We start from the raw sequence: 144,179 nt of genomic DNA on the forward strand, positions 1-144,179 counted from the left end.
TTTCCTCTGGAAATTGAATGAATTTCCTCTGGAATTCGAATGAATTTCCTCTGGAAATTCGAATGAATTTCCTCTGGAAATTGAATGAATTTCCTCTGGAATTGGAAATGAATTTCCTCTGGAATTGAATGAATTTCCTCTGGAATTGAATGAATTTCCTCTGGAATTCGAATGAATTTCCTCTGAAATTCGAATGAATTTCCTCTGGAAATTGAATGAATTTCCTCTGGAAATTCGAATGAATTTCCTCTGGAAATTGAATGAATTTCCTCTGGAAATTGAATGAATTTCCTCTGGAAATTCGAATGAATTTCCTCTGGAAATTGAATGAATTTCCTCTGGAAATTGAATGAATTTCCTCTGGAAATTCGAATGAATTTCCTCTGGAAATTGAATGAATTTCCTCTGGAAATTGAATGAATTTCCTCTGGAAATTGAATGAATTTCCTCTGGAAATTGAATGAATTTCCTCTGGAAATTGAATGAATTTCCTCTGGAAATTGAATGAATTTCCTCTGGAAATTCGAATGAATTTCCTCTGGAAATTCGAATGAATTTCCTCTGGAAATTCAGATGAATTTCCTCTGAATTGGAATGAATTTCCTCTGGAAATTCGAATGAATTTCCTCTGGAAATTCGAATGAATTTCCTCTGGAAATTCGAATGAATTTCCTCTGGAAATTCGAATGAATTTCCTCTGGAAATTGAATGAATTTCCTCTGGAAATTGGAATGAATTTCCTCTGGAAATTGAATGAATTTCCTCTGGAAATTCGAATGAATTTCCTCTGGAATTCGAATGAATTTCCTCTGGAATTGGAATGAATTTCCTCTGGAAATTGGAATGAATTTCCTCTGAAATTGGAATGAATTTCCTCTGGAAATCGAACGAATTTCCTCTGGAAATCGAACGAATTTCCTCTGGAATTGGAACAATTTCCTCTGAATTGGAACGAATTTCCTCTGGAAATCGAATGAATTTCCTCTGGAAATTGAATGAATTTCCTCTGGAATTCGAATGAATTTCCTCTGGAAATTCAATGAATTTCCTCTGAATTGAACGAATTTCCTCTGGAAATTGAATGAATTTCCTCTGGAAATTGAATGAATTTCCTCTGAAATTGAATGAAATTCCTCTGCAAATTTGAATGAATTTCCTCTGGAAATTCGAATGAATTTCCTCTGGAAATTCGAATGAATTTCCTCTGGAAATTCGAATGAATTTCCTCTGGAAATTCGAATGAATTTCCTCTGGAAATTCGCATGAATTTCCTCTGGAAATTCGAATGAATTTCCTCTGGAAATTCGAATGAATTTCCACTGGAAATTCGGAAGAATTTCCATCGGAAATTCGGATGAATTTGTTATGGAAATCTAAATGAATTTCCGCAGGGAATTTGGATGAACATCGGATGAATTTCATACTTCAAAATGACTAGTACCTACAATGCTTTACATAACAGCAGGATTTAGGACGTACATCTTCTTTTTTTGTCTAAATAGCTTCAAGTAAAATTAATGACGAACTGATGTGGTAGACGTAGACTGGCTCCTTGAAGTTAATTCAATCTTATTTGGCAATCCAAATTCTACAGTTCATATTAGGTGATGGTAACATAAGTTCGCTTGATCCCTGCCATCTTCTTCCAAGCAGTACGACTGAACATCACAACTGACTTACAACAAATACAATGTGAATAAAATTCGAATTTTAATTATTGTAAACCGCACTGTAAACCCATTAAATAAGCAATCCATCATCCTGCGAGGCCGTAAATTTGAACGTGCTCGAGCAATTATTATTGATTGGTGTAGGTGTGGCCTTCGAAACTAGCAATTTAGGATTAGGGCCTAGAAAAAAACGCAACGTGCCTAGCCATGCGTAGGCTTGCAAAAACCACAATCACGAAAACGAAAACGAGAAGATCGTTACTGAATGATTCTATGTTTTGTTTCGATTCATTTTTATGAATGAAATACGACTTTCCATAATTCGTTCACTACCGCCGCCTTACTAGGATAGGGCAAAATGGGAGAGAAGTCAATGATGGCCATAATTTATAACCTCATATCGGCTACCCGTTTGAAAGTTTCTTTCTTTTCGGTCCCGAATGCCGGCACTTCCACTCATTCGATTCCCCGCTGGGAGGAAGCCTCGTAAAGCGAGCGATGAGGCGCCCGGTAATTAGAATCTATTAAAAACCAATACATAATTGACGTTCCTCATTGCCGCCTATTTCGCTTTTTACTCGTCCCGTTGTTGTGTTGGACTGACGCTTGCCGGATGATGCAGGATGCGAGGAAAATTTTCATGGCTGACTGCAATCGAATTTTCTAACGTGGCAGCAAGTGCAGAGGACCCGAGCGCAAAGTTGTCACACAGTCATCAACGCCCGCCCGCCCGCTGCCGCGATTTGTTCAGAATGATGCGTTGTGTTGTCGCCGGGACGTCAATTCCCTCGCCTAATCAACTATTCATGGACTGAGAATATTTTGCTTCGCTTGGAGTTCGTTCTGCTTTTATGATATTGGTGCATATTTGTGTGGCTTGTTCTACCGCCATCCAGTCAGCCAGCCTTCACGCATCCACTCTGGAAGCAGAGTTACATCCGGACCCTTCGGGGTATCTTCCCTCTTCATACGCCTCCCCCCGCAGTCAGTCAGGAGATTGTTATCGAGTGATGCCGAGGAGGGTGGTGAGATAGCTTTGCTGACGGTGACGACGCCGAGCAGGGGATGATTATGATGGCAATTTGTGTGTGCCAAATGGTTTATGACTTTACTTCGGCGAGAAGGAGGTGTGAAAATAACTATATTGTATTTTTCACATCACTTACATCGAACGTGACGGCACTGGGCGCGTGGTGTCCCTTAGCATGAATTTTCCATGTCCGGGGAGTCGGGGAGGCAATGGAACGAGCGGTGCGGGCAGGCGCGCGCGTTCGTGTATGTGTGGGCACGCCGTTGTGGTGACCCCCCGCTGGAATCAGAAGCCATTTCCAATAATTTGAATATCGGGATTGGGTCTTTTTCGGATGAATGGATATTGATGCGTGAGGATGTCGATTGGTTGCCGCGCAGAGTGTCTTTCGATTCGGTTTATAGTTTTGGATCAGAAGAGCAGTGTGGGTTCTGACGAAATTGTTTCGGGGTGTGATTTAAATATTTTGATTGCTTTTGACGTAATCAACTGAAATGGACCCATTTGAGGGATATCGATATTCCAATTTGAATGCATATGTGCGCTTTTTAGTGATCACTCTTTGGGACTTGTGGTTGTTTCGATGCGTACTTTACATTCATGAAAAGGGATTCGATTTGATCGCAGTTAATGTTTATGACATCACTACAATCGATAAGAATAACTTAACTACTAAGCACGTTTTGCACTTGAGAAAATATTAAATTCTGGAAGTTCTGTTTTATAAAAATATACAAGCTTCATATTTAACATTGATAGCATAAATAACATGTTTTATAGCTGGAGAATCGATTAGTCAATGCAAATTGGTTCAGATGGCCCAGTTAATACTTCACATTTTGGGAACATATACAGTGTTTCTTTAAATCATAAATTTGACCCCTCAATATGTATGCGCAGCGAGCAAAGTGGATTAGTGTCGTTTTGTTCCCGTGACACAATACTATAGTTAGTTCCCATATATTCCTTGTATATCTCTTCATTATATTTGATCGCTCCGATTTTTTCAATATATAATTACGATACTAAGTCACGTTCGGATTTTTTAAAAAACTAACACTGACATTATTTCTTATTTTAAACACTATATTCGATTGATTAAACTGCACTGATTGAAATACAAACTTAGAATGATCCGATAATCGAGCCTCGGGCTCTATTTAATAAGTAAAACTGCTGATCCAGTGTAACTGAGGAATTCCGCTGACTGCTGTGGTCTGTTGCTGGGTGCTGGTTGACAATTGCTGACTTTGCTTGGTGCAAAGTCCGATGTTGGGTTGATGGCCCGATGGTTCGTTGCGATGGCTAACGTAACTCCTCCGGGGTGAAAAAGGTCGTCCTCGGCCTGAATGTTAATGTTTGTGGTTTGCTTTATGGGATGATTTCTCGAAGTTTCCTGGGGTCCTGGTGCATCTTTTGATTTGTCTGTTGAATAGCTCTTAGCACTTCGCTTCTGAGATGGTTGCTTAATTTTGATGATTATTCTCTTCCTTCGGAGACACAAGATAACGATTATTATGGTGATACTTGTGGTGGATGTGATTCCTCCTAGAAAACTAAATAACCAAATATTAGTTTTGTATTGTTCGAATTTGATATGATCAATTTGTTTTCGATTGACAATCGTCTGGTTTCCTATGTATGACAGGTTGTGCTGTTGAATAATTGTTCTATTTATGTAAAGTCCTGGGAATGCTCCCAATATTTCTGGTGCGTGTACCGTGGTTTCGGTGTTAGAAAATGTTTTGTTGTTTATCCAAACGGTGCAATTTGAGAAGGAAATCAAGAAATTTCCATGTAGAGTTCTATTGTCTGGACCACAGTTTGATGATAGGGTTACTGTTTCTATTCCACTTATTAGGATTTTGTCGTCCGAAATCATTTTGATGAAGCCATGATGTACCATGTGTACGCTACAGTGACTTTTTGCTGAAAAATAGTGACTCGGTGCATTCATTTTCTAGTTGTTTGATGAAGGGTACCGTTGGATGAATTCGTTAGGTCTCTCTGTTGAAAAGATATCATGTCCATGTTTGATGATATGTGTTGGGATTTCAGTAATTATTGTATTATTTATTATTACTGGTATTATTTGAATGACTTCTGAATTCGCTTTGATTTTTGGTATGCGTAGAATGTACAATAACATGTCTTGTTTGATTGCAACTTTGGATTCAATGAAGTTAAGAGCATCCTCTGGAAATTGTGTCTTTATGCCCTGTTCGTTGATGATCGTTTCTATGGCCAGAATTTCTTTAAGTGTTAATAGTTTGCTGTTCGCGAGTGATAATCGTGACTTTAGAATCGTATCTTCTATGTCTCTGAGGATATTGTAGGTGCTGTCCATGTATGCTAATAGCGTAAGAGCATCTATTTCTTTTAGTAAAATTTGGTTTTGGACTCCGTTTCTTTGAATCATTTGATTGACTGTGCTTGTAATGTCCTGGATGCGGTCGTTGATCTTATTGTTGATTTGTAACTGTTGGTTGTTGCCATCGATTAGCTCATTTAACGTTCTATTGATGATCCTGAGGTCGTCCGCGTCTGGAGTTCCAGCTATCCATTTGAATGCTGTACCAATCTTATCGTACCTTCTAACTCTTCTACTCTTCATAGGCTTGATTTGATAAAAAGTATTGAATAGGTCTTTGTTTCGTTTTAATACAAGCCTGGAAATCGTCAATTTAGGATCGAGTTGTCTAGCTAATTTGTTATAAGTAAATATGTTTTCTTCAACATTCGTTAGATTGATGGGGTGAATTATCGCTGTGGTACCAGTTTGTATGCCACAATTTCCTAATTTTATCAGAAGTACTGGATTGGAATGTAGGTCTCTTATTTCCATTTTGGCTTCGGTTAGTAGTATAAATGTTACCAGTTGAATGATTATCTGAAAGAAGTAATTTACATTTTCTTTAACCTTTTAATTTTATTTTTATGTCTTTTTATATTCCTTTCATTCTTGAATGTTTTATGCCGTACATCGTGTACTCTAGTTTCCTGTGCTCGCGGTTCCTTTTTAGACCTAATGTTTGGAATTACAAATACTTTTTCGTTCTCGACAATTTCAGGGGGGTCTTCTTTGTTTACATTTTGGCTTCTTTGTTTACTTTGAGATTTATACATGTTTATTTTGGCTTCTGTAAATAGCTTATTAGCTTTTTCGACAATATCTATCGGATTTACATTATTATTATTATTGAAAAGGAGCTCATTCGGAGTGAATGAGGTGGCAGAGTGTACCGAATTATTGTATAATGCTACTGACAATTTAATCATTGATTTAGTTCCAAGATGTTCGAATTTGTGTTTGTTACTATTGAATATCTCTATAACAGTAGAATGTGCTCTTTCTACTTGACCGTTGGTCTCGGATGACGAGGCGTATGCTATGGAAGAACCTGCTTGAGTTACAAAGTTTCTGAATTGAATTGAATGAAAGGTAGTTTCATGATCGGTTACAATCAATTTTGGTATTCCAAATGATACAAAGTATTTTGTTAGGGATTTTTGTACATCCCAAGTAGCACACATTGTTACAAATAAGTAGCAGTAAGTATTACGCGGCAAATAAAAAAAATCAAAGCTGTTGCAACGATGGTAGCTACAGTAATGCAACCAAAAAAGCGCAAAAGGTGAGACTCATTGTGACCTATTGCAATCGTCGCATAATAGGTCCTTTCGTAATGATTGTGTAACCAAAAATCACACAACTGTTGCTGTGAAACTCTATCATAACTTTAGATTTAGGTTACTTTGTATCATTTCAGCAACTTCAGGATGCTAAACATTGTTTCTCTATCGGAAAGTTATGTTACATATTTTGCTAAAAGTAAGCTACGAAAGTCATTCGAAATGTTTATAGGAATACAAAATATCAGTGCATAATAATCGTTATAATTTTAAAAACATTGAAAACAATGTGTTGGGTAGATTCATAAAATATGACCTAAATTTACATGCCATTGAAAATTTATGGTGAAACTTCTTATTGTGCATGGTAAAAATACATGGGCCATGAATATTTTAAAGTTTTAGGATAAAATAAATTATAATTATGAACGTTCCATCATTTAAAATTTGTTAGTTTTTTTATTGCCAATGAATGCTTGTGAAAACTTAAAATTATGACATTGCAATAATAAATAAAGTTATAATACTATACAACTTATTAAATAGCACATATTTGAATAATCTCATTGATTTCTATTCTGATTATTGCTGTAATTTATCGCCATTTTTTGATATTTCTTACAGACACACCACCTCTCAAATGTTTTGATACACCATCACCAAAACTATTTACACTGAAAATTATGCAACTTAGGTGCAAACATGCAATACAACAATTCTGAGTATGATAGATTCAAAAACATTACAATTTAAAATTTTTTATTGGCCGATGAATTTAATAAAATTAGCCGATGACCCCAAAAATATTACCCACATAAAGTTGAAATAAATGTTTCTGCCAGCACTACCGGGCAACCTACGATTGTTTGTGGACAAAACCTTTCTTGCTTCTTGTCCCGATTCTTAGGGTTCTTTCTAAAATTACGTAACGCTAAATTTGGTGATTTTGGACCCCCACCCTCCCCCTCGTAACACTTTTTGTATGGAAGGCCTAATTTTTTGTATGGATCGTAACGCTCGGCTGAACGCCCTCCCTCCCCCTTTAGCGTTACGTAATTTGTGAAAGGACCCTTACGTTGAGAAATGATTCTGAATAACTCCAATTTGCATCCCAGCCCTATAAGATTAATAATTTTGATATAACTCTCAGTTAAATTATTGGTCCCTAGTTCGGCAGTGCTGGCAGAATAATAGAGTTTTTGCAATTTTCGAAGGGTTATAACTTTTTTTGTGGACATTCCAGCATCGAACCTTCTTCAGCAAAGTTCATCGGCTTCATTTGGGTTATATTTTAACATAATGTGTCACTTGGTTTACAATAAACTGAAACCTCTAGAAGTAAAAATGTAAAAAAAATATGTTTTCCCATACTAATTCCCATACAAACTTTAAACGCGATACACCGCGCGGGTGTTGTAATGTTTCCAAAAGCGCTTCCAATTTCTCAGCAGCTGTTCTAAAAACATCAACTGACAATAACTCAAAACTGGTATAACCCTTAGTTCTATTTTCTGCAAATTCGAACTACGAATGAATCACGAGATTCAAATATTTTTCAATTGTTTTGGTGTATGAATGCGTTATTTTATCTACGAATCAATCAACTTTGCAATTACGGCGCCTACATAGTTATTTCATTTAATTGAAAATTTTAAAAACATGAATGAAACACTGATGGTGGAACCAGCGAGACGTCTAAGACGAGTTTAGTACTCTCCATTTAATTCCACCAATTATTTTGATATCTTTGCAGATAGGTATTTCGACCACACAGTTGAGGTCGAAATACGTATCTGCAAAGATATCAAAATAATTGGTGGAATTAAATGGAGAGTACTAAACTCGTCTTAGACGGTTGAATACATTCCACTCTGGGTGCTGCGGATAGAGCCTCTTTTGTGCTCTCAAGCGAGTAGCGGGATATTTTCAAATCAATCCCACATGCAAAGTTATTTTGCAGTTACTTGACTGTCAAACATTTCCCGCTCTTAGAATTTCTCTTTCCATGCTGCATGAAGGCGCACAAATGCGCGAGACTCTACATGACTTTACGATGATTTACTTACATTCCTGCTTCAATCAGCTTCTGAATCTCGTGAAATCTCGTAACGAGTGCATTTTAGTTGCATTTCTACTAATATTCTACTCGAAATGTAATGTGAATACATTTGTTAAAAAGAATGCAAAACTCAAACTAAGTTTATTTTTATTTTTTTTTCCCGTATAATAACAATACTTCTCAATATAAGATCTAAAACGAACATAACCACAATCTTCAATGTTTGGCTCCGGCACAATAGAAAATTTTGGCTTCACTTTGACAACCAAATCGATTCTATCCGCACCACCCAGATTCCACTAAAAAGAGCCTAACATATTTTTTTTCTAAAAGTGGGTGGATAACCAGCAGAAACAACACTTCGCAAGTGGTACAGTAGAATCACACACACCTTTATCCATTTGCGGAACTGATTTTCTACGCCAAACTTAACCAAAAATGTCAAAAACGCTTTTTATTATTATTTTTTGAGTTTCGAAATGAACCATGTTTCAATGCTAATTCGCAAAACAAATCAAACATTTGAAGTTGTCCAAGATTTTTTGGCCGGCACATTGAATTGGTTATAGAAAAGACATAACAAGTTACTTAGAAATAACAATTGAGTAATAAATAATCCCGTGGTCTAGTTAAATTCATTTGCAACTATTACTTGACTTTCAGCATGTCAGTCTGTCACTTATTCATAAAAAGCCTGCGTTGCATTGCAATTGAAGGGGTATGAAAAAGTTACATATGTTCTACATAATATTGCGATGCATCCGTAATTTGACAAATGTAATCACAACAAAACTTATTTTCGCCTAAATTTTGCAGCAGTGTAACTTGAGTTTTGACAGATCCGTTGTTTTCACTTGTTCCGCATTTGATCTACGTGTTTTAATTTATTCAGAACGTTCTTGTTGTTTTTAATTGTTTTTTTCAACTTTTTCTGGTGATAAGCGTGTCGATCTTTAAAAAAAAATTGTCCGCAATGCCGTACTGTATTGTACAAACGCGTAAATCAAGAAAATCGCTGCCTTCAATGACAGTAGTTCCATCGAATTGGGTGGAAGACAAATTTGTTTACTGGCCACCATCAAATCTGGTCAGCCTTTCGAAAAACGAAAACTCTAGGCCAGAAAAAGATACATGGAAAAAACAAAAATGTAAAATTCTCGGACGGGCTAAAACTTTTCTGCATGCGGAGGATTTGATGGCATCGCTCGAAAAAGTTACTGACTCTGAGGATGCCGTTCAAATGGGTCATGGAACACGTTCTGCTCCAGCAAAAAAAGAGCCAAAGTTCAAATCGAAGAGTTATAACTTAGTAAGTAACGTTTTACTTTATTATAGGAAGTTTTAAAAGTTGAATATGTATTCTTGGATTACAGGCTGCTCAAGAATTGCAAGAATCTGGAATGAATGATGGACCAAGCGTCTTTACTCCCCCTGCGGTCACTGTTGTGTCCCCCATTCGAGCCCCAGGTTATGCGACATCTTCCGATCAACCAACTTGCTATTTTTCCAACCCAGATGTGATTTCGCCAGGTGTGAAGCTCACCGCACGAAGTTCGGCATCCGTGACTTTGCCAAATGCGTATGTAGCTGTTTCTGGATCTTCAGCCTCCCATACTGCGATTCCTGCTCATCCATTGAATCGAAACCATGTGTATGTGAATCTCAACAAGGACACTGCTCCCAAACGTCAAGTAGCAACCGTTGAACAATCTACCAACGAAATTTCGAAGCCTATCCCGAATTCTCAAGTATCACATTCAACTACATATCGCAAGAAACACTCCGCATCGGATACATCATCCATGACGACAAATATGCACACTGCTGCCTCTGGTACATCGACGTCTCACTCTCTTTTTCCTGCACATTATTCGAACCAGAATCCGGTTTATGAGAACCTTATTACGAATAATGCATCTGTATATGAGGATCAACGGAATGCTGTAGGTCCATTTCAATCAACAATAATACCAATGGCGACAAGTGGCACATCGGTTCAGCAAGTTGGCGTCAGCAATACTGAAAACTCGGTGAGCATTTTTTTCTATATAAATTTATGCAAGTTGGCGTCAGCAAGTGCATACAGTGCTTTCTAGTTTCCTCTGATTCTAAAAAATATTCGAGAGAACGAATCAACTTTTGAAATCACTATTTGGGGGTTCTTTAGGTCAACTACCTTAACTGATTCACTAGTATATGTACAATAAAATAAATTTATATGACTGATTCTATTTCAGGCTTCTCAACCCATCACAATTCCCGTTATAATAGCTAGCGATGGGAAGCCATATGCTCAGCTTGAAAATGGTAATTACTATGCACTCACAGATAACGATAATGAAGTTATTATGGATCAGTTATCGAACATCAAGCAAGACGAAGTTGATTTGGGAGTTGACACTGATTTGCAGCAGATGGCATCTTCTTCTACTGTTAACGAATACCAATACTCAGTCATTACCGAGTTGCGTAAGATAAATGTCCGGTTGGACGCTTTCGAAGCAAAGTTATCCCAGCTCAATGCTGAGGTGTGCAAAACAAACGATCGATTGAACGTTCAGGAGGGACTTTTGGTAAAATTGACCGATTTCATGGCCAATGTTAATAAATTAATGTTGATGAAAAATTCAAATGATGCTACGCCAATTGGAAATCGTTACGATGAAGAATTTACGGAATTTGAGAGTATGCCCAAAATCAATTCCGTCGAAGCGTTCAAGATCTTCGAACAACGCTTATCTGATACAGAATTCTCTGGAAAATTTTTCCGATACACACATTCGATCTACAGCCTCAATGGCAAACGAGATAGTGGGCCGTTGTTTAGGACAATAGTGCGAAAGCTGATAACACCGAACGTGTTAACCCCTTTTTCTTGGATGGGGAACAAACGCACAAAGAAAGGATCTGATGAATGCAGTCACAATATCAACTTTCAGGAGACGTTCCCAAACTTCATCAAGTTGATGCAGCAAGTTATGCAGGCCGCCGACTGTTCCAACACACGTGAGCAAAGTGATCATTTATTCAAAACGCTTCTGAGGTACAAGAATTTGGAACTAAAACGCTACGAAAGTGGAAGTGGAGAACGTCGAGCTTCATCTTCAAGAAAAAGGCCGAAAGCTGCAGGACCTGCTGATGCAAACTTCCCTGGACCATCTCAGGCAGCAGTAGTACATCTATCACACGGTGATCAAAAGTCTGGATAATTCAAATGACACTGAATCAAAGGAATCCGAAAGTTCTTCATCTGTATCATCAAGTGGAGATGATGTTTGAATGATGTTTGAACAGTACAACCTCGTCACTTCACGATGGTGGGTGATATTTACAAATCAGCAGGTATAGAGCAATGGATATTCAGATCTACAGTGAAATGCAAACTATTCAGTTCGGTTGTTTTATTATTTTGTTATTAAATCAATAAACATCATAATCACTACTTGATCGTATGTATTAAAGGAAAGAAAACTGATTTCGGTAGTTTTATGTCTTGACATTCGATTTGAACCATTTTGCAATAAACTTGAGTTGACTCAATGAGAAGTTGTGGCGCTTGTCTTAGGTCTGATCCGTAGATCTGTAAGGAAGAAGACAATACAGGTTTTTTAAACAAATCAGAAAGGTTCATTAATGGCTGACCAATTAACACAATGCTATTAGACGTTGTATTATGGACGATATACTCAACAGATACAACCTTCATGTTTCTTGTTAAAATCCACCGATCCACTGATTTTTGAGTATCTATACAATAATCACCAAAGTCTACAAATGAATATAAATCTGAACTTTCCTCTTGTAGTGAAGATGCAAACTGAGGTGGAATATGTTGTCCTGATAGTTTTCTTTTGAGAGAAGTTTGTCGCTTTGATTTGCAGGATTGATTTTTCTGATTGGATACTGTTTGCTGCATTTCGATTATTCTTCTAGCAACCTGCGACAGTGGTAAGTTTCCACTACGAATTAGTCGTTTCAACGTGTACAACTTGGATTCGAAGGGGTAAGCATCGAATGTATCCAGTGGCCCAAACCTTTCAACGTCGTCAACTAAATGCGATAAACTGTGCATATTGCTACAGAACATTTGTTCGCCATACAAAATCTTTACTCCTTTGAGAAAATCTGTTATCAAACTACGAGCAATTTTGTAATTATTCGGATTTTGATCGTGTCTTATGCAAATCTGTATAGCACAGAAAAAATTTAAAAAATGATCAAGAATTTCGTCCGATTCAAAAAATTTGCTCAGTACAATAACACTTAAATACAGTAGAAATGTTCTCAACTCTGTACCTTTCCAGCGAGCAAGGTGGTCTAGGCCTCGAACAGGACGTTGAAACTCTCTCGGCAATTTACATGTTTTCAGAAAAGCGGAAATGCCTTCTACTTCTTTAGCCGTCCATTTAGCTTTGTAATTATTGAGGCTGCCAGATTTCCAACCATTCAGCAGTCGTTTCATAATTCCTAAATCTAATAAGTGTAAAGAGTCCCCGATCGGAAAATCTTTAACTATATCTAGGTCACGTACTGTTTCCAAAATAGAATCGAACTTATGGTGTCCTTCGTAAATCCTGGAACGAAATTCCGAATCATTTCTTAAAGCAGCGTCTGTTTCTGGAAAAATCATGGTTTTAAAAGCATGTGAGTACTCCCTTCGGGGACACATTTCAAACACGAATTGTAGCCGTTATGTCCTATGACACCTAGAATAATTATTCATATTTTATTCAATGATTCAAGTAAATTTCTATTGAAGTGCGTAAGATTATGAAAAGAGGAATGTTTTCGATTACTCGTTCTATCTATACACAGATCAAGGTAAAAATAAAAGTTCATCTAACTACTTTTTGTAAGAAATTTTTTTGGAGATTATGTTCAATTGGAGACTACATTGCCGTCATATGCATATTTGTCCCATATTTGCTGGGATTCCTAGGTACATGGGACAATTATGCATATAACGGCAGTATATTTTTTATCTATTTTCGTATAAATACTAACCTCGAAGCATCGCGCGAGCAGGTGTATCGCAAATAAAACACCGTAGTTTTATGAGTACCATTTGCTGGTTTATGATAAGCCCTTTTTCAAGAATATCATTTAATTCGGACACAAAAGGTGCTAGAAAAACGTTTATATCTTTTGGTTTCGCTGTAAAAATTAAAAATAATTTAATATATAAATATCTACCATAAATATTTACTCATGGAAAAATTACATGCTCCGCAGAAAACGCCTACTACTAAAGGATTCAAAGTTTCCCGTATTTCGTGTATATTTATTAGTATTGGCCAAAATGATGTTGTTGAACTTTTGAAAGTTGGCAAGCCATCGATATTCACGTTCAACGATAACTTGTTTGGCAAATCCTCATAAGTAGATAGTGTCTCATTGAGGACTTTGTATAAGCCGTAATGCCAGTATTCTCCACCAATACTGGAATCCGCTGCAATACAGGTATTGCGAGGCGTACACACCAAAGTTCTAGCATCTTTGGGTAATACGTTATCCGTAATGTGACTTTTTAATAGGGCAAGCAATGAGTTCAGAGCGGTATGCTTGATTTGAAATTTTATCGCCCAGTCTTTCAAATCCTCTTTGAAATCTGTCATACCAGCTTTCAAGTTATCATAAGTTTCAGATTCTGATTCAGAATCCAACTCATCATTTTCAGCAATCTGCTCATTTGTAGGCGTATTGACCAGCTGCCTCCGGTCAAAACTCATTGGCTGAGGATTTTGCTCATCGGCGCTAGATACTTGTGGTATTTGTTGAATTGAATCACTTTCAGAACATCCAAGAGGATTTTTGTAGTTTTTGAGTTGGGACAATAACGCTTTCTTTTGACGGGTAAAATTACCATTACGCTTAATTTTTTTCCACAACTTTTTGTCGCTATCAGAGAACATAGTTACAGAATTCTTTCTAATGTCCATTTTCCACGGTAGGAGAAAACCTTTGACTTGTTGAAAGGTGAAAAAGTTACCAAAGTTTTAATAGACTAGTTACTTTTAAATAATTTCCAACGGTATTGTAACATACGATGGAACATTTAGGTAACATCCAAAAAACGGGTTACATGGAGATTAATGCAACTTTTATGTAATTCGAAGTTAACACGTGTCGTATGTATGACTGTTTCCTGATTCATGTAACATAACTTGTTTTCTCGAAACAACTATTAAATAGAAATGTGACATATTTTGAAATTGATTTCTAGAGAAGATGTTGCCGGTGTTGCTTGGGATCAGTGAGATTCTTGGTCTTCATATAGAATAGTTGCAAATGTTTGGTAAAAGAGTCGATAAGTGAAAGGAAATTGCAAGAGGCTATTATGAAAATGTCCATGTGGATTAGGGTGGCTCAAAATACACTTTTTCAAAAATTTTGATGGGCCGCCCTCTTATTCGGTTCTATTTGATGCCCTGGTGCTCTGGACAAAATTTCAGCCAAATCGGTCAACGTTTGGGCGGTGCTAAACTCGTCGGAAGTTTATATGAAAAAATGTATGCAGAAACATCCAAAAACAGTGATTTACAGTTGGACGGTACAATTTACGATCAAGAACAATGATACTCATTCAGTTCTTGTAGAATTAAATACAGAATGTAATGCTGAAAACCGCGAGAAAATTAGAGTTTATTAGGCAAAGATATTAGCAATTTACTGGAGTGTTGTAGGGGTGAATTTATTTCTTTCAAAGGTAAAAGAAACGAAATTTGCTCAAACCCCACTACAGAGAAATGCTAATAACTTAGCCGGGCAAACTCTAATCTTCTCGCGGTTTTCTGCATAACATTCTGTATTAAATTCTTCAAGACCTGGATGAGTATCATAGTGTTTCTTCCTAAGTTGTGCCGTTCAACTGCAATTCACTGTTTTTGGATGTTTCTGCATACATTTTTGCATATAAACTTCCAACGAGTTTAGCACCGCCCAAACGTTGGCCGATTCGGCTGAAATTTTGTCCAGAGCATCAGGGCATCAAATAGAACCGAATAAGGGGGCGGCCCATCAAAAAAATTGACAAAAGTTTTTCCCATACTAATTTGAGCCACCCTAATGTGGACTCTTTCCATAGGTTTATCTGTTATAGGTCGGGGCGATATTTTGATATTGTACGGCTTCCGCTCGTACTTATGCTTATTACAAATGTTACAAGAATTAATGTACATGTTTACTAGCTTTTGCATTTTTGGGAAATAGTATGATCGTTTTAACTGAGCTATTACTTCTGTGATGCCTCGGTGGGCTCTATCATGTTCGTTAATTATCAAATCGTTTTGCCTTTCTACGTTTTGAACGTCCTCTACAAGTTTTGTAGCAAATACAAAATGGCCTTTCGCATTAAAATTTTCTTTAAATACTTCTTGTATAAGGAGCATAACATTATCCGGTGCCAAAATGGCTGTTTGCTTACCATTATGATGCCTTTTCAGAATGTTTGTTACGTCTTCCTTTGAAAAGTTTGGTTGGGTCACGATGGTTCTATAGTGGTTGCCAAAGAGAGTTTCTGCTATCGTGGTGGTGAATCCTGATGTCCGGAATATAAGTTGGTTCTTATAATAATTGATCGGCCGATCTACAAAATGTATATAAAAATCATTAGAATCTTCGCCGAAATGAACTGTATTGCAATCTGATGACTCGTCCAAATCTGATTGGTTCTGATGTTCAATATCCTGATTGTTACCTAAAATGGAAGAATTTGTATTAATTTCTATATGACTATTTACTTCCGGAGGTCGTCGACTTAAGGCGTCGGCTACAACATTAGCTTTACCTTCTTTATATTTATTGTCGTAGTCGTAGTTTTCAAGGTCTAACCTCCACCTGAGGATTTTAGGGTTTTTGTCGGATGTTTTTATAAAAGTCAATGGCTTGTGGTCCGTTATAAGAGTAAATTTTGCGCCATATAAGTAGGATTTAAATTTGTTTATGGCCCATTTAATAGCTAACGCTTCTTTTTCGTTGGTGGCGTAGCGTGTCTCTGTGTCTGTCAATGTTCTTGACGCAAACGCTATAGGCCTTTCAGTGCCTTGTTGCATTTGTGAAAGTACTGCTCCTAACGCGTAGTCTGACGCATCCGTTGTTAAAATAAACGGATTCTCAAATTGAGGGTAGGATAATACTTGATCTGTCGAAATTATCTTCTTCAATGTGTTGAAAGCGTTAATATATTGCTCATCTTGAAGATTTAAAACTGCGTCTTTCTTTCAATATTTCGTCATGTTTCCCGTCATCCTTGACAAATTTTTTATGAAACGGCAATACTAACCAGCTAGTCCCAAAAATGTTTTATTTGCTTTTCGGTTTTTGAGATAGGCCAGTTAATAATCTTATCAATTTTCTCTGGGTTTGGCTTGACACCATTTTCAGAGATTATGTGTCCTAGAAATTTGCTTCCTTTTTAAAAATTCGCATTTGTCGAGTTGAATTTTAAGTTGAATTTAGAGAGACGTTTCAGAACGAGAGTTAGATTTTCTAGATGTTCTTTAGGTTCCTTCCAACGATAACGATGTCGTCGAGGTACACGTAACAAATATGTCCAATGTATTCACCAAGAATATTGTTCATAGCCCTCTGAAACGTGGCCGGGGCATTCTTCAAGCCAAATGGCATCCGGGTGAATTCAAAGTGACCTTTGTCTGTGGAGAATGCTGTTTTTTCCTTATGCTTAGGATCCATTTCGATCTGGTGAAATCCAGATTTCAGGTCCAGCGTAGTAAAGTAAACAGACTTTCCAAGATGGTCGAGGATGTCCTCAATCTGTGGCATCGGATATTTATCGTCTACAGTCTTCTCATTTAGCTTCCTGTAGTCGATAACGACACGCACTTTGCGTTTTCCAGACGCATCTGATTTTTTTGGTAAGTACTACCCATATCGGGGAAGAATATGGGCTAACCGAATGAGAAATGATACCGTTGTCCAGCATTTCTTGAATTTGTTCTTCAACATCTTCTCGGAAATGGTGTGGATAACGGTAGCTTTTGGTATATACAGGAGCCTCGTTGTTGGTTATTATCTTATGTTTGATAGCCGTAGTAGCTGATAATTTTTCGTCTTTATGCAGAAGGACTTCTTGGTTTTCATGAATTAGGTCTAATAAATAAGATTTTTCCAGTGGTGATAGGTGTCCTGTTCGTATGATTTTATCTATTTCCTCGGTAGTTAGTTTATGATTGGGTGCAATAGGGATAGGATCAAGTGTTTCGAAGTTATTTATAGTTAGTTGAAGACTCGGAAATTTGGGAGATTTCTTTTCGGTACTTAAAATGTTAATAGTTGTTTTAAAATTTTCTGCTCTATATAAACCTGGTGTGACAAAGAAATCATCGCTTAATTTTTGAAATTCGGGAACGAACCAGTCGCCATTATTTTGTGTGTCTAGAGTTACTGTGTGGTGATATGTGGCGGCTTTCAAGGGGTAAAATTTTGAAAATTTAATTTTTTCTCCATTCAAAAGTAGTGTTTGGGATTGGAAGTTGAGTTTTGCTTTAAATTTTGCAAGTGTTTGTGCGCCTAATATTCCGTCAAAGAAATCATGGAATTGGAATTCATAGAAGGTGAGAGGTGGAAGGTGTTTAAATAGGTTTAGTTTTCCTTTCTTTTCGATAGTGTGATTTCCTGAAACATTTTTTATTGAACTCTGGATAGATTTAGGGTTTGTAAGTATTCCTGGAGAGATTATATTTTTATTAGCGCCGGAGTCGATTAAAATTTTAATAATTTGGTTGGTCTTCGAGTATGGATGTGGAATCTCTAAATATGGAAGGTAATTCGTGTTCTTCATGTGATTGTCTCTGTCCCGGTGTTCACTAAAAAATTTATCGATAATTCATTTTCTTCTTTTTCTTCTTCTGAGTCGCTGTTTTCTAATTCTTGATTATTGATGAGTTTTTTGTTAAGCGTTAATCTACTCCTGATGGATGGGTCTATTTCTATCGGGATAGGCTGATTTGACTGTGTGGAATTAGTTGATTTGTTTTCTGAAGGACCCTGTCTTTCAAATTTGGAGTTTTGTCGGAATGGTTTGGAGGGTTTTGTCTCGGACATATAAGAAGCAGTAATTTCTTTTGATTTGAATTTACATAAGAATGCGTAGGCATCCTCAATGTCGCTGGGTCTTGCAGCTTGTGCGTACCCGAAGTAGGGTTCCTTCAAGCCGGCTATGAAGGCAGCAAGGCTGTCTTCGTCGATGAACGAATTGATGGCTTTCCAGTTGTCCTTGTAAACTTGTTTTTGCTTGGCGAGATTTTTAATACTTTGCACAATTTCTTTGGTACGTTGATAATATTTGTGTATCGGTGTGTTATCTCCCATTTTATTCTGCCAGAGTTGGCATTTATAAGTCGAGAGCTCTTGTCTGTCGCCAAGAGCGTTGACTAAAATATCTTTTATAGAATCAAAATCTTGCGGGTTTCCAGCTAGGCATAGAATGTCCTTTGCTTTACCCTGTATTTTATTCGTCACCGCGGTGGTGTACATGTCAAACAGTGTATCGTTGACATATGGTTTGAATCGATTCAAAGTGTTTTCCGCTGTCTGAATCCAGGCGGATAATTGCTTCCTATTACCCTCAAAATTGGAAGTGATTTTATTGGGTCAGGTATTTTGAATAAATAATCCAAGTTTGTTCTATTAACATCTAGCGGTGCACTGGACGATGCACTTGCTGACGAAGTTGAACCGGGCGACGGTCCGGTTACATTTCGTATGATTGCGTCGTGCTCGTTTTGTTTCGCGTTTATTCTCTCTATCGCCTGCATCATTGCGGTTAACTGTTGCGTAATGTGTTCCAGTGGGTTACTTTCAGAGTTTCAGACATCGTTATGTTTTGAAATGGGATGTCTAGGTTTTTAATTGGAATATGCGAATTTTCTGCAGATTCGATTGAATCGTTATCAGATTCGCTAGTTGAGTCGGAATCAGATTGAGCTCTGATCCTATTTTTCAGAAGTGCCTTTGTGATATCCAAGGCACTCTTGGCCTTGTTTGTAATTTTAGGCATTAACTGAGGGGGGGGTTAAAATAATGCACACGTTCTCTTAGAACTCGTGTGTATTGTTCAGAAAAACAATTCTCTAAGAACTTTGATTTTCTAATGGGGAAGAAGCTTCTCTAAGAACGGCTAAGACCCCGCGGGTAAATTATTCGAAAGATGAATAATAAAAGTACTCACCTAATTGCTGTCGTGGTGGGTCGCGGTTCCTTCGATGTCGGTAGCGTGGCGGTGTGACCTCGACTCCAGCACACCCTCGATGACGCTGGATGATTTCGCTTGTTCTCTCAGAACTCAAGGTACTTTCGGATCAACTGAATTTGGATTTACGAATCCAAATTTTACACTGTTTTCACACGCACTTTTTTCGAAGCCCGGACGGCTGCGCCAATTACGATACTAAGTCACGTTCGGATTTTTTAAAAAACTAACACTGACATTATTTCTTATTTTAAACACTATATTCGATTGATTAAACTGCACTGATTGAAATACAAACTTAGAATGATCCGATAATCGAGCCTCGGGCTCTATTTAATAAGTAAAACTGCTGATCCAGTGTAACTGAGGAATTCCGCTGACTGCTGTGGTCTGTTGCTGGGTGCTGGTTGACAATTGCTGACTTTGCTTGGTGCAAAGTCCGATGTTGGGTTGATGGCCTGATGGTTCGTTGCGATGGCTAACGTAACTATATGTTTGCAGCTTTTGATGAAGTAATGGGAATCGAAGTTAAAATTTAAGTATCGCATCCGTGTAGAGCCGGTCAGCAGAAATCTGTGATAAACAATTGTAGAATACGGGATAAATAAGAATCGGAGAAAATAAACAAAACTGATGTTCGAAATAATAACTTACCGAGTAAATTATTTATGTTGATGTCAGACTGTGATGAACATACTACGTTGAATATTCTTGACTACTAGATTTGGTTTATATAGGAGGTTCAAAACAAACAAGGCAAAAATCTGACAGTAAATACATAATGCCAAAAGATTCGAATGAAGTACATAAATATTTCAGCTGACGTTTCTCACCCCACTGAAAAAATAATGCAAGCAAATTGAAATATTTCTCGGTAGGTTTGAGGCCAGGCTAGCATTAAAGCTTAACGGTTGAAAATGTACAATGAAGGGAAACTGACTGGAATGTTCGAGGTTGGAAATAAGCTTTGGCTTGGAAAAATAGATTTCCGGGAGAAGTCATTGGAAAGAGTAGTAAGAGAAAGATTATCATGAGGGGACTATAGAGGCAGAGAAAAAGGGATAGCAAGGAAGCTGTCGTGCCAATTTTTCTTGTATCGAGGATCATTCTTGTGTCGATTTTCAAAGCGGATGGTCGTGATTTGATTTTGCGGGCAACAAAATGGCTGAATCTGCGGACGGTAGTTTCACCGTCGGATACGACATTGGCGCGGATCACGCTCCTAAAGGGTAAGTATGGTTTATGAGCTGGAAATTCATTAGTAGGCTTTTCATCAAATGCATGGAAAGTAGGCTAAGAGGATTTGAATGTTAGTAGGCTCAGCCATTAATGGTGAGTAGGCTGATGAAATAAAATGAGAAGAGCAGGAAAACAAAATGGCTGTCTTGTTTCAGTAGGCTCATTCTTTACAGGGGTGAGTAGGCTGTAACACAAAAGCATCCCTTTGGGAAAAGCAGTAGGCTCGTTGCTGAAATGTTAACGAGTAGGCTGAGAAAATAATCCATACTACAGGCTCAGTAGGCTCAACCAATAAGTGGTATGAGTAGGCTGAAGTTCCAGAAACCTTAAGTAGGCTCGACCAATGAGGGTAGCGAGTAGGCTGAGGAAAAAAAAAATAAATAAATCAGTAGGCTCAACCAATGATATAGTGGTACGAGTAGGCTGAAATATGAAGTTCTTTTAGATGAGTGTTAATGCCAACAAGAAAAGTGAATTGGCTTAATATACGAGTAGTAATGGATAGATAGAGCTATAGGACAAAAAAAAAAAAACAATGGGTAACCAGCGATAGGTTTACTGTCAACAGGAGGTGAAAAAAAAAACTTTCTGTTTATTGTAACATGAAAATATACAAAAAAAATCAGATGCACCGAGTGCTCTAGGCCTAATAATCAAAAGTCTTGTTGAGCTTGAATATTCTAATATATTTGTTCTATAACTAATATATTTAAAACTATGACTTATCTCGAAGCATAGACAATATTTTAATTGGAATTCGCTTATCCAAATTTGAATTTACAGAGATACTCCCACAGCGAAGAGAAAGAGATTAACCGAAAGCCAATGTTCCCGAAGTGGAAACCCGAAAAAGAAGATACTCGTACGTGACACTAAACCGAAAGGTAATAAAGCCAAAAAGCAAACGTTGCATACAGGTCTATTCAAACGAAATCGGTTTGCTAAATTGGAGAAGGACTTGGCAGAAGAAAGAACTCGGAATGCTCTACTGGTAGAAGAAATGAACAAAATGCGAAGGGCATTGGAGCCGATTTCCGAATCTAGTGTTGAGGGCCCCCCTTCGGACGCCGGCGCAATAGTGGAACAGAGTACGATCGACTTTGAGGGAATCGGACCTTCAAGCACTCAACGCCCAAGAGATATCACCGTTGTTGAAGAGTCGAAATTTATGAGCTCCATCAACCAATTATCCGTGTCATCGATCAGTGTTCCCGAATGTAAGCCGGCAAGCGAGGATGGTGAAATCGATCGTCATACCTTTGAACAGTGGCGTGATCTTCTCATCGATTCGATGCAGCTAGCGGGAATCACAGACGAAGTTACTAAGTTCACGCTATTCAAGGTCAAGGCAGGGCCCCGTCTGCTAGACATTTATCGGAATGCCAAGGCCGATTCGAGCGCTCCTGATGCAGGTTTAATGCCATTCTCTCATGCGTTGTATCGATTAAAAGCATACTATGGATCAGGTAACATAAATGTGTTTATAGTAGTGAATCAACATCAACGTCACTGATTGTTTTTAAATAGGTTCCGACATAATGCTCCAACGACGTCGTCTTGCGCTTATGGAACAGAAATCAGATGAATCTGATTTGGCATTCGTAACTCGTGTCGGTTCGGCTGCTAGGCTCTGTGACTTCGATAGAGAAAAAGAATTTGAAGAGATAGTCGGAGCAGTCGCAGAACATGCTCTAAGAAAAGAAGTGCGAACTATGGCTCTAAAGCTCCTCAGCAGAAAAGGAACTTTTACTGACTTAGTTGATAAGATCAGAGAAATTGAGGCTATTCGCTTGAACGAACAGTTTTTCTCCCAGAAACATGGTTCAAAGAACGAAGCAATAGTCGCACCGGTCAGAGCGGACTTTCCTATGAGAGGCGGTTATAGCAGGTTCCCAGCAAGAGCTTCATCACAACGTGGATATCGTGGAAATCCAACAGGGATAAGAGGTCGAGGCTCATCGCGGGGATCGATTATGAAAACCTTTGGTCCACAACGAAACACGTCACATGTGAACAGATGCTGGAGGTGCAACAGCGTTTATCACGCGCCCGACAGGTGCCACGCCATCAATAAAGATTGCAGGAACTGCGGACGCTTCGGTCATATTCAGATGGCATGTCCCTCACCTCCGGGGGCGAGTTCGAGAAAACCGGCAACTCAGGAAAGTGCGGAGTCGTTCCAGGAAACGGTTGCAGTGGTTGAGAAGCGTGAAGATTCTGCTGAGTCAACGGAAGTAAGTGAGAATTCCATACACTCATCTAATTAACGAGTAACCAAACTATGCGTCCTTCTTTATACGTGCAATGGATTCTTTTTTTTCAAAAAAGGCAGAAGTCTTACTGCATCAGTCTTCTAAAAAGTTTTTATCTTATTACTCAACTATTGACCATTAAACTCATTAAAAAGTGAACAAGATTGGAGAAAATTAATTCTCCTATACAGGCCTCTGCTCAATCCCATGTGATGACAAATCGAAAATAAACCTTGAATAATGACAACTCGTTCTTGTTATTCTGACAGATCTCGCACGATAATCAAAACATTGCCACGGTTGCTACGATTTCTTCAGATAATGGCGATGGGTTCATAATGGCAAAAGTGGCGGGTATGCGATGTCGTTTTCTCATTGACTCAGGGGCACAAGTCAACACTTTTACCCAAGTCATGTTCGACACATTGATGATGAATGCGGAATACAATAAAGATGTACACAATATCAAACAGGGGTCGGATCGCAGTCTCAAGGGTTACGCATCAGAAGGTACAATTCAAGTATCAGCTACTTTTGAAGCACCCTTGTTTATATCGGAAGATAGACCCACGTTCCTGGAAAAGTTCTACGTGGTCAATGAGCGACAAGCACTGCTGGGTAGATTCACTGCATCACGATACAGTATTATGTTGCTTGGCACAAAAGTGCCAATCAAAAAAGATTCGTCCGTCGATTCCGCTTGGTTTCCGGGAGAGATTGCAGTAATAGACATGATCGAAAAATTCCTGAAATTCAACTTACCACCAGTTCGCATAGAGTACAACAAGTCCCTACCCCTTGCCGTAATGTCTTCATGAATATACCTCAAGCAGTTAAACCAATTGTTGAAGAAACGGCTGCGGAAGCTAGAAATGACCGATATAATCGAACGTGTGACCAACGATATGGATACATCGTTCTGTTCTTCAATGCTGGTGGTTCCGAAAGGAAAAGACGACATCCGGTTGGTAGTAGACTTGAGGGGACCCAATCGATACGTGTTCAGAACGCCGTTCGCAATGCCCACTTTGGAAGGAATTTTATCAGACTTACACGGTGCGAAATGGTTCTCAACTTTAGATTTGAGCAACGCATTCTTCCATATCGAATTGGACCCTGAATCTCGGCACTTGACAAACTTTTGTACCGAATTCGGTATGTTCAGGTTTGTCCGACTTCCATTCGGACTATGCAACGCTCCGGATGTGTTCCAGGAAACACTCCAGCGAAAGATTCTTGGTGGTTGCAGCGGTGTCAAAACTACCAAGATGATGTACTCGTCTTCGGAGCAACCAAGGAGCAGCATGATGAGAACTTGAAGGTTGTCCTTGATAGGTTGCGAAACCACAACGTGAGATTGAACGAAAAAATGTGTCTTTGGAAGCCAAAAGTTGATTTCCTGGGATTTATGCTAACTTCAGATGGCTGGGAGATAAACAAAGAAAAACTGAGCGCTATTGAAAATGCCAGGCGACCCGAAACATGCTCGGAGGTTAAAAAGCTTCCCTGGGCCTTGTGACGTTTGTAGACCGCTTCATCCCTAATCGAGCTAATTTGACTCAATATCTGAGGGCATTAGCAAATGGAGATACGTTCTATTGGACAAATAACGAGGAACAGGAGTTTCATCACTTGAAAACAAGAGCAGTGAAGGCTATAAAAACTCTCGGATACTATAGTCAAACTGACCCGATCGAGCTTTATGTGGATGCTTCTCCAGCAGGTTTAGGAGCGATTCTGGTTCAGTACAACAATGATAATTCAGCTCGAATTATTGCATGTGCTTCTAAATCGCTAACAATCACGGAAAAGAGGTATCCCCAAAGTCACAAAGAAGCGCTAGCTGTAGTATGGGGAGTAGAGCGGTTCTCCACATACTTACTTAGCAGGACATTCGTTATCAGAACGGATGCTGAAGCGAATGAAATTATATTCAACGGCACGCATCGTTTGGGTAAACGCGCTTTGTCAAGAGTTGACGCATGGGCACTCCGCCTACAAGCGTTCGACTTCACCATCGAGCGGGTCCCAGGGAATGAGAATGTTGCCGACGCTTTGTCAAGACTTATCTGCAAGACACAGGAGCCAGTTCCGGTCGAAGAGGATGATGAGCACCATTTTTTGTACACGCTCGACGTAGGGCATATGAACATAACATGGGGAGAAATCGAAAAACAAACCGAAGAAGACGAAGTGCTAAAAAGTGTACGAACAGCGCTGCGATACAACTCTTGGCCAAGAAATTTGCAAATGTACGAAGCTCAAAAAAATAATATGCGGTTCATCGGATTTCTTATCTTCAAGGATGATCGTGCTGTGTTACCCGAATCACTTCGACAGAAAGCCTTGCTATCAGCACACAGCGGACATGTTGGTATAGTCGCCATGAAAAAAATCATGAGGCATGGTGGCCTGGCATGTCAGTATCCGTGGAAAAGTACGTGAAAGACTGTAAAGTATGTACGCAGTTGTCCAGAAAGAATCCACCCATCCCGTTGTCAAGCAGAGCACTCCCGGAGGGACCCTGGGAGGTGCTACAGATAGACTTCCTGAAAGTTCCAGGATTCGGAACGGGTGAATTTTTGGTAGTCGTTGACACGTACTCCAGATACTTAAATGTAGTTGAAATGAAGCAGACGGATGCAGAGAAAACAAACTCCGCGCTTTGCGGAATTTTTAAGCAATGGGGATGCCCGGTGAGGATCCAAAGCGACAATGGACCTCCGTTTCAAAGTGTGGGATTTACAAAGTACTGGGAAGATAAGGGGGTCAAGATATGTAAATCGATACCATTATGCCCTCAAACCAATGGCGCCGTGGAAAGGCAGAATCCAGGCATAATAAAAGCATTGACAGCTTCGAAGTTGGAAGGTTCTAACTGGCGTGATGCATTGGAGCAGTATGTTCACCGTCGTAACACGTTAGTTCCTCACTCTAGGTTGGGCATTACACCTTTTGAGCTAATGGTAGGCTGGCGGTACAGAGGAACTTTTCCTAGCCTGTGGAAGCCATCTGAAACAGAGCTCGATCGTCTTGACATTCGCGAACGGGATGATTTATCCAAATTGATTAGCAAGCGACACGCAGATCAGTCTCGAGGGGCTAAGGAATCCGACATCAATGTTGGTGATGATGTGTTGCTCGCACAATATCGAAGGAGCAAAACGGATGCTACTTTCTCCAACGAACGGTTCAGGATAATAGCAAAGCATGGTGCAAAAGTGGTTGCTATGAGCGCAAATGGGATCCAGTATTCGCGTAGTGTGAATGACGTCAAGAAAATCCAACGATTGCCGCAAAACTTGACCGGAAACGGTGATCAAATTATTGATAAACGTCCTGCTTTCGATGGAGAAGACATGGACTTCGGTACTTCTACAAATGATGGCACAGATAGCGGAGAATCTTCTAGATCTTTACGACGACGAAATGACATCCAGCGGCCAGCTCGCTTCGACGAAAACTTCATTTACAGAATTTATAATTAACTCCCTGTAAGAGTACAGAAGAAGGGTAATGTAGAATACGGGATAAATAAGAATCGGAGAAAATAAACAAAACTGATGTTCGAAATAATAACTTACCGAGTAAATTATTTATGTTGATGTCAGACTGTGATGAACATACTACGTTGAATATTCTTGACTACTAGATTTGGTTTATATAGGAGGTTCAAAACAAACAAGGCAAAAATCTGACAGTAAATACATAATGCCAAAAGATTCGAATGAAGTACATAAATATTTCAGCTGACGTTTCTCACCCCACTGAAAAAATAATGCAAGCAAATTGAAATATTTCTCGGTAGGTTTGAGGCCAGGCTAGCATTAAAGCTTAATGGTTGAAAATGTACAATAGGGAAACTGACTGGAATGTTCGAAGTTGGAAATAAGCTTTGGCTTGGAAAAATAGGTTTCCGGGAGAAGTCATTGGAAAGAGTAGTAAGAGAAAGATTATCATGAGGGGACTATAGAGGAAGAGAAAAGGGATAGCAAGGAAGCTGTCGTGCCATTTTTTCTTGTATCGAGGATCATTCTTGTGTCGATTTTCAAAGCGGATGGTCGTGGTTTGATTTTGCGGGCAACATAATGGCTGAATCTGCGGACGGTAGTTTCACCGTCGGATACGACAACAATATTTTGAATACTTGAATAATTTATTATGTGAAAAATTAGATTTTGAATATATTACCAAAACGCCTCCTTTTGGGTCCTGTATTATTGGATACTGTTTAAAAATCGTGTTAAGGTTCTTTTCTCGAAGAATAGCTTGTTTTCGTCGCGCGAAGCATATGTCCCATTGCTTGCGAACTTCTTCCATTGGGCTCCTTCCGTGAATCAGCCAACTTTCCGCTTGTACTTGAAGATCTTCATTTACAAGGCCATCGGTAGATGTCCCCGCTTCTTGATTACTGGTGGTGTTAGGTCCTTTCAAGCCCAGGGCTTTTAGCTCGACGCGGTTACCGTTAGCATCAGTATACCCTGCTCGATAATAGGTTTCCTATAAAAAAGTTGTTCAAGGATTTGCAAGTAAGTTGTTGTCCAATATTAATCACTCACCTTTTTCTCTTCAGGGAATAAATCGTGAATCTTATCTGTCATCACCAGGTGAAATTTGCTGTCCAAAGTCAGGTTCATGTTTAATCCTTCGAGCAATAAAATGCGAACAAGCTCGTTGCGCATTGCGTTCGACAGAACATTGTGCACTTCATAGTATTGCAAAATTGATCTTCCTTCCGGCCGATTTTGGAGAAAATCTCGAAGGCAGCGGAACTATACAATTTATTTGAATGTACTTTTTTTTATTTTCAACCAAAAAGCAATGTGTACAAACCTTTTGCTGGCCAGTAGCCATCGAATCGGCTTCAAGCGGAACGGAGGTAACAATCTATTCGACCTTTTGATGAATGGTTTGAATCCGACTTCTATAAAAAAAAATCACACATAAAGCTGATAACATACACACGAGAGTCTAAATATTACCAATCCGTTCAACATTTTCCGGAACAGAATTCGGTGGCTGATAACATGGCAGAATAAGTTGATATCGTCTCTCTCCATTTCGTTCGATAAACATTTCAATGTTTATGATTCCATGATCCTTCTGTAGAATTGCACTGTAGCAACCGAGTCCCTTGGATTGTAGAAGATCGTCGAGATCATTTCGTGCATGAGAGGTCGATTTGTCAATTACCACATATTGGACATCGATATCATCTTCCAACACATTATTCGAGTCAATGGATTTGTTACTTACTACTAATGGCTGTGCTACATTTATAGGTGCCATTGAATTGACCGGAGCCGCACTTCCAAAAGGGTTCTGTTCCGCAGTTGGATTGAAAAGGACTGGTGCTTGCTCCACGATTTAAGCAACTTCTGCGGTCTGCATTTGATGGAAAAGCTCCAACACTTGTTGTTTGGAAAGCATTTTCGAAACTGGAAAATATAATGTTAATTGATTACACTTAGTTTTAGTTATTTATTTCAATTCAGTTTTTTAATGCTCACCTCTTTGTTGGCACAAAAAATTAGGATTGACTTGTTTTTATTTTTCTTCAACAATCATTTCTCAAGCCAACACTGCCACATGTGTATAGTACACTTTCACATTAGAGGAGCGTGAGTATTTAGAATATCTGTTAAATCACATAAGAAATAGTGGTTTTCCACGATTAAATGAATGGTAAATATGACTTTTAAATGGGGGTTGTAATGTATCTTTACAATAAAAAACACCTAGCGATGATGGTGCCTTTCTCGTCCAAATAAAAAAATGGTATTTTGGTCATAGTAGTGTAGGCGACAACCCCTTCGCAAGAGGTGGGTTGTTCAGGCCTCTGCCCCGGCTACGCCGGTAGAGGTTATTGACGGCCCATGGCTTATGGGGGCGATGAACCGCAAACGCGATGGGCTTTTGGCATTCGAGGTAGCGACGGAACAGCTGGATGCCATCGTCGACTTTGCGTCATCGAAGCATAATATCATTAAGGACCTCAGGAGAAGCTTGCTGAAACTTCGAAAGTCGATGTTGGACGCCAAGCTGGAGAGGGAGGTCGGGACGGCCAAGTGAGAACCCGTGAAATCCGTGGAGTCGAGGTCTACCCAGACTGAGGCCCAAGGATTCGCGGACTCGGGCAAGGTCGAATCGACCGAGGGCGTGCCAGCGAAGACGGTGGTGCCAATGTCTACGTCGGGGGTGACTGCTCCAACGGAGCAGACACAAAAACGGAGGAGACAGTCTCCAGGGGATGAGCTCCCTGGGGGCCGCTCCAAAACTCGGAGGGTTACTACCCCGAAAAAGGGTAGTGGGGCTGGGAAGCTGAACCTCGGCCAGGTACCTCAAAAACCGAGGGAGGAAGGACCTGGAAAGGTCCGTCCACCCAGGAAAGACTGTGGTAAGGGGTTACGGCAGGCTGAGAGCTCCAGACCAGGGAAATAGAGGGGGATGACGCCTCCTGGACTTTGGTCAAGAACAAGAGGAAACCGAAGACGCCAAGGGCCGAAAAGAAGGCCCAGGCGAATGAGGGTAGCAAGAAGTCTAGGGTAGGCGCCAATCGCTCCAGAGGCGATGCCCTAGTCATCAAGACGGACGAGGCTAAGTACTCGGACGTCTTGAAGGCGATGAGAAGTGGCGTCAAGCTCGATGAACTCGGCGCCGACGTACGTCGAATAAGACGTACCCGGATGGGCGAGATGATCCTCGAACTGAAGCGGGGCGTCTCGCAAAAGGGCGCCGCCTACAAGAAGTTGGCAGAGGAAGTCCTAGCTGTGAATCTAAGGGTTAAAGACCTGAACGAGATCACCTAAGTCGAAGAGCTCGTCTGGGCACTGCGGCGACAGTGTGAAGTGGAGACGCCCACCGCAGCCGTTCGGCTGCAGAAAGGTCCGGCAGGGACGCAGGTAGCGTTGGTTCGGCTATCTGTAGCGGACGCCTCCAAGGTAGGTAAGTTAGAGAGCGTCAATGTGGGCTTGTCGGTGTGCCCTGTGGGCAATACGAGCAACCCGAAGTTTGCTTCAAGTGCCTGGAACCGGGACACAAGCAATGGGACTGCAAAGGCCCTGACAGAAGCAAGCTCTGCCGACACTGCGGAAGGCGCATTATCTGAGGAAGTCGGGTCTAATACGTACTCCAAAAGAAACTGCGGTTAAAAAAGGTTCATCACCGCAGCAAATGGGTCATGTACAAAACGTTGATAAGACCGGTAGTCCTCTACGGACATGAAACATGGACAATGCCCGAGGAGGGCTTGCTTGCTCGAAGTATTCGAGAGACGGGTGTTTAGGAGGACCATCTTTGGCGGTCTGCAAGAAGATGGTGTGTGGCGGCGAAGAATGACCCACGAGCTCGCCCGGCTCGACGGCGAACCCAGTATCCAGAAGGTAGCTAAAGCCGGAAGGGTACGATGGGCAGGGCATTTTGCAAGAATGCCGGGCAGCATCCCTGCAAACATGGTGAAGCCAAGCGGTGAAGACCTCAAAGGAAGCTGAATTGAAGATTCGGCACCTTACAGAGGAGAAGCAGCTGGCGGAGAGCCAGACTGCAGAGCTTCAACGGAGTATGGCAATTAGCGGAGCAACTCCTAAGCTAAGTAAGGTCACGCAGGAGGCGGACCTGAAAGTAGCTAAAAAAGCCTCGGTACGGACAGTCGAGAAGGTCCGAGTGGATAAGACCGAGAGGAAAATGGTACCTCCACCAAAGATGATACCAGAGGATCGCCGGGAGGAAGACCTGCCATGGACGGAGGTCGTGAATCCAAGAAAGGCGAAACGAAGTCGTCAGCAGGTCGCAAGGAGTGCGACCAAAGGTGCGGAGCAAGTCACTGCTAAGAAGGGTAGATCCCGTGTGAAAAAGGGTGCGCCTTCCAATGGCAGTGACAAGCGGAAGGACAGAGGCGAAGCGATTATTGTCAAGACTGACGATAAAAGCTATGCCGATGTCCTAAAGACTATGAGAGGCACCGAGAAGCTCTCTAGTCTAGAAGGGGATGTCAACTGCATCCGAAGAAAGCGCAAAGGCGAGATGATTCTCGTCTTGAAGCGGGATGCTACTCGGAAGAGTTCCGAGTATAAAAAGTTGACGGAGGAGGTCCTGGGTGACGGGGTTCAGGTTAGAGCCCTTTGCCCAGTCTTGAACATCAAGTGCAAGGGCATGGATGAGATAACCGAAGCCGGAGACCTGATAGACGCACTGAAGGAGCAGTGCAATGTCGAGATCCAGGAATCCGCGATTCGGTTACGCAAAGGCTTTGCGGGAATACAGGTTTCCTCATTCCAAGTACCTATGGCCGAGGCCAAGATGGTGCTGGATAAGGTAAAACTGAAGGTGGGCTGGTCGGTGGGCTGGTCGGTGTGCTCGCTGAGCACAAGCCAACCCAATCAGGCTGCACCAAGATGTCTGATATGTCCTCCGGGGGCAAACATCAGGCATCTCACCGGTGCTCAGGCCTGTCCGGCCTCTAGAAGGGTCCAAACATGCAAGTAACACAGCTAAACTTAAACCACTGCGAGGCGGCCCAACTACTGCTACAACAGTCGGCTATCGAGTGTAAAGCTGATGTTGCCTTGCTGTCCGACCCAAACCGCATCCCTGCTGGGAAAGGCAGTTGGATTGCGGACAAGTCCGGTATGGTGGAAATTTGGACTTGTGGGCGATACCCCATCCAGAAAATAATATCTTCTCCCGACGATGAGGGTTTTGTCATAGCAAAGGTAAACGGAGCTCTGAACTACGAGATTAAATGTAGCAAGCGAGCGAAGATGCGAAGAGCGACAGGATAGTGATGTCTAGGACCAATAGCACACCTCCTGAAAGATCCCCAGAGATGTTAGCCGGAATAGTAGAGGGATTGTTTCCGAGACATGAACCATCGGACTGGCCCGCTACTCCGTACGAGTCAGTTGACGTGGTACCGCTAGTGACTAACGAAGAGCTTATCGTAGCCGCAAGAAAACTTAAGCTCAATAAGGCGCCAGGCCCGGATGGTATTTCAAACCTGGCCCTTAAACACGCCATTCTTGCCGATCCAGATATGTTCAGGAGCTGCCTCCAGAGATGCATGGACGAAGGAAACTTCCCAGACCGATGGAAACGGCAGAAATTGGTGCTATTACCGAAGCCTGGCAAACAGCCGGGGGACCCTTCGGCATACAGACCAATTTGCCTACTCGACACAGCTGGGAAGCTGCAAGAGAGGGTCATCCTGAATAGATTGTCGGCTTATACGGAGTGTGCTGGTGGCTTATCCAGCAACTAGTATGGTTTCCGTAAGGGCCGTTCTACCACCGAAGCAATTCGAGCGGTAACGGATACGGCCAAGATAGCGAGAGGTTTTAACAGAAGAGGTATTAGGTACTGCGCGTTGATTACACTTGATGTAAAAAACGCGTTTAATAATGCTAGCTGGGCAGCAATTGCTGACTCCATGCACCGATTGAGAGTTCCGGATTACTTGTGCAGAATACTGAAAAGTTATTTTCAGAACAGTGTGCTGATATACGACACGGATGCTGGTCACAAGCCGATCGTAGTGTCTGCGGGTGTTCCACAGGGATCGATCCTCGGACCAGTTTTGTGGAATATTATGTACGATGGAGTATTACGCTTAAGTCTGGCCGGTGTGAAGATTGAAGGCTTCGCGGATGACGTAATGCTGGAGGTAACAGGAGACACTCTCGACGAAGTCAGACTGAAGGCTTCATACACGATTGACAGAGTGGAGGAATGGCTCAACTCGAGACGGTTGTCCCTTGCACACCACAAGACGGAAGTCGTGGTGGTGCATAACCGCCATGGGTTGCAGCAAGCGAGGATAAGAGTAGGAACTGCACAGTTAACTCCGTGAGGTCTCTCAAGCATCTGGGCGTGATGATCGACGATAAACTCAATTTAACGAGCCACGTCGATTATGCATGTCAGCGGGCTCCATTGGCGATAAAATCTTTATCACGAATGATGTCCAATAGATCGGCGGTGCATAGTCAAGTGCGTAGGCTGATAACTGGCGTAGCATTGTCTATCATCCGTTATGGCGTGCCGGCATGGGCCGTAGCACTAAAAGCCGATGTTCGCATGCCTGCGATTCGAGGTAGAACGCAATGCCATGCTGCTTGTTAGTGGTATGGATACAACCCCGGACAACCTCGTCGAGAGCATCTCAACAGATTATGTCGAAACTGCAGCGGTGGTGGCGTCTTGAACAAAACCAACGAGTGCAGTAAGGGCACCTGTGATGCAGTGAACACTTTGCTCACTCCGAAAACCAACATGTCGCGGGTGGGCTGCGGGGATCTCAATATGTAGATATAGAGGTCATTGCGGTTCATGCGCGGTAGTTGTTGTCGGGGTGCTCGTCTCCAACGTGAGATTATGATACGGACCGCTAGGTTACTATCATAGCTTGCGATCGACGGGTGGTGAGGTAGCAACCTTTGAAGTCGATGTTGTGTGTATTAACGTCAAGTGCGTTAGCATAGGCGTGAGCGTTCTCAATAGTCCCCCCTGATGTATTGCTTAATTGCGGGCCGGGGGTGTGGACTGGCGAAAGGGTTTTGGTTTTAGTGGGTCGGGTAAGAGTTACATAACATACCCATCCCCACACTACCTGAGTTACCTCCTCCGGTGTCTGGTTGCAGATTTCCGTTTACCCTTCCACAAGAAAAAAAAACGTTTTCAGCCAAATGACATTTTGGCACAAACTACTTTTTCGGCCTAATTACCAGTTTGAACGATTTTTTTGTCTGTATGTCACTAACGACTGAAACTATATTTGACCCCGGGAGTCCTGCTACGTCCCAGAAGGTGGCGTGCCTAAGCCCCAAGCTGCTGGTCTAGAGCCAACGGCAGCTTCCGGGGTGGGCACACAAGATGCTGGGTCATTAGGCCGAAGGCCATTAGGCCGAATGGTCATTAGGCCGAACGGTCATTAGGCCGAATGGCCATTAGGCCGAATGAGAACTGGGGAGTGAGAAGTGAGTAGTGCGCAATGAGGAAGAAGTAGAAAGGAAGAAGGAAAAGGAGGAAGAAGTAAGAAGGAAGAAGGAAGAAGGAAGAAGGAAGAAGGAAGAAGGAAGAAGCAAGAAGCAAGAAGCAAGAAGCAAGAAGGAAGAAGCAAGAAGGAAGAAGCAAGAAGCAAGAAGGAAGAAGGAAAAAGAAAGAAGGAAGAAGAAAGAAGGAAGAAGAGAGAAGAAAGGAGAAAGAAGGATGAAGAATGAATGAAGAGGGAAGAAGGAAGGAGGAAGAAGGAAGAAGTAAGAAGGAAAAAGGAAGAAGGAAGAAGGAAAAAGAAAGAAGAAAGAAAAGAGAAGAAAGAAGGAAGAAGGAAGAAGAGAGAAGAAAGAAGGAAGAAGGAAGAAGGAAGAAGCAAGAAGGAAGAAGGAAGAAGGAAGAAGGAAGAAGAAAGAAGGAAGAAGTAGAAAGGAAGAAGGAAGAAGTAGAAAGGAAGAAGGAAGAAGGAAAAAGTAAGAAGGAAGAAGGAAAAAGTAAGAAGGAAGAAGGAAGAAGTAGAAAGGAAGAAGGAAGAAGGAAAAAGTAAGAATGAAGAAGGAAGAAGGAAGAAGAAAGAAGGAAGAAGGAAGAAGAAAGAAGGAAGAAGGAAAAAGAAAGAAGGAAGAAGAAAGAAGAAAAATGGAAGAAGGAAGAAGGAAGAAGGAAGAAGGAAGAAGGAAGGAAGGAGGAAGAAGGAAGAAGGAAGGAAGAAGGAAGGAAGGAGGAAGAAGGAAGAAGAAAGAAGGAAGAAGGAAGAAGGAAGAAGGAAGAAGGAAGAAGGAAGAAGGAAGAAGGAAGAAGGAAGAAGGAAGAAGGAAGAAGGAAGAAGGAAGAAGAAAGAAGAAAAAAGAGAGAAGAAAGAAGAAAGAAGAGAGAAAGAAGGAGAAAGAAGAGAGAAAAAAGAAGAAAGAAGAAAGAAGAAAGAAGGAAGAAGAAAGAAGGAAGAAAGAAAAAGGAAGAAGCAAGAAGGAAGAAGGAAGAAGGAAGAAGAAAGAAGGAAGAAGTAGAAAGGAAGAAGTAGAAAGGAAGAAGGAAGAAGTAGAAAGGAATAAGGAAGAAGGAAAAAGTAAGAATGAAGAAGGAAAAAATAAGAATGAAGAAGGAAAAAGTAAGAATGAAGAAGGAAGAAGGAAAAAGGAAGAAGGAAGAAGTAAGAAAGAAGAAGGAAGAAGGAAGAAGGAAGAAGGAAGAAGGAAAAAGGAAGAAGGAAGAAGTAAGAAAGAAGAACGAAGAAGAAAGAAGGAAGAAGAAAGAAGGAAGAAGGAAGAAGAAAGAAGGAAGAAGGAAGAAGAAAGAAAGAAGAAAAAAAAGAAGAAAACGGAAGGAAGAAGAAAGAATAAATAAGAAGGAAGAAGAAAGAAGGAAGAAAACGGTAGGAAGAAAAAAGAATAAAAAAGAAGGAGGAAGAAAGAAGGTAGAAGGAAGAGGGAAGAAGAAAGAAGGAAGAAGAAAGAAGGATGAAGAAAGAAGGAGAAAAGAAGAAGGAAGAAGGAAAAAGTAAGAAGGAAAAAGGAAGAAGGAAGAAGGAAGGAAGAAGAAAGAAAAAGGAAGATTCAAGATGGGAGAAGGAAGAAGGGGTGAGGTGAAAAAAGAACTTCATATTTTTCACTTCTTGCTTCTTTTTGCTAATTCGGCCTAATGGCCATTCGGCCTAATGACCGTTCGGCCTAATGTCTATTCGGCCTAATGACCTTCGGCCTAATGGCCTGACACCGGCACACAAGATCTCTTTTCTCCCGGGTCCCAGGGCGTTGCTTGGAAGGGAGAGTTTTCGGTGGGGTGGTCCTAAATAAAAATATTGCGTTACCTTTTAGGTTGTTTATTCGCTGGCTACGGGTATGGCAACGTCACTGCGATGGGGCGGCGGTCAGTCCATGGGTCGGCGACAGGGCGACTCCGCGGACCGGTAGGCTTGGTGGCGTCTGAATGGCGGCTTGACGACGGCCGGATGGTGTCTTCACCTGACACGGATACGGTGAGGGAAAATATCGAAGGCCGTAGCGCAAATCGGTAGTGGCGCGCCAGAACGGGATGGACGACGGCCTATTAGTAGCCGATCGAAGAATAAAGACGGCCTGAAGTAGCGTGGGTTGGCAGGACTGAGCTTGGTAGCCGGTGAATGGCGACACGCTGACGGTTGGCTGGTGGCTTGTCGAAGAATGGCGATGGCTTTCGGATAACGGAATGCGGAATGACGGGCTGCCGAGCGACGCCGATGGTGAAAAAACGGTCAAAGGGTCTACAATCGCGGTGGTTGGTTGTAATTATTTTTCCCGATGAACCGCGGCTTTGCGCACCTGGAGCAAAGCTTCCGAAACCAGTTTAGGTTTTTTATTCTGCCACGTGGATTTTCAGAAATCCAATTTTCTTTGTCAAGAAACACGTCCGTACTCTCGATACTGCTAACGAACAATCCTCTTCCCATCGTTTTTCTCCCTCCAACCAGTCCAACTAGTAGCTGTAGGTGATACCCATTCTCCACCCGGTTCTCACTCTCGCTACATCCGCCCACCCTGCTACCACGATTCCACTTTGTCTCCAGTGTTTGGTAACCACGTCGCCGCAGTCAAACGAACGATTTTTAAATTGACCGTTCATAGCAAATATAATATTTTTTCCCTACGACCCCACTCAATTTGCAAAACAGTTATTGTTCGATAACACGACCAAATCAGATTTTCGGTCAAACCATTTCTGAACTAATGACCGTTTAGGACAAACGTTCAAATCGGCCTAATGGAACTTGGCTAGACGACTTTCGGCTTAACGTGTTGTTCAGCCAAGCGATATTCGAACAAATGACTTTTCGCCGAACTGATCATTTGGCTGAAAAAAGTTGTTTGGCCATATAGGTCATTTGATAGAAAATATCATTTGCCGAAATGATCTTTTGGTCGAAAAGTCGTTTGGCGGTACGCCATTTGGTCAAACGAAGGGACATTTTTGACTATATTATCCGTTGGCATTTGGCCGTTTGACTCGTTGGTCCAAATGACATTTTCGGCCAAATGGCTCAAACGACCTATTAGGCCGAACGACCTGTTAGGGCAATCGGCTTTTTCGGTCAAATTACCAGTTTGGGCGTATGCCACTTTGGTCAAATGAAATGTTTGGCACAACCGTTTTTGATGTATAACCGTTCTCCCTGACGCTTTTTTCGACCAAATGCAATTCGGTTAGATGACCTTCGGCCAAATGGCTTATCGCTGAATGATTTTCGGCCAACGAACCTTTTTCGAAGGGATGTCCTATGGAATTTCGAATGCACAATACCAAAAATTTCCAGAATAAATTCCTTCAAAACCCCGAAAAAAAATTCCGTTGAAACCAAACAGTTTTCAGTGGAAATTTTAAATCTCGGAGAAATTCTGAAAATTCTAATAAAAATTCCGGAAAGTTCTCCTTAAAAATTATAAAGAGTTTCCCGTGAAACTCCTTAGAGTCTACCGCGGATGTTCCGAAGATTTTTTGTGTGTAAATTTCGAAGAATATTCTACTGTACTCTACGAAGAGTTCTGAACAGTTCATGCGCATTCTGTCCTCCGAATTGTGACCGATGTGACCAGATTGAACCCAAGTGGCCCAGGAACCAATTAAAAGATTAGTCTGATTATTGTTTTGTAAAATCATAAAGTTTGAAATGTCGCACGACCTACTTTCGGCTCAATTTAGAAAATGGCTAGTCCGGAGGTCTTCCGGATTATGGCCGATGTGGCCAGATTGAACCCGAGTGGCCCAGAAATCCTGAAAATATTATTCCCATCACTGCTTTGTGAAATCATGAAGTTTGAGATGTTGCACGACCTATTTTGGCTCGAATTAGGAAATGGCCATTCCTCGGATTGTAGCCGGGTTGAACCCGAATGGCCCAAGAAGCCTGGAAATAACATTCCGATCATTGTTTTGTGAAATCATGAAGATTGAAGTGTCACACGAACTGTTTTGACTTAAATTTGTTAATGGCCACTTTTCCCGGGGACAACTGACCTCAACGGATTCAGGAATAATTCTGGAACCGTAACCAAATCCAGTGTGAATCAAAAACTGGGATCCATCCGGATCGAATGCAACTTGTTGCGAAGGTATCGGTCAAGAAATGTGGTTTTTACAACAGTTTTAATTTTTGAAAGCCCATAAAAACAGACGACAGTGATGGAACGGTAAACAACCATGCGGCCTCATCGTGTTCATACAAGGGCGGCGTAAATATAACGAATAATCGAATATGTACCTCCGAAATATCTCGTTTTCTCTTTTTGGTATTCTGACTTCTGTGTTATGATCAAAATAGATGTCATGAGTCATAACTAAACAACAATTCTTTTTCTTAATACATAACAGCACTCCTCTTAAAGAGAATTATCATAAAAAGCTCGCCGCTCTTTCATGCGTCTAAAATTGCTTTCGTCCTAATTTACAGATAATTTTCGATAATGGCAAGAATTAGTTTTCCTTTTTTCCTTACCATGGGCCAATTAGAATCTCTTATGTAGCATTAACGAACTAATAGTTACTGCCTAGCTTCTAATATCCCTACATTGGAACGATTAGAAGTATTCAAATCAAACCTCACGTGACTTTATTTCGCTGTGCCACTATTTATAATTACAAACATCCGCACAAAACGCACACCCATTTCCAATATCCCGCTTCCACACCGGTGCCAGTTCCTTCGCACAAGGAAGGCAAATTACCACTGCCACATGGCGTACCACCAAATCTCTCAAGATTACAGCCCAGGATAAGCAATTTTCCACGAAGGAATTTTTCCCATTCACTATTCGCGTAGCTAGAAGAAAATTGATTGAGTGAAAGTACGCGTGTTTTGGGTGCGACGAAGCGCGACACGGTACACATATTATGGTCAAGATCCTATCAACAACGGGTCGGGGTCAAGACATTTGACGGTGAACGGCTGGCGACTGCCCGGTCCTCTGTGCGGTCTGGGAGCAACATTGTTGTTGGGACTAATTAAAATTATTAACTATGACATGGGCGAACATGAAATTGTACACCGAGTGTCGCTGCTGGCGTCCTTAATTTTCTCCCATTTCAGACCACTTAGCCGTCGACAACGCGAGGCGATTCGGAGTTCCCTTCGGTAATTTTATCGCAATCAACTGTGTGTACCGATTGTTGGACAACCCTGCAGGGCAAACCAAAGCGCAAGGTGTACATTTTGTTGGTTTTCTTTTGTTGCCCTAATAGGTGGTATGAGAGCAGAACATGGCGAAAGCAGCAGCATGCAACATCGGACTCATTTATATCCGGCAATGGCCGAGGGTCACTATAATTAGGTGTCCATTAAGGATCCTAAATCGATCGATTAGAGAGTCGTATATCGGTTAATGGACGAACTTTACAGTAGGCGGAGATTAGACTTATGGGAAGGAAGATGCAGACTGCTACGATCACAGCTGCTCCGAGGGAAATCTAAAGATGAATTTAATAATATTATCATGCAGGTGAAGTATTTCATAACGTAAAAAAATCCGTGATATATAACCTAACGGCCGAACGCATTGCAACGGAACGGCGGCAGAAACAGTAGGAGTCATCTATAATATTCTGCCGATTCCCTCGCCGTTCTGTTGCATCACCCTCGCTGGTTCACAGGGTAAACGACTAGTATTCTTGGAAAGGGTCCTGTGCAAATCGCGATTTCAAATCCCATGTGGTTTTGCTCATACTCTATGTAGATTACACTACACCTGTTCGCTTGCAAGGACATCTAGGGTTCTATTTCAAAGCCTATGGTACCCTTGAGTTTTTTTTTCTGGAATAACTTTCCGAGACTCGTGCTCGTATGGTCCTCATATGCAGTATTGGCAGTTTACGAAGAAAATTACGAATTCAAAAAACTTTTTGGTTTTTTAATTTTTTAATCGTCATCGAAATAGTTGTTACCTTCCCCATTAATCCTTGTAATTCTTAGCGAAACACTGGGGTTTCAATTCAAATTTCAGGAATACAAGACAGCATACAATGCTACGAGATTGGGCGAGATTTACTTACTTGATACTTGATAGGCTACGACGAATAGAAAAAAAAGTTTTAAATGTAAATAGTGACGACATCTTTTAAAAACAACACCTTTTCCGACGTCCTATTGGGTGGCGGACGAGTCTAGGATGGCGGCTATTTGCACGACGGGACGGTACCCGATCCAAGAGGTGATACACTCCTCTGCTGAGGATGTCGCGGTAGCTAAGATCAATGGTGTGTTCTATTGTAGCTGCCTTGCTCCACCAAGGTGGTCATTAAAACAGTTCAACCATATGATCGATAGGCTATCGTCCGACCTAGTAGGTCGTGAGTCAGTCGTCATAGCAGGAGATTTTAACGCTTGGGCACTTGAGTGGGGTAGCCGTTGCACCAATCAAACGGGTCAAATGTCACTAGAGGCGCTAGGGGTGGGGGGGAGACTATGTCCATGGGCTTAACGACCCCTCCCAACGCACTATAGGGAAAAGGGTGGCCATTGATCGAACAATTTACTATCTCCAATTTGTCTAATTTTTATATCATATGAAAGTATATACCCTAGATAAGAGAATCGGAAAATATTGAAACGCTGTGTTTATTCAGTCAAAAGATATGGGCTGGTGAAGTGAAAAAAGCTGATAAAAATAAAAAATCATTACTAACTTTGATTTGTATGTTATGAAGTCATTTTTTCTCCAAATATAAGGTTTTATATACCATTTCAAAGCTTAAAACTTTAGCTTTCCGATAGATTGGTTTGTTTTGCACGCGAAGTTTAATATCAAAAAGTTGTAGAAGAAAAACTTTAATTATCATAATTCTTTGCTATAAAATGGTCCCGCAAACCTAATGTCCCCAAATGTCCCCTGATCTGTAAATGGGGGATTGAAATATAACCCTAGTACCACCTTTTAGTGAGTGATTTGCTTGCGCATTTTTGTGCGTTTACGAGAAAGCTGCAATCAAAGTTTGCTTGAAAATTGTGGTTTTTATTCTCTATACTTTGTTAAGATTAGAAAATGAACAACATTATTACTAGAAATATAGAAATATGCTATTTTATGCATGCTGTATTGGAAACAAAAAAAAACAACAACAAAAAATACCGAAAAAAATTGAAAAAAAATGTTTTTTCGCAGGTGACATTTTTTAAAGGGTTAACGATGGCCCTTAAAGGGTTAAAAAAAGGTTCTTAAATATTCCTGCACATAAAATATGTTGCATACACAGCAAAAAAAGTTGTTGAATATTACATCGAAATCGATGCAACCCGTCGAATCCATCGGTTGGTGAATATTACACTGCGCGATGTACTCGAGAGCTTGCTGTGTAATAAACAGAAACGATGTGTATGTTTCCGATGTAAAAATTATTCGACGTAATCGAGGCGATGTAAAATAATGCAACGTAAAATAATGCGACGTACATGGCATTTGTTTTGTTGAGTTGTTACGTGTTTTCTTGCTTCAATAAGTTTTTTAAATTTTTCAAAAGAAATTGTGTATTTAATACATATATATATTGATCGACACATAAATATAACTAATTTTTTGCCTGTCATTGGCAGTTTCCTAACGCAGATCTGCCATGAAAGCACGTTTGTCCTGCAATGGCGATATACCATAAATCAACCAACGGAATCATCTCCTTCAGCTCAATATAGGCCGCGTCCCCAAGCTGTTTTCGGTACGCCTCTCCATGTTTTCGTCACCTTCGGCCGGTTGTACGTGGTCCACTGCTAAACTATCCGCAGATTTGACGAGTTGACATTGGACAATTTCTCTCCAGATTACTCATTCACCGACTGATGCATTTTACGAGAATCCATCCGGCATCCTGTATCCTTCCACACAACAAATGTAGTCCCTATCTTGCCGGATTACATACTTCGCCGGGGTGATGATGTATAAAACGTCACGGTCTTCAGCGTCACAGTCTTCAGCGTTCGGAGACTCTTCAAAGCCGCTGAAATAATAACAATGATTAGGCATATTTTTCTAGGCTCAATGGTTTTGCTGCAAGTTTTGGTGGTTTTCATCTGGTTTGGCGAGGATTAAAGGGATTCCGAAATCTTTCTTATCATACAGAATCCGATAGATTCAGATAGGAGAAATTTGGATGGAAATGCGTCTGAAACACTTCTCTGGGCATAAAAGTATCATTGTATACGAATGAAAAAAAATGATATTTCGGCTTTGAAAGCTCGCAGTTAATAACTGTGGAAGTGTTGAATGAAAACTAAGCTGCCAGGCGGCAATGTCCCAGTTGGGGATGTTATGACAATAAAAAGGTTCAAACGTGGGGTCTAAATGGAATCAGTCTAGGATTCCAAATGGAATCTTCTTTATAAGATTCCAAACGGAAGGCTTCTGGGGTTCTAAATAGAATCATTCTGGGGTTTGGAATGGAAGTCTCCTGGAATACTAAATCGAATAGTCCTGGAATTACAAAAAAGTCTTCTGGGATTATAAATGTAAGGCTTCATGGGTTCTAAATGGAATCTCTCTGGAATACAAATGGAATGTTCTTGGAATATTTAATGGAATCCTTCTAGGATTCCAACCTTATGAGATTTCAAAAAGAATCCTTGTGGGATTTCAAATGGATTTATTCTGGGATTTCTAATGGGAGGCTCCTGGGATTTTCAATGGAATCATTCTAGAATTCCAAATGGCATTCAACTGAGATTTTAATAATAATCCTCGTGGTATTCGAAATGAAGGGATCCAGGGATTTAAAATCGAATCCTTCAAAGACTTCGAATGAAATCCTTCTGTGATTTCAAATGGAAGGTTCCTAGGGTGCTAAATGGAATCATTATGGGATATCAAATGGAATCTTCGTGGTTTTCCAAATGGAATCCTCTTTGGATTCCAAATGGAATCTTTCGAGGAATCTTCCTTCTGTCTGGGACTCTAAGCGGAAGGCTCATGGGATTCCAAATGAAACCCTCCAAGGAATTCAAATCGCATCCTCCTCGAAGTCCGAATGGAATCCTTCTGTGATTTCGGATGGAAATCGGCTCTTGGGATTTTAAATGGAATCATTCTGGGGTTTCAAATAGAAGCCTTTTAAATGGCGTTCTTCTAGATTTTAAATGGATGGGATTCCATATGAAAGTCGCTCGCCAATCCGGAGATAGCGAGTTTGACTCAGTCCATTTCGGGATGTTTTCGGGTGGGAAACATTCTTGACTCCCTTGGCATAGTGTATCCATTGTACTTGCCATACAAAATACATACTCACTCATGCATTGGCAGGCATAGAAGACTTTCAATTAATAACTGTGGAAATGCTAATAGTACACTAAGATGAAAAGCAGGTCAAGTTCCAGTTGGAATGAAGAGTCATAGAAGAAGATCCGAAAATACACATTTTTAGTCAAGTTTATATGACTCTTATCTACTTCTACTTTTACTGCTACATATAGAGAATTTAACCTCTTTTTCGATAGTCTCTGTATCGAGATGGAAACCTACCCACAAATGTAAAAAAAAGACCTCTGGTGGAATTCCCGGAGGACTCCCAGGAGGGACTTCCGGAGGAACTCCTGAAGAAACTTCCGGAAGCAACTTCCGTAGGAATTCCTGGAGGAGCTTTCGGAGGAATTCCTGGAAGAGCTTCCGGAGGAATTCCTGGAGGAGCTTCCGGAGGAATTCCTGGTGGAACTTTCGGAGGAATTCCTGGTGGAACTTTCGGAGGAATTCTTGGTGGAACTTCCGGAGGAATTCCTGGTGGAGCTTCCGGAGGAAATCCTGGTGGAACTTCCGGAGGAATTCCTGGTGGAACTTTCGGAGGAATTCCTGGTGGAACTTCCGGAGGAAGTCCTGGTGAAACTTCCGGAGGAATTCCTAGTGGAACTTCCGGAGGAATTCCTAGTGGAACTTCCGGAGGAATTCCTAGTGGAACTTCCGGAGGAATTCCTAGTGGAACTTCCGGAGGAATTCCTAGTGGAACTTCCGGAGGAATTCCTAGTGGAACTTCCGGAGGAATTCCTGGAAGAGCTTCCGCTGGAACTCCTAGAGGAACTTCCGAAAGAATTCCTGGAGCAACTCTTGGAGGAACTTCCGGAGGAATTCTTGGAGCAACTTCCGGAGGAATTCCTGGAGCAACTTCCGGAGGAATTCTTGGAGCAACTTCCGGTGGAATTCCTGGAGCAACTTCCGGAGAAACTTCCGGAGGAATTCCTGGAGGAACTTCCGGAGTAATTCCTGGAGGAACTTCCGGAGGAATTCCTGAAGGAACTTCCGGAGGAATTCCTGGAGCAACTTCCGGAGGAATTCCTGGAGCACCTTCCGGAGAAATTCTTGGAGCACCTTCCGGAGGAATTCCTGGAGGAACTTCCGGAGGAATTCCTGGAAAACTTCCGGAGGAATTCCTGTAGGAACTTCCGGAGGAATTCCTGGAGGAACTTCCGAAGGAATTCCTGGAGGAACTTCGGAGGAACTCCTGGCGGTACTTCCGGAGGAATTCCTGGAGGAACTTCCGGAGGAATTCCTGGAGGAACTTCCGGAGGAATTCCTGGAGGAACTTCCGGAGGAATTCCTGGAGGAACTTCCGGAGGAATTCCTGGAGGAACTTCCGGAGGAATTCCTGGAGGAACTTCAAGAGGAACTTAGGGGAACTTCCGGAGGAATTCCTGGAGGAACTTCCGGAGAAATTCATGGAAGAACTTCCGGAGGAATTCCTGGAAGAACTTCCGAAGGAATTCCTGTAGGAACTTCCGGAGGAATTCCTGGAGGAACTTCCGGAGGAATTGCTGGAGGAACTTCCGGAGGAATTCCTGGAGGAACTTCCGGAGGAATTCCTGGAGGAACTTCCGGAGGAATTCCTGGAGGAACTTCCGGAGGAATTCCTGGAGGAACTTCCGGAGGAATTCCTGGAGGAACTTCCGGAGGAATTCCTGGAGGAACTTCCGGAGGAATTCCTGGAGGAACTTCCGGAGGAATTCCTGGAGGAACTTCCGGAGGAATTCCTGGAGGAACTTCCGGAGGAATTCATGGAGGAACTTCAGGAGGAATTCATGGAGGAAATCCAGGAGGAACTTCCGGAGGAATTCCTGGAGGAACTTCCGGAGGAATTCCTGGAGGAGCTTCCGGAGGAATTCCTGGAGGAGCTTCCGGAGGAAGTCGGTATACGCGTTAAACTTCATTCCCAGGAGAATTATTTTGAGAATCTCCGAAGGACAACAGATAAACTACTTTGAATATTCCTGAAAGATTCAATCAAGAATTCACGATGGATTACATTATGTATCATCGAAAAATTACATTTATGAAATCACCGAAAGATTTCTTTGCGCATTCCCGATGGTCTCCATTGAAGTATTCCATTAAATACCACATAAATAAAGTTTTAAAAAATCTATTTCGTAACAGTCGAAGGATTCTTTTAAGGGTCTGTCTCATTTCGAGAATTAAACTTAAAAGTGACAGTTCGAAAATTAAAAAATCACCCCGTTATAAGAATGGCTGGTGCTACCCAGCAATTCCAACAGGACATCGATGGAAAATGATTCGATATCTGCCAAAAGTAATCTTGCTCTGCGAGCAGGGTTATTTTAAAATTATTGAAATGTCACTTTTAAGTTGAATTTCAGTTTAATTATCCAATTGAGACAGATCCTAAGTTTAATTTCAGTTTAATTATCCAATTGAGACAGACCCTAAGAAAACCATAATGATTTGAATATTCTCCCTTGAGAATCTTCAAAAGATGACACTGAGGATCTCCAAAGGCCACACACAAAGGATTCCTTTAAGAATCTCCTAAAGGACTCTATCAAGAATCACTTAAAGGTTTCATAGTCCCCGAAGGAGACCATAGTGAATTTCCGAAGGATCCAATTAAGAATTCCCAAAGGACTTGATTGAGGGTCAGCGAAGGATACCATTGAGTTTCTTCCAAGGATGACCTCGAGTACCATCCAAAGATTCCATGAAAAATCCCCAAAGAATTGCATTTCTAGTCCTCCAAGCCAAGATTACATTGAGTATCCCAGATGGACTCCTATATTGCAGAAGGCTTCCATTGCTGAATCAAAACACAAAATGTTAATAAGCCAAACAACCTTTCAACGAAACCTGTTGGAGGCTAGCCAAAAGATATTTTAGTTACTAGATAAAGATTGTCGCTTCGGTTCCCTTTGTTCTGCTGTCCGAAACATGTGTGGTACTAAACTGTCAAATCGTATGTATTTTCCCTTCATTGACATTTAGATCCCCTATCCTCGCCAGCAAAAGATGTTTCGGACAGCGACGATAGCGACAGTCTTTATCTAGTAACTAAAATATCTTTTGGCTAGCCCTATCCAGTTTTCCGCGAGCGGTAATGGCCGCCAGCTTGCCGGCGGGTTAGTCTCTGATTTGACGTTTCTGGAGGTCAACTGCACCCACCATTCGAGCATTTTGATCAATGTGGTATATAAGAAGGCTTGAATTCACTGAATCAGCACCTTCTTATATGCAACATTGGTCAAAATGCTCGGAGCGGTGGGTGCAGTTGACCTCCAGAAAAGTCAAATCAGAGACTGACCCGCAGGCAGGCTGGCGGCCATTACCGCTCGCGGAAAACTGGATACCACTTGGATTATTGGTTGAGGGATATAGATTATGATACTCTGATAAATTATGTAATTATTATCAGGTACAGTATACATATTCTTCTGCTTCTTCTTATTGGCATTACATCCCCACTGGGACATTGCCGCTTCGCTGCTTAGTGTTCATTCAGCATTTCCATAGTTATTAACTGCGAGGTTTCTAAGCCAAATTACCATTTTTGCATTCGTACACGATGATACTCTTATGCCCAGGGAAGTCGAGACCATTTCCAAACCGAAAACTACCTAGACCGGCACCGGGAATCAAACTCAGCATGGTCTAGCTTTATAGCGGCGCATCTTATCACTATTCTAAGGAGGGTACAGTCGTACATTATACATACTTAAGGTGCTCACCATACCTTCCGGCACCTACGCTCTCATAAATATTATACCGGCATGGTACTGAGTATCTATAGTAACTAAACGACCGACAACTAGGCATAAATTGTAGCCGGAAGAATCACGCATGGCTTGACGTTTTTGACTTAACTAGCTAATCGAATTGTACCTGCTTCTTATCTGAAAAAAAAATGGTTCCAGCCTTAGGAAGTACTATAGATATTTCAAAGTTATTATTTTCGAACAGGGCTTAGAAAATCGATGGATCAATAGAACTCACTAAAAGTAGCTATCACACAGATGGTTAAGGTTACTGAAGAGATGCTTCTATGGCTTTTGTTGGAAATTCTGTTTAGAATCGCTTTATAACTCTTTTGAGAACATACCTATATGGATTGCCTTTGAAATCTTCACGTATCATTATGTAATACACACAAACCAGATAAGTCTAAACCAAGAAATGAGTCACTTGTCATAAGACGAGTTTGTACCATCCCATTTAATTCCACCACTCAAGTGGTGGAATTAAATGGGATGGCACAAAACAAACTCGTCTTACGACAAGTGAAGACATTCCACTAAAAAGATCAAAATAATTTTCTTAACAAGAAATCATCTACTCACCAATTTCCCATTAATTTTGACTATATCTAATTCTTTCTGCTGTAAACGCTGCCATTCAACCCGTTCCTATCGTTGAAATTTATAACCGTATCGACATCCGATTTATTTGTATCTGCGATTGGTCTGGGATTTTTTAAACATTAGACCGGGAACTCTTCACCGGGTATTCTGAACGGTGGATGTTGCCCATCGCGAGTATTTTAATTTTGTTCCATTCATTCCTGTTTATCGGTGCTTCACCATGTCCCCGACTGGGCTGCGAGTCATTTATCGACGTTGTCAGAACTCCGTGTGAAATTGGGTTGAAATATATGGTTTCCTTTAGAATATTGCCTAAAATGAAATCCCGAGGGAACTCCGGTATGAATTTCATAGGATATTGCAGACTGCAGAAACCGTTTTCATTTGAAAAATATTTTCGACCACCCATTTGTATGAGAAATGGGGCTTGGCAGCGGGCTCTGTTAAACCTCTACAAAGAGCTGCATGTGTCCGCAAGAAGGGCCTATCAAAGCGACCGCGCACAGGAGCCCAAGGAGCAACATCCCTGATTATTAGACCTCTTCATGTTTTCAAAAAGTATCAAAACATCAACCGGTCAGCCAAGAATCACAATTCTTATGCTAAAACATGCCTCCTGTCAAATTTTCAGCTAATTCGGATAAAATTTCGAGGTGGCTCAAGTCGATTTAGTGTTTTAAGCTATTTTCAATTTTGAAAAAATCTAACGAGAGATATAAGCGCCGAAAACCATCGCAACAACCTCTATATGTATGTTTTTGGTGTGCTCTACAAGTCTTGTGAATATTGCGATTCGTTCCGTTCACCTTTAAACCATGTTAAAGTGATTTTCAAGCTTTAAAGTGCATAAAATCAATCTCCCCCATAAAGTCGTTGTTCTACAAAATTCTTGAATTTATGACAAATCATTGTTAATTTATTATATTTATTTTCCTCTTTTTTTCCCTGGACATTTGAGTATTATAATTGCTAATGTTCGATTTACCGTTAAATTCTTAAAAATCAGAAGCTGAACATTTGTCATAAATTTGCACGTTGGGATTTCGTCAAACAAGTTTTTCGAACAAAGAAGCTTTAATTTCACTTGTTACTACGACGCACTTAAAGGTAAAAGCATACAGACATATGTTGAAATGAACCAAATTTGGAAGTCGTTTGTTGTTAGCATCAAATATCATATAATTTGATTTATGTTTTGTTCGAATAACTTGTTAAAGGAAATCCTAGCGTGCAAATTTATGACAAATGTTCAACTTCTGATTTTTAAGAATTTAAAGGTAAATCGGACATTAGAAGTTATATTACTCAAATGTCCAGAGAAAAAAGAAGAAAACAAAAATTTTAAATAAGCAATGATTTGTCATAAATTCAAGAATTTTGTAGAATAACGACTTTTAGTGGAAACAGTGTTTTTATGCACTTTAAAGCTTGAAAATCGCTTTAACATGTTCAAAACATGAATGGAACGAATCGCAATGTTCACAAGATTTGTAGAGCCAGGGAATCAATTTTTTTGGAATGCGCATGCGAAACAAGCGACAAAAGAGAACCAACGACAAAGCTTTGTTTTTGTTGGAGATAATAATGACAAAGATCTGAAATTCTTTGTCAGCAACAAAAAATAAGACAATCTTGTTGCTAACTTTTCATCCCGTTATTTTGCATTATTTCGAGAGAAAATTTCGGTTTTATGCTATCATAGTTTCTGCTTTTATGGAAATATTCGAGAATCGAACAATGATTACTAAATTAGCAGCGTATTTTCCGAGATATCAGAGCATGCAAGGCAAATGATTCTTGTCATATTGTGTTCGGGTTCAGATAAAGGTTTGTCGCTAGATGCGTTTGTCAGTGACAAACTCTGTTGATGACAAAGAGTATATTGAGATTCTCACGTCCGAATGTGTGAGTGGCGATAAAAGGAAAACAAACACTCCTATATGGTGCTACTCAGCAAAGTTTGGGTAAAATGAGTATATTTCCATATTTTTTTGACTCCTTCGCAACCATCGTGATGACTCGATCAATTTTGAGGTTATGAGCAGAAGGAAAATAAACATGTATTTACACATGCCGAATTGCACATCAGTGTGCGAGCGTTAAACGTCACTCATCTCTATTGTTAGGCGTTGCTCGAATATTGATTCCCTGTGTAGAGCACACCAAAATCTTCCATATAGAGGTTGTTGCGATGCTTTTTGGCGTTTATATCCCTTGTTAGATTTTTTTCAAAATTGAAAATAGCCCAAAAACACTAAATCGACTTGAGCCTCCTCGAAATTTTATCCGAATTAGTTGAAAATTTGAAAGAAGGCTTATTTTAGCATAAGAATTGTAATTCTGAGCTGACCGGTTGAATTTTTGATAGTTTTTGAAAACATGAAGAGGTCTACTGATTATGGCATTCTGGCCGCGTGTTAACGGACCATGTCTTGGATATAGCAATATTATGAAAGCGAGGGCTGGCAGTCTGACATTCTACTCTCTTAGTAGAGCCGGGTGACACTGACTCGAAACGGCGAGTGGGCTAATGGTTAGGCTGTCTTCCGTCCTCTATAACCGTGGCGAGCCTTGTAGCACGCTGTCCAATCCTGCCACCAAGCTTTGCCTGCTGGGTGAGAGTAGGCTCAGATGCCTTTTCGTGACTTGCGCTGATCTGGCTCTGAATACGAAAGTGTCAACCCTTGCATGGCCTCCCTGCATGCCGTAAGGCATGTAAAGATAACCATGGGATAATTAAAGACGACTTCTCCAGTAGGATTCGATGGCAGCCACAAGTGGGATCCAGTTACAATGAGTGAAGCAAAACCAAATTACTCTTTTGATGAAGCGTTAAGCATGGCGGTGGTAGACCCCTTTACCAAGGGGGGTTTGGCGAGGTCTTCTTCCAGGGTGGCGGAGAGCGGAGTGACGCTCGGCGGGCCACTACCCGGGATGTGGGTGGTCGCCGAGCAACTCGATGATATCATCGAGTTCGCGAGCGCAAGGCAGAACATCAGTAAGGAACTGAAACAGAACAGCTTCGCCAGGCTGTTCGAGTCGCAAGACAAGAACAGGATGCGTTTATCAGGTGGGTGGTGGGAAGAGAAAAGGCCGACAAAGGTGCTCAAACTGATGCCTTCTCCTTCCTTGGAGGAGCAACCAGCCAGCCTGTGCCATCGGCACAAGGGACCGAAAATCCCTGGCAGCTGGTCAGTAGGGCAAAGCGGAAGTCGAACGCATCTCGACCCGCAAATAAAGCTAAGGACAAAGGCGAGGCCTTGTTGGTGAAAACTGATAAGGCAAAGTACGCTGAAGTTCTTAAATCGATGCGGACGGCCGAAAAGCTTTCGGCGCTGGGTCAGGAGCGCAGTATAGTGGGACTGACTACAGGAAGCTGGCCCAAGAGGTCTTGGGTGACGACGCTGAGATGAGGTCGTTGGGGCGGAAGTGACCCTCCAGTGCAAGCAACTGGACGAGGTCACGAACGCGGACGACGTCGTCTCTGCCGTCAGAGGCACCGGTCGACAAGACCTCTATACACCTATTCACCTACACACATATTTTAGGCTACAGATTGCGGCAGCTAAAAAGGTAATGGAGCGAAGGAAGTTGTGCCTTATCTGCGCCAGCAAAAAGCAAGCCTGTAACCACGTTATGTGTGGGTCTTCGTGTCCCATCGGAGAGAAAAATAAGAATAAGCCGTGCAAGTAACACAGCTGAATCTTAACCACTGTGCAACTGCCCAGTAGCTGTTATGGCAGTCGGTCTCGGAGTCGAGGACTGATGTCGACCTCCTGTCCGACCCGTACAACGTACAAGTCGATAACGGCAATCGGGTGGCGGACGGCTCTAGGATGGCGGCTATTTGGATGGTACCCGATCCAAGAGGTGGTACACTCCTCTGCTGAGGGTGTCGCGATAGCTAAGATCAATGGTGTGTTCTATTGTAGCTGCTATGCACCACCAAGGTGGCCATTAGAACAGTTCAATCAGATGATAAATAGACTATCGTCTGACCTAGTGGGTCGTAAGCCGGTCGTCATAGCAGAAGATTTTAACGCTTGGGCAGTGGAGTGGGACAGCCGCTGCACCAATCAGAGGGGACAAGCTTTACTCGAGGCACTTGCAAAACTCGACGCAGTGCTTGTCAACGACGGAGCCAGTAGCCGAGTCATGGATAGATGTAACGTTTGTCATCCGGCTGACCGACAATACACGTCCAGATAACCCAGGAACATAGAGCAACTCCTTCAGCTTGATTTCAACTGACTCTCCTTTAAGACTACGACCAAAAATTTTTCCACGACCACTTGCTGTTGCCATCACTGTTTTTCCGTCTGCCAACTGTATATTTTCCCTCCGCTGAGTCCTACTTATGAAGCTGGCATCTGAATTCGTCATATGTTCCGTACAACCTGTATCCAGGACCCATCTCTCTTTGCGCGTAATTCTACTGCCGGTTGTAGTCGTGAAGCACACTCCCCGACTGCTTCCACTTCCCGAATCTGGATGCATTTCCGTTGTTTTCTTCACGTTATCTACTTGCTCCTTTGTTGTCCTTTGCTGTTCCGAAATGCCCTTCAGAAAAACAGGACAATTCCACCGGATATGACCTTTTTGATTACAATGGTAGCATACTCTTGTGTTCCTCCAATCGGTCACTCTTACAGAAGATTTCATTGCCTTTTCGTTTTCATCTATCCGACTTTCATTCCTTCTCCGCCACTCATCTAGTAGTTTTCCTTTGACGTAATCCAACTTCAAGTCTTCTTCCGGACGACCTTCCAAAGCAGTAACTAGAGGGTTGTAGGATTCCGGTAGGCTTGACAATAGAATTGCAACCACTAGGTGCTCCTTCAACGCTTCAGTCATTTTCTACTTTAAAATTCCGTTTCTTGGTAGATGAAACTCACTCTTTTGGACCACTGTGAAAAGTTCATATTCAACAATCTTTCGTTCATATACAGTTGCACTTTTCTGTCTTACTCAATACAGTCTCACTCAGTGGCCAATATAAATAACACAATACACACATCAACGGCGTCAAAGTTTGTCAATGAATTATTGGCAGTGGCTGATTTTCTACCCACCGCTGTCACATCCAGGCGCTATAGTATATGCGCAAAACAGCCAGCATGAGTTAAACACCAGAAATTTGTATGGCGAAAGGCATCTAACGCGGGTTTTCTCGAAACTAGAAACTTTTCATGAAAAAATATTTGGTACCGGTTATGTAGGAAGGTGTCAGCTACTACGCCTACCAAATATTTTTTCGATAAAGGCGCTTAATTTTGAGAAATCGAACCTTAGATGCCTTTCGCCATACTGATTCCAGAAAGTTAACTCCTAGTGTGCCGCTGTAAGCACGCTCAAAGCAGGCGATTCATTGTCTTGGTCACACACATCAGTCAAGTTTACACTATCGTGTCATTGTCATCTTTACCAGGGGGCTGTCACTACCTTATTCCAACATAAACAGGGATGCGTTGGTAGCTGTCCTATCACGCGCGTGTGACGCCATCATGCCGAGGAAAGCCCTGCCGAGAAATGGCAGACGGCCGGTATACTGGTGGAGTCCCGAGATTGCAGCCCTTCGATCAACCTGCCTCAAGGCTAGCCGAAGGATGCAACGTGCCCGCACCGAGGATGAAAGAGCGGACCGCCGTGATGTATTTCGAGCTGCGAAACTGGCCTTTAACAAGGCCATCAAGAGCAGTAAGAGAGCGTGTTTCGACAACCTATGCGAAGGAGCCAACGCGAATCCGTGTGGTGACGCCTACAGGATATAGTTATGGCCATGACCAAAGGGAGCTTTTCACCCCCCGAACGGTCACCGGATAGGTTGGCGAGGATTATCGAGGTATACTCTTCCCGTCTCGTCCCGTTACTAGCGGTGGCCAAATCCCGGGTACCGAACAAAGCTTCAGGGCCTGATGGAGTTTCGAACAGCGCTCTCAAGGCAGCAATCAAAGCGAACCCGAACATGGCCAGGCTAGCTATGCAGATATGCCTTGATTAGTGTAGTTCCCCGAAAGATGGAAAAGGCAGAAATTGGTGTTGTTGCCGAAGGCCGGGAAGCCGCCGAGCGACCCATCGGCGTATAGACCAATCTGTCTTATAGACACGAGGGCACATTCCTATAGAGGATCAACCTCAACAGGCTGACCCCGTACTCAGAGGGTACGAACGGCCTGTCAAGCAATCAGTTCGGTTTTCGCAAGGGCAAGTCCACGTTGGACCCTATTAACTCGGTGGTGAAGACCGCCGAGAAAGCGATCCAACAGAAAAGGCGAGGTTTTCGATACTGTGCGTTAGGGACACTTGATGTGCAGAACGCATTCAACAGCGCAAGCTGGGATGCCATCGCGCTCTCGTTACACCGGCTTAGCCTGCTGGTGGGCCGGTACCGGATTTTGGAAAGCTGTTTACAGAACCGTGTACTATTATACGATGCTTACATTGTGCTGTAATAATGCAAAAAATGGCTGGAGGGTCCACTATTGAGCACTTTACCCTAATTGTCCGCAACATCTCCCTTTCTCAATAGAGGTGGTACGAAACTTACCACAAACAAACCGGCCATCCTCGATTTCGTGGTACCTGTGTAACTGGTTCATTATGCCGATGTCTGCTGATGATGCATAATTATACCAACATTTGAAAAGGGCGTAATAGCCAAAATTTATTCCTTCTGATACTTCGTCCACTTGAGCTATATATGTGGACGAAGAATCAGACGGAATAAATTTTGGCTGTTACGCCCTTTTCAAATGTTGGTCTAGTATTGAAGACGAGGACGAAGAAAAAGTTGGTAACAACGGTTGGAACCTGTGAGGGTTGGAACAATTGGAAGTCAACAGAGAATTTTAGTTGGTTAGATTTAGATTTAGATGGGACAGATTTGGTCGTTTCCCAGAAAACATTTCAAGCGGTGCTGCTAAACTGCTCTTGATTGGAGCTTTCCGCCAGCAAACATCTTGCTTTTCTTGAATCGCACGAAGCGTTGTACATCGTGGAGCACCTTCCTGTCCGCTTCCCGGTTGATTTCCAACACCGTTTCTGTTGCACCATCGTCGTTTCTATCTCTGGCTTGATTCCCATTTCCGTTTTGGTTACCGCCGTCGTAACGCCTGGTTTTGTTTCTTCCGTCATTTGGAAATCAGCGGAAACGTGCCTTTTTTAGCCGTTACGATATGAGTGATTTTGTTAGTTGGGTTATTAGCCTCAAGGTTGCGTTTTGCATTATTCTCCCCTACCTACCTACATGCCGTGAATCACGGCAGTATATGAAGCGAGGATTAGGCGTTTTTGCTATGATTCGCGTGTTGCATAGTGATAGACGTTATTGCAGGATCATCATTATGAATAAGCGCCTGTATGTAAATAAGTCGAATGTAATGTTTCTAAAAGGGCATGGAAACATGTTAATAATATTGCTAGAATAGAAATTCAGATCTTGGAATCGAAATAATTTGTTAAATTCAAATTTTATTTACATTCCCCGACAGAACACAAATATTAGCTTGAGACAAAAGTCAATCTTAGAACTAATGATTAAATAAAGAGAATTAAAAAAAGCATCTCTGCGTCTTATTCATTGATAGTATAGCTCCAAATTCATGCCATCGTGAATTTCATCTGAAAATTAGAAATTATTAAAATCAAATTCATACCAGCAAAAGTACAATGAAATTCTTCTGCCTCTTTTTGGATCGAAGGAAGGATTTATTTGTACTAAAATTGGCGTATATGAATTTATTATCTACTTACAATCCGAAAGTTTGATATTATCCTTGAAGATCGTGTACCACTTTTTCAGCACAATTTTGTCGTAACGGGTTCCCGTTTGGGCCGCAATCAGCTTCTTCAGATCGCCGATCGTATCATCCGGGTTGCATTTCACGCGTACCTGAAACATTTTACGTATTTGTTTATAGTTTAACTTAATGCAGGATGCAAGAACATTTAATTACCTTTTTGCCCAGACGATCATTACACGTGATTTCCAGCATATTTGTAGCGGATTGGAATGGAAATAAAACGATTATTTTATAGATGCTGCTTGGTCAAAAATTCACACGATCTAGCAAAACGTTTGCCAAAATTATCAAAGATTATTGTTTAGAATTAGACGAGAAACGTCAATAATAGAAAAGGACTTATCCAGGGTCGCATCCAGGTGAACATCCCAGTGAGTGTAATTCCGCAGATTGATTGAAAACCTCGCTTGACTTTCTAAAAGAACCTATAACCGTGCGGTAAGACGGCCCTCAGCCGTGCGGTAAGACGCGCGGCAACAAAGCAAGACCATGCTGAGGGTGGCTGGGTTCGATTTCCGGTGCTGGTCTAGGCAATTTTAGGATTGGAAATTGTCTCGACTCCCTGGGCATAAAAGTATCATCGTGTTAGCCACATGATATACGAATGCAAAAATGGTAACCTGGCTTAGAAACCTCGCAGTTAATAACTGTGGAAGTGCTTAATGAACACTAAGCTGCGAGGCGGCTCTGTCCCAGTGTAGGGATGTAATGCCAATAAGAAGAAGAAGAAGAATCATTTAATATTAAGTCCCAAACACAAATTTGAGAGACGTTTTATGCTGAGCAACTTCTGTTGCTTAAAAGGCATCATTTCAGAACGAATAAACAATCACACGGAAGCTTTAGGATATTGTACTTCCAGTTGAAAACCGAAGTGAGCTCTCGCGACAATCGAGTTTTCTCCCGTTTCCTTTTGTCGCAACTACGTCGCGACTAGTGCGCATAATGGCGCATGACGGTGGGATAGATGCGCACTAGTCGCGATGCAGTTGCGACAAAAGGAAACGGGAGAAAACTCGATTGTCGCTAGAGCTCACTTCGGTTTTCAACTGGAAGCACAATACCCATTAATGGGTATTTTCTCACCATTTTCAAACAAAAGCGGCATAACTCATTTAATGGGTAAATCGCGTTTACCCATTAATGAGTACATGCACTGAACTTCATAAAATGGGTAAATTTTCCACTTGGTTGAAAATTAAGAAATGGGTAAAAAAATCCCATTTATTGTAAATGGAAACATTGAGGTTATGATCATAATGATAATAGAAACAAAATAGTGGAATGTTAATTAAAATACATTTTATTGCATTTTCCCCTATTTGTTTAATACCCAACACTGTTATCGAATAGATTCATTCAAAGGAAGCTATTTGAAAATAACCACTGCAGCCAGCGGCTGTTCCAATTTCAGCATTTATTTCATCGGGATCCTTGTCTTGTTGTTCACTGGAAGCCGAGGATGGTAGCTTTATTGAACAGAGTGCATCAGGAAGTGCACCATTTTCTAGCAGTAGTGAAGATGCACCTGCGTTCACCCACAACCGAGTATCTGCAATGTTTTGAAGTATGGATAAACAGCAGGCAAGCGAAATTTCCGGAAGTTGCTGGTCCTTCAGCTGCAGCTGAGGAATCATAATAAAACTGCATCTACGGAAATTGATTTCCAACACGCGAAGCGATGAATCCTGTAAATATACCTCTTACGATAAGCACCGATAAATAAATGCATAAGAGATTTTATAACTTACCAGTTTTTGGTTTTGATTTCTGCAATCATGATTTTTTTTCCTAACTGATATGGTTAATATTTACCCATTATTTCTCCCAGAATCAAAACTCTGACATGGGAGAAAAATACCCTTTTTTGTTTACGAAAAATTTACCCGTTTTCTGACATCTCAGTATTCATTTAAAAAATGGGTACTTGATGCCCATTTAATGGGTACTTTCAAATGTCCGTGCAGACCCAAACTAGAAATACTAGAATAAGAGATCGGCGAAGACGGCATTTTGTTTCCAATCGAATCGTCAAAAGCAGTTCCAATTCGACTTGCTTACATTTTGCATCCATAAGAAGCACGCAAAAAGTCCAAGTGTATTATTTTTACGATTTCATGCATTTTTATACGTTGCCATTTCGACAGTTTTTCACTCCGCCGGTCTCTGGTTGTCGTGTTGCTAATCAAAACGTCGCATACATTGAACTCGGTATCAACATTTCAAAAGGGCGAAACCACTTTTGTAAACATGAGCTTCTCAGGCTTCTCACGTCGCTGGTGGGATAATTTACTATCAAACTGGGTCCTAAAACCCTACCTCGTTTATGTTTGCAAACGATAGTGCATCGGCCCAAAATACTTGAACCGATGTCAGAAAAATGCTGGTAAAATTCTAAATCATTTAAAATAATATTTTTGCAATTCCTGATCATAATACCTGGTTTACAGTTGGCGTTTGAGTGATAAAACGGCCTACTTTTCCATACCAATGACATGGGTGCTTTAATGAACTTTATGCAACTCAAATGGTTTGCATAAAATCCATTAAAGCACTCATTTGGGCGCTATAATGGAAAACTAGCATTAGAACAATAGTTACATGACCACATTTAGTTAAATTGGCTTGGGTGAGTGTTCAAATAGTGTATTCTCTGTGTCACGTGATAAATGAAATAATTTGATGGACATGACATCAAATTCTCCAAAGGCAGGTTTATCTATCGCCTTATGGTCTGTCGAGCACACAATGGGGCATGATAACATGGAATCTGTTTGTTTTCTGCAGCAACATGATTTTATGGCAAGTTTTGTCCTGTTGAGTGAATAAAATTGTACCATTTTGGTACAGATTTATCATGTTTAAGCCCATTTTCCGTCATTGCAAAAAATAGCGTGTGCAACTTGTTGCAAAACTTGATTTTTTCAGCACTCGTAGTATTTATCTAAAGGCCAGTATCGACTTGAAAAGTAGAGAGGTTACGGAATTTTGTTCAATATTACCATGCGGAATTTTGACAACTGATCTGCATGGAGCAAAATGTCACTTGTACTTACGGAATAATCGAACAGAATATTTTTCCGAAAGTAAAGTGACAGCTCCTATTACTTTGCGTGGGAACCTTACAAATTCCAATTTTATTTTTTGTTATTGTCAGGTGCAGAGTGTATGTAATTTAGAGTGGCGACACTGTCATAATTGGAACAAAATTCATCTGTCATTCCCATACAAAATCGTGTTCCAAACGAGCAGGAAACCTGTCAAATGCGGCACATGTCGCCACTCTTAATTGCATCCACTCTGGTCAGGTGGATACTGTTGAAAGAATTTTGTTTCGATTCTTTACTTTTCCGATTCAGTAAACGGAATTTAACATGTGATTGAGATAGAAAAAGAAATTTGTTTTGAACACGATACCAACCTTAACTCGACAAGCCTCGTTGGATAAACGTACAACTCGTGCTGAAAAAATCATCTTTTTGCAACTACAGTGACCGTTCGCTAATTGGGGCACGACCTCACCCCAACTAGCGAATGCCGTTCGCTAATTGGGGCGTTTTGACAAGCGTCAATGTTGTTTACTTTTTGCATTGAACAAAGGAAAATTTTACGCGCCAGAAAATATCGATCCCGCGAAACAAGGAAACAAAATGTCAGCTCGTTTTTGACATCACATTCTGACGTTTAGCTGCTTTTTAATTGGGTTTCGCCCCAATTAGCGAACCCCCAACTAAAAAGCGCCCCAACTAGAAAAACCCCAATTAGCGAACGTTCACTGCAGTTGCACAAACTACTATTTTGTGTTCAAGACATTTTAAGGCAAATTTTGGGCTGTGCAACATTTAAGAACGAATGAACCATCAGCCCGAAACGTCAGACCCATACTTTAACTGTCAAATGTTGAGTCAAGTGCCCTGCGGTGTTCTGCTAGTGCGTTTGAATCATATTATTCCGTAAGTCAAACAAGACCGAAAATGTCGAGGAAGCATTTTTAATCTATTTTTTAAATTTCAAATTAAACAATGTTCTTTTTGATTTTTGAGTCGAAAGAAAAACTGACGCGTTCAGGATGATTACCTTCATCGTTCCCTGAAAGAAAATCGAATATCGATTCTTCATTTTAGGTCCCAATTGGGTCAGTCGCTGAAGGCAAATGTCATTGTAAAGTTTCAATGCAAAAAGCAATACATAAATTAGTCCACCAGTGACGTGAGAAGCTCTTGCTTACAAAGGCAGTTTTGCCATTTTGAAATGTTGGTGTCAAACTATAAAAGGTTAAAATGAAGCGCCCTGCAGTGTTTTGCTAGTGCGATTGGAATCATATTATTCCACTTACTTTTGTACACTCAGAAATAAATTAATACCAAATAGATTAAAAGTCATGCTAAATGACTATTCGCCTGGTTGACCCCTAACTCGTATTCGATCCAACAATACCTAGATAGTATAACTTGAGAATATTGTGATTTAGTATAAATCAGATTTATTACTATTTAGCTTTTTTGGATCTGGTTCAATGTTTTGAGGTTATGTTGGTTTGTTTTCATTATTGTACTTATCTAAATAAAAGTAAAAAAGTAAAAATAAATATTTTTCCTCTTTATTGGTTCCTAAATCAGCATACAATAAATACATATGAGGGAATTTTTGTCAAATATTTTGCGGCCCAAAATACTCTCTTCCCCCTGTCCTTCAAGCACCCTACGCAATGCAGCGGAACGGCCTCGGAAACGGCAAGATTAGACATTTAGCCCATACATTTTCAGCCAAATCTGCCGTTTCCGTCGGCATTGCGTTTGGGACATTACAGATACTATTGAATCACTATTTTTGCACTTCCGAAAGTCTTCTTGCAGATCAAATTCACTGATTCGTCCCAGAAATTTTCTACGAAATCCATTCCACAATTAACACCAAACGCTCTGCTACTAGCAAAGGACACATATCCTGATTTCGTAGTTTCGATGCAAGCGGGAAATCTTCTCCGATGAGGCGGTCTATTTTGATCACTTCCTAATTCATACCGGGTTCGGATTGCGTTCAGATTTCGCAGTGTGGAGTTTTACTTTTCCGGTCGTCTTATGGCGGATCTACAAAGAGTAAATTGAAATAAACTTCCCATGTTTTACAGGATTTACATTAAAACTCACAGTTTCTCACATTTTTAACCTGTTCAACTTTTTATCGAAATTTGCGGAGACCAGATTGAAACAAATCACGCGCGGAAAAAATACCAGCAGACAGTATGCGAAAGCAGAATATGTTTGCGTTATATTGCCACAGTATAGATTATAATGGTAGATAGTATACATTTTTATACCAAACTATTATAAATTGAGGAAATAACAAATAAGTTTAATTTTAAACCTTTCTTAGATTAATTATATCTCTGAGTGTATGCATTGAAAAAATCGAAAAAATCAAGAAATCATTTTCCGTTTATTTTAAAATTTAAAATTAAATTTTGATCATTTGGATTTCTTAGTCGGTAAAATAATTGACTCGTTCAGGATGATGAAGCTGTCGTTTTATCAAAATATGCTTTTTTTAACGAGAACTTTCTTTCCAATATTCTTAACAAAATAATAAAATAATGTACCCAAATCGAATTGCAGGCCCAATTTTTAACACAGGATCCATCAAGTTGTTACGCGAGTTTTTAATTCAATTCATTCATAAGCTTTTGAACTCGCTGGGGCTCTCAGTCGGTGATTTGACAGCCGACGTCATCGCAGCCCGCTGGGCTGTGCAGGAAAACTGCAAGAAGCTGCAATAATTACACATCAACAGCTTGCTCGCCCGCCGTGGAGCAATCGAGCCGTCTCTTCAAGTTTTGAGTGGAATCGCCTAATGACAGGAGAAAGTCTGGCTCCCGTACGCAACGGAGGATTTCCCCAGTAATTTCACGTGCAACTCTGGATTATCGGCCGGGAAGGAAATTCCCACACCGTGCGCTTGCTGGCGGTAGGTTTACTTGGACCGGATTCCGTAGAATTTCGGCGTGAAACGTTCGGTTCATTAACGATTGTGTGTTTCTTCTTTCTCCGAACCTTCGTTCGATGGTGATTTGGACACGAATCCAAAAAACAGTGAAAGATTGTGAAACGAACCCGTCTTGTCTGCTGCGAGAGAGGAAAGGTGGAAGGGATTAGTCGAAGGCCGAACCAGAAGGACCGATAGTGCGTTTTGGAAGTACCTAGTTGACTTTGTTGCTGCTGCTGCTTTTGGCCGCCTGCACAGTGCATGACCATGAACATACCGAACCAATATCTGGAGAAGACCGAAGACGTTGCGGACCAGGTGAGTGTTTATGCGGGTAGGGGAGTGTGGGGTGTGACGCGTACTGTTGACGTGCGTCGCGACGAGGTAAAGGTCAGCAGGTTGGACTCGAAAAATGCAAAATAATCGTGTTTAAAAAAAACATCAGGGTAGCGGCCGGGTTGCCAACTTGGCAGGGGCACTGATCTCTTCGGTTGTTAAACGTTGACATCGATTTTGTGCATCGTTGCAAATATGGAAAGTGAAAGCATGAGCTTGTTTAAAATTTGAAATAGGAAGGTTAGACGTTATTTATTAACTATACGTGGATCTGTTACTTACCTTTACATAATTACCTTTACAGTCAAGGAAGAACAATTTAATAATTTAAAATTTATTTTCAATAAACTATAATAATGCAGAACAAAGGAAAAGTTAATCTAATAACAACGGATTTGAATTTTATTTATTTTGAGCTTGAACGCCTCGATGGTCATTAGGTTTTTGACATGGAACATAGCAAGCTGGATGACAACTGAAACAATAATTAATTGTTGTTTTTCACAGTAGAAGCATAAGTACTAGAACGCTAGTGGCGCTGTAGTCATTCAAATTTTTCTGACAAATTATGCTATACAAGCTTCAATTGGCCATAATGCATGCATCATGTTGTACACGTAAATAAATAACCTTATATGTTTTGGCAAAAAACCATTCGAAAATACTTATACCCTTCATTATGCCACCTAATGAATGATCCCATATCAAAAAGCTAATTACATTCATAAGTTAATGAAAAGTATAAGTCTCCGAATGTATGTGACTAATGCGATGTATAAGTTTTTTCTTATACATGTCATTAAGCGCCTGCTTTGGCAAAAAAGTATTAGAAATATTAATAATAAACAACATTAAATTTTTTACGTGTAGTGCATGTTTGGTTTCATCAGCAACATCAGTTTGACACTTGTAGTACCGGTACTTTGGCTGCCAGGTCGAAGTTACCTAGATGTTAGTCACGCGAACAGTAACGACATTAGCAATCTTATACTTTTGAATCAACTTTTTTCACCAACTTAATGTCATTCCACTTTAACATTCGACATAACAAGTCGTATTAAAACTATCTCCATTAATCGTTGTTTTTTTTTTCTTATGGGCCGAACACAATTGATACGTTTGCGTGCGTTTTGACAGTTTTGCCATTAGAAAACTGTCAAAACGCACGCAAACGTATCCATTGTGTTTGGCCCATTATTCGTATTCACGGAAAAGAACAAGGACTTGGTTATCCATTCAAATTCCCAAGTACATATGTAAGAAATAAGTATGACCCCTGGAAGTTTTATGTACATGTGTAGTATCTACTTTGACGCTTATGATTTTTGAGATGCGGTGGAAAAAGATGCACACCTGCAGAAAAGAATGCAGCGGTCAGTGGCGTAGCCACGTGGGTGGTTTTGGGTGTTAGACACCTAGTCCAACTAACCATCCTTCCCCCTCCTCAGCATTCGCAAGGACGTGGCCAGGACAGATCGAGTCTATTGGAGAGTGCATTGCTTTCATCTAAGAGGTAGTGATTAGTCTCAAATCATTATCTGTGGTAACGGGTAATGCTACTCTCGTACAATAGTCTTGGCTTGAACCACCTACGAATTTGTGCGAATTGCTCAATGCTAATGCTAATGCTAATAAATGACAAATGTGTGGCAAGCGTGACCAGACCAGGACCAGATCTGCTGCAGATGCTTCTGGATGCGATCCCAGTGGTCCAAACGATTATCTGCAGTCTCCTTCCAGTTGGATTCCGGAACTTGGAGATTGCTTCCGACAAGGAATTGTCCTGGGGTCAGGGTCACCTTCAGCAGATGATTCTTCGCCGATTTGACTGCAGCCTCCGAAGTGTAGTGCTCGCGGTGGAATAAGCTTCCAGGTGATTTCGTGTTCGGAGCCCTAGTCGTTACTTCTTCTTCTTCTTCTTCAATGGCTCTACATTCCAACTGGAACTTGGCCTAGCTTTTTCAACTTAGTATTCTATTAGCATTTCCTCAGTTATTAATTGAAAGCTTTTCTATGCCCGCCATTGCATGAGTATGTATCTTGTGTGGCAAGTACAATGGATACACTATGCCCAGGGTGTCGAGAATGTTTCCAACCCGAAAACATCCTAGACCGGGCCGAGAATCGAACTCGCCATCTCCGGATTGGCAATCCTACGCCTTTGCTCGCAAGGCTACTGGAGACCCTACTGGACGTATAATTGTTTACATTTTATTTAAATTCTAGGATTCATAAAATTCTGTTTGAATGAGTTTTGTTTTCAAATTGTTATATTCTCAATCCAGTTGAAAACCGGAATTGGGGGAAAGCGAAGTTGGATTTTTCTCACAATCCGTACGTTAAACCTAACTTCGAAATTGGTGCGCTGTTTTCATATCGCGAAGCGCTATTCAGCGCACCACTTCCGAAGTTAGGTTTAACGTACAGATTGTGAGAAAAATCCAACTTCGCTAGCCCCCAATTTCGGGTTTCAACTGGATTGAGTATAGTTTTTTTTATTAGGATGTATATTTTTATGAGTTAAGAAATCCCAAACGTTCCGTGGTTTCTCAACAGTTGAATAATTTCTTCGTTTCCAGCATAACAACACAGAAAATCCTTGACAATCATAGGTTTTAGAAATCACGTCTTAATTCAAGAATTATGTTTACAGAAATTTATCAATCTTTTAAAAAGATGTTCCGGATTTTCTGGAAGATTTTGCCCTTGGTATTGAGGGTTATGAGTGAGTTCCATCGAAAGAAAGTGGTTACTTCCGATACACTTTTCAAATCAAAATCTTCCACATAATGTACATATTTACATAGGAGATTTTCAAAGAACTGTAAATAAATAAAAACTAATCTTAAGTGCCAGAGATTTCAGAAATTTCAGGAATAAGTTTTTAAGTTCAAATATTGAAGAAATCATAATCGATAACCCTTTTGCTTCTAAGATCCTTTCACGTATCCCAGCTTTCTTCTCGAAATACAAATACATTAGCTCTTAAATCTGCTTAGTGTTATATGTTTCTTAGTTAAAACTTCTAAATTGTTTCTATTCAAGAAAACACACTTACCGTCTATAAATCTAATTGATAATTTTAGAAAATTATATCAGCATTACAGAATTTCCAAAATATCAAAAATCATTCTAAGATATTAAACTGGAGTCTTAGAAGTATATCTGAATTTAAGATTTTTTTTCGAACACATGGTGGTCTGTAAAACCATTAGCGATACTCCATTTCTTATAAAATGCTTTCTTTAAAAACATCAAGCATTTTAAAATCCGCTTTAAAATTCTCAGAGAAATCTGACAAAAATATTTCTTGTTTTTGAATTCGATTCCGATTTCAAGTATGAACGTTTTGAAATCATTTAATATTTCTTAAATCAATCCTATCTCAAGTTCCTAAAGCATGTTTTTTTTAACTTGATAAGGCGTTATTTTGAGCAAGTTCATAACAACGGAATACGAATGCCTTGAGCTCATATTGAATAGAAATGCTTTATGATATGAAAACATATATTAATCAAAATTTGGATCAAAATTATATAATGATCTCGTTTATCTTTCAAATAAGAATTTACAATGAAAAATAATTGATAGCAATGCCAATGGTATAGAAAAAAAAACGAATGCATAGCTTTGATTCACTTCTAACAGTGACTGCTAGAATGGTCAAGATGAAGGTACCTATAGGATGGATATGGAAACGATTTGGAATTAAATCCATGGCGTGTAGAGCAGGAACGAGCGGTTCCCTTATAACAGCCAAGCCTGTTACTGAAAAAAGCGTCACAGTGGAATTTGCTTAATGGACGGTTTACTAACACATTACCATATTTTTTTCTACGATTTATTTAGAATGTATTGTAATACAATTCCACAGATTTTAATGGTGAATTTAAGTCACATAAAATGAAGAAAAAAATGTCGCGTAAAACAAGGATGGTTGTTCCACAGATTGATTTGTCAAAGGAATACAACACCTCATTCCTCGATCATATCTTTTCTCGATACACTTGCCGGGAAAGTTCAAAAATTTGAACCGGGAAAACCGGGAAAAAACCGGGAATTCCAAAATTGAAATTGAGTGGCCACCCTGTGATTGGAGTGCATGCGAAGCCCCGTTGAAGATAGTGGCGTTGTCCGAATGGAGTTCGAATGGAGAGTGCAGCTAGGTACGCTGGTGTCGATAAACCGTAAGTAAGCTCAGTAAGCTCCATACGCATCGGCGAAAAAAAGGAGCTGGATAGTAGCACCGACAGACGAAAACACGAAGCGAGGAACTTGCACTGCAGCTAGAATGTGGAGCATGGTGTGGAACTGCTTGTGTTGTAGCTGACCCGGCCTTGGATAATCCCACTCGCAGAGAACACCGTCATGCTTCAATGCCCATAGACGCTGCATGGGTCAGGCCCAGTGGGTCGAAAATCTTGGCGATGTACGACATAACCCTCCGCTTGGTAAGGATGGCCGCCGGAAGAGGTACTTCTACCTTGAATCTAAGGTTGTCGGCCTTTGGATCACACAATAGGCCGAGCGTGGAGATCATCTGCTCGTCCTGCAGATCGGGGAGATGTTGGATGGCCAGGTCTTATGGCGGAACATCATGGAAGACTTCTGAAGCGTAACCGAGCGGAACCGAGCATGGCAGTGACTTGAAGGCGAATTGCTTTGGTGGATTCTACGTCAGATGCGGCGGACAACAGATCATCGATGTAGAAATTTTCCACCACTGGGTCGACAGCAGCAGGATAGAATTCTGCCTGGTCGATGGCGAACGTAGTGATTGGATCGTACGGACATTTACGATATGGAGAAGATGGCGATCGTCGGGATGATCGATACCTGCCTGTACATTTTCTCGACGTAGGTATGCTACTATCGCAATGCTTTGTGTCCGGAATCTCGTGGAACTACTACCTTGATAAGTGAAGCAACTTTATCCTATGGAAGTTGGCAGGAAATTGTAGATTCACGCGTAAACTCTCGGTTTTGTTCAGGGGTCCATTATACGCACGGGGTCCATTACTAGCACTCACTCCCTAAATGGAGTAGAGGTCTTGCTAGACAACAGGTTCAACAAGAAGCGTGTCGTTCAAAGAATAACCGACTGAGGTCTTGCATGACGCGTCAAAAATTACCATGGCCTTCGTGGTCGTGCTGGATTCCTTGAAAACGACATGGTGGGGGATATAGGAGTGTTAAGTTCAATCATCTACAGGTTCTGGTATCTCCTGCATGTGACCAAGTTGTAGATACTCCTCCATGAATCGGTGGTATGAGTCCTTGGTAGCAGGATCTCTATCTAGTCGCCGTTCCAAGCTCAGGAAGCGACGATCGGCAATCGACCTTGATTCTCCGAGAACCTTTTCGGGATCTTCAGTCCTCGGAAGACGCACAATGTACCGCCCTGCGAAATTGCGCGTCGTAGTAGCAACGTAGTGTTCTTCGCATAGACTTTCTTCGGTAGATCGAACTGGAGCTGATGGAATTGTTTCCATATCTCGGAACATGCGTAGAGCTGCTTCCTATATTCCCTGTGCTAGTCTTCTCCTCCCAGGCGCGTAGTGTGCCGTGATCCAGCTTGTACGAGAGCAGGTAGATTAGTGGCAAGTCCCAATATTCCACCGGTTTGTCCAGTTTGGCGTTGATAATCGTCAACCAAACCGTGGATGCGAGTTGTACACTCCTGCTCCACTGCGGGTAACTCCTTTAGCGCCTTGAAGAGTTGCTTCTTGAGATATTTGCGATTGTCGTACCTCTTCAAAAGACCATCCCAAGTCGAAGCGCAACCTTCGAGAGATCAGAGGAGGTATTGAAGCTTGGCGACTGTGGGAATATCGCCATTCACGTGGATCATCGATGTGAATGCGTCCCGGAACAAAATTCAACGTGAAAAGTCCCCATTGAATATAGGCAGATCGATTTTTGGCAGACGGAGGTGGAAGTTTGCTTCATGTTGCTGTGGAGTGTGTACCGAATCGTTCAATGCCAACTAGTTTGGATCCTTTGCCTTGCAGTACCGTTGTTCGAATTCAAAGCGTTCGTCGATATGCTCATCCAGAGCCTCTAGTGTATCTAGCTTCACGATCACACTTTGACCCTCCGCTAAGTTTTTGTTTATCTTGTCCAGTGAATCAATCCGCACACACAACTGCAAACTGTCGCGATCATGATCATAATCACGGATGAACCGCTCAAGCGCATTAAAAACTTTTAACAGGCACTTGCGCTGAGCTAAGCTACCAGCCAGCTGTTTGTCCTCTTTAGCAGGCATCGTGAACAACAGGCAACGAAAACGAACAGAAGCGGCAGTTAAATCGAACGATCAAATCCTTCTCGACGCGAAACTAACCGTTTCTACTCGAAACCGAATTGGAGAGAGTGATACACAATCGAACGATCTGCTCCTTCCCGTCGCAGTGTAAAAACCCTTCGCGACGTTCAAGATTCGATGGAAGTGGATCATTTATAATCGAATCGATCTCTCCTTCTCGTCGCGAACGAACTCACTTCTACGCAGTATCGCAAATCTAGGGCACGAACGAGTTTCCACTCGATTCGCGGCAGTCTCACCAAGCCACAATAGCAAATTGATGAAAAAGCTACCCACTTTCTTATGTTCTAGATCACGGTTAGTTGCTGCATGCAAAACTAACGTGGAACAGATCCACCGGGGACTATCCTGGGGACTGGATGCCTTCCAACTGGATGAAATTGCGCCAAACGGATCCAATGGCACCGAGCAAGCGGTGAAGATGGCGAAGGATGAATAGGGTAAATCATTTTCCCACAATGGCCACAGAAAGTTTACAAGATGGCCAGAAACAATGTCCGGTCTTCTTCACATCACTAGAGTAATACTCGCCTTTGTGCACTCTCAAGCCTAAAATTGTTCACGCAAATCACGCACGAATAGATTGCCGATAGCAAGTTTGAATCTTCCACCCGCGATCGAAACACTTGAACGGATAGTTACTATTCCGTTCATCCAAATACCGTCGCAATTATCAATCTGCGTGATTTATCACTTCCACAGCTGCCGAATAGAACCCGCCTTGGTACTATCCCCACGCGCGACACTTTTGCAAAATAGTGCGCAAATTGTTTAATTTCTTCTCCCACACGAACGAGGTTTACGCGCCTTGGTAGAGCATCCCAGCGCACTCGCACTATTAGTCCACACAAAGAAATCGAAAATGCCAACAATTGAATGGCAGCTACCACCAATTACCAGCGCGCGCGTTTGGTCAGATTGCTTTTTATTGCACTACCGCGGGAATCACTTGCCTTCGATCCGGCTCGAAGGACCAAATGTTCACGATACTGGCCGTGCCGTCACTCGAAGAACTTGCTTCGCTAATTGGTTATTAGCCCCGAAGAGTGCACCGCACCCAAAAAAATCTGCACGTTGTTTCCACCTGAAAAAGTACGTAGATTTTTTCCACCTGAAATTCACGTAACCTCTACCTGATTTGTCGATAGAATTTTCATTATACGTGAAAATCAGGTAAGTTCTACCGGAGTTTTGGATCGAATTCACAGGGACACGTAAGTTTCACCTGAATTTTCTGAAGCATTTGCAGTTACGTGTGCACGTAAAATGTACCTGAAAATTCAGGTGGAAACAACGTTTAGATTATTTGGAGTGCGCGATTCAAAGCACTCCACCAAATGCACCAAATCTTGTCTTGGGACTTTGCCGATCTACCACTGACTGCACTGTAACCGATTCGCGCAAAGTTAAAGTTGGCAGTTCTGCTCAACACTTAAAGAATTTCTTGTCATCAAACGACCAAAGAAACGAACGACCTTAAATCAAAATCAGATTTGCTGTTTCTTCTTCTCAGCCAGTTGAGAGGTGACCATCGGCTGTCGTGTATGCGAGATAGTCACTCTCTTACTCTGCATTGCTGAAACGATTGGGGTTCGTGTCATTTGGAACTGGTTGGCTAAGGATCAGCTAACTGAATTCAATTAAATGAATATTTCCAAACCTAACAAGCACTTGATCCGTCATAAGACGAGTTTATACAATCCCATTGAATTCCACCACTTAATTGTATCTTGACAGATACGTATTTCGACCTCAACAGTAGGGCCGTCTTCAGTGTCTCGTACTTGACTCGACTCGACTAGTCGAGTCAAGTACGAGACACTGAAGACGGCCTTACTGTTGAGGTCGAAATACGTATCTGTCAAGATACAATTAAGTGGTGGAATTCAATGGGATTGTATAAACTCGTCTTATGACAGGTGAAAGCATTCCACTAAAAAGCTCAAAATAATTTTCTTATCAAGCACTTGATGTAGTTTAATAAACAATTATGACTGATCCCATGAATGTCAATATCCAATGTGTTTTTATTTCGATCGTGTTTATTCGGATTCTAGATGGATTTATTACGAGCTATACCACCATTTCGATGCAATGATATTGAAAAGACAAAACTGCATAAGGAATGGCAAATATGGAAACGATCCTTGAAATACTATTTTGACGCAGAAGACATCACTGACCAAAAACGAAAGCGTGCAAAACTTTTGCACATAGGTGGGGCACAGCTACAGGCACTGTTCCAATCATTACCGAATAGTGAGAAATTTGCGGTCGCATCTTTGGAAAAAGCCTATTATGATGTGGCCATTCAAGCGTTCGATGAGTTTTTTCAACCAGGACGACAGGACGTCTTGGAACGTCATAACTTACGCCGCATGAAACAAAGACAAGGGGAAAGGTTGGCTGAGTTTGTTGTCCGAATTAGACAACAAATAACAGAGTGTGGCGTAGACAAGTATGAACCAAGCGTTTGCAAAATTCTCACGAACATCATGCTAACAGACACTATAGTCGAAGGCTGTTTGTCAGGCGAACTGCGAGCGCAAATTCTCCAGAAGGATCGATCGGTGGACGAGATCGAGGAAATTGGCAAGTCACTGGAAGAAGTGCAGAAGCAACTGAGGCCTTTCGGTATGATAAATAATGAATCAAAACATGAACAAGTGTACGGTAGCCTAGCAAAACGACGAAAACCTCTGAAATCAAGAGTAGAAGAAAACCGCACTGGGGTCTTTGAACCAAAGTTCAAACAACCAGATGCGAAATGTTTCAAGTGTGGACTTTTCGGTCATATTTCGACGGACACTCAATGCCCAGCCAGGGAAAAAATATGCAACCGCTGTAAGAAAATAGGTCATTTCGAAATCCGGTGCCCGAAGTCCGAAGGCAAAGATAAGGAGGAGCACGATGAGCGGTTGACCAAGGTAAACTATACACAGGATTCTGTTTTTACACGATTTCTTTCGCTAGTATTTTTTATCGTTTGACTTCAATTTGCCACCAAAATCTTTGCTACATGTTTCAAAAATTCCTAAATAATTCAAAGAGATGGGTGCAAAATTGAGAAAGTGTAAATCGTGTAAAAACAAAATCCAGTGTACATTAAATAGAAACTGGTGATGATGATTTCTGTAAGGAATGTAAACTACTATTTTCTAAACGTGCTGCGAGAGACTGGGCTTACGTCATTGGCACCGTTTTGTTTAGTGTCGCGTCACATATAATCACATATAATTTTATGCATGTAATCCAACGGATATCGTATCTCGGAGCCTTGTATTGTGGTGCAGACAAGCAGAGGCCTTTTCCGTCAGTGATAGTGATGTGAGATCTCTTCTGGTTGGCACGCCAATATCTAACTATTTAGGAATTAATCAGTAGAAAATATGATCAAGTTTTTCGACATGTATAGGGAATTGACTCTTGGGTTCACTGAGTAGAAGTTTTATCAAAACTAGGAACGTGGCAGCAGGGGCAGCAGGGACTATGTCCAAGGGCTTGACGATCCCTCCCCAGGCCATCTGCGAGTTGTGGGGCTTGCCTAGGATGTGGTGGGGTTTGACAGTGGGCCCTGTTAAACCTCTATAAAAAGCTGCATGTATCCGCAAGTAGGCCCCACCAAAGCGACCGTGTGCCGCTCAAAGCGCACAAGCCCAAGTCCTGGTGTTAGGTGGGACGCTAAACAGCCCTGACACGACGGCCCTCCGACGAGACAGGAGGTTTGCGCAGGCCCAATAAGCCGCCTAGAAAACCAATCATTACGAACAATATAAGAGATAATGCGACTCGATATAATCGGCAAAGACCTAGGCGACGAATAAAGGATCACGATTGGAAGCTTGGAACATGGAATTGCAAGTCGCTAGGTTTCGCAGGTTGCGACAGGATGATCTACGATGAATTACATCCCCGCAACTTCGACGTCGTGGCGCTGCAGGAGATTTGCTGGACAGGACAGAAAGTGTGGAAAAGCGGGCATCGAGCGGCTACCTTCTACCAAAGCTGTGGCACCACCAACGAGCTGGGAACCGGCTTCATAGTGCTGGGTAAGATGCGCCAACGCGTGATTGGGTGGCAGCCAATCAACGCAAGGATGTGCAAGCTGAGGATTAAAGGCCGTTTCTTCAACTATAGCATCATCAACGTGCACTGCCCACACGAAGGGAGACCCGACGACGAGAAAGAAGCGTTCTACGCACAGCTGGAGCAGACATACGATGGATGCCCACTGCAGGACGTTAAAATCGTCATCGGTGACATGAACGCACAGGTAGGAAGGGAGGAAATGTATAGACCGGTCATCGGACCGGATAGTCTGCACACCGTATCGAATGACAACGGCCAACGATGCATAAACTTCGCAGCCTCCCGCGGAATGGTAGTCCGAAGCACCTTCTTTCCCCGCAAAAATATCCACAAGGACATGGAACAGGACATGGAAATCACCTAACCAAGAAACGGAAAACCAAATCGACCACGTTCTAATCGACGGTAAATTCTTCTCCGACATCACGAACGTCCGCACTTACCGCAGTGCGAATATTGAATCCGACCACTACCTCGTTGCAGTATGCCTGCGCTCAAAACTCTCGACGGTGTACAACACGCGTCGAAGTCGGACGCCGCGGCTTAGGCGGCTACGAGACGGTAGACTAGCCCAAGAATACGCGCAGCAGCTGGAAGTGGCACTCCCAACGGAAGAGCAGCTAGGCGCAGCGTCTCTTGAAGATGGCTGGAGAGATATTCGATCCGCCATTGGTAGCACCGCAACCGCTGCACTTGGCACGGTGCCCCCGGATCAGAGAAACGACTGGTATGACGGCGAATGTGAGCAGTTAGTGGAAGAGAAGAATGCAGCATGGGCGAGATTGCTGCAACACCGCACGAGGGCGAACGAGGCACGATATAAACAGGCGCGGAACAGACAAAACTCGATTTTCCGGAGGAAAAAGCGCCAGCAGGAAGATCGAGACCGTGAAGAAACGGAGCAACTGTACCGCGCTAATAACACACGAAAGTTCTATGAGAAGTTAAACCGTTCACGTAAGGGCCACGTGCCACAGCCTGATATGTGTAAGGACATAAACGGGAACCTTCTTACGAACGAGCGTGAGGTGATCCAAAGGTGGCGGCAGCACTACGAAGAACACCTGAATGGCGATGTGGCAGACGAAGATGGCGGTATGGTGATGGACCTGGGAGAACGCGCGCAGGACATAATTTTCCCGGCTCCGGATCTTCAGGAAATCCAGGAGGAGATTGGCCGGCTGAAGAACAACAAAGCCCCTGGGGTTGACCAACTACCAGGAGAGCTATTTAAACACGGTGGTGAGGCACTGGCTAGAGCGCTGCACTGGGTCATTACCAAGATTTGGGAGGAGGAAGTTTTGCCGCAGGAGTGGATGGAAGGTGTCGTGTGTCCCATCTACAAAAAGGGCGATAAGCTGGATTGTAGCAACTACCGCGCAATCACATTGCTGAACGCCGCCTACAAGGTACTCTCCCAAATTTTATGCCGTCGACTAGCACCAACTGCAAGGGAGTTCGTGGGGCAGTACCAGGCGGGTTTTATGGGCGAACGCTCCACCACGGACCAGGTGTTTGCCATTCGCCAAGTACTGCAGAAATGCCGCGAATACAACGTGCCCACACATCATCTATTCATCGACTTCAAAGCCGCATATGATACAATCGATCGGGACCAGCTATGGCAGCTAATGCACGAACACGGTTTTCCGGATAAACTGATACGGTTGATCAAGGCGACGATGGATCGGGTGATGTGCGTAGTTCGAGTTTCAGGGGCATTCTCGAGTCCCTTCGAAACCCGCAGAGGGTTACGGCAAGGTGATGGTCTTTCGTGTTTGCTATTCAACATCGCTTTGGAAGGGTAATACGAAGAGCAGGGATTAACACGAGTGGTACAATTTTCAATAAGTCCGTCCAGCTATTTGGTTTCGCCGACGACATAGATATTATGGCACGTAACTTTGAGAAGATGGAGGAAGCCTACATCAGACTGAAGAGGGAAGCTAAGCGGATCGGACTAGTCATCAACACGTCGAAGACGAAGTACATGATAGGAAGAGGTTCAAGAGAAGACAATGTGAGCCACCCACCGCGAGTTTGCATCGGTGGTGATGAAATCGAGGTGGTAGAAGAATTTGTGTACTTGGGCTCACTGGTGACTGCCGAAAATGACACCAGCAGAGAAATTCGGAGACGCATAGTGGCTGGAAATCGTACGTACTTTGGACTCCGCAAGACGCTCCGATCGAATAGAGTTCGCCGCCGTACCAAACTGACAATCTATAAAACGCTAATTAGACCGGTAGTCCTCTACGGACACGAGACCTGGACGATGCTCGTGGAGGACCAACGCGCACTTGGAGTTTTCGAAAGGAAAGTGCTGCGTACCATCTGGAGGAGGCGAATGAACCACGAATTGCATCAGCTGTTGGGAGAACCATCCATCGTTCACACCGTGAAAATCGGACGACTGCGATGGGCCGGGCACGTAGCCAGAATGTCGGACAGTAACCCGGTGAAAATGGTTCTCGACAACGATCCGACGGGCACAAGAAGGCGAGGTGCGCAGCGGGCAAGGTGGATCGATCAGGTGGAAGATGACTTGCGGACCCTCCGTAGACTGCGTGGTTGGCGACGTGTAGCCATGGACCGAGCCGAATGGAGGAGACTCTTATATACCGCACAGGCCACTTCGGCCTTAGTCTGAATAAATAATAATAATAGGAACGTGGCACCTTTTTATTTTGTTATGCCTTATTTTAAAGAACCGTCACTAAAAATACAACAAATTATAACGATGGCATGCAAACAATCTTACATTCTCGATTTTTTTTTCTAAAAGATAGGGAATAGGCGTGATGAAGCTGTCTTTTGCCACCGAAAAGTGAATCCTATAGCTGACCACGACCCATACAAGTACAGTTTGCTACGCTTGCATATAAAGCTTTGAGACGATTAGAAAACTTAAGAGTGCATTTCCTCTCTTCGCTTAACTCTTAAGCAGTGCTTACTTATACGCTTGGATACTAGGATACTCGTTTTGGAGCAAAACGCCTGCCGAATCGAAATCAGTTCCGAAACGCTTTGATTAAGTAAAATATTGATTTGATTCAATTATTAGTAGTATAATAACATCAGAATTCCAGAATGAATTTCTTATAAATTTTCACCAACAATTGACTTTTTTGGATTTTGAGGTTGAAGATTCCTACAGAATGGGCTTGGTGGTCATATGGCTACCACTTCTGCCTCATAAATGTGCATAGGAAGTACACCCAATCCTAAGATTGCTCACCTTTGGAACATACCCGATCCACATTTCGTACGGCGTTTTAGCTTCCGTCAAATAAATGGTTGGACTATTTTTTGCTAGATATACATATATCATCACACGTTGGTCACGTGACCAGTCTTCTTTCGTCTTGAACTTCGCATCCTTTCAGCTTTGCTTCCTGTTGACGATTGGAGATGGTATTTGTAGAGTGAGTCAGCAGCAGTACACGTACCACAAACGACCCTTTCTTCACGAGCCAACAACGCCACCCTATCCTCGGATCCATTCGCTTGCCGCTGATCACGAGATTTCTTCCGGCCCAAGACAAGACAAGGCAAGACTTTTTCAAGTATCCCACCTTGCCACACTCAAAGCAAGTAATTTACTTCGTCTTGTTTCGCCCTTGCTGCGCGGCGCTGGTCCAGTCTGCTTCGCCTCTGCATCCAAGAAAATCTTTTTTATCGCTTCCAGCTCCGCTTTTTGTAGTACCGATAGGGCAGTGACTACTTGATCGTACTTGTTCGGAATGGCTACTTACAAGGTGCCAGACATTCTAAATACTCACACTCCTCTAATGTGAACGTGTACTATACACATGTGGAAGTGTTGGCTTGAGAAATGGATTGCGAGTGATTTGCCTATGCGTCCAATTTGGGAATCTCGAGCTCGTTCAGTAGCCGCTAGGTTGCGAAGGCCGACGGAGGTCCTTCGTAGCTTAGTTGGTTAAAGCACCAGTCTAGCGTACTGTAGGGTCATGGGTTCGAGTCCCATCGAAGGGAAAGTGGTTACCTCCAATACATTTTCCAAATCAATATCTTCCACATAACGTACATATTCTCATATGAGTTTTCACAACAAAAAATGAAACAAAAGGGGGGGTTGGTTTCATGGACAATTTTTTTTTTTCGAGAAAACAAATTTCTTCTAAAAATTGTGTCTCTGGGGGAGGTTTTATGTCCAAAACCACACGCCTAAAATCAATAACACAGAGATGTGTTTGCTTCCCACAAAACGGACCTAATGCAGAACATCACCTAGATGAGCGACAGTTACACAGGCACAAAAATGCCTCGTACGGTCGTGATAACGGTCTTTTTCAACATGTAAATGTTTGTACAGATTCCCTGTTTCATGAGGAACCAAATACTGTTGAAAATATTGAAATCCAAGCTTCAATAAAACCACACGAGCTATTTTTGTGGCTGTGTAACTGTCGCTCATTTAGGTGCTGTTCTGCATTAGCTCCGTTTTGTGTGAAGCAAACATATCTCTGAGTTATTGATTTTAAGCGTGCACCCCCGTGGCTACGCCACTGCAATAGATAACGAACAACGATAAAAGAGAGGCAAAAACTGTTCCGAATCATAACAAGTCATTATAACTTTATTAAACTTGTATTTATACAAGTGCGAAAAAACAGAATCGGATAGGCAGCCCCCACAGAAAAATGATGATTCTCGCTTTGTTTTCGCTTCTTTCGTGTTGGTTACTGCACAGCTGTGTAAAACAAGTTAAAATGTATCATCAGAGTCAGCGCTCCCCGCGTTTGGAGCCTTTTAAAAGAAATTTATCATGAGGTATATCCTCCCGAATCGGTTCTTTATCATAACAGCTTGCGAAAAAGTTTCTCGCGGTGTGCTACATATCGTATCGTATACAGAGATGATAAGTGAGAGACTTTTTCATTCTCGTTTGGATTCAAACCCTGACCACTACTAATCCAGGTTTGATGGTTTTCATGAAACAACTACATGGAAATTTGAGTGTCTTGTCGCTTCACCTTAATCTTTACTCATATTCTAGATTTAGCATCCTCTTTGCTTCTGGGACCCGTTTAGCCTTTTTACGGCAAAATGGCGCAACGAAGATGGAAGAAAATCAAACCCATGTATATGGAATTACGGATACAAAATCTACAATTCGTAGGAAAATAATTGGCACGAAACTCAACAATTTACATTTCAATAATTGTTTTTATTTGTGAACCAATTATAATAGATGATGTTGAGTAGGGATATGGGTATGGATCAGCCAAGAAAAGATCGTTGGCCAGGACAGACAAAATAGTATTGCGTGCGATGAAAGCTTTTATTGTAAATCCGCAATTCTTAAAGGTAGGGGTTCGACGCTTAGATCAGATCAAGCTTAAAAGCGAAGCTTTCTGGAGAGATAATCAAGGCGAAATGAGATGCTAATCTTCGCGTATAAATTGTGCATATTCAGAAGAAATGGAAATCGTTTCCAGCTGGTACCTTGAGTCGAAGTATAGATTACTAAAGCATCCGAAAACTATGGCTACCCTGGTTGGATTCCAAAGCTTTACGACTTGAACGCGTATGTTTTGTTGTCGGTCCAGATACTAGACTAGAATAGCTAGACTTTTCAAACGAACATTGTAATCCGAGTCGTATTGTGTGCGGAAAGGGCTATAAAGTTTGCTTTTTAACCTGGTATCAAAAACGATTGATTCACAGAAAAGATATTTTAGTTACCAGATATAGATTGTCGCTGTCCGGAACATCTTTTGCTGGCGAGGATAGGGGAGCTAAATGTCAAAGGAAAATCCATACGATTTGACAGCTTGGTAGCCAACATGTTCCATCTCGGATATATTATTTATCATGAGATTTAACTCCATTAACATTCGGGAGAGAGAAAATCCATGATATAAGTAAAATTACTAGGACATTAAGTATTTAGCTTATCTATGTGGGCGGCCAGGTTTTTAAACGAGTTTACTAGTCCGTCATGCAGTAAATTATACGCGTCATTAAAAAGAAAAAGCTTGTTTGCCTAATTTTGCCTGAAATAGAAGAAAAATTAATGATTTTCAATACAATCCACCATTAACTTTGCTTGAAACCTGGACAGTTTTGACAATCAATGCTTCCAATTAGGCTTTCTGCGAGCGTGTACGCACACGCACATTTCACTCACACTTTTACTCAGTTTGTTTGCAACCACGAGCAGCTGTCACGGCAAAATCAAATGGGATTGTTTGCAACCACAACCGTGCGTTCGTGTTGGTGAGAAATGTCATGTCCTCCTTTTTCGATAAAAATCGGATGTCCTCCTTTTGAGCTGAATCGGATGTCCTCCTTTTTGTACATTTTGAGGAAACAATTGACATGCTAGACATTAATTTCGGTTGTAAATATACATTTGCGTTTAATTCGTTTCCAACTTGGAACCCTTTCCATCTAGTTTTCGATTAAAATCAATGTTAGGGTAAATGATGTATCTTGGACAAGCGCAGGACATTCATTAGAAAATATATCGAGATTGAATAGTATAAAATAATTGTAAACCACTAGGTTCATCCAAATTCATAAGCTATGATTAGTCTTGTGTCTCCATTGCCCAATTTTTGAGTAAATTACTTTTACTAGGTGTAAACTGTGATATATTGCGAACTGTAATTTTTTCTTTTTGGACATCAAATATATAATTTCGACATGGAAAATGCATATATTTTGGACAGAGTCATTTTCTCCTAATTTAAAAATGGCCACCTACAGATCTCAATGGTATGACTTACCTACACGTATCCACATTCATTTAAATGCATTTATTTGCTTAACTGACATAGATTAAACCAGAAATTAACATTATTTCGCAATCTTATCGATATCATTGAAAACAGCCTGAAAGTTGGCAATTAATGGTTCATCCATGTACTGTACATGGGGTGACCAATAAATGTCTGATGAATAAAAACATAACTTCATTTTGGTCACTCCTTTTTCATCCGTCTTAAGTTCATGTTAAGCGATTGGAATATGTTAGTATCTCAATTACAATCAAACTTTGGCCGCAGGACCTCAAGATTGCCGTTTGAACCAATTTAAACGTGTTTCAGGTGCATGTTACGAAGAGTCCTATAATGCATGTTCTCCTGCATACTGGCGTCCAGCAGGCACTTTGGTAGATAGCTTTACATTTTAGATAATTTTAAAGATAAATAATAGTTGATTTGTGAATTCTCATCAGGAGCTGCTAGAGTTGAGGTAAAAGTATGCAATGATCATACTTTCGATAAAAAATTTCCTACACATTATCTAAAATTGATCGAAGAAGCTCAAGCTTGTCCAAAATATGTACATGTCCAAAATATATCATTTACCCTAATACCAAACATTAGTGGAGTGTATTAGAAGATGTTGACAAATGATTATGAAATAAGAGTTTGATAATTTCACGAAATTGTGAATAAAATGATTCAAATGCTTCTCAAGCTGTGCTGCGATCGTAGCACATGGTACGTGTCCTAAAACTAAATTTAAAGAAATCTAAAAATAGTCACCTGTCATGAGTCGAGTTTAGTACTATTCCATTTAATTCCACCGCAACGTGGTCCCATAACAGGTAAAGACATTCCACTAAAAGAGTTTGATAAAATGTGTTGGAGGAAATATGGGACTCAAAATTATGACCCCATTGCAAAAACGGGTGAAAATGAATCGTCATGAAAATCTTCGTAGTTGTATCCAGCCTGAAAACATTTTTGAATTTCTACGAACAACTATTGAAAGCATCGTGGTCATGGTGTACGCCGTCTAGATGCATTCGCATGCCATGAACTTGTTGGTATTCAAGGAATAATCTCCGCTGGTCTTTTGGGTGTCTTAAGTAATATGCAATCAGTTGTCTATTGCTCAACGTTGCGATGTATGCGATGGTTAAGTCATTCGAAAAATTTGAATATTTCAGATTTTATTGCTAAAATTCTGTGCATCGCTGCCAGCATATTGATACACCAAACATTTGTGTACCATTATTCAGATAGGTTGAAGCTTGTTTAATAGAATCTCACTATAAAGATGGTGAAAGCGTTATTTCTTTTTTTATTTTAATAAATTTGTATGTCGTATTTGTCGACGCCCCGAAAAATCAGTCAATTTAATATCAAATACAGGAAATATTCGGTTTGGTATTTTTTTCACATGTCCTCCTTTTTCAACCACATGTCCTTTCTGGCACGATTTGAAGGAATTGTCCTCCTTTGGAAAATTTTCATATGGTCACCCTATACACGGCTAGTGTCAAAAACACTACCATAGTTGATCTGATTCTATAATCAAAAGCTGGATACTGAATAATATAGACCTGTGCAGGAGTTCATGAAATTCACTCACCCGATGGATTTTGACATTTGAGCGGGTCGTCTTCTCGAACAAAAGTTCATTTTGCGTTCATTATGCGACCCGCTCAAACGTCATAATTTCTTGGAGGAGTTCATTTTGCGTTAGTCTATTAAATACCGCCAACGGGGGTGTCATTGGGCCAAAATGTGGTATGCTCCAAGTAAATGTTACAAAGCTCTAGTAGTTAACATTGGAATCAAGTTTTAATTAGTTTAGTACAAGCTTGAATAATAAATTTATCGCTGTGTGGGGAAAAAATAATGAATTATGGAAATACTTCAAAGTTATATGTTGTTCAAAATTGGCCCATTCTCACCCCGCACAGGGGGTGACATTGGGCCAAATGAAATAGTTCAGCGGTGACGAAGAAACGATTTAATCGTGCATTCAAAATAATTGCCTACATTACGGCTCTTCCCAAGTAACAATTTTCATGCTTGTTAGATTTATTTAATTCTTATAGCGGATTTATGACAGCAGTCACCATGGCTAGTTGCTCAGATTTATTGGCGATCTTATTGCTATCAATAAACCTCTAATAAATCTGTTCGAAAAGCTTCAAACGTCAAATGCCGACTGGTCTTGTTAGCAGCTCTACGGTTTATAGTGGTAATCTAGAGAGGGCCACTTGGACATATCTTACTCTTATAGTGGGCATCAGAAGGTAATCCTGTAGTAATGGGCTTTATTGACAGTTCTTGTAATACGATCTTGAAAACCATTTCTAGAGCGGAATAAAACTTGAAATGTTACTTGGGTTACCAACTGTGTAAGGCAAATCAACTGAAGGCTTGGCCCAATCTCACCCCTTTTTTGCGTGCATTGCTCGTTGCTACGAAAAACCAGAACCATTATATAAATATTAATAAAATTCGATAAAACAACAACAGATTATCGTAACATGACAACAATGGATACATATCGATCTAAAAACTAGTTATATAATAGATTTGTGGGGCATTACTGACACTATTTTAATACGGGTTCATTCGCTCAATAGTTTTTCATTCAAATTCCAAGCATTATCGTACGAGCACAATTAGTTCTTGGAATTTGTTTCATGATTTCCTAGACGTAAATATTAATATAATTTCGAACCGTTTGAAGTTTTCATCAAAATTCGTAACAGTTTCTGAGATATTAGGAGTTGAAACATTTTTCGTTTTTGGCCCAATCTTACCCCCTAGGCCCAATGTCACCCCGAACGACGTTACGCGCTGGATTTTTAAGAATCCTGAAGTTTGCTTATGGATCCATTATCCAATAGATAATGGTAGAGTAAATAGGCGGGGATTATTGTAAGCAAAGGTGACATCGGATTGGTCATGAAATACCAGGCAGTTTAAATTGGGTCGCTGGAGCTGCAATAGAGCTGGCATGTAGCACTTTCTAACTCTTGTATAATTTTTTTTTCTTTTTTTATAGAGGGATGAAGGCAAATCTGCATACAGACACCTCTGCCGTTGGACGCATAAATGTCACATGTTACATTTTAACATTTTTGAGGTTTTGATGCTCAACGTCATAATTTGATACGTATTTTCGAAATATTTTGTCAAAACAGAGGTTTTATTCTAGAAAACTCGAAAAAAATCTGAAGTCAATTTGTCACATTCGAACAAATGGACGCATACTTGTCACACCGGGATAAATGGACGCATATTTGTCACACTAAAAAAAAGAGATATAACAATCACACAAAAAGACACATAGCACTGCGTGATGTGTCCTGAGGACCGTCCATAAAATATACCATGCTTTTAGGGTCATCTACAATCCACGTGGATAGTTTAGAAGGGTGGCTGGTAAGCATGCAAGGTCTTTCCCTACTTTCAGAATTTATATGAAGGGTTGTCCATGAAAGAATAGGGGAGGTATTATATTGTCTAGAACCTCTCCAAGTATAACGTGAACGGCCTCTTGGGAGAAGACGATATGAAACTGTGACATAATTTAAATTTTTAAGGCCTGTAAAAAAGTGATAAAGAGGAACCCTTTAGCAAACCCGTTTTTTTGTAAAACTCATAATTATTGTGACATGTTATGGCGCTAAAATTTATTCAAAGTATGAAACGAGATTAATCAGAAGCTTTTAGCTTCGTCCCAAGATCAATGAAAAACAATTTTTCCTTTTCGGTAACAACAGGTTGAACCACTTGTATTAGAGAAGTTTTCTTTTCTTCTTCAATTCCTAGAGGAGCATTCTGCCAACGTACATTTGTATCAAAGGATGAATTCTTTACAACCAACCTAAATTACTTCTTGGAAAACAGTATTGCAGTATTTAAGGTCTTTACTGATGATATTGTTTGCGTATCCAAGTTCATAACGGCCTTTTTTAAACTCCACTATTTGCATGGAATCCAGACACAGGTGTGGCTTGCAGTGGTTTATCGTATACTCCAAAACGGTGAGCTTTGAAGAAGTCAGTAGCTTGCATATCAAGTGCGTCAACATTGTTCTTTGCATTGCCAACCACAGACTTGAAGTTTTCATAACTGACGACATGTTCATGGCGCATTTTGGAATCAAACAACAATGAAAAGAGTCATCGGTCATTATCGTATGTCCCGATTGAAAGTTCTCCAACAGTATGCGCTTGACCTGAATTTCATTATTGTTTATCAGTAGAGTAATGTGATAGGATTAATACCAGTTCTTATTTTGCGAACAACAATTATCCAACCAAAAGATAATTGTTTTCAGGTCAGCGTACTTCATAATAACTTTGAAAAAACAGCTAAAGAGTGCGTTGGCTGTACGACCATTAACTGTCTCGGACCAAATGCATGCAGACAATGGGAATTCTCGTATGTAGGGGCCAACAGGCTCATTAAAGACCAGCAGCCTTTACGCTAATGCTCTTGAACCTATCCAACCGTGGAAGCCGTATGACCTAGAATATAATCTATAAATAATTAATAACTTTTTGCAAATCCACAGAAAAAACTTTTTCACATGGTAGCACTTTGTCACCATCATCTCGATAAGACAGTCGTGATTCCTTTGGACGTTGAGGATGTTGTGCATGTCCTTGTCCAGGGCAAGGAAACTACGCCACTGCCGTCAAGAATCGGTTGGTCAACCACTGGGGCCGGTAATGGAACGTTTGCCGGCTCCAAAAATAAAACACGATCACCTGTGTCATTTTTTAAATCGAACCCGAGGAAGTTCTTTTCCGATTCCAGCCACTGGATTGTATTGGATATTCCATTTCCGGTTCCACTTCTACCGACAGCAAAAAATCACACCAAAGAAATACAATCGTCGCTCGGGAAATGTAAAAACAAATTAACAAACAACAACTATCTCTCAGTTTAATAGAGGTAATAAACTATAGAGGAAGATTGTCGCTGTCGTCACTGGCGAAACATCTTTTGCTGGCGAGGATATGGCACTAAATGTCAACAAAGGAAAAATCAGAACGTTTTGACAGATAGGTACCCAACATGTTTGGGACGATAACAAAGGGAACCGCAGCGACAATCGTCCTCTATAGTTTATTACCTCTATTCTCAGTTTACAGTGTGACGAATATGCGTACATTTTTCGCAAGGTCAGTGAATTTCGCGGCATAAGTGTCACATTCGGGTTTTGATTGAAAAACGTGGGAAAAATAGTTATTTTTGACAATGTTTGAGTCCGGCCCGGAAGGTTACTTGAGTTACCCTCACTAATAATACCCTGGTTCCCCCAGGAACTGCCTCCCTGCATTACTTCTGGGGACTTAATGTACTCGATCATTCACGCTCACACAGGCACTCATCCCATATTAGCCTTACTTGGGTGCTCTCTCTAGCACACCCTCTGACACACCCTTACACTCTTTCTGACGCACCATATGAGACTTACTTGGATGCTCATCACTGACATACCATGTGAGTCTAACTTTGGTAATCACCCTACCACTTGATTCACGCTCTTGCACACAAATCTGAGACTTAATTGGGTGCTCACTCTAGCACACCCTGCCACTCCTCCTGACACACGCTCTGACACACCATGTGGGACTTACTTAGGTTCTCACTTCTGACATGCCACGCGAGGCTGACTTGGATGCTCACTCTACTCACCTCTGCCATGCCTTGGGGTGTCGATAGCCATAGGTACCAAAAGTTATACGCTACCTCTATATGTTTGAGTTGGTCAGTGATGTCCTTAGCATATTTGCACTCGATCACGTGAGCCATAGCCTCAATGGCCATAAACAGCTCATTCATAGCTGCGCCATAAGCTTTTTCATTTTTGCTTTTTTAGAAGCCTCAGCCGTGGCATCCACCACCGGCACGGCGTAACTTTAATTATGCGGAGTTTTTCAAGAGTGTAAGACAACTCTTTAGGCATAAGATGGTGTTCCAAACGAAACACCGAAAAGCTTTCTCAGAAAGTTCCGAAGGTCGGAAATCAACAAAACTGTACTTTATAATTGTAGTTTCAACAAAACGTTTCACTTCGTCTCCGCCTTGTCAACCGTTGCCGAAAAATAAGCTTGCTGTCGAGGGTCAAGCCAAGCCGTAAAGAAGGACATTGTTGAATGCCTTCTCGACATCGAGTAAGGCCATGGCGGATGTTCTAGAGACAGACTTGTTCCGTCTGAGGACGTTGGTAACTCGGGTCAGTTGGTGTACGGTTGATCGACCGCGTCGAAAACCAAACTGTCTTTCGAACAAGATGTTGTGGTGTTCGGCCGACTCAAGTAACTCAAGGCTTTGGATCGCCTTTTCAAACAGCTTGGATAACCCTGAAAGAAGGCTGAAGGGGTGATAACTTTTCGGAGAGGAAGGATCCTTCCCAGGCTTCCGGGTGGCGATGACTTTGGCTGACCTCCAGGACGATGGGAAGTAGCTTAGACGGAGACATTGATTAAAGAGCAGCGAAAGATGCACGAAGGCTCCGTTCTCATATGTTTGAGCTCAAGATTCAGGATGCTGTCGAAGCCTGGGCCTTCATGTTTTTGATGATTTGATAAAGGCCGTCAATTCGCCAGCTGTGATCTCCCTGAAGGAGGGGGCCCTCCTTAGCCGTGCGGTAAGACGCGCGGCTACAAAGCAAGACCATGCTGAGGGTGGCTGGGTTCGATTCCCGGTGCCGGTCTAGGCAATTTTCAGATTGGAAATTAAAATAAATTAAAATAAAAGTATCATCGTGTTAGCCTCATGATATACGAATGCAGAAATGGTAACTTGGCTTAGAAACCTCGCAGTTAATAACTGTGGAAGTGCTTAATGAACACTAAGCTGCGAGGCGGCTCTGTCCCAGTGAGGGGATGTAATGCCAATAAGAAGAAGAAGAAGAAGATCTCCAACTCCTCCTACAAGTCGTTGGGAATATGATGGATGTTGTTAGCATGCTCGTTCACGACTACTTCGTGTGTACTGATGATGTTCTGTCCAAGATTTTGGCGACCTTCTCTACAGGAGTTATCAAGCGATCCTTAGAGCTAATGCTCTCTACTGGGTTCAAGGGGGGAATGGGTCGAGGCTTGGATTTTAGAATTTTGGTCAACTTCCAGAACTGCTGAGCCCAGTCTGGGAGAGCGCGGATGGTGGTGTCAACGCACTGCTGGAACCGCTGCCTCTCGATGGTAGTTTATTCTGGAAATGGTAGTTCTTTCCTCTCGATGGTAGTTCTTTCTGGAGAGTTAGTGACGATTGACCGAGGAACCGATTTCGGCTACCACCGGCTAGTGATCCGAGCTGAGTTCTTGATAGAAGATCGGCTGCGATACGTTATCCATCTCCTTGGCTTGAGTTGGGCGGTAGGCCACGATGAGGGTGATTACTCCGACGGAAGTGGTGACTTCTACCCCAACGGCCTCGATGATCATCCACTTTTTTTGTTTTAGATTTCTCGAAAAAGTCATCTTCAGGTGACTTTTAGAGCTAAAAAAAAAGCAACTTTTGATAGGTAAATATGCTCAATAGCTTTCTCCGATCGAAAGTTATAATCGCTTTTCTGTCAATAATACATTTTTTTCATAAGTTGATATCTCCGGTTAGGGCAGACCAAAAAAGTATATTTACACGGCATTTAAAAGAGAAATTCATATTCCTTATTATATCAAAAAATTGGGAAAATGTTATTTTGTTTCTCAAGTTTTATCAATTTTACTAAAATCAAGTTTTTCATAAATAAATTGATATAACTCGACGACGGAAGAAGATACAGACGACATTCTTATAGCAAAACACGCGTTTTGAAATGCTCCAAAAGTCTTCAGAAGGTGACACCCGTGAAAAATAACAAAATGAAACAACAGAAGAACAACAGATTTTTTTTCTAAAAAATAAAGTTTTGGTGTAAAATGCATTTTTCCGCGTAAATCTGCATCCTGAACCATAGTGTAATGATTGGTCATGATTTGCGTACTAACTGTAATAGAACATGTTACATTAGTGAGTTGAGTATTCATTAAACATCGGTTTGTACTTGTACTCGGCTTTCTGCAGCTACGTTGTCATGTTCGCGAAAAAGAATCTCCACACTCTAAAAATCATCACGTCATATTCACGTGAAAAATCACGTAACTCGTCTGTCTTGAACAAACGACGATTGTTACGTGACGTTAGTAATGCTCACCTGAAATTCACGTAACTTTTACTAAAAATCTTGGTGAATATGACTGTATACCCACGTAAACAATTTAAGTGAGATTGTGTTAGTGTGATTGCAGCTTCGGCATTTGCGGAAGACCTGCATTGTAAACAAGAATGAATGATACATAACCTAAACATAATGAGGCTTCGCGGAGGTAAGTGATATTTTCTGCATTTTTCCTCCTTGGAAAAAATCAACGGAGGTTGGATAAAATTTATTAGAATCGTTGAAAAATGATGTGAAAGTAAAGGAAGCTGCTTGGAAGTCTAGAGCTACAGTTTTCCGGTCGCGTTAGTATAAAATTTGTAGTCTAGTTTCCACTACTTTTTGGTTAATTAACAGCGGCAATATTAGCAATTTTCGAGCAAAAAACTGGTTTTATAATTCTCAGCGATTCTCATTGACATCATTTCTCAACAAATCTCAACATCCGCCGATAACTTTGTTTTTTCTTCAACAGTATTTTTACAATAACTCCAAAGCGCAATGACCAAATGACGGCATTTCAATGTATCAATGCATCAACAACGTGAAAAAGATTCCCTTTTATAGGATGTCCCAGTTCATGTTTGCATTCATTCCAAAATCACTATATTTCAATACATTTCAAAACATGTAGTGGTTACCTGCTGTCTTGTAGCTTTCACTAAAATTTCACGTAACCAGTACGACCAAATCACGTCAGGTTCACCTGATCAAACACGTAACTACTTTCAAGCTTCACGTCATTAGTACTGGAAGATCCAGTCAGAGTCACCGGATAAATCACGTAACTCAAGGGAACTAAAATTTGTTCAGGTTACTTGTCATTCAGGTCACTCTTACGTGAAAAGTATGGTGGATGAGAACCACATTTGTTTTCAGGTAAATATGACGTGAAGATTTTTCAGAGTGCATAAAGAGCGCGTGAGAAAAACGTCTTATAACAAAACCCAAGTAAATGATAATAACTAATAATGAACAATTTGAAATTCAACAAAATCCTACCTTTATCGCGATGATCTTTTGACTGGTTTGATCTCAAAGCCGATATCCAACCGGTGCATAACCAACTATCACCAACAATATTATTTTTGAACGGAGCATAAAGGAATTGCAAACCCCCTAACTTAGGGATCCTAAGGCTTGAAGTAATTAATGTTTGGTCCCTAAATAGGGTACCAAAAACATACTAAGGCGCTATTACCAAAGATTGTGATGTACACGTCTCTGATTGTGATTTTTTTAAGACGCTCGTTTATTTGGATTGTGAATTCTCTTTGTCCGTACAAAAAAAGCAAGCCCTCCCCTTCATGTGTATACAATCAGTTATTGTTATTAATCTGCTGATAACAAAACCTTCAATTCAACTCATTGTACAACGTAAGCTATGCCGTGCCATTCGACAATTATGGTCATACATATGTTTCCGATAATGATCCACGTTTTAATAAAGACAAAACGATAAGGTTTCGATGATAAGCATCTTGCTACGTCACTCCCATCAAAGGTGAATTTATTATCGCTTAATCGCCTAAACAGAGTCTACTGACAACGTGCTCGGCACGCGTGTATCAAATTGTCTCGCACCAGACACGTTTATGAACCGGTTCGATGCTCTTACGTCATTTCGCACTCGACTCTCTTTGTATTATTTTGCATAATCCCAAATCAGTGTTGCTGGATTCGTTAATATATGTACATACTCACAGAATTGAATTTTCTTTTCGACAGGTCATCCGAAAGGGTAAGCACATCCTCCCACATGTGGCACGACTTTGTCTCATCGCAACCTTCCTGGAGGATGGCATCCGGATGTGGGTCCAATGGAACGAGCAGCGTGAATACATGGACATGAGTTGGGGCTGCGGCAAGTTCCTTGCCACGGTATTCGTGCTCGTCAATTTGATAGGACAGGTTGGTGGCTGCGTGATGGTGCTTGGCCGGCTAAAGGTGACCATCGCTTGCGGAGTGCTGTTCTTCATCGTCGTTCTACAGGTAAGGGTGTAGTAAGACTTTCACAAGTACGCACCTAAATTAAATTTCCCTTTTTCGTTGCAGACCGTCGCCTACTCCATCCTGTGGGACATTCAGTTCCTGCTGCGAAATCTGGCTCTGATCGGCGCCCTGCTTCTGGTGTTGGCCGAGTCCCGCGGAGAAGCCCGCAGCCTGTTTGCCGGCGTGCCCTCGCTCGGCGAGAACAAACCGAAGAACTTCATGCAGCTTGCCGGCCGGATTCTGCTCGCGTTCATGTTCATCACCCTGATCCGGTTCGAGTTGAGCTTTCTGCAGGTCCTCCAGGACATCCTCGGTTCCATCCTGATGGTCCTGGTGGTGATCGGCTACAAGACGAAACTTTCTGCCCTGATCCTGGTGGCGCTATTGACTGTGCTCAATCTCTACCACAACGCATGGTGGTCCATTCCGACGTACAAACCTCTGCGGGACTTTTTGAAGTACGACTTCTTCCAGACGTTGTCTGTGATCGGCGGACTGCTCATGATCGTTTCTCTTGGACCGGGTGGTGTCTCGATGGACGAACACAAAAAGAAGTGGTAAAGGCGCAAGGATCTGTCCATCCATCCATTCCCCACCACCTCCGTGCATGGCAAATAATTGATATTCGTTCCGTCATTCGTGTGAGAGACAGAGCGATAGAGAGCAAGCTGAAACACAGCAAGAAAGATCGAGCGAGTAATAGCGCGAGCGAAACATATTTTTTGATTTGTAGGAATTTTTAATATATAAAGGATATTTTTATTAAAATTGTGTCGATCCATCACACATGAACACATTCGTCGAACGAAATTCATATAGGGAAAAGGATACAGACGCCAGCAAAACGAGAAAACTATCGACATGTGATAGAGAAGAAGAAGAACCGAAGACGAAGTGACACTTCCATCGAATAAGAGAAAGCTTTGAAGCGCGCCGCCAGGACCAAGACTTCAGAATATTTCCGGACTTAAACACGTTGATTTTCCCGTTTTTTCCTGTAATTTTGTATTAGAGATACTATGGAAGAAGGAAGCATTTTTTCTGTTTGTTCCGTTAAGAGAAAATTGCGCATTGAACAAACCGACTAACTATTAAAAAAGGGAAGAAAGTATATTATCTAAATAAAGCCACAAACTGATTAGATTTTTACCTTATACAAAACCGAACCCGGCTCTCTGTGTCTAAGTTTTCATTGAGTTTCTTTTGCCTTTGCCTTTATCCTTGTGTGGAAACTCGGTTTGTAAAACGGAGTTTTGCAATCTTTACTGCGAGAATTTAATTCCTTTCCATCTGTCCATCCATTTTCGTACTGCGATGCGAGTCGACAAGAGCGGGGTGACTCGTGAGCGTTGGGAATTTGCAAGTTACTTTAATATAAAGCTAGGCTTATTCTACGTTTTGGGCGATAGGAGACATTTCGAATGATGTGAAAATTGTCAAAGCCTCCCATTGTAGTTATGGGTGAAAAAATGAAATCGACACGTCTCCTGTCATCCGAGGCGTAGAATGAGCACAAATATTATTAATAGGCATATTAGTTAAACATTGCAAATAATTTGAACATATATTTCTGCTTGAGTATTCCGTTTAGATATGTTGTATATACCTACATAAAAATCAGACAATGATGAAGCCAATAAATCTTTTATGTCAATGTCACAACATTTGGAATCGTTAATTGGTTATTTCATTTGCTATAATTTTTTCCAATTCATAAAAAAAATAAGGGAGGTTTAACCAGAGTGTATGTAATTACATACACTCTGGGTTCAACCAATCGATTATTAAATGACATTGCACTATGCAGTCCGAAACATTTCACTAGAAACCATGTTCGCCTACGTTCTTTGAAATGAATCAACCGAAAATAGAAACAGGTGCCTCATTGCGCATCTCGATTCGACAGCATTTTCGTACGACCATTTACATGGTTTGCTCGTTTCGAGTCGAGGTGCGCAATGTCATCCTAGAGTCCTTTTGATGTAAGAATAAACTGAGTTTTGATATCGCGAGAGAAAACAATGGAACCTGGAAGAAGATAGAGAAGCGAAAGTTACAAAACAACAGTTTTGGAGAAGGAAGTGGAGCGCTCATATCGACGGGATATGCGAGCGTGGGCAAACTCTCTCGCCGATGAAAGAGAAAAAGTCTCAGCAGCAGCCGGGGACACTCACCTTCTCTACGAAATCTTACAACGCTTATAGCCTATTCAGATTACTACATTGACATTGTAAAGTGTATCTGAATGTCAAAGTTCACTCATCTTCATCTCAATTTATCAAGGATTTGGTTTTAGAGAAGTTCGCAGAGGTGAAGGGTTTGGTGGTCATATCCCTTCTGAATCAAACACAGGAGGTCGTGGGTTCAATTCCAGGCCCGTTGCATTCCTCCTACTTTGTACCTTTCCATATATTTATCATGTTGTAGCAATCGCTAGAACTGGAAATGGGCTTTCATACAATTTACATCTTCCATCCTTTACCTACAACTTGTCGTGATTTCTGGTCCTTGATACACCAAATCCTTCTTAGTGGTTTCCAAACCAAACGATTACTTACTTACTTATGGATCCTGTACACCTCCGTTGGTACAAAGGGCCGACTTGAAAATCTCTATCCTGAGCGTTGCCCGGATATCGCTTTAACCTGTTGCCAGGTTAGACTTCTTTTATTTCTTTATTGAGGCTTCGCCGCCATGAGCCTCTGGGTCTGCCTCTGCTGCGATGTCCCGCTGGGTTCCAGTCTAATGCTTGTTTGCAGATTTCGTTTCCGCCCCTACGTAGAGTGTGGCCGACCCAGCCCCACTTCCGATCCAGAATTTCTGTTGCTATCGGCCTCTGGTGACAACGACGATGGAGCTCGTTGTTTGAGATCCAGTTGTGAGGCCACCAGGCCCGAATTATATACCGCAGGCATCTGTTAATGAACACCTGCAGCCGTTGAGTGTTCTCCACTGATACACACCATGTTTCGCTAGCGTATAACAGCACAGATTTCACGTTAGAGTTGAAAATTCGTATTTTGGTGCGTTCACTTATCTGCCTATTTTTCCAGATATTACTTAAACTCGCAAAGGCAGCCCTTGCTTTCTTGATCCGTGCGCCTATGTCGATCTTGGTACCGCCGTCTGACGCCATTTGGCTACCAAGATATTGGAAGCTATCAACATTCTCCACTGGTTGCCCGGCTACTGTGAAACTGGAAGGAGTTACCGTGTTTACATCCAACGATTTGGTTTTGTTGACGTTGATGACTAAACGATGAGGAGCGCTCGGCAAGGTCGTTGAGCTTACTCTGCATATCAGAGCGCCGTTGCGCGAGGAGTGCAACGTCATCAGCAAACCAAACGATGAGTCCATCAAATTAGGAGATTTTGCTTGGAGTCTCTTGATAAATCTTGCTCTTTATTTAGTTTTGAATTATTGAGAACTTCTTCTTGTTCTTTTTTCTTTTATTTCGATTTGATGTGTTCGTTATGCCATCCGTTGTAAGAATGAGCTCGCACCCCGAGCAAAGTCGGTTAACAAAATGAGAGCAAATTGATATCAAGTTCTGCTGTTGAGATTATATTGAAAACAAAATTTGATGTCAATTGTTAGTCAATACAAATTGATATTGCAACATGTTTTCAATATGCATTCCTCTGCACGGAAGATGGAGAATACCCATTTAATGGAGTTTATTTACCCGTTTTTTGGAATTGTTCTGATATGTCATAAAATGGGTTTTTTTTCGAAAACAGAAAATGGGGGTTTTATCCCCAATAATTAGGATGGCGCATCAGACATAATTATGGGTAAATGGTACTCACAGAACTATTTGAGTAAAGCGAAATCGCCATTTTTCTTTCCGCGAAAATAGCGTTGTTATAAGTTTATCCTCGAGTTTATCGATAGAAAATAAGATAATAAATTACGATTTTAATGGAGAAGCAACGATGTGTCGTATTTTTGTAGGATTCGAGGTAAGTTCTGAATGTTTTCAATTCTGAATTATTTATTATCCTCCCGCTGTTATCCGTGCAGTAAGTGAATACAATCAATGTTCTTTCTAATTTCATTATCTTAGAGTGAATTTGTTGACCAACTGTGACAGTAGCAGCAGAACTAATCGTCGGGAGCAGATGTTTGCAGTTTACACAAATGGTTCCGGTAATGTATTCGGAAACTATAACAGTGCCTCCCGCTGCTGCGATTCCACAGAATGGAATGGATCCCAAAATCGGAAGAAATGGGCATGAAACCAGCACATACTGCCCAACCCAACATTTAAACTGAATCTAGGTGATTGCATCAGCGGCTGCAGAAAATATTCCCACAGGAATCATCGTTTCGAAGCGACCAAAATAGTCGTTTCCTGAAATCAAACTTTTTGCATGTTTCGGAAACGGCTGTACCAAGGGCTGTACCCATTTGAAAGTGTTTTTGTTGTCCAAATACGATGAAAATTGATGGAATAAATATAATAATTTATGATAAGAGATACTTTATTCGACTTTGATTCAATTAATGTATTTTTGATTTCTATATCCGATCCTGAACCTTTTGTTTATGAATAATGAGGATTTTTTACCCATTTCTGATCGAAAATACCAAGAGTGAAAAATACCCATTTAGTGAAGTTTGGTGAGCTTACCCATTAATGGGTAAACGCGATTTACTCATTAAATGAGTTATGCCGCTTTTCTTCAAAATGGGTACGAGAATACCCATTAATGGGTACTTGAAAATGTCCGTGTGTTATCATAATGATAGCAGCTTTACATCAAATTATGCTGTCGATTATCTAAAATTAGAAGCAATCTGCAAACAAAATATACTGTTATTGTCAGTTTTGCTGGTAACAAAACGCGCCGATCACTTTTTAAGTACCTTTAAAATCGTCGCCAATATCATTATTTGTAATCTGTGGTAGTTCAAAGCCAAATTATGAAAATATGCATGGAAAATAGTACTACATTTTGGGAAATAATGAAATTATTGAAATCAAACAATTTTGTTCACAGTTGATCTGACAGATCTTATGGCCATTTTTGCTGGCGACGATTTTCGCGACGATTTTCGCGACGATTTGCTTTGCGACGATTTCAAATCGTCGCGGCCGATAAGGTGGGAAATTGATAATATTGTTATTAATGCTCATAAAAATAATCTAATTGAATACTCATTTGGCACGGCAAATGCTGGGTAAAGCGTACCATTGGTACTTCGCGTAGCTGAAGGAATAAAATGGTCCCCATCTCGCGGTTCTTAGCCTCTTACCCAGTAACTCCTATCCCTACCTCCCCGTGGTGCTAGCCGGGATACGAGCAACCTTAGGGAAGATTGGGTAATCAACCCCGGTTGGAAATATGGCAGTATGCTGACAGGGAAGGGGGGTTTGCTCCTCTCCCGAGGAGCAAATCTTACTGAGCGTCTGTTCTCCATATCAGAATCGGCTCGCAACAGCGTCTGTTCTCCGTGTTAGGGGCGGCTGATCATCGTCCGAGTGCCAGCGAGGGACTCTAAGGGAAATTGTGCACCATGGTCCACCGGGAATAAGGAGGAATGGTCCTCCGGAAATTTAGGGGGTTAGGTGTCGGACCCGGCAAGCAAGCCTTTAAAAACATAAGCAACGAACAATCAACAAGAGAGTACGGACCGGAGCCATCGGCGAAGACCACTGCGACGAAAAGGGACTAGCGATTGGAATCTCGGTTCGTGGAACTGCAAATATCTCAACTTCATCGGGAGCACAATGGTGCGAACGTTTAGAGGTAATCATATTATCTATCAGAGCTGCGGCAACTCACACAAGCTGGGAACGGCTTTCATAGTGATGGGCGATATGCAAAAGCGCGTGTTCGGGTGGTGGCCGATCAACGAGAGAATGTGCCGGTTGAGGCTCAAAGGCCGGTTCTTCAACTTCAGCATAATCAACGTCCATAGCCCACAGTCCGGAAGCTCTGATGATGATAAGGACGCATTCTACGCGCAGCTGGAACGTTAGTTCGACAGCTGCCCAAGCCACGACGTCAAAATTATCATAGGAGATTTGAACGCTCAGGTTGGCCAAGAGGAGGAGCCGACTACCGACTATTGGGAAGTTCAGCGCTCATCGGCTGACGAACGAAAACGGCCTACGACTAATTGATTTCGCCGCCTCCAAGAATATGGTCATTCGCAGCACTTACTTCCAACACAGCCTCCCGTATCGGTACACCTGGAGATCACCACTGCAGACAGAATCACAAATCGACCACAAATTGATGGACGGCACTTCTCCGACATTATCGACGTCAGGACATATCGTGGCGCTAACATCGACTCTGACCAGTATCTTGTTATGGTTAAACTGCGCCCAAAACTATCCGTCATCAACAATGTTCGGTACCGACGACCGCCGCGGTACGACCTAGAGCGACTGAAGCAACCTGATGTCGCCACTGCATACGCGCAGCATCTCGAGGCAGCGTTGCCGGAAGAGGGTGAGCTCGATGGGGCCCCTCTTGAGGACTGCTGGAATACAGTCAAAGCAGCCATTAACGACGCAGCGGAGAACAACGTCGGGTATATGGGTCGAAGTCGACGGAACGATTGGTTCGACGAAGAGTGCAGACAGATTCTGGAGGAGAAGGACGCAGCGCGGGCGGTCGCGCTGCAGCAAGGTACCCGGCAGAACGTGGAACGTTATAGACGGAAGCGGAGACAGCAGACCCGACTTTTTCAGGAGAAGAAACGCCGCCTGGAAGAAGCGGAGTGCGAGGAGATGGAACAGCTGTGCCGTTCTCAAGATACACGCAAGTTCTATCAGAAGCTCAACGCATCCCGCAAAGGCTTCGTGCCGCGAGCCGAAATGTGCCGGGATAAGGATGGGAGCATCTTGACGGACGAACGTGTGGTGATCGAAAGGTGGAAGCAGCACTACGAGGAACATCTGAATGGCGCTGAGAGTATAGGCAATGAAAGTCAAGGCAGCGGAGGAGATGACTACGTCAGTTCAGCGGACGATGGAAGCCAACCAGCCCCCACCTTGAGGGAAGTTAAGGATGCCATTCAACAGCTAAAGACCAATAAAGCAGCTGGTAAGGATGGTATCGGAGCTGAGCTCATCAAGATGGGCCCGGAAAAGCTGGCCACTTGCCTGCACAAACTGATAGTCAGAATCTGGGAAAACGAACAGCTACCGGAGGAGTGGAAGGAAGGGGTTATATGCCCCATCTACAAGAAAGGCGACAAACTGGAGTGTGAGAACTTTCGAGCGATCACCATCCTTAATGCCGCCTACAAAGTGATATCCCAGATCATCTTCCGTCGTCTGTCACCATTAGTGAACGAGTTCGTGGGAAGTTATCAAGCCGGCTTCGTTGACGGCCGCTCGACAACAGACCAGATCTTTACTGTACGGCAAATCCTTCAAAAATGCCGTGAATACCAGGTCCCAACGCACCATCTGTTCGTTGATTTCAAGGCGGCATACGACAGTATAGACCGCGTAGAGCTATGGAAAATTATGGACGAGAACAGCTTCCTGGAAAGCTTACCAGACTGATCAAAGCAACGGTGGATGGTGTGCAAAACTGTGTGAAGATCTCGGGCGAACACTCCAGCTCGTTCGAATCGCGCCGGGGACTAAGACAAGGTGATGGACTTTCGTGCCTGTTGTTCAACATTGCGCTAGAAGGTGTCATGCGGAGAGCCGGGTGTAACAGCCGGGGTACGATTTTCAACAGATCCAGTCAATTTATTTGCTTCGCGGATGACATGGACATTGTCGGCCGAACATTTGCAAAGGTGGCAGAACTGTACACCCGCCTGAAACGTGAAGCAACAAAAGTTGGACTGGTGGTGAATGCGTCAAAGACAAAGTACATGCTTGTGGGTGGAACCGAACGCGACAGGGTCCGCCTGGGAAGCAGTGTTACGATAGACGGGGATACCTTCGAGGTGGTCGAGGAATTCGTCTACCTCGGATCCTTGCTAACGGCTGACAACAACGTTAGTCGTGAAATACGAAGGCGCATCATCTGTGGAAGTCGGGCCTACTACGGGCTCCAGAAGAAACTGCGGTCGAAAAAGATTCGCCACCGCACCAAATGTGTCATGTACAAGACGTTAATAAGACCGGTAGTCCTCTACGGACATGAAACATGGACAATGCTCGAGGAGGACTTGCAAGCACTCGGAGTATTCGAGAGACGGGTGCTTAGGACCATCTTTGGCGGTGTACAAGAAGACGGTGTGTGGCGGCGAAGAATGAACCATGAGCTCGCCCAGCTCTATGGCGAACCCAGTATCCAGAAGGTAGCTAAAGCCGGAAGGGTACGATGGGCAGGGCATGTTGCAAGAATGCCGGACAGCAACCCTGCAAAGATGGTGTTCGCTTCCGATCCGGCAGGTACGAGACGACGTGGAGCGCAGCGAGCGAGATGGGCAGACCAGGTGCAGAACGACTTGGCGAGCGTGGGGCGTATTCGAGGATGGAGAGATGCGGCCTCGAACCGTGTATTGTGGCGTCAAATTGTTGATTCAGTGTTATCTGTATAGATGTAGACTAAATAAATGAAATGAATGCGGGGTTTAGATTTTGCTTCTAATTCGATTATGAAATTTGGACGATTTCTTTTTTAGTGCAACATATAATACTAATTTATGAAAATATCGTAATAAATTCTACTCAGAATTTAGGTAGTTTTTCCGTTTTTCCTTTCTTTCCCATGATTGTTGTCAAACATAAAGCAATATGCATGGTCTTAAACGAGATTGTTTAGTATAATAATAAAATATTTCTTCAATAATACAAATTTAAGTAAATTAATATATTCTCAATTTTGAGATGAATAAAGTCAACTTTGTGTAAACTAAGCTCAGCTTTGGTTAATATGTTTTAAGTGGATTAAGGTGATTATAGAATGAAGCCAGAAATCAGCCATTTTGTAAACCACGTGCTTTTTCAATATTTTTTTCAAGAGCACGAGATGAAAGAACCATAACGCGTATGGGGTTGAAATAATGGAAGATCGTTTGCTTAGTTATGCTGAATAATCATAATTTGAGTTTCGGTACTGTACGAAAACTATTACGCCAGATTTGGGCTTTTAGAAATGTATGTAGATAAACGAGTGGTGAATTTGAAATTCACCACGGGCTTCATTCTATAATCACCTTAAGCTAAACTACTAAGTGTTAATAGGAAACTCATTTTACTCAAAATTGGGTTATTGGTCCAAAGTACGGATTTGAGCTAAAACGGATCGTAGTGAGCTTCGCTTGAGAAAGGACGCATTTTTCTTTTCTCACGTCAAAAAATATTTTTCCCTACTTTGAAGTTTTATTACTAATAACTTATACCTATGTAAAATAAAATGAATCAGTGGATACAAACTAGAAGTTTTTACCCGAGCAGCTTCTGAGCTGAGGTAGTGAATCAGTGAACGACTTGTAGCTCTTCCTTTTATTCCTGAGCACCGGAAGTCAAAACCGAGAGGTGATAAAATGCTGGATCTTCGTGTTCCTGAATGGTATATGGCGAAGGAAATCCGTTTGGAGATGATATCTGCAGTAGTCGTTGGTATAATCTCAACAAGGTAAACAGCTTTCCATGTTCTGCTGGAATAGTAATATGTCGGTAAGTTTTTCCTCTCACGACTCCCTTTATTACAAATCACTTTAATGCCGTCCCGTATCAGTTTAGTCCCGGCCAATGTCAGTTTTAGTCAATAACGTGGCGACCAACAAAAGAATCGATGAAGTATTTGAAAAACAAGAATTGTTGGCTTGCAACGCTAGATTCTGATAAAGAAATGACTTGTCTGGGTCAATGTGTCACCGCCAGCACAGTGGGAATGGCATCGAAAAAAATACAACATGGAACAACTATATAGCACGGCGCGTCGTTGATCATAACAGCAACACAATCACAAACTACAGTCTATACACTCGTGTTAGGTATTAACTAATTTTGCAGATTTATGTGAGTTTCACCAAACTTCACAACAAAACTGTTCATTAATTGCTGATTATTTTTCAAAGAATTTCCACTATACTTGTAGAAGAAATATTTTTTTTGAGTTCATGTATTCTACCGTTGTCCTCTTTCTAGTCATACATCGTAGCTATATTCAACTGGCATATGAGTCAATTCCCCGTATCCATCGAATCCTACTTTAGCAATATTTCACATCTTTTCTCTCTACCCAACTATGTGTATCGAAATTGAACAACAGTCGATCGCGTTTGAATCACAAACATGTGCTTCTGCCTGTCGTATTGAGGCGGGCTTGCTTCTGCTACGACAATAGAGGCTTGTTTGCAGCCGTTTGTTCATTTATTCATCTACTTAGAATTCATTTGTTGATCAAAATCATTATCATATCAGGGGGAAGGGAATTTAATTTCTTTTGCTCTTTTTCGTTTCAGAGAGCGAGCAAAGGCGCTTAAACCTAGGCTATTAGCCAGGGCAAGGCTAATACCTTCGCCCCATCCGAGGAAAATCATCGGCAAGGATAATGGAGTGACATAAATTTCTTAGCAAAGTCACTCCCAACGTATTTCCACAAATTTTCTATCATTTGCTTATAATGATACTCCTAAACCACATACCCTACCCACCATCCAATTCCTTGACATCTATGAGGGCGTCGGTGAGTCGCTGGCCTCTCGTTAAGTAGATGTCATATCATCATTTCCTTCCCTTTCCTAGTAACGGAGAAGATGGGCGTGGCCGGCAATGATAGCTTTCATGTTTTATCATTACGATCCAATTGGATTGCCATTGAATCCCAAATGGAAATCTATAAGCAAATGTAGTAGGAAAGTTGATAAATAAACATGACAGCTATCAGTATGCAATCTACGAAATACTCCGTTACAACGCAACGCAACGCAAAGTACGGATTTGAGCTAAAACAACCCACTTTTGAGTAGTTTTGGGTTTCTGTATACTGCATAATTGCTAATGATCTTTAGCGCTCCACAATTTGTATACTTGATGTCACCACTTAAATTACTTCTACTATATCCAAAGCAGAGCATTAGTGATTAATCATAGATTTAATCATGATTAATGAATAATAGGCTATTTAATCATTATTCATTAATCATAATCATTAAAAAAATATGATTGAATCATTAATCACTAATTGTTAATCATAGAATTTTACATTTAATCATTAATCACTAATTATATTCATAATTGTTTTGAGTCTATTCATTAATCATCAATTTTAATCATTGCATACATCGCTTTTATTCATTAATCTTTAAACATAATCATTTAATTTTCATACCTTTCAATAACTCAATATGGTAAAAATGTTGCTTGATAATTGATCAATATGCAAATCATTCAATTTTGTTATTCATAATCATTAATCATACCGATCTTTAATCATTAATCATACACATATTGTGTCAGCGTTTAATCACAATCGGTAATCGTTAATCATACTCCAAACGTTTTATTCATTAGTCATAATCGTTAATCATTGTCAAAAATCAATTTAATCGTTAATCATAATCATTAATCATAGTCAAAAAAGATTAAATCATTAATCATAATCTTTAATCATAGAGTTGAACGACTTAATCATAACAAATTTAATCATTCATTGGAAGCTTTATTCATTAACGCTCTGATCCAAAGTCATTTGACAATTTTCATACTTCTCAGTGTTATATGGGAACGAGAAATTTATTTTTAATGCACAGTATTTCATTATATGGTAATTTGAAACAACTAGAATAATAGTTTCTTTCTCTGTTAAGTCGTTAAAAATAATTAAATTAGGCATAATTACTTTGCACAGCTGAAATAATAAAATAAAAGCTACTTGTAAATTAAATTACAGCACCATTCATACTTGTAAAAGAAACTACAAACCAACGCTAATAATTTCTACTTGTATTTTCTTTATGCAACAGTTACTTGTAAATTCCACTAATAATATTAGTGCGGTTTACTTGTAATATTAGTCTTGTAAATTCATACTTGTAGATTCATTATGCAACAGAAAAATACAAGTTACAAGCTACTCTACTAATATTATTAGTAAAATTTCGATTATGCTACAGGCCCCTGGAGATCACCATTGCAAACAGAATCACAAATCGACCACGTTCTAATTGATGGACGGCACTTCTCCGACATTATCGACGTCAGGAAATATCGTGGCGCTAACATTGACTCTGACCACTATCTGGTGATGGTGAAACTGCGCCCAAAACTATCCGTCATCAACAATGTTCGGTACCGACGACCGTCGCGGTACGACCTAGAGCGACTGAAGCAACCTGATGTCGCCACTGCATACGCGCAGTATCTCGAGGCAGCGTTGCCGGAAGAGGGTGAGCTCGATGGGGCCCCTCTTGAGGACTGCTGGAATACAGTCAAAGCAGCCATTAACGACGCAGCGGAGAACAACGTCGGGTATATGGGTCGAAGTCGACGGAACGATTGGTTCGACGAAGAGTGCAGACAGATTCTGGAGGAGAAGGACGCAGCGCGGGCGGTCGTGCTGCAGCACGGGACCTGGCAGAACGTGGAACGCTATAGACGGAAGCGGGGTCCGTGAACTCGCCTTTTCAGGAGAAAAAACGCCGCCTGGAAGAAGCTGTGCCATTCTCAAGAAACACGCTAGATCTATCAGAAGCTCAACGCATCCCACAAAAGCTTCGTGCCGCGAGCCGAAATGTACAGTGATAAGGATGGGAGCATCTTGACGGACGAACGTGTGGTGATCGAAAGGTGGAAGCAGCACTACGAGGAACATCTGTATGGCGCTGAGAGAACAGGCAGTGAATGTCAAGGCAGCGCAGGAGATGACTACGTCGGTTCAGTGGACGATGGAAGTCAACTAGCCCCCACCTTGAGGGAAGTTAAGGATGCCACCCAACAGCTAAAGACCAATAAAGCAGCTGGTAAGGATGGTATCGGAGCTGAACTCATCAAGATGGGTTCGGAAAAGCTAGCCACTTGCCTGCACAAACTGATAGTCAGTATCTGGGTAACTGAACAGTGGAGGAAGGAGTTATATGCCCCATCTACAAGAAAGGCGACAAGCCGGAGTGTGAGAACTTTCGAGCGATCACCATCCTTAATGCCTCCCACAAAGTGATATTCTAGATCATCTTCCGACGTCTGTCACCATTAGTGAATGAGTTCGTGGTAAGTTATCAAGCCGGCTTCGTTGACGGCCGCTCGACAACGGACCAGATCTTCACTGTATGGCAAATCTTTCTGTTCGTTGATTTCAAGGCGGCATACGACAGTATAGATCGCGTAGAGCTATGGAAAATTATGGACGAGAACAGCTTCCCTGGGAAGCTTACCAGACTGATCAAAACAACGGAGGATGGTGTGCAAAACTGTGTGAAGATTTCGAACGAACACTCCAGTTCGTTTGAATAGCGCCGGGGTCTAAGACAAGGTGATAGATTTTCGTGCCTGTTGTTCAACATTGCGCTAGAAGGTGTCATGCGGAGAGCCGGGGTACGATTTTCAACAAATCCAGTCAATTTATTTGTTTCGCGGATGACATGGACATTGTCGGCCGAACATTTGCAAAAGTGGCAGAACTGTACACCCGCCTGAAACGTGAAGCAACAAAAGTTGGACTGGTGGTGAATGCGTCAAAGACAAAGTACATGCTTGTGGACGGAACCGAGCGCGACAGGGCCCGCCTGGGAAGCAGTGTTACGATAGACGGGGATACCTTCGAGGTGGTCGAGGAATTCGTCTACCTCGGATCCTTGCTAACGGCTGACAACAACGTTAGTCGTGAAATACGAAGGCGCATCATCTGTGGAAGTCGGGCCTACTACAGGCTCCAGAAGAAATTGCGGTCAAGATAGATTCACACCCGCACCAAATGTATCATGTGCAGAACGCTCATAAGACCAATGGTGGTCTACGGACATGAAACATGGAGCATGCTCGAGGAGGACTTCCAAGCTTCCAAGTCATCCGAGAGACGATTGCTTAGGACCATCTTTGGCGGTGTGCAAGAAGACGGTGTGTTGTGGCGAAGGATAAACCATAAGCTCGCCCAACTCTACGGCGAACCCAGTATCCAGAAGGTAGCTAAAGCCGGAAGGGTACGATGGGCAGGGCATGTTGCAAGAATATCGGACAGCATTAGGCTTGAATACCGAAATTTGTAAGTATTGTTAAAACAAATGAAAACCTAAGACTTTTGCTCAACTAATAAATAACAGTTTAAAGCTGCATTTGCATCCAAAAACCAGTGATGCGATTTGCTGTGAAAAATCGGAAAGAGTCCCTGTGTTCCACGGAACACTCATCGTTAGGAATCGTAATTTACATTGGCCCTTCTCCCCCGGCAGGTGAGTTGGCCTAGTTCATTGCTTGTTTCCTATCTCCAATTTTTTCCTCAATCTATTTTCAGTTCTTGAGACTTATTTTACCTTGAGCAGTGAATTGATATTGATTTGATTATTTCTACTATTGCCAAGAATCATGATCTTGTTATGGCATCATATTTTATTATTTATGCCAGTCTTTCCTTCATTCTTATGCTGGTTTACGACCAAATAGTGTTCATTAATCTAAAGCACTTTTCCTGTACAGAGTTACCATGTGATAAAATAAAGATATGAGATGTGTGTCTAAAACCAAAGTCTCCAGATAAAACACGAGTCGCTTTCAAGAAAATATGGACCAAGCATCTTCTTCAGGAATCCACAAGCTGCAACGAAATGCTAATTAGCTTCTTCTAGGACTCTCGGAGATATTCTAGGTTTCAGAAACCTTCCAAAACGTAGGTGGCATCTTGCTTTCCATTATCACTACCGAAAAGAGCTCTAGACTCGACATTAAAGAAATCTGGTTTCAATATCATTTTCATTATACTTCTGACAAAGCCGGATAGTTCCTCAAATAGTTTCAAATGGTACGTGGAAAAGCCTATGCATTTAAAATAGTAAACGATGTTCTTCATGTTTTAGACTAAAATAATTATACTGCCGTGAATCGCATATCTGTCCCATCTTTGCTGGGTTTCCTATTCCTATGGGACAAATATGCGATTCACGGCAGTATACATGAATCAATTAAATGAACACCTGGTGACTTTTTTCCCGATTTTTTGTATAATTTCAAGAAATTCCCGACTTTTTTCCGCATTTCCCGCATGGACTTTCAATTCCCGCATTTCCCGATTCCCGACTCACTGGTCACCCTGTTCGTACTCTCTGATGAAATTTACGTACTGCGCCTGGAGAGATGGATTGCGCAGTAATCTTTTTTCTAGCATCAGAAACCTTTTCAATGCCATCAAGGAGGACGCGGCAGGTATGAGGTTGGCCATGCTTGTCAAAGGCATCTACCACTATGGTGAGCAGCAGTACGGTCTTCGCGCTAGTAGGTAAATAGCTTGAGCAGGATGTAGACACTTGGTGGTCTACCGGGAGATGTGTTTCCGTTGCGTTGCGTTGTGGCATTGGTCATTACCGACGCCTTAACTTGGATGACAGGTTCTCGAAGTGGCGCGACATCCTCATGCAGTATCGTATGATGGCGAGCGTTACATTTGCGACACGACTTTGAAGAAGAACAGCTTCTGGTAAGGTGTCCTTTCCGGAGACAATTGTAGCAAAGTCCAGCGGGTCGCACCTTCTCCCTCTTCTGGGATGTGGATAAAGAGGTAAAAGTTGAGCACTAGTAGTTGCGATGGGAACCACCACAAAAGTCACAGGCTATCTTCGTGGCCATCGGGTTGACTGAGGCCGCATGACTCTTCTGCACTGGTTTCGTCATGTTAGTTGTTGGCCTTGCTTTGCTTGTTGACAAGGCTTGAGTTTAGAATGCCATCTCGCAGTTTTCCATAATTTGAGCTCAGGACGTCAAGAACTTAATGGTCGGTTCGTACTTCGGAAGTTCTCCTTTTCGTTGTGTGGACTCCCACACCTTTCGTGTAGATTTGTCGAGGGCATTTGCGATTAAAAACACGACCATGTGTTCCGAAACGCCAATCATCGCCTGCTTGAGATAGCGCAAGCCTTCCACATGTCGTGTTACCTCATTCAGTAGTAGTAGTTCCAGTAGTTCCTTATGCGATTTGGTCGTAATTCTCCTGAGCGACTGCAAACCATGGAGGTGAGATTCCACAATCACTCGTTTGTTTTCGAATCGGTTGGTGAGAATGTTCCAGGCTTGTTTATATTTTCCTTCACTCAACACTTTGACACCCAACACCCCAGCCGCTTCCCCGACGAGTGCCTTTTCGAGGTGATACAATTTCATTGCCTCCGTATCCCCTGAGTTGGCCATCAGGTCCAAAAAAATCGCCTTGAATTCTGGCCACCTGGTTGCCGTCGAATGTGGGGATTGGTGCTTTTAGGGGTTGTTGTTGCACAATTACTTGGGGTGTCGTTGCTGGAGCGGCTCGGTCTTTGGCCACCAATATCAGCTCTTCTACATTCGTTGATACCAGGTCGAAAAGATCCTCGAAATCTTGATATACTTCTGCTTGTTTGCGCATTGCTGCTTCTGGGATGAGCGCCATTACCGTACTGTGAAATCCATTGTATCCCTGATATGCCGCGGTCAACTTGTGCTTCATAACTGTCAGCAGCCCTAGTGACGGCAATCTCTGGTTAAGCAAGTTGCGTTGAATGCTGATAATGCGTTGTCTAACTTGTTCTCGATGGCGAAACACTCCGGCCAGTTCACTTGACACTGGAGCTCCCTCTAAATCGGACTCAGAAACTCGATCATTTTCATTACTCTCTTTGTCATTCGCGTTTTCGTTTCCTTCCAAAGAACCGTAAACCGACATTATCGAGTAATTTTTCACGCTTTTTTGGCACACAAAGACACACGCTTCGAAAAGATTCCGCTTTAGCACGTTGCGCACAGAGATGGACACGATCAAACACGTTGCGATGGAGGCGGCAACACAAGTAGCCTTTTATCCGGTTCGTTTCGGACCAATTTATATTCGGACTCGGAACTGTTAGCGGGCTGTATAAATAAGGTCGGAATTAATTCACAAAGAAAAACGTGAAGTTCAACTTTCAATCTCACTTTCGGTTATTGTAATTAATAATTTCACTTTCTTCTTCTTAGGATCATCTTCTTGCTGCTGCGTGTTGCTATATCTAAAAGTTTCAGTCTATCGTAGGTCATCGGTCTCCTAGGCAGGCGCTCACTTATATGCGATCCCGGAGTCACGCGGACGTAGTATTTCCCAAGCGTCATGCAGCTGAAATTGTTGGACGACTGTTTTAATGGAATGGCATGTATTCGGACTGAACGGGCTGAACAAATCACATGCGCACAGTACGCAGGTAAAATCGCCAGCAGTGGATATGCTCGTTCGATGCGGCAGCGGTGCCTCTGCTTTTCTTTCTCGACTTCCTGCAGACACACAATATTGATGCTTTGGCTACTGAAGAAGGTTCGTTCGGAGCGCTTTGTAAAAATGTTCACGAGCAAGGAGGATTCAAGCTGGCGAAGTTCTCTTCGAACTCCAAAACTGTGATCGTCTCGCTCGATCCTGATATCGTGTCCGGCTGTAGAGAAGGTGAGGTTTGCGTTCTCGGAATTAGATAGGACCTGCAATCCGATTGAGGGCAGCAGGGACTATGTCCAAGGGCTTGACGATCCCTCCCCAGGCCATCTGCGAGTTGTGGGGCTTGCCTAGGATGTGGTGGGGTTTGACAGTGGGCCCTGTTAAACCTCTAAAGCTGCATGTATCCGCAAGTAGGCCCCACCAAAGCGACCGTGTGCCGCTCAAAGCGCACAAGCCCAAGTCCTGGTGTTAGGTGAGACGCTAAACAGCCCTGACACGACGGCCAGGACAGGAGGTTTGCGCAGGCCCAATAAGCCGCCTAGAAAACCAATCATTACGAACAATATAAGAGATAATGCGACTCGATATAATCGGCAAAGACCTAGGCGACGAATACAGGATCACGATTGGAAGCTTGGAACATGGAATTGCAAGTCGCTAGGTTTCGCAGGTTGCGACAGGATGATCTACGATGAATTACATCACCGCAACTTCGACGTCGTGGCGCTGCAGGAGATTTGCTGGACAGGACAGAAAGTGTGGAAAAGCGGGCATCGAGCGGCTACCTTCTACCAAAGCTGTGGCACCACCAACGAGCTGGGAACCGGCTTCATAGTGCTGGGTAAGATGCGCCAACGCGTGATTGGGTGGCAGCCAATCAACGCAAGGATGTGCAAGCTGAGGATTAAAGGCCGTTTCTTCAACTATAGCATCATCAACGTGCACTGCCCACACGAAGGGAGACCCGACGACGAGAAAGAAGCGTTCTACGCACAGCTGGAGCAGACATACGATGGATGCCCACTGCGGGACGTTAAAATAGTCATCGGTGACATGAACGCACAGGTAGGAAGGGAGGAAATGTATAGACCGGTCATCGGACCGGATAGTCTGCACACCGTATCGAATGACAACGGTCAACGATGCATAAACTTCGCAGCCTCCCGCGGAATGGTAGTCCGAAGCACTTTCTTTCCCCGCAAAAATATCCACAAGGCCACATGGAGATCACCTAACCAAGAAACGGAAAACCACGGAAATCGGAAATCGACCACGTTCTAATCGACGGTAAATTCTTCTCCGACATCACGAACGTCCGCACTTACCGCAGTGCGAATATTGAATCCGACCACTACCTCGTTGCAGTATGCCTGCGCTCAAAACTCTCGACGGTGTACAACACGCGTCGAAGTCGGACGCCGCGGCTTAACATTGGGCGACTACAAGACGGTAGACTAGCCCAAGAATACGCGCAGCAGCTGGAAGTGGCACTTCCAACGGAAGAGCAGCTAGGCGCAGCGTCTCTTGAAGATGGCTGGAGAGATATTCGATCCGCCATTGGTAGCACCGCAACCGCTGCACTTGGCACGGTTGCCCCGGATCAGAGAAACGACTGTTATGACGGCGAATGTGAGCAGTTAGTGGAAGAGAAGAATGCAGCATGGGCGAGATTGCTGCAACACCGCACGAGGGCGAACGAGGCACGATATAAACAGGCGCGGAACAGACAAAACTCGATTTTCCGGAGGAAAAAGCGCCAGCAGGAAGATCGAGACCGTGAAGAAACGGAGCAACTGTACCGCGCTAATAACACACGAAAGCTCTATGAGAAGTTAAACCGTTCACGTAAGGGCCACGTGCCACAGCCTGATATGTGTGAGGACACAAACGGGAACCTTCTTACGAACGAGCGTGAGGTGATCCAAAGGTGGCGGCAGCACTACGAAGAGCACCTGAATAGCGATGTGGCGGTCGAAGATGGCGGTGTAGTGATAGACCTGGGAGAACTCCCGCAGGACATAATTTTACTGGCAACGGATCTCCAGGAAATCCAGGAGGAAATTGGCCAGCTGAAGAACAAAAAAGCCCCTGGGGTTGACCAACTACCAGGAGAGCTATTTAAACACGGTGGTGAGGCACTGGCTAGAGCGCTGCACTGGGTCATTACCAAGATTTGGGAGGAGGAAGTTTTGCCGGAGGAGTGGATGGAAGGTGTCGTGTGTCCCATCTACAAAAAGGGCGATAAGCTGGATTGTAGCAACTACCGCGCAATCACATTGCTGAACGCCGCCTACAAGGTACTCTCCCAAATTTTATGCCGTCGACTAGCACCAACTGCAAGGGAGTTCGTGGGACAGTACCAGGCGGGTTTTATGGGTGAACGCTCCACCACCGACCAGGTGTTCGCCATTCGCCAAGTACTGCAGAAATGCCGCGAATACAACGTGCCCACACATCATCTATTCATCGACTTCAAAGCCGCATATGATACAATCGATCGGGACCAGCTATGGCAGCTAATGCACGAACACGGTTTTCCGGATAAACTGACACGGTTGATCAAAGCGACGATGTATCGGGTGATGTGCGTAGTTCGAGTTTCCGGGGCATTCTCGAGTCCCTTCGAAACCCGCAGAGGGTTACGGCAAGGTGATGGTCTTTCGTGTTTGCTATTCAACATCGCTTTGGAAGGGGTAATACGAAGAGCAGGGATTAACACGAGTGGTACAATTTTCAATAAGTCCGTCCAGCTATTTGGTTTCGCCGACGACATAGATATTATGGCACGTAACTTTGAGAAGATGGAGGAAGCCTACATCAGACTGAAGAGGGAAGCTAAGCGGATCGGACTAGTCATCAACACGTCGAAGACGAAGTACATGATAGGAAGAGGTTCAAGAGACGACAATGTGAGCCACCCACCGCGAGTTTGCATCGGTGGTGACGAAATGGAGGTGGTAGCAGAATTTGTGTACTTGGGCTCACTGGTGACTGCCGAAAATGACACCAGCAAAGAAATTCGGAGACGCATAGTGGCTGGAAATCGTACGTACTTTGAACTCCGCAAGACGCTCCGATCGAATAGAGTTCGCCGCCGTACCAAACTGACAATCTACAAAACACTAATTAGACTGGTAGTCCTGTACGGACACGAGACCTGGACGATGCTCGTGGAGGACCAACGCGCACTTGGAGTTTTCGAAAGGAAAGTGCTGCGTACCATCTATGGTGGGGTGCAGATGGCGGACGGTACGTGGAGGAGGCGAATGAACCACGAATTGCATCAGCTGTTGGGAGAACCATCCATCGTTCACACCGCGAAAATCGGACGACTGCGATGGGCCGGGCACGTAGCCAGAATGTCGGACAGTAACCCGGTGAAAATGGTTCTCGACAACGATCCGACGGGCACAAGAAGGCGAGGTGCGCAGCGGGCAAGGTGGATCGATCAGGTGGAAGATGACTTGCGGACCCTCCGTAGACTGCGTGGTTGGCGACGTGTAGCAATGGACCGAGCCGAATGGAGAAGACTCTTATATACCGCACAGGCCACTTCGGCCTTAGTCTGAATAAATAATAATAATAATAATTAATAATAATGCAATCCGATGAATTTGTTATTCCATTGACTTTCTCAAACCTGGATGAGTGTTTCCAAAGTGGCGAAGCCATTCCAACAAAACGGCAACTGTCGAGGTTCATGATGTGCTCAAAGGTTCACACCGTTCGATGGCACTGAAGTCTTTAAACATCTTCTATCTTAAGCCCTAGAACGTCGCGACGGATGAAAATACGTCTTCTCGTCTCATAAGCTGAGGGACAACTGCATGCTTGATGTTTCCTACACTTGATACGCTGACCCATAGCCAATCAAAAGAAATGTTTGATCCATAGGAATTTCGAAGCAAATTTAAAACATGCTACAATAAATATTAAGAGATAAATATATTACCTATATGTAATTGTACGGAGAATATTATAAAATTACGCATTATGCATTTTTTCGCCAGCTATTTTAAAGAAGAATTACTCTATTTTCAAACTTTAGTTTCAATATCCTGAAATATAATTTACTGTTTCTAATCTTCCACTTCCATTTCTGTTAGCAAAAGTACATACAAAGCTGGAATACGACAGTCTATGAACTTCTTTTACGCAACTGGATGAAAAATAAACCAGCATTTAAAATGTGATGCCGATCCAATAACTTACCAATCAAAGCACTGTGAGAACTCTGTATCCATGATATTTCTTATTGCACCGTCCACTCGTTCCCCACGCATCCATATCACATTTAGTAACACTTTCCCCCGCTCGCGCTCACCAAAAATTCGCACTCGTTGCCCAGCCGGTGGACATGATGATGCTGGCGCTGCTTCCCCTCCCAACAGCACGGATCCCGGTGAATCGACTATAAGTTCTTCCCGGCGTTGACCTGTCGCAGCAGATCGTCGATTTGCACCTTGTACATCTCCTTCACGTCCACCAGGTCCAGCTTGAGCTCTTCGATCTTCTCCACCGATTCGCCGTACAGCTGGAGCAGAGCGTCGTACCGCTCCTGCAGCTGTTGGAACTCCTCTTCCAGCTGGGCTGTACGTTCGGACTTTTCGCGAATCTGAAACAGAAGCCCAATAGTCATGCACATCGTTCGTGGATGATTTAAATTATATGTAAATACTCACATTATCCAGTTCCGCCGTCAGATTGGAGATCTCCAAGTTCAGAACGTTGCGTTCCTGCTGGAAGCGCGACAGTTCCCACTGCAGCTGATATACCTCACCGTCCCGCTGTTTCAGGGTGGCCTGCAAGTTCTCCAGCATCGAGGTGGTGTGCAGAAGTGGAGCACCGCCGATGGTTTGCCGGCCACTGTTCGAGACCACATCGTCGTCCATCTGGTTCCAAGGAATGCTGCCGATCGATTCCGGCAGCGAAAGGTTCCCCATGCTGGGCGTCGGGGAGGATGTTCGCGATTCGCCGAGGGCAATTCCGAGGGCTTGCGAAGAAGGGGAGGGTGGGGAATGGCGAGTGGACTGGTCGTGCTTTGAATGAGACGATGAGTGGGGCTGCTGCTGTTTGGCGGCCTCTAGTAGTTCCTTCTGCTGTGAGATTTTTCGATCCAATTCCGCGGAGTGCGATTCCAGATCAAACAGCTTGGTCTTAAGAGTTTGTCGCTCTTCTTCGAAGGACTTCAGCTTGAGCTTGTGATCGCTCTCCATCAGGTCCATTTCAATTTGCTTCTGCTGGAGATTGTTGGTTAGTTCTTCGGATTTAAACAAAGCTGCGGTCAACCTTTCTTCAAGGTTGGAAATCCGTCCGTTCAGTGTAAAGATCTGTTCCTTAAGAGTGCGCTCGCTATCTCCGAATGCTTTGGATTTTTCCACGGATTCGTCCAACTTACGAATCATATCCGCCTCCCGTTGCTCCCAGATTCGTTCCTTATTCCGAAGCGCATTTTGCAGGGATTCAATTTGCTTCATCAGAGGAATTGTCACCATAGCTGAGGCATTTTTCTCTTCTTCGGATCGAGTTTCTGTCTCTTCTACTCGTAGCAATAGTTCAGAATTCTCATTCTTCAAACGCTGCATCCGTTGGGCATGCTCCGCCTCTGCTCGTCGTAGTTTCTCGCGCAGATCCTCCAGCTCGGTACTTATCTGTTCGTTAACCCTCTGGATGGTGCTGTGTTCGGACTCCATCGATGCCAATTGAGAAGATTTCTTGACGAGCTCTTGATAGGCCTCTGTTTTTTCGGTGAGTTCTTTCCTGGCGAAATCGAAACTTTTCTTCAGGGTATCGAGCTTCTGAGTCGTGTCATCCAGTTGGCTCTTCAAAGTAGCGGTTTCTTTTTCCAGTTTTCGCTTTTCCGATGAAAGTTTGTGCACTGCATCAATTTGAGAGCGTTCAACTTCTTCCTTGGCAGATAAAGAGCGCTTAAGGCGTTCGGTTTCATCCGTCAGATCTCCGATGTCTTCTTTGAGTTTCTTGATCAGTGCTTCGTTTTCCTTCTCCTTTAGACGAATTTTCTTGATAATGTTGGAATGGTTCAAAACTTGCTTGGATAAATTCTCTCCTTCCTTCTTGAGTTCCTCGATCATAAAGTCTTTATCACTGATTACCTTTTCTACGTCAGAACGGTTCATTTTTTCCTGGGCTTCCGACCGAACTATGTCCAGCTGTCGCTTAAGAGCCTCTCGTTCACGAATCGATTGCTGAAACTTCTTCTCGAGTGCCGATAGCCGCTGCGTGTACTCATCCGTTTCTGAACTGTCAGCCCGTCTTTGTTTCGACTCCAATTGAGTATTTAACTGGCAATTCTGTTCATGAAGATCCGCGTTCTGCCTTCCTAATTCCAGTAATCTAAACTCTCTTTGCTCTAGAATCTCAGAGATTTCGGCTATCCTTCTCATCAGCTTCTCCGTCTCGCTCAAGTCGTCACTATTTCCGCTCTGCACTGATATTTCCGACGGTTCTCGGTTATGACCTCGCTTCTTGATCATTACAATATCGATATTACTTTTTCCATCCGGAATCTTCATAGGACTAGCCCGATACGCGCCACTGTTGGTGCTACTCGAATCGCCGTTTGGGCTCGATATAATCTCGATATCCGATGACGTCGCAGTCTCAATTTCATCGCCCGAATTGTGCGACGACGTGCCTTCTTGTAGCTTAGGCTCCGTCAACATCGGGATCTGTGCCGCGACCGAGATCTCTTCAAAGCTGTGCGTCGAGTCGGAGATTTGGGTCTGGATCTCGACGTTTTCATACGATTTATCCAAATGTTCGTCCGACTGTTTACTCAGCTTCTCAATCGAGGTCAATGTCGTTTCCGAATCGTTCGACTCCTCTGTGTCACATACAGATACTTCCGAGAAGGCCATTTGCCGGGACACAGACGGCTTTTCGAGACTTAGGTGCAGACTACCTCTGCTCGGCGGCACGGTGATCGGAACTCCGCCGTCAGCCGTCTCCACCACTGTGATTGGCTGTTCCGACAACGTGTAGGACATCTCGGAGTCTTCCTCCACACTAATATCGTCATCCGCGACCAGTTCAACAGAAGTAAACTTCATCTCACCCTCATCGATCGACGAACTCCGATCCATCGTGGTAATTGAATCCGGCGTCGAAACACTCGACGGAGTTCCCTGAACTTTGATCACCTCCACCGATTCCGACTCCTGTCCAATTGTTGGTCCCGAACTGGGCGAGGTCAGTGCCGATCCGGGCGTCGTTACCGGGCTCAACAGTTCAATCGATTCCGAGCTTGCTTCCGGAGATCCCACCTTTCCTGGAACCTCTGCGATTCCAGAATCCTCAAAGCTCTTCCTCTTCAAGCTAGAAGGGGCCTTTGTCACGGTGACATTGGCCGCAGTCGCTGGTTGCTCAAAAAACGATCCTGTGAACGACCCCCAGATGCTGTCCATCTGTCCTTTCCCGACATTGCCACCCCCTTTGACTTCGCCGGAACTCACCGGAGTGCACGGTTCGGTCTTGCTCTCACCTCGACCTTCGGTTTTCTTCTTCCCACCGCCACTTCCTTGGGGGTCACCCCCATCCTCTTCATCCTCCTTGATGTCGAGCGCCTTATCAATTTGCTTCTGGGCCTCCTTCAGGGCGTTCTTCGCCAAATTGGCAATGCCCGTCGTGTCGAACCAGCTCATCGCGTTCAGTTCCACTTCCTCCACCGTGACCAATTTACATTACACACCGTAACGAGAACACACAGACTTCCCAACTTTTCCACCACTTTATAGACTTTTTCGCAGCAAAAATTGCAAAAAATTGTTCGATTGATTAGTTTTTTCGTCTTTTCGCCAGGAGAAAAACACAAGACACGTCAAAATTATGCTGCGTCTTCTTTGTTGCGTTCTCTTTTTCCTCCCGTTATGCAAACCAGGGGGTGATTTGATGCTTTATTGACAAACATGGCAAACCGACAGAGCCGAATTTAGGTATCGACGAAAAATACAAACTGGAGTGCTTCGAGATTAGGTCGTATGGTCGTATGTCGATATAAAAATCGATAGGTTTATTTTGTTCTGTATAAATATCCAGTATTCCGCGAGCGGTAATGGCCGCCAGCATGCTTGCGGGATAGTCTCTGGTTTGACGTTTCTGGAGGTCAACTGCACCCACCATTCGAGCATTTTGATCAATGTGGTATATAAGAAGGCTAGAATTCACTGAATCAGCACCTTCTTATATGCCACATTGGTCAGAATACTCGGAGCGATGGGTGCAGTTCAAGACAAAATTTTCAAAACGACTTATCTGCTTTTGTAAACAAAGATTCAAACGACGAATTGACGAATCTGATAGCTCTCCCACGCAAACCAACACCACCAACAGGAAGGTGAAGGTTTCCGCTACTGTATACAGTAGAATCATTATCAGCTTAAGGTACCGTAAACGAATATTACTCAACTATAGTAGCTGTTGTACAGTAGCCGTTCGATAACTGCAAAATGTTTACTTTGCAGTTAACGAATGCCGTTCGATAACTGCAACGCATTCTAGACGTCAAACGGATGTCAATCGACGTCAGATGCAATAAAAGTGCATCTAAATGTGCAGCGCAATGCAGCTGTCATTGAGTCTGACATCAGTTTGAAGTTTAGCGGTCCGATAACTGCAAAACTGTTGCAACTATCGAATTGCAGTTAAAAAGCATTGCAGTTAAATGACTTGCAGTTATCGAACGTCTACTGTACTTGGTCGGCGTCGGAGTTGGAAATTTTTTCATCAACATGGCGGCAGCTAAGCAGCCCAAGTAATACCAAGCATTACAATATTGCACATGTATCAATCACAAATCGGCATGCTAAATGCTAATTGCATTAGGTCTGTTTTAACGATGTGTTGTTGCATTTATTTATCAACTGTCAGACAACGATTCTCTAAATCAGCAGTACGAATGCAGCGATGCATTACTGGTGCTTTATTTTAACATGCCAAAGTAATGAACCATTAATTCGGTCTTATAATTGCCCTTTTCCACGTTAAGTCAACTTTTCGGGCTGTGTTTTTTACGTGCATATATAGATTCATGGTTACTTGGGTGGTGTTTGTCAGGCATCCTTTGCAAATAATGTCATTCAGAAGCAATCCAAATACGCTAATAGTGGGATCTGGACCGTGGTTTTTGTTATCGCAAATTCTACTACATAATAGTAATATGTATACATATAGTTATAATAGTTATAACTATTTTCATAAAATCTGTTGTAGGTAAGTAACCTTCTATATGTTTTTTCCTGAGCATCAACGTAAAATATTTTTGTTAATTTACAGTAAATCAAGCAATGTTCCCTTGAACAAAGTTGTAGAGGGGAATCAGCGCCAGAAGTCCGCCATACAACACTTTTCGGAATTCCGCCTCTGGAAAGAGCCACTGACTGAATACTACATGATAATGAAACGATAAGTTCAATCCCTGCATGGGAGTCGAACACGGCACAAAATTTGCAATATAAATACGGATACGACCGATTCTCGAATCACTCTTGAAATATCGAAAAAAATTATATACGCAGAGCTGGCAACTCGGCTGACAAAATCGGAAAGCATTGAAGAAGAATCGCAAAAAATATCAAAACAAACCGATTCTGTCACTGTCAAGTGAAAAAATCGTTACTCCGCGCATCGGAATTTGCCAGCATCAACCTCCGCGTAAATACAACACTTTCTCGTATTTGTTCCGACTCGTATCAGTTTTTGTGGTCCTTCAAATGAGCCATCCTTTGTCGGGAACAATCCGGCAAGATAGCAACCCTTCATCATGCACCATTCCCAGCAGCAGCGACATCAAAACTTCACCGAAATCTACGAACTGCTGCGGAAGCTGTGCAAAAGTTTGGCAGGCGATCGACACGGTACGGTGGGGATATCCTTGAATCCTCAATCTGTTTTGTTTTTAGCTTTGTTTCGGTAGTTTTGGCCTGTTCCGGTGGTTAATGGTTTGCTTTTGTTGCAGAAACGGTACTAAAAGGTGTGACTCAGCTGGTGATTAACACGCCGAATTCCATTTCAAGTGGCGGGGCGGGCGGTAATGATGAGAGCTCGATCGTGGCTCGGATCGGTCAGCACTTGCGGTCCAAGAGTGCCGGGGATTATGCGTTGTTCCAGGCATTGCACGAACAGATGAGCGCTTATGTGAGTTTTCTTAATATTTTTTACGAAAATTGTTAACACTTCTTCCTTTATATCATTTCTAATTATGTTTATAATCACATTCCGCCAGACGGACACCAAGCGGCGGACACAGATATTGGAATTTTTGATGTTGATGGCCAACAGCGAGGGGGCGCAAACCTTCAATGGACAGATGCTGAATCTAAATTCCGAGCTGAGGAGCGATTTGAGTGGAAGTTTGCCTACAACGGAGGGTAGCTCGAGATCGTCCGGAGCGGATTCCGGTGGTGGTGGTTTGTCGAACATATTCTCGAAGATTGAGCTCAGGTCGAGGTCAACGGACAATGTCAGCACTGGGATGAGAATTATTCCATTCAAAGGGGGATCGGTGATGCAGGATGGGCGGAGTTCAACAACTTCGGGAGAACTGTCCGAGGAGGAAGGTATGGCCGCTTCGAATAATCTGCAGGATCAACTGATGCAAGACGTGATTTATGCGTGCACCGGTATCCAGGGCAAATACCTGCGGAAGCACGTAGTGACCGGCGAATTTAAGCTGGATCACATTAGAGGACGAACGCTGAGTATAGGAGACGCCGGGATGATTTTGCAGCTAGCCGAGGTTGGTCATTTCCACGATCGGGTGGTGAAGTTTACGGATCCGAAAAGCGACTGCTACATGAAGGGAAACTTTGGCCAGGGATACATTTCTGCGCTGCAACGAGAGTTGACTCAATACTATGGGATGTTGGCGATTCTGCAGGAAGATCTAAATCGCCAGCGAAAGGAGCGAATTGGTTTGACCGGAGGGGGGGATCGGCTAACACTGAAAAAACTTCGACTGTGGCTCACCAGTCCAATGGAACGGCTGCAATGGTTGGCACAAATTTCGGAGTCTTGCAAAGAACTGAAAGGCGGTGCTCTGGCCACCATCGTTTACGATTACACTACAAATGGAGATCCGGAGAATCGAAGGCTTGCTATAGAATTGTTGCGGTCCGCTTGTATACCGTTGCAGCAGGCACTGATTCGATGGCTGATCGATGGAGAGATTGTCGATCCGAATGGGGAATTTTTCGTAGAGGAAATATCCGAGGTCGGATTTGACCAATTGTGGCATCAAAAGTATCGAATCCGAAAAAGCATGCTACCGAGCTTCGTTAGCGACGGAATAGCAAACAGGATCCTAGTCATAGGAAAGAGCATCAATTACCTGCGGGAAGTCTGTCAGGACAAAACTCCGGTAAAGGCTAGAAACGATCTGAAGCAGTGCCTAGAGAACGACATGGATTCCATATTCTCGACGATCAGCACCACAAAGCTGCATCAGCTGATCGATAGTGCTTATCTGAATACTTCCAAACAAGTTTTGGACATTGTTTTAGGCCCACATCGCCTGATGGATCATCTGCAAGCGTTGCGAAATTATTTGCTTCTAGGCCAAGGCAATTTCGCCGATATTCTGATGGAAAATCTTCAAGCAGAACTGGATCGACCAGCTAGCGAGATCTACCAGCATGATCTTTTCTCCATTTTAGCAGCAGCCGTTCGGAATTCGTTTTCCGAGCAGGAAGAACCAGAAGTCCTTAACTATCTTGACGTTCACTTCCTGGTCCATTATGATGGTGAGTCCGGTTGGGACGTATTCGGTCTCACCTACAAGGTGTCTGGACCACTCTCCACGATTCTCGAACCGTCGCTGTGTCGCTATCAAACGTTCTTCAAACATCTATGGAACATGAAGCACATTCAATTCATCTTGTCGCGCACTTGGAAGTGCCAAACACTCGCCGCCAAATCGCTCAAATCTCTCCAGAATCAGATCGGTCCGATCGTAACCCGCGTCCAGCTCATTACCTCCCAAATGATCAACTTCGTCAACCAGATGGAGTTGTACATCCTGTTCGAAGTGATCGAATGTTCGTGGGTTCAGTTCCTGCCTCGGGTCAACCAAGCGAAAGCCCTGGACGACATTTTGGATGCGCACCATCATTTTCTGGAGGACATTCGAATTGGAATTTTCCTGGACGAAAGCTCTCAGGAGATTATCAACACGTTGGAACATATCTTCGACACGGTTAGGAAGCTGGAAGAATGGCGCGAGCGCTTCTACCGGCTGTGCTTCACGGAGTACGAAGCGAGGAAAGCCTATCAGGTGAGTTCTGATTGGTTGTGCATTTTTGCTTTAATTTACTTATTTACATACTTCCATAGGATCATATCAAACAAACGGAACGAACCGGCGACTATGGCGTCACCACGGAGAAAATGCTGGAACGGGACGAGCAGGCAAAAACGTTCGAGCAGCACCTGGCCACACATCAGACCCTGCTGCAGGACATTGGCAACGAGTACGAAAACATGGTCGGCAAGTTCCTCTACCAATTGGCCATATCGACCAGCGAAGCGTTGCGCCAGCTGGGAATGCGACTGGACTACAATGAGTACTACAAGCACCGGGACCGGCGGCTCAATGTTCCGCTGACGTTCCAGCACATCCGCATGAGCATGGCGGCGAACAGCTTCCGCTCGCGGAAAGTCACCTCCAGCTCGATGCTGTACTGACATCGTCCTGATGGCGATTGTTTTACTGGGAAGGAGGAGGACCAACGGCGAAGGGTGGTCCATCATTTGAACTCACTAGTTGTAAGCACCAAAAAGGCAACACCCATCGGTACTCTAAGCTACTACAATTGTTGTGAGTTGATGTGAGATGCGAAGAGTCGAGGAGCGTGTGCCAACGCGGTTGCCAAGCATCAAGCAATAGAACGCGCTGTAAATAAGCTTCATTTAACGGAAGTGATTTGGAATGCGCATAAGCGGTAATATTCACCTAATATAGTTGCATGTTGAATTCATTATTTTAGATCATCAGTATTTCGAATGTTGTGAAATTCCCAAGCTCATTCCCCCTATCTAGGAATGATAGGAGTTATGGACAAAAGGTCTTAACACGCTTAAAACGAATTGAATAAACACAAACGGTCCAAGGGACAAATGATAGAATGGAACAATTTGAAAATCTGGTAATATCAACGCACCCTCTGACCACTATCTGCGTTGATTTAAATATCGCTAACCGATATGTCTACCGGGCAACATCTCCGGTGGGCACTGCACTTAGATCTCCTTAGATGCAACTGGACCGAGATCTTACTAAAGGCTCCGTTTCTCAGTGATATGTTGCCATAAAATCATTGGCGTAAATATGGGGGGGGGGGGCTGTTAGTCTTCCCTAGAAAAAAAAATAGTTCCCCTAGGATTTGAAAAGTTAGTTAGCATTGATATAAATTTTCAACATAATGTAAATTAATTACTGAAAATTTTTGAAGACAAATGAGTTATCTTCCATATTCATCCTATCATTATTTTTGCTACCGTAGAAATCTTCATACGCTAGGAGACATGTAAAAAAAGAAAAGGTAGAATCACCAAAAAATATCCATAGCGACATATGGGATGCAATTCTCAAATGACCAATTTCTTTACCTCCGCTTAAGCTTTGAACCAGGTTTAAACGTATGGTTAAGCACCGCTTAGGGGCTGTCCATAAACCACGTAGACTCTTGAGTGGGGGGGGGTTTCGAAAAAGTCTACGATAGTCTACGAAGGGGGACGGGGGGGTATACCAAAAATCTACGTAGACTTTTTATTTTTTATTTTTTTTTAAACGATTTATACAGCAGCTTTGTGCGAAGATCACTCGCATTTCTCCATAAAAATGTAATGAATTTCACTGAAGTAAAAGTCATGGATTTCACCAGGAAATTCTTCTGTGTTGAGCAGGAAAATTCTCTAAAGTATTCTATAAAAACTTTCGAAAAAATTTCAATATCTTCACTTGGATTTGCAGTTTTTAGAATTTTTTTTATTTTCGGACGGAACTTCTTTGGAAACTATGGAAATTAAATTATGTCATACTCCAACGGATTTTTTTTTAATTTACAAAGGAAGCATTTTGGAATATCCAAGAAAAAGTCTTTGGAATGCCTAAAAGATATTCTTTGGAACTTGTAAAATGAATTCTCCGAAATTTCCGTGAGAAACCCTTCATAATATCCACTGGAGATTTTCTGGGATGTCCTCGGAAATTTTTTTTTAATTTCGGAAATTCTTAGGAATTTTTGCGAAGAATTCTTTGGACATATAAGCAAAATTCTTCGAAATGCCCGTGGAAACTACTTCGTAAATTTCTTCGGCAGTTCTAATGCAATTTCTTTAGAATTATCGATGGAAAATCTTCGAAATTTCTAAATAAATTGTTGAAAACTTCTACAAGAAATTATTTGAATTACCCACCAAAAACTGTTTGAGTTTCCACAACACAAAATTGTATGCAGTTTTTGTAAAAAAAAAGCCTTTGTAATTTTAATGTAAATTTATTCGAATTCTATTCGAATTTTTTACGAGAAATTTGCAAACTTTTGGAATTTAGAATAGAATTCTTGGGATTTCAATAATTATTCAGGGTATTGCATGAAATTTTCAAGAAAAACATCGGAATTATCACGGAGAGTCACGGTTATCACGGAATTATTGAGAGATTTTTACGAAATTTCCACGCAAAACTTATTGGAATGTAGACTTGATATTCTCGGAATTTCAACTCGTAATTTCTCGAAATTCTGAAATTTCTTCGGTTTTCACAAATTTGAGCCGGCGTTCAGAATTATAGGACAGATGCGTGACAGATTTTGAGCAGTGGCGCGCCGATGCAAAAGTGTCGACGATGGTGGCGCACACCTCTAGGAGGAATCGAATGAAACAGAAATTATGCTATGGACAGAGGATTAAATTTGATTTCCTTTCAAATTGATTTTTGTTTTGTTGGATTTTGTTCAGTTTGATTTAGTTCGGTTTGAAATTCAGTTGCGAAAAAGTACAGCCGACGCGCGTGGTCGTGATAGTAGTTACTGAAGATCAAAACTTTTAAATCTAAGAGGGAAAGCAGCCGAATTCGGACGACGCAGTAAGAGTGAACAAAAGAAAAACTATTTGGAAGAAGAAGTGAAAAGAAAAAGGAAACAAATCTGTTGAAGAAAAATCGATTCGCCGGGGACGCCATTTTGGCGCAGCAAGATGGAGGGCAGAAATCAGGAACCGCCTGATATTCAAAACCTAGCGGGGCAACAGCAAGAAAATGAAGGAATACTGGACTGGAGCATGCTAGGAGCAGCGAGTTGGCAAACACAAAACGACATTACAACAGGAGCAAGGACAAGTGGACCTCGAGGGCGGAGCACAGTCGGAGAAGCAGTGAACATAACCTACAACAGATCAGATCAAGGGCCATACCGATTGTATTTCGAATTGCGGGATACGAACAATGGAGTAAGACGAATTAACAAATACTCACTCGGTAGCAAGCTGCGAAAAATGGATGGATACAAAAAGCATATCGAAGACATGAAACAAGTGGGAAAAAATCGCATAATGCTCTACGTGAACAGCTACGTGAAAGCAAACGCGCTAATGGAGGAAATCAATCGAGAGAAAAATGGAGAATACAAAGCGTATGTCCCAGTCCACCTTGTCTGCGTGACAGGCATAGTTGCTGGAGTGCCGGCAGATATTCCGATCGAACAGATTCAGGAAGACATACAGTGTGACGTACCTATTGTAAGCGTAAGGCGAATGACCCGTAAAGAAGGATTGGAAAGATTACCAATCAACCGTATAAGCGTGATGTTCCGTGCAAATGTGCTGCCGGATCGAATAAGACTGTTCTGTTGCAACAGCAATGTGAAACCGTTCATCCAAAGGATAGTTGTTTGCAGTAAATGTCTACGGTTCAACCACTTCGCCGATAACTGCAAAGGCAGCAGGAGATGCGGGCAGTGCCTATCGCCCCACGAAACCGAAGAGGAGTTCAAAAACTGCTCGAAACCAATGAGATGTGCACACTGTAAATCAACGGAACACAAAACACAAGATGAAACCTGCAAGGAGAAAATAAGACAGCTTAACATAAAGAAGGTAATGGCAAAAAGTGCCATCACATTCACCGAAGCCAAGGAGCTATACCCAATATGGACCCAGAACGCATACGCACCACTAGAAAATGCGGAGGATTTCCCAAGCTTACCAAACACATACGTGGAAATGTCGTCTGGAATGTTCTCCAACCCACTACGAGAACAATGGCAGAAGACTAACGAGCAGAGAGCAAAGATTCAACCGGCGGTTAAAATGTACAAGGACAAACCCAAAGACAACACCAAAAAAACATCTGGAGGAAAAAGGCCTAGGACCGAAGACACCCAGCAAAATCAAGCGACGCAGTTAAACAGCAAGGCCGAGCCCGGTAGCCAGACCAATGGAATTACCTTGAACAACACGCACAAGGTTTCTGAAAAAGAAAGATGGGAACGATTAACACAAGATGCCAAACGGAATGCAGAAGCAACAGCGAACCGGAATCTGCAAAGCACGGTGATGTCATTCTACGCCGACTTCCTACAAGAGATTGGAACATCCGAGGAGACAAAACGTAAGTTCAAAATATGCACGCAAAAGCACTTTAATCTAACTAGTTCTGTAGTCGAAAACGAATAAAAAAAAAGTAAGTTCTGAAACAAACAAAAAAAAACTATATCAAAGCTCTATAAACATTTTCTTTAAAATTCGCGGGAGAAAATAAAACAAAAATTTTGCAATGCAACGTTCAGAGTTTGGAAAAGCAAAAAGCTGAAATTCGGAGAGTACTAGTAGAAGGAAACTATGATATAGCTATATTATCAGAGACGTGGACGCAACCAATACTAGAAAACAGCAGTAGATATAGAATAGCTAACTACCATCTAATACCTAAATCTCGTTATGATAATTATGGAGGAGTGGCGATATTACTTCACAATGATTATAACTTCATTCCCCTAACACTACCCGATACAGCCGATGGCATACAGACATGCGCTGTGAAGATACCAATATTAGATATTGTAATAGGTGCCATATATGTGAGTCCATCAACATCAAACAAAGATTTCGAAGAGGATATACAGAGGCTTCTTAATCAGCTTAGGGTACACCGAAAAGTTGTATTAGGAGGTGACATAAACGCGCACCACTACCTTTGGGGAAACGACAATTGTGACAGGAAGGGAAATATATTTGCAGACATTATGCTAGGGGTAGATCTGGTCCTCATGAACACTGGGGAGAGCGCATTTAGGCCGATCCAGCTAAATAAGAAATCAAGTGCAATAGATGTAACCCTTATCAGTCCTAACCTGTACAATGACGCCGAATGGAAAGTTCTAGAATTCGGCATAGGTAGTCATCACATGGCCATAGAAGTAAACATAGTCGGCTCGCAGAGAAAGAAGAAATACATATATAACATGAACAGGATAAGCGAAACCTTGGGCGCACTAGGCAAGGAAGATGTGAAAACAATAACAGACCTGAACAAACACGTAACCAAGGCATACAGACAGAACAGGAAGAAGGACGATCGAACGCCGAAACCATGGTGGTCGGAGCAAGTAGAGGTAGCATGGAAGCAAAATCAGAAGCCAGGAAGCAGTTCAACGGGATGTCTACACTAGAAAACCTGCTAGAATATAAAAGAAAAGCTGCATTGTTTCAACGACTTAAGCGAGATGAGATGAAAAAACATTCGAAGAATTTTCCAACGAAATTACACCATTCATGAGCTCAAGCGAATTATGGGCTAAAGTAGGACGATTAACAGGGAAAAAATTAAGCGAAAGGTAACGAATATACTGGAAGACGATAGGAAAGTAGCGGAGGATTTTCTAGATCTGCATTTTGGACCTAATGATCCCGTAGCATACACACCGTCCCTACCTTTAGCCCAGGACAACATTCTCACCATCGAAAAATGGAGCACAATCTTAGCAGATAAAGGAAAAGAAGATCCGCGCCAGGCGAGGACCGCATAACATATGAAATGTTGAGGAAACTGGATACAGAAGTGGCGAAAAACCTGATTGAAGAACTGAACGGAATGTGGAAAAGAGGACACGTAGAGGACACCTTGAAAGCCATAAAAATAGTGGCGATTCCCAAACCTGGGAAAGAACAAACGACACCTGCTGGGAAACGACCTATATCACTAGTCCCCACTTTAACAAAGGTAGTGAATACGGCGGTCTTAGAGAGGCTAAGAGAGGAGGTAGAGGTAGAGGAAAAACAACTATTACCTGAAACATCTTTCGGCTTCAGAAAGGGATCATCGACGACAACCTGTCTATCGTACATCACGAATGCCATCAAGAAAAACAAACGCGAAAAGATGCTAACGGCCATGATCTTCATCGATCTAAGCAATGCGTTTAACACTGTTGATTGCACAATACTAGCACAGATACTATACGACATCAGAATAACACCGGAATTGGTTGCATGGATACACAGCTTCCTAACAAATCGCAAAATAATATTCCATATGAGAAAAGAGACAATAACTCGGACGATAAATAACGGTCTACCACAAGGAGATGTGTTGTCGCCAACGTTATTCAATCTCTATTCTGCATCTTTACACCAAATACAGGAGCAAAATGTGGAGTTAGTACAATACGCCGACGATTTCGGCATACTTGTAACAGCAAGGAATTTACAAGAGCTAAATGAAAAGGCGCAAAATACAGTAGACAAATTCATTGCAATAGCAGAGAAACTGAAGCTAAAGATCAACGGAGCTAAAACAAAAGCAATACTATTCCAGAACAGCAATAAAGAAATGGACATACAAATCAACAATGAAAAATTAGAGACAGTACGTACACACCCATACCTAGGAATCACTATGGATAGATACCTCAGTTTCGGTCCACACATACGAGAACTGCAGAAGAAAGTGGTGGATAGAACGAATATGTTTAAAGTCCTAACTGGTATTAAAAAAGGGGCACACCCATCAACCATGATCAAAATCCACAAAGCGCTAGTAAGGAGCACAATCGAATATGGGTGCATGATACATAACAATGCCAGCGCAACGAATCGGAAAAGAATAATTACCGCGAACAATATGGCTCTGAGGAAAGCGACAGGATGCACCAGGTCTACGCCATTAAACACCTTGGCTGCAATTTCAGGAGAAGAGCCAATTGAGCTGAGGCAAGCGTACGTCACATCGAAAGAAATAGCGAGATACTTCGAGAGGAACAACGTAGTAGCTGCACAACTCAAACAATTAATTCGACCAGAAGACGACGATATGTGCAAGTCCTCATACCTAGAAAAAATATATTTCCAACATCAGAACATGTTCAACACCATAATTCCAATCCCCAAAATACAGACTAAAAATGTCGAAATACATGCATACCTTGACGGAATGGTTGGCAGCAAAAAGAACGCAAATCCAAGAAACCTTAAACAAATGGTTTTGTACTTGCTTAATGGACCCTACAAAGAAAAACAGAGAATCTACACGGACGCCTCCAAGATTGGAACGAGATGTGCTGTAGACGTGTATGTGGAAGCACACAAGAAAAGACTGTACTTCAAACTAGAAGAAGAAACGAGTATCACGTCAGCGGAAATTTTGGCTATTCGGATAGCAATGGGATATATCGAAGAAAGGGAAATGAACAACGTCGTAGTACTCACCGATTCCAGAACTGCCTGCGAAATGCTAGAAGACGTCCAAGCACTCAGAGCCGGACCTGAGATACTAGCTGAAATACTATGCATCGCCGACCGTCGGAATACATCTCTACAATGGGTACCCAGTCACACTGACCTAAATGGTAACGAGATAGCAGACGAGCTGGCCAAACTAGGACTCACTTGCGACGATCCACCAGTTTACCGCAATAGGATTCTTCGTACCGATTCACAATTTCGACTGAAAAATATAAAACAGGAGAAAGCCGAAAACTGGTACCAACAATATTCAGCTGAAAAGGGGAAAAAATACTATGAGATACAACCATCTTTTGACCTAGAACCATGGTTCACAAAAACAGACATGTCGGGACCAGACATACGGCTTACAAACAGATTAATGGCAGGACACGATTTCTCCAAATACTGGCTGGGAAAAATGAAATTAACAGAGAGCGAAAACTGCGATACTTGCCATGTTCCCGAAACCGCAGAGCACACAATTCTGCGATGTCCGGTATATGATACTATTAGAGCAAATTATAGTTTTGGAACAAAATTCACTAGCTTGACAGAGCTTTATAAAACTAAACAAAAAGAGCTTTACTCAGAAGTCATCAAATTCGTTCGACAAACTAATCTGAATCTATGACAAAAGTCACAAATGTCATAAATACAAAACAGAACAAAAAGTTAAAAGTGCATTTTGCATAAAGTGCATTGCGTTATGAACGTTACGAATTGCATCTGGTCATATGGTATTTGCTACCGGGCCAACAACAGAAGTTGACAGATGACAACTTCGATCAAGAAAGATGAAGAGAAGAAGAAGGTTTGAAATTCGAGTTTTATTGTAATGTTCACATGGAAATGGATTTAAATAGCTGAATTGTTTGAAACGTAGTTGGTTTCCATATTTTTCCAATCACATATGATGTTTTGTAAAATTTGGAAAAGTCTACGTAGACTTCAGAGGGGGGGGGGTGTTTCGGAAAAGTCTACGAAAGTCTACTAGGGGGGACGGGGGGTTTGAAAGGTGAAATTTCGGTCTTCGTGGTTTGTGGACTGCCCCAAGAATTAAGCGAAGGTGAAGAAATTGGCCCCAAAAAAATAAAAAAATAAATGAAGTTCGATTTTCTTTAAGAAAACGATGAAGTTAATCATCCGGAACGCGTCAGTTTTTCTTTTGACTCAAAAATCTAAAGGAATATTGTTTAATTTAAAATTTGAAAATAGATGAAAAATGCTTCTTTGACATTTTCGGTCTTGTTTGACGTACGGAATAATATGATTTAAACGCACTAGCACGCACTAGCGACCCGAGCAAAATCTGAAAACATATATGTTACACACTTAAATAGATGTTATGAGTTCGGTAATTTTTTTCACGGATTTATACGGTAATTAAAAAAATTACAGATTTTTCGGTAATTTCGGAGTGACGTATTAATATCTGTAATTTAAATTACCGATTTTCTGTGAATTAGTTCTGATTCACCGAGTTCAGCAAATATTTATACCGAAAATTCTGTGAATCAGCTTCAGCACCGAAGTCGGTAACATATTTTGCTGGAGTTTCGGTAATTGGAGTTGCAGATCGTCGCACCAAAGCATCAAGTGTCAAAATGGTTGCTTCACACGATGTCCATAGTTATTTTTCAAGTGCCGCAGAGAAATACTAATTTCATATTTAAACATGCCTCGAAAGTATTTAGAGGAGTTGGCGTTGGAAATCGGGTAGCTGGTTTGGTTAAGATACAGGTAAAATATAAATTTCGTTGTTTGGAGGCACTCTGAGTGAATGATTTCATTTGTTACAGCCCGAAGAAGACTCCCCGCAGGCTTTAGAAAGCAGCTCAATGATGGTTTGTTGTCAATTTCCCGGTGTGTCAGAAGGATGTGCGGATTGCTGTTGGATGTGGGATGTTGGAGAGGCAGATCATGTCGATGCTTCCTCGTATTCTCCAAGTTCCTAAACCTGCCGATAAGAACTTCCTCCTTTTCATGGATGCACACTTAGAAAAAGTTACCGACTTCGGTAATTCGATTACCGAATTTTCAACAGCTGAACGGTCGGTAATTGTTTCGGTAAAATAAAAAACCACCGAAACATCTGTAAGTTGCCATTGAGAGGAAAGCTGTCAAATTTACTGACTGTTCGGTAATGTTTACCGAAAAACTGAACCAGATCTGTAAATTGCATCAGGCGGCAATCCGTCGCCTGACAGATCGGAACATCTTACCAAAAAAAAAAAAAAAAATAGTTCTTATACTAATGACACACTGATGGTATTCGTACCATGGTACAAGTTGTACCACTAGTGTGTCACCTTGTACCATGCTGGTACAACGTGGAAAACCATGGTATATTATCGACAGACATATGATTTCCGCACAATGATTTTCGTATCACGCTGTACGCGTACAGTGACAAGATGACACACATCTTTTTTTTTTCCACCGTTGCATCTATTTGACAGCTTGTTTTGAAACTGATTCTACCGCTTTCCAAAACTATATTTTTCATCAAAATTAATAGAAGTCATAAACTGTTACCACCGACGAACCGACGTGTCACTGGCGCTCTCTGATTGTCCCTCACTTTTTAACGGTCTTTCGCTTTAGCGGGCGACCGCTCCTGTCAAATGAGCTAAAACACAACTCCGCTGCAATGTTAATACACGTAGGTTGGTGGCTGAGCTACGAAAACTTCGCGAGCCATTATAGGGGTGGCGGTAGTGTTCGATGATTTTTCATCATGGCGTCGTGAGCAGCAAATTTGAATTATTTTCTATGGGGTGACACGTCGGTTCGTCGGTGGTGTTACTATAGTTCTTATGAGTATTACACAATATTTACCCATATTTTTTGAATAAATTGTGAATTCGCGTCAGCAGTTCATTCATCGATATGAAAGCGTCATAGTTTTCCAATTTTTCGTATAGGTATTTTAGCAGAAATATGCGAGTTCTAGCAAATATTCCGCAGGGCAATTATTTCTGCGGACGTTAATCACTCTATTCTATGGTCCAATGCACCGAGTTCATCATTGACGTTTGAGCGGTGCGCTGTTTACTAAGAATGAATACTTTTTCATTCATCGAGTTCATGCAAGTGTTCATTTTTAGTAAACAGCGCCCGACTCAAACGTCATTGTGTTCATTCGGTGCATTGGACCATGGTTTGGAGTGATTTCAGTGCAAACGGCACTGATGCTTCAATTCATTTGGACATTATGAAGGATAAAGCCAGCACCGTTCAATTTAGGGATCCTATATTAAGAGATGTGCGAATACTTTTCCAGACGATTTAGCAACGCTGTTATTTTCGTAAACAAACGCTGCCAGCACTTGCCGCAGTGAAAAATGTTTAGGCTTGCACATGACTTCACATTCGAAGACACTTTTTGATTATTTTGTCTATCCTCTAGCAGTGCATTTTCGCTAAAATTAAAGAGCAGTACGAATGAACACGATATAAGGCATCAACTAGACTACTTTTACTTACGAAAGCAAAACAAATTGTTTATTCGATAAAACTTTTCATAAAATCTATTTCACCAAAATCGCAATACCTTTCGATCTGCAACAATAACAATGTTTATTTGGCTCAGACTTTGACAGTTCTCAATGCTCGATTGGCTCAAGATGGCCGCTTTCGCTTTCTGAATGTAGAATCCCTAGTTCAATTGGGTCATAGATCCAATTTCGAATTTGTCCAAATCAACGGTACAAAACATTCTTCCCATCTAAAAAAGTAGATGCTGACTAATGGCAAATCAAAGATCCCGCATCCTTCGCAATCCCCAGACCTCATTCCAATTAAAACCCATGGGATCCTTGCACAAAATGTTCGAAATCACACGATACAGAACTCAAACCATTGAATATCCTGCAAAAGTGACGGTAGATCTTCCCGGAAACAACCCAAGAACTAGCAAAATCAATAGGAAGACATCTTCAGAGCGTAATTGTAGCAAAAAATGGGCTTACGAATAATTATTTTGCTAATGTTGTGAAAAATATCATCCGGAATTGCAGAAAAACAAATTTTACTCAGTCAGCTTGCAAATGTTTGTTTTTATTTCCTATGTCAAACGGCGTATTTGACATCACCCGTAATGCTGGGTAGACACCTTTACGTGGTGTGTTACGGGGTAAGATCTACCATGGTTACATTGCCAGCTACAGGCAAATCCTGACCCAACGATTACCTTCCTCATTCTCCAACTCCGTGGTACTTATGAGGGTGTCGCTAAGTCGGTGGCCTCTCGTTAAGTAAGTACTACATCAACACTTCCTTCCTATCCCTAGTTACGGTGAAGATGGGCGTGGCCAGGAGTAGTAATCCTCATGCTTTTGTTATTTTTGTTTGAGACTGGAATCAAGGACCACTCCCCTTCTTGATTTCTGATAGCATTCTAGATAAGGACCTCAAAAGTAAAACATGAGTATCACTAGTGTCCAATCTACGAATTACACCGTAACAATGCTAATGCTAATGCTAATGCTATGTCAAACGGTGTATTTGACATTTCAAAACAACAAATTATGTTCTGTTTCGTACAATACAACGGTCGAAGGGCAGGGTACGGAAATCATCGTGCTATCGTGATACCAGCGTGATTCTGGGTGACAGACATATGATTTTATGCTGTACAGTGATATTGGTATCATATATGTGTCACAAGTATAACCGTGCCCGCATAGTTGAAAACGGTTTGCCCTATTGTTGTTACTAATAATATTTATTAAGGAGTATTGTTACTACTTGGATTATAATCGTTTTACAATGTAACTACAGGTTGATCTAAAACTAGTATTGTACAGCATTTTAAATCTACTATACCGTTTGCAATAATTGTACACTTTATTATTCTTTCATAATTTCATATCGTTCATTCTTTTGAAACAAAATTGTAATAAATTGTGAATGAATTATAACTGGTATAGCCTCGGGTATTGCAATAATACAGCACGTGGTTATAAAATAATTATGTATCTTCTTAAGTTGTTGCGCTTCCACACATACTTTGAGAACCGTATCATTTCATGATAAATTCACAATAACCGTTGAAGTTCTGCATTAAGTATGCGTTTGGTTTTTGATGGACTGAAATATTAATTTTCCGTGTTTGTTTATAGTCAGAAAATACTGTTGCGATGGAACCAGATTTTTCCGTAAAAGTTTTCGTATGCAGTTTCTCGAACCGAAAAAAACAGGTATGTGATCGGAATTCATATAATAATAAATATTATAATGAATAATAATTATTATTGTGAACTAATAAATATAATGCTCTTTAATGGTTTTTCTTTTGTTCTCAAACAGGTCCTGAGTAGGAGAATCGAGATGATCGCAATCTCGGGAGGACTTGGTTCGGAATATTTTTAATCATTTTTATAAATTAATGGTAAGTCATGTTTCGTAAATTAAATAACGCCTGCAAATTTATGACATAGGCATTCCTCTCCACTATTTCTTGCAGTTCATACTACATCCTCACAATGGGGGCACCTTCCTGGAGACCATACAACCCATAATATGGATTTTGGTTTGGAGATTGTGTTTACATTATGTTAACAATAAATCATGAAATAATAATAATACATAAAGATCGTGTTTTATGAAATAAATAGAGAAATATGCTAATTGCTCTTCCTTCCAGTAGAAGATAAAGGATACGGTATATCGATTTTTTCTTTAATATCATTCTACGGTTCATATATTACACCCCTTATTGTTCTCAGCTAAAACAAGGATTGTAACTGGACCGTTTCACATACTGTGAGCCGAAAATAATGTACTGGAAAAATCCTTTTTATATGTTAATTATACTTAACCGCCTATTACCCATATAGTCGATTGGTCGAACACAGTATACCATACTGTGAAAACCATTCATGGTGAGGTTAGTTTATCTTAAGTATGAACAAACATCAGAATGGTAGGGATAACGTTTTTTATTGTTATGAACGTTTAGAGTTATGCTCCAATTATGGTTCATGATTATGCGGGTGGTACTTGTACCACCAGTGTATCTTTAGTATTAATCGCATTTACTGGAAAATTATTATTTGCATTTCAAATAATGGCGATATTTTACCAATTTATTATATTTTGTTTTCCTTACAATAATATTTATATAAATAAGTTCGTTCATAATCAGTCATTGAAAACAATGCAGAAATTTTATAGCGGTTGATTATCCATGGATAATTATAATGAGAGCATATAGAAAACATATTTTGATTTTGACATCAAATTGAAATCATAATTTTTGAGCATATAGAAAACATATTTTGATCTCATTTTGCTGTAGATTTCTAATACAATTTAGATCTGACAGAAAACTGTGTACTTATTTTGTTATCAGAACCATTGGCGTAACTACAGGGGAGCTAGGCTCTGATCATATCTGGGCGTAACTTCAAATAATGAATTGTTATCATCTCACTCTACAGTGAGTTTGATATTTTATCATGTTTACTTCGTTGACTTCGAAAAATTGATATATCTTGGGTAAGGAATGCTAAACACGAAGGAAATTACGCTCCCTTGATTCTCAGCCACACATATAATTGGTTAAGGTGAATTGCGTACGCATCTAATATCTAAAGTAAATTTTACTTTCGGAGGAACATAGCTCCAAAACACAACTTGTTTTCAGTACGCACAAAATTGATTTTAGATGTGCCTATCACCTATTGACATTTGTGCTGCCAAAATGAGAGATGAGCCAATGTGAGAGATAGGACAGGCATAGTTACAATCATTTTGGGACTTTGTTGAGAGAAATGTTGGAGTTGGAACAGTATTTTCATGCTGATTCAATACTGATTAAATAAATAATAGAAGTAACAGATTAACAGAACAAAAACAATGGCTGAGATTTTGGTTGAATAAAGAATATTCAAGTAAAATAATAAACTGCCCGTAATATTAAGACAACATGAAGATGCTTAGGTTACCGAAGACAAATCTTGACTTTTATTTATCAGCAAATAATTAATTCTTCAAGATTTTTATGTTTACATTGCGATGCATTGCACAACGTATCATATGCCTGTAATAGCAGACATTTCTTTCTGCAGATTTCTTTGGTAAAGTATTCAAACGATGTTGCTGCTATTTCCCGAAAACTTTGAATTTTCGATAATCATACTAGCTAGGTTTCTTGAAATCCGAAAAAAGCTCGGTAAACCCTGAAATTGCAATGAGAGGTAACTAAAATGTAAATGTGAAATAACTTGAAAATATTTCTAATCTATACACATGAAAATGAATTTCTGTCTGTCTGAACCTTATAGACTCGGAAACTACTGAACCGATCGACGTGTTTATAGAGGTTTTAGGGCCAGGGAAGGTTCTTAAGTTGGCTCGAGACCCTGCCCTCTTTGGAAAGAAGTGCTTCCATACAAATAAAACACCAATTTCATCATAACTCAAAAATTAATCAAGCAAATGGAACCAAATCTAGCATGTGAAGGTTTTTGAAGGGAAGATATGTTTCTGTTGTGGTTTGAAACCTATCCCCTTCTGGAATAGGGGGCTTCCAGACAAATGAACCAGAAAATTCTGCATAACTCAAGAACTAATCAGAGGATATGTTTTAGGCGAAACGAAGTTTGGCGGGACTGCTAGTGAATATATAAAACTTGAAAGTCTTATGTATCTGAAGCTTTTACATTTTAATGTACCACTACATTTCTAGATTTTTATGTCAGAGCTGTTCAAGTCGTCACTGGGTGTATTGAAATAGCTGTTTGGTAGGCCAACTTGCGGACAGTTGAACAAATACAACAACTTTTTTGTATTTGACTGTAAGAATAGAAAAAGTAAGCCCCCTAAATTTTTCTTTAGTTACGCCAATGATCAGAACCAATATCAAAATTAGTTTTCGATTTGCTCTCATCGATAGCAGGAATAGTTTTCGATTTGATGTCACAGTAAGATTTTTCTGCTGTAGATTTTGATATTTTAACCGTTAAAACGACCAAAAGGATATCAACCTGAGTTATCAAAATTAGACGATTTCACAACAACAAAATTAGTTATCGATTTGCTCTCAAGCTTTGCTCAGGGAAACACCGCAGGGCACTTGACTCAACATTTGACAGTTAATGTATGGGTCTGACGTTTTGGGATGATGGTTGATTCGTTCTGAAATGTTGCACAGCTCAAAATTTGCCTCAAAATGTCTTAATCACAGTAGCCGGCTCCGGATATCGTTCCGTTTGATACCGAAAACCAACTAATTCCGCAGGGCCGTTTCGAGATATGTACCGAAATAGCACGTAAAGGCTATTCGCCGCAATGCCACCCAGATACTCGTCGACCGTCTCGTCGAGAGAAGCAACATCCTTATCGCCTTGGCGGCGGCACTTGAATCGAAAATTTTTGCTGATTTTCAGCTGCTGGGGGTTGAAAAATCCCTCGAGAAGGTTCAGAATCTCGGCATACGTAGCTGGTGCGATCTAGTCGCAGACGACGTCGTAAGTTTCGCACCCCATATGGTGCAGCAGCAAACTTTTCTGGATCGCTTGATCGGCGATGCCGTAAATGGCAAAAGCATTCTCCAATCGCCCCACCCACCGCATCCATTTTCGAAGGGATCAATGGCGAAGTTTGGTGGCGGAGACGCCACCTCCGGCAACAACATTCGCACCGGAAATTCCACCTCCGGCACCAGCAACAGCGTTCACTTCGCGCCTGCTTCCCTCTGCACGACTGGTATCAAGAATGCTGATGCCGCGTGCACCCCAAATTGACCTCTCTGCGACAGGGCCTATTCGCCAACACACAGAGGGACTTGCCGACGCGGTGCCTACGCCTACCCCAGCCTTGACGAGGACCCCTTTTCGTCCTCGGGCTCGGAACCCGCCCGGTTGACCGACGCCGCGAAAGCGACGATACCATGTTCTTTGCGCGGCCACTTGTTCGATAAAAGGATCGAGTTCGACCACAGAGCATAACCACCGGTATGACCCATTAAGCCGACTCCGATCCCTTGGACCACCTCTTATTTGCGCCTGAACTAGCCATCCTTGAGTCCACGCACCACCTTGTGTGGACGAGAGGCGAGACGATTTGGGCGATAGCCGATAAGACGGCGATCCAGCCAACTTCATCTTTGCACATCCTCCGAACTAGGTTGTCCGGGGTAGTGTCCAGACCACATGTGGCAAGCATGTGGTCACGCATTGCGCGAAAACGTGTTGCACACGAACAACATGTGTTCCGCCGTTTCCTCTAAACCTGCGCACACCAAACACTCGGGCGAGGCCGAGCAAGCCAGCTGCGTTACCTGCACTGTGATTTTGCAGCACGCTTAAACGCCGTGCACATCGAACCCTGTGTTTGCTGTTCACAGCTTTGCTGGAACAAATCAAACAATTGGGAGGGTTCGTGCAGCATTGTGCCGTATGTCCCTCCAATCCACAGCGTCGGCAGAGCTTACTTTTGTCTGGGCCTTTGCAGTCCCATTGCTTGTGCGCCGGTTCCAGGCACTTGGAGAAAACTTCGGGTTGCTCGTATATGCCCACAGGGCACACCGACCATCCCACCTTGACGCTTCCTAACTTGACTACCTTGGAGGCATCCGCTGCAAATAGCTGAACCAATGCTACCTGTGTCCCTGCCGGACCTTTCCGTAGCCGAACGGCTGCGGTGGGCGTCTCCACTTCACACTGTCGCCGCAGTGCCGTGACGAGCTCTTCGACTTCGGTGATCTCGTCCAGGTCTTTAACCCTTAGGTTCACCTCCATCGTGAGTGCCCTCACCTTGACCGTCTCGCCAAGGACTTCCTTCGTCAACTTCTTGTAGGCGGCGCCCTTTTGCGAGACGTCCCGCTTCATCTCGAGGATCATCTCGCCCATCCGGGTACGTCTTATTCGACGTATGTCGGCGCCGAGTTCACCGAACTTGACGTCACTCCTCAGTACAAGTCAGACCGTCAAGTGGTACAGACTTCGTTTTTTCTACACACTCGATTTTATCGTATTCATCCAAGTTTATCGCCTAGACACATCCTGGGTAAACCAAAGCAGAGTCATGTCGCGAACGTCGCAAATGTGCAATCTGGACCGTCCTCCACCATGATTCGGAGGAATTACGAAAAAAAAAATGCGACTTTCGTCAAATGAAATCAACACTACGGTTAACAATAGCTTGTTGACAACGCATGGACATGTGCAAGAGAACCTCATCCAACAAAGGAAGAATAGCGGCATGCATTCACCGCAGTACGTACAATCAATCGTCGAGATGGCAATAAATGATGATAGCACCGTGGTGAATGTGCCTACACAAAATGAATTTGATCTACTCTCCATGGATCAAAACACGCAAATACTGCTGCTGCTGCTGTTGCTGGTGATGGTGCTGCTGTAGATGCTACAAATGCTGCAAATGTTCAATCCCCCCGAGGATTAAAATACGTTGTCCACCGATCATAGTGTATGGGAAGAGTGTTATAGACATCAACAACATCATGGTGTCGTTGAGTGTCGAATGTTCCGAATACAAATTGCGGATAAAAGATGGTACCATCAGGATCCAAATGATCAACAAGGAACACTTTCTTTCTGTGATTGAAGCAATAAAAACCGCTAATATCCAATTCTACACTCATGGAACAAGCGATGAAATACCGATAAAATTTGTGCTTTTTGGATTGCCGCTTCTCGGTTTGAGTGAAATTCAAACAGAATTGGAAACTGAAGGAAAACACCGCTAAATGTGAAGGTGTAGCACGCTTCCAAAACCGGAGAAAACGCGCTTTATCTTCTGTCATTCGCTGAAGGATCCATTCGGCTACAAGAGTTGCGGAAACAAAAATCGCTGTTTAACGTGATTGTTGGATGGCGACATTATTCTCGTAAGACCACGGACGCTGTTCAATGTTTCAGATGCCAACAGTTCGGCCACGGAATGCGACATTGCAACATGGAAGCGAAATGTGTTAAATGTGGAGAACGACATCGAACTAGTGAGTGCTTACTACCATCGAGGAAAGATCTAGACACCAACAACCCTCAAACAAGAGAAAAAATACGTTGCGCAAACTGCAGTCAAAATCATACTGCAAACTACAAAGGATGCCCACAAAGGAAACGCTACATCGAAGCACTGCAACAAAGGAAAGAACAACTGGCGAATCGGAATCCTAACCCAGCTCAAGGAAAGAGCCGGTCATTCATGTCATCATACGTTGTGAATGGATGTAACTATGCTGAAGCTCTGAAATTGAATCCAACTTCATCATCGCAAAACCAACCCCATGACCTTTTCACTCCTATTGAGTTTCTAAACTTGGCAAGAGAACTGTTCGTCCGGCTTTCGGAATGCCGCACTAAGGAAATGCAATTCGCAGCTCTATCTGAGCTTACCTTGAAATATGTGTATAACAATGTATAATCAAACCACACTTAAAGTACTGAACTGGAACAGTCGTTCCATACGTGGTAAAACATTTGAATTTTCGACTTTCTTGACAGACACGAAATAGATGTTGCTGTTGTTACTGAGACATGGTTATCTCCAGTGATTCCAATATATAATGACCAATTTGCTTGTGTTAGAGTTGATAGAAACAGTGAAAGTCGCGAACGAGGAGGAGGGGTTGCCATTTTCATTCGTAAGGGTATCCAGTTTAAACAACTAGAAATCCAAACTACAATTGTAGAAACCGCAGGCGTGGTAGTCAAGACTGACACCGTTCAAGTGCATATAAGAGCCGTTTCCATAACTTAAATCCTATATTCCTCTTCCATACCAGAATCCAACCAGTTTTATTATCTGAACTATCTGATTCCTTTTGTTTCTGAAAAGAACATAATTCACATGTTCGACAGCCTTTTGTTCGTGTGTCACAGAGGTGCTTCCTATAGAAATCCTGCCTCCATGATATGTATAAGCGTCGTTATGTTGATATTGACAAATATGATCTAATATGAATCCTGCTATTTTCCATGCCATTATGATACGTTAAGGCCCCGGGCGGTGCGGCGGCGGAGGCGGCGAGTTTGTCAATATATTTTCTGTCATGTTTTCTATTTCCGTCACCGTTCCGCTGAATTGCGTTTGATGATTTATCCGTCCAAAAAATGTTTTGATTTTTAATTATTCCAGACATCAGAATAGAGAAAGTTTACGTATGTTTCGATTTATGTGCTCGAAAAAAGAAAGATCGTCTTAGTTACTGAGCAGAAGGTTAAGCACAAGGTTCTAGAGTATACTTAACAACGATTTAGTCAACTCCACTATAGAAGCCCTCTCTATTTCTACTTCCCTCGGCCTCAAATGAACAATCGCCCACATTGTGAGATTGATTGTTTATTATTACAATGGATAAACAATAGAATATGGTGTTTTTGTAGTTCGTTATAATCGAAATACTCTGTTCTGATTTTCGGCCAATAAGTCAGAATGCTAAAACACCCAGGTTTTTTGCGCGGTTAGCTCATTGTTCCTTTGCCGCTCTGAATCGGTCAAAATCGACTAAAAACAAACCTGGTGTAGGTTGTATTTTGAGAAATTCTTTCTAAATAGTAGAGTAGAAGTCATAAGGGGCAGCAGGGACTATGTCTAAGGCTTGATGACCCCTCTCCATGGCCACTGCGAGTTAAGGGGCCTGTCTAGGATGTGGTGGGGTTTGACAGTGGACTCTATTAAACCTCTACAAAAAGCTGCATGTATAAGCAGGCCCTATCAAACCCAGTCAACACATGAACGTATATGGTGTCGTGTAGGATGCTGGAGTGCATGCGAGAGAGAGAGGTATTTCTCCACACAACATGTATGTATATCGTTTCCGATTTAGCAGCTTGTATTGCACCATGTGCGATTTGATGTTGACTGGGAAGCGACCGTGTGCCGCTCAAAGCGCACAAACCCAACACGAGTGCCAACCGGCACATCAGGATTAATGCCAGTGAGGTCCTGATTACGGTATACTGGTCACGGTAAGCGACACACACACGCGCGCGAAAGTGATGCAAAATAAACGACATGTAAATTAAACGTAAATTTACATTCTTATTTAACCTCAAATAGAGATAAAATAAGGGTTGCTGAATGACATTAGCTTTCCGATTACTATCAATGTGGTTGAACATCCGTGAATATTACTTTACTTTCAATTTTAATTCCGTTTCTTTTTTACTTTCCTTACGTTAAAGAAATGATGACGCGAGCGCCTAATCCGAAATTCAAATGAACAATCGCTCACTTTGAGCGATTGATTGTTTATTCTCGCGAAGAATGAACAATTGAACAAATTAAGGAAATGCTAAAACTGCTGTGTAGAAGTTGCATAGGTCACATCACTTTCCATGGTGAATCCCGATCTATGTTACTGATTACCCCACCCAACTAACACTACTTCCTTATTACCACGGAATTGTGGAGATGCAGAGGTATTCTCGGTCTCTAGTAGCAATAGTTACCACACACTAACATTCCTTCCCTTTCCCAACTGACTGTAAGGACTTGGCCGGCGCCGTTATTGATCAACATTTGCGAGCTGCTGAAACGTGCACTTCGAGAATAGTTGGTAAATCCCAACCACTATTCACTTGGATCGTAGTGCAATTTACACCAGTTCTGATCAATCACGGAGTAGCAACCATTGATATGTACAGTCAGTCTAAGCTAAGCTAAGCTTGGAGAAAATACTCGTCACAGATCATGGAATTGCAGCAAAATAAACAAAGCCGGCCACTTGCTGTTCAATGAATGTGAAAGCCGAAATGTGTACATTCACTATCCTGAGAAGTTTACCCGTATCCCACAAGGTAGGGGTAGCCCATCTACTCTTGACTTGGTGCTATCTAACAACCGAATTGGAATGACGGTGCCTGAAGTAGAGGTGTGCGCCGCCGCGCCACGCCGCCGCCGCCGACAGTTTTTGCCACGCCGCCGCCGCCGACATTTTTGCATCGGCGCGCCGCCGTTTAAAATTTGTCACGTCGATGGTCTATAATTTTCCACGCCGATTCAAAATTAAATAAGTTCACTAGCCGATGATTGCTACAACGACTCAAATTGATAGCGTATGGCCTTCACACTTCACATTTATTCGGTGAATAAATTTACAGATTTTCGGTGGTTTTGACAGTTGAACAAAGGAAAAATCGCCGAAAATTTGGTGAAATAATTACCGAACAATTCTGCTGTTGAGATTTCGGTGAATTCAAGCAAAATTCGCCGATATCTGTGAAATGATTTAAGTGTGTTGCGTATAAGTGTAGTAGCGCTCGGCTTTGTCCCGCGCACTGAAAGGACAATATGTGACGGGTCGCTGTCAGGTTCCCACCGGTAGGCAGGGGAATTTTTTGCATATTTCATGAATATTCTATCTATCTAAAATGAAAAAAAAATGCAGCATTCCTCCTTCGATGAGAATCCTCTAGTGATTCCGACGGGAATCTCCAAAGATTTCGACGAGAAACTTCCAAGCATATCGAAGGGAGCCTCCAGGGATTCTGAAGGCAATCCACCAGGGATTCCAATGAGAATCTTATGAATATACTCCATCGTTCTAGGAATTTCGACTTCCAGGAATATTCCAGAATTTGAACGGGAATGTTCCAGTGAAGCCGACGGAAATATTTCAGGGATTCCAATGAGAATCTTCTAGAAGATTTCGTCAGAAATCCTCCAGGAACTCCAACGTGAATGCTCAAGGATTTCGTAGGCAATGTTCCAGGGATGTAGAAGCAAATCGTCGAAGGATTCCGAAGCAATCTGTCGAGGGATCCCGAAACAAATCGTCGAGGGACTCCGAATCAATCCTCCAGAGATTCCGTAAGGAATTCTCCAGCGATTCCGAAGGGAATCCTTAAGGTATGTTTAAGCAAATCATCGAAGGATTTCGAGGCGAAAGACTCCAAAATAAATATTCAAGATCAAGGGTTTCTGAAGCAAATCGTCGAAGTATTCTGAAACAAACCGTCAAGGATTTCCGAAGCAATTCTTCGAACGATTTCGAAACAAATCTTCAAACGACTCCGAAAGAATTCAGAAGCAAATTAACGAGAGATTCTGAATAAAATCCTCTATGGATTATGAAGGGTATCCCCCACATATTTCCAAGGCTATTACTTAACGATACCGAAAGGAATCCAATGTGAATTCTTCTGGATTCTGGTTGGACTACTTCGATGGTTCTGAAAGAAATTCTTTAGAGATTCCAATGAGAATTCTTCTCGGATGCTGATGGGATCTGTGGAAATTATCATGCTGCTTGGCAAGCGGAAGTCTGCTGGAAAACATTCACTTCAGTCCGTGATGATTGACCACATTTCTTTGACTGCTGGCAAAGTATCACGTTTCCTTTGATTGATATTTTGGTGGCTTTCCGTTGTTGTTCATATCAAGCTTACTTTGATGCTTTCAAATCAATTGGATATTGCCTTTTCATAATTAACAACAAGTGCAATTTCACTGCCACACAGGAATCTTTCTCAGAAATGTAAAACAAAAGCCTCATTTGTCTTCCACTTATTTCATAATTATAGGCTGAATATGGGAGATAAATCTTTTGTCTTCAAACTTTTTCAATAATTCATTATTCGATATGTTGATAATTTATATCACTGCTAACGCTAACTAAATTATTCTTCTTCTTTTCAACTTAGTATAAGGCTATCTGACGTTTTATCATCTTTCTCTTGCACGCGCACGGGAAGGATATGATTTGTTTTCATACGGAAACGCTTCGGAAGCGTTTCCGTATGAAAACAAACCCTATCTCGGCTGTGCGCGTGCAAGAGAAAGATGATAAACGTCAGATAGCCTTATTCCATTAGCATTTCCTTACACAGAAAAAAATAATGAAAAGTAATCAGCGTGTAAATAATAAAGACGTGGAAAATTACACTATTCTGGGCGTACATGAATCTTTTCCAACAAGTTCGCCCTAAATGTATGCAATCTACATAACATTATGACACTTATTCGCATAATAAGTGACATAATGCAATACAAATTGCATACATTCAGGTGAAAATATCGTTTAAATTTACGCTGTTTTTGACATTCCCTTTATGTGCATTACTTTCGTGTAAATTTCAACAACTTTTTCTATCTGTTTAGTTATTGAAAGCTTTTCTTTGCCCGCCATTGTATGAGTATGTATCTTGTATGGCAAATACAATGGATACACTATGCCCAGGAAGTCGAGAATGTTTCTCACCCGAAAACATCCTAGACCGGACCGAGAATCCTACTCGCCATCTCCGGATTGGAAATCCTACGTCTTCACACGCAAAGCTACACATATAGAAAAGTTGTTGAAATTTACACGAAAGTAATGCACATAAAGGGAATGCCAAAAAGAGTAAATTTAAACGATATTATCGCCTGAATGTATGCAATTTCTATTGCATTATGCCACTTTTCATATGGCTTATGCTATAGCAATTGACATAATGCTATAGAAATTGCATACATTTAGGTCGAACTTGTTGGAAAAGAACCTAGACGCTCAGAAAAGTGTAATTTTCCACGTCTTTATTTTTTACGCGCTTATTAATTTTCATATTTTTTCTGTGTAATTGGAGACCCTAGGAGGGCTATTTTTTTAGAGAGAAAGTCGATGTTTTTAAACCATCAATCTTTTTAGAAATCAGTTTTTTTTCGTTGAATATATTATCTGACCTTATAGAATTGAAATCCAATTATCAACGAAACCATTCTAACTCAGAAATTTGCGATATTCATAACAATCTCAATTTACTGGAATGTCAACAGCTCCGACCGTTTATATTCCGTTTTCGGGCTTCCACAGGCTCTACTGTTTCTGGATATCGACAAATCATTGACAGTGTTTTTTCCGATTTTGTTGGATTTAAACTGTTTTACCTCTTTTCATAAAATACAGTTGATTGACAGTGTATCATAATATACGATAAAGCAAACTCCATCGACCAATCTGTGTCGTTCGGCTGAATTGATCATTTGCCAATAAAAAACCGTTTTGTTGAATAGGTTATTTGGCATAAAATGCCGTTTGGCTGAAATGTATGTTTTGCAGAAAGGGCATTTTCCGGCCAAATGACTCGCTCTGCCAAATAAACTGCTAGGGCAAACAACTTTTTCAGTCAAATTACCAATTTGGCCGAATGAGCCTTTCGGCTGTTTGTCGCTTTCCGTCAAATGTTATTTTCGGTCAAACCATTTTCGACCTAATACCGTTTCGGACAAACGTTTAATTCGGCCTAATGAAATTTGGCTAGATGACTTTTGGCCTAGCCTGTTATTCTTGACTTTCGGCCAGGCAGGCAGGCCATTTGGCATCGGCCGAAAGGTGTTTTACCGAATATATCATTTGGCCGAACAAACCATTAGGCCAAACCCATCTGGTCGACAATTTTATTTAGCTGAAATGGACATACGGTCAAAAATGTCGTTCGGAAGACTGACCATTTGGCCGCAAAACTCATTTGGTGTTTCGTCGAAATAATCGTTTGCCAGAAAGGCCATTTGGCCGAGAATGTTATTTGGCCAAACGGGTGGATATTTTGACCATATTACCCGTTCAGTAATCAACATTTGGCCGTTGGACCAAATGGCCCTTTCTGTTAAACAACCATTTCGGCCAAACGACATTTCCGGCCTAACAACCTATTCGGCCAAACTACCATTTCAGCCAAACGCCGTGTTAGAGAAAAGTGCTTTTCGGCCAAATTACCAATTCAGTCGTATGTTGTTTTGGCAAAATGAAATTTTTAGCCAAACTTTTTTTTGTCTAAACGTTCATTTCAGTCGAATACAATTCGGCTTGATGATTTTCAACTTAACGTATTATACGGCCAAATGATTTTCGGACAAACGACCCTTATTCTTTATTAATAATTTTCCATTGAATTTCCAAAGTACTTTATATGGACAATACAAAGAATTCTCTGTAATAATCCAGAGAAATACCTTCAAACATCCTATTTTTTCGTTAAAATACCAGTAAAAAAAAATAATAACTCACGTTCAGTTCTGAATTATTTTGATTTTTTAATTCACCGTGAAAATTCCGAAGAGTTTCCCATAGAAAAT

At 41.9% G+C, this 144,179-nt stretch overlaps 6 protein-coding genes across 6 annotated transcripts; 4 read left to right on the plus strand and 2 right to left on the minus strand.

Annotated features, from left to right (window-relative positions):
• Positions 1-8,594: 8,594 nt before the first annotated feature.
• On the plus strand, positions 8,595-11,601 carry LOC134207285 (uncharacterized). The gene is made up of 3 exons (XM_062683008.1): positions 8,595-9,701; positions 9,766-10,422; positions 10,630-11,601. The coding sequence occupies exons 1-3, from the start codon at positions 9,366-9,368 to the stop codon at positions 11,599-11,601; spliced, it is 1,965 nt and encodes a 654-aa protein (XP_062538992.1). The 5' UTR covers positions 8,595-9,365.
• An 8,973-nt stretch (positions 11,602-20,574) lies between these two features.
• On the plus strand, positions 20,575-23,796 carry LOC134213496 (uncharacterized). The gene is made up of 3 exons (XM_062692607.1): positions 20,575-20,830; positions 21,624-22,306; positions 22,368-23,796. The coding sequence occupies exons 1-3, from the start codon at positions 20,763-20,765 to the stop codon at positions 23,105-23,107; spliced, it is 1,491 nt and encodes a 496-aa protein (XP_062548591.1). The 5' UTR covers positions 20,575-20,762; the 3' UTR covers positions 23,108-23,796.
• A 31,308-nt stretch (positions 23,797-55,104) lies between these two features.
• On the minus strand, positions 55,105-55,763 carry LOC134213503 (ubiquitin-like protein 5). Its single transcript, XM_062692620.1, has 3 exons — positions 55,607-55,763; positions 55,404-55,542; positions 55,105-55,271 (listed from the first exon to the last, which is right to left on the minus strand). Exons 1-3 carry the CDS (start codon positions 55,643-55,645, stop codon positions 55,228-55,230), a joined length of 222 nt encoding a protein of 73 aa, XP_062548604.1. The 5' UTR covers positions 55,646-55,763; the 3' UTR covers positions 55,105-55,227.
• A 5,476-nt stretch (positions 55,764-61,239) lies between these two features.
• LOC134207272 (surfeit locus protein 4 homolog) lies at positions 61,240-90,801 on the plus strand. Its single transcript, XM_062682997.1, has 4 exons — positions 61,240-61,417; positions 61,544-61,753; positions 88,860-89,123; positions 89,187-90,801. Exons 2-4 carry the CDS (start codon positions 61,697-61,699, stop codon positions 89,682-89,684), a joined length of 819 nt encoding a protein of 272 aa, XP_062538981.1. The 5' UTR covers positions 61,240-61,417; positions 61,544-61,696; the 3' UTR covers positions 89,685-90,801.
• Positions 90,802-110,338: 19,537 nt separating this feature from the next.
• LOC134207249 (TATA element modulatory factor) lies at positions 110,339-114,274 on the minus strand. Its single transcript, XM_062682969.1, has 2 exons — positions 111,095-114,274; positions 110,339-111,027 (listed from the first exon to the last, which is right to left on the minus strand). The coding sequence occupies exons 1-2, from the start codon at positions 114,071-114,073 to the stop codon at positions 110,824-110,826; spliced, it is 3,183 nt and encodes a 1,060-aa protein (XP_062538953.1). The 5' UTR covers positions 114,074-114,274; the 3' UTR covers positions 110,339-110,823.
• Positions 114,275-116,004: 1,730 nt separating this feature from the next.
• LOC134207250 (gamma-tubulin complex component 3) lies at positions 116,005-119,409 on the plus strand. Its single transcript, XM_062682970.1, has 4 exons — positions 116,005-116,284; positions 116,386-116,564; positions 116,653-118,698; positions 118,758-119,409. The coding sequence occupies exons 1-4, from the start codon at positions 116,191-116,193 to the stop codon at positions 119,106-119,108; spliced, it is 2,670 nt and encodes an 889-aa protein (XP_062538954.1). The 5' UTR covers positions 116,005-116,190; the 3' UTR covers positions 119,109-119,409.
• The last annotated feature ends 24,770 nt before the right edge of the window (positions 119,410-144,179 follow it).

Source organism: Armigeres subalbatus, chromosome 1, assembly GCF_024139115.2.
Source record: "Armigeres subalbatus isolate Guangzhou_Male chromosome 1, GZ_Asu_2, whole genome shotgun sequence".
Lineage (NCBI taxonomy): Eukaryota > Metazoa > Arthropoda > Insecta > Diptera > Culicidae > Armigeres > Armigeres subalbatus.

What these genes read in the sequence shown, in the direction of transcription:
- LOC134207272 (XM_062682997.1), top strand. Translation starts at nt 61,697, where the DNA reads ATGACCATGAACATACCGAACCAATATCTGGAGAAGACCGAAGACGTT. An exon ending in CCGAAGACGTTGCGGACCAG is followed by an intron (nt 61,754 to 88,859) that starts GTGAGTGTTTAT and finishes TCTTTTCGACAG; the next exon opens with GTCATCCGAAAGGGTAAGCA. An exon ending in TCTTCATCGTCGTTCTACAG is followed by an intron (nt 89,124 to 89,186) that starts GTAAGGGTGTAG and finishes TTTTCGTTGCAG; the next exon opens with ACCGTCGCCTACTCCATCCT.
- LOC134207285 (XM_062683008.1), top strand. Translation starts at nt 9,366, where the DNA reads ATGCCGTACTGTATTGTACAAACGCGTAAATCAAGAAAATCGCTGCCT. An exon ending in AATCGAAGAGTTATAACTTA is followed by an intron (nt 9,702 to 9,765) that starts GTAAGTAACGTT and finishes CTTGGATTACAG; the next exon opens with GCTGCTCAAGAATTGCAAGA. An exon ending in TCAGCAATACTGAAAACTCG is followed by an intron (nt 10,423 to 10,629) that starts GTGAGCATTTTT and finishes ATTCTATTTCAG; the next exon opens with GCTTCTCAACCCATCACAAT.
- LOC134213503 (XM_062692620.1), bottom strand. Translation starts at nt 55,645, where the DNA reads ATGCTGGAAATCACGTGTAATGATCGTCTGGGCAAAAAG. An exon ending in ATGATCGTCTGGGCAAAAAG is followed by an intron (nt 55,543 to 55,606) that starts GTAATTAAATGT and finishes AAAATGTTTCAG; the next exon opens with GTACGCGTGAAATGCAACCC. An exon ending in TAATATCAAACTTTCGGATT is followed by an intron (nt 55,272 to 55,403) that starts GTAAGTAGATAA and finishes TCTAATTTTCAG; the next exon opens with ATGAAATTCACGATGGCATG.
- LOC134213496 (XM_062692607.1), top strand. Translation starts at nt 20,763, where the DNA reads ATGGCTGAATCTGCGGACGGTAGTTTCACCGTCGGATACGACATTGGC. An exon ending in GCGGATCACGCTCCTAAAGG is followed by an intron (nt 20,831 to 21,623) that starts GTAAGTATGGTT and finishes TTGAATTTACAG; the next exon opens with AGATACTCCCACAGCGAAGA. An exon ending in AAAAGCATACTATGGATCAG is followed by an intron (nt 22,307 to 22,367) that starts GTAACATAAATG and finishes GTTTTTAAATAG; the next exon opens with GTTCCGACATAATGCTCCAA.
- LOC134207250 (XM_062682970.1), top strand. Translation starts at nt 116,191, where the DNA reads ATGCACCATTCCCAGCAGCAGCGACATCAAAACTTCACCGAAATCTAC. An exon ending in TTTGGCAGGCGATCGACACG is followed by an intron (nt 116,285 to 116,385) that starts GTACGGTGGGGA and finishes CTTTTGTTGCAG; the next exon opens with AAACGGTACTAAAAGGTGTG. An exon ending in AAGCGAGGAAAGCCTATCAG is followed by an intron (nt 118,699 to 118,757) that starts GTGAGTTCTGAT and finishes ATACTTCCATAG; the next exon opens with GATCATATCAAACAAACGGA.
- LOC134207249 (XM_062682969.1), bottom strand. Translation starts at nt 114,073, where the DNA reads ATGAGCTGGTTCGACACGACGGGCATTGCCAATTTGGCGAAGAACGCC. An exon ending in TGACGGCGGAACTGGATAAT is followed by an intron (nt 111,028 to 111,094) that starts GTGAGTATTTAC and finishes CTTCTGTTTCAG; the next exon opens with ATTCGCGAAAAGTCCGAACG.